Raw genomic sequence first — 143,434 nt, forward strand, 5'->3', positions numbered from 1 at the left:
AGGGTGGACGCGATGAAGATGTCGCGGAAGAAGCAGTCGCACAGCGACAGGATTGACGACCTGGGAGACACGGAACGGACCAATGAACCGCGGGAGTCAACTTACGAGAAGCTGTCGTAAGGGGAAGGTTACGAGTGGAAAGCCACACTCTCTGGCTGCGACAATACCTAGGACTCTTAATCCTCACGTTTATTGGCGGCTCTCACAGTCTGCGCCCTGTAACGGCAAAGTGCAGACCTCACCCTCCTCCAAGTGCGCTCACAACGTTGGACAAACGCCTGAGCAGAGGAACGCTGGACTCGGCGAGCTGGGACGAGAACAGAGGAGGCTGGTACCCCAGACTACTCTGAAAAGGAGATAGCCCGGTAGCAGACGAAGGAAGCGAGTTGTGAGCGTATTCTGCCCAGGGGAACTGTTCTGCCCAAGACGCAGGGTTTCTAAAAGAAAGGCTGCGTAATATGCGACCAATCGTCTGATTGGCCCTTTCTGCTTGACCGTTAGACTGGGGATGAAAACCGGAAGAGAGACTGACGGAAGCACCAATCAAACGACAGAACTCCCTCCAAAACTGTGACGTGAATTGCGGACCTCTGTCTGAAACGGCGTCTAACGGGAGGCCATGAATTCTGAACACATTCTCAATGATGATTTGTGCCGTCTCCTTAGCGGAAGGAAGCTTAGCGAGGGGAATGAAATGTGCCGCCTTAGAGAACCTATCGACAACCGTAAGAATCACAGTCTTCCCGCAGACGAAGGCAGACCGGTAATGAAGTCTAAGGCGATGTGAGACCATGGTCGAGAAGGAATGGGAAGCGGTCTGAGACGACCGGCAGGAGGAGAGTTACCTGACTTAGTCTGCGCGCAGTCCGAACAAGCAGCCACGAAACGGCGCGTGTCACGCTCCTGAGTAGGCCACCAAAACCGCTGGCGAATAGATGCAAGTGTACCCCGAACGCCGGGGTGGCCAGCTAACTTGGCAGAGTGAGCCCACTGAAGAACAGCCAGACGCAGTAGAAACAGGAACGAAAAGAAGGTTACTAGGACAAGCGCGGTGATGCAGTGTGAGTGAGTGCTTGCTTAACCTGTCTCTCAATTCCCCAGACAGTCAGCCCCGACAACACGCCCATCAGGAAGTATCCTCAGGATCGGTAGAAGCCACAGAAGAACTAAAGAGACGAGATAAGGCATCAGGCTTGGTGTTCTTATTACCCGGGCGATAAGAAATCACGAACTCGAAACGAGCGAAAAACAACGCCCAACGAGCTTGACGTGCATTAAGTCGTTTGGCAGAACGGATGTCCTCAAGGTTCTTATGGTCAGTCCAAACGACAAAAGGAACAGTCGCCCCTCCAACCACTGTCGCCATTTGCCTAGGGCTAAGCGGATGGCGAGCAGTTCGCGATTACCCACATCATAGTTGCGTTCCGATGGCGACAGGCGATGAGAAAAATAAGCGCAAGGATGGACCTTATCGTCAGACTGGAAGCGCTGGGATAGAATGGCTCCCACGCCCACCTCTGAAGCGTCAACCTCGACAATGAATTGTTTAGTGACGTCAGGAGTAACAAGGATAGGAGCGGACGTAAACGCTTCTTGAGGAGATCAAAAGCTCCCTGGGCGGAACCGGACCACTTAAAGCACGTCTTGACAGAAGTAAGAGCTGTGAGAGGGGCAGCAACTTGACCGAATTGAGGTATGTACTCTTATTTATTTTTTATTTAACCTTTATTTAACTAGACAAGTTTAACTAAGAAACTCTTATAGAAAGTTCTTAAATATATAATTGACCAATACTTGATAAAAAAATGTAATTCTTTCCGTAAAGCAATACCTTCAGTACGTACTCAAATGAGAACATGTCAAGATGCACAACCTATGTTAGAAGGTTGCCCCCTGCTGGATAAGAAATGTAATAATACATTCATAGAATAACTTTACACCAAGAAACAAGATCTCGCCTTGAGTGAAATTCTTCTGGAATGCATATATTACTGAAATTGAATGGAAGAAAGCTTGGTTGCTCCCTCACAAATTTAGTAAAGTAAAATAAATTCACTTTAAAATCTTGCACAAAATCTATCCTTGCAATAACTTGTCTAAATTCATGGACTTAGAGGACAATACCTTTTCTGTGATAAAGAGGAAACTAATACACATTTGTTTTATGTGCAACTGTGAAGTTATTTTGGAGTGAGTTAATTACAATTTTTTATTTAATCAAAACCGATGAATTTACAATGAAATGTGTAATATGTTATTATTCAAAAGAAAACTACTGAATTAGTCATTTCTTAATTCTCTCTGGTAAATTGTATATATACAAACAAATATTTGAAATCTGTTTCCAAATGCAAGATATTTTTACTTGAAATCCAATATTTGATCAAATCTCTAGAATTAGACAATAACAAACACTGTATTCTTAAAACTCTTATCATAAATTTGAACAACTGACCTTTATTTTAGGTAATTTAACTTTTGACAGTAAATTCTTGTGATTAAAAAAATAACTTAATGTTATTTGATCTTTCTTCAGAGACAATATACATGTTGTGATATCCTATGTTTGTATTGTATTGTAATTAGACATTTTATAATAAATAAATCAAAATGTATTAATCACATGCGCCGAATACAACAGGTGCAGATCCAACAGTGAAATACTTACTTACGAGCCCCTAACCAACAGTGCAGTTGAAAAAAATATGGATAAAAATAAGAGAAAAGTAACAAGTAATTCAAAATAAAATAACAATTGTGAGCGTACCAAGTAATTAGGCGTCACTCTAAAGCGGGAAGGTGGAATAAACGAGTCAGGAGTAGGTTTTTCTGATTGAACATGGTTCTCTATTGAGGGTATTTTGTCAACAAAAACATTAACATAATCAATGAAAAATCTTCCAAGGAAAAAAAACATCATCTCCAGATGAAACAAGAACACAATAGGATAATCTTTAAACTACAACAAACAAATCATGGGTTTGTCACCATCTTCCTGGTTCTTTCAGCACAGCTTCTCTCTCTCGGTAGCCATCTTCCAGAGATAGTTTCCCCTCCTCTGCTGGTTCCATTCTCTCTTTTATAGGGGAAGGAGAGTATCTCATTAGTACCTTCAGCTGTGCTTAATTGACTCTGGTTACCTGGTCTCCCATGCTTTGTTGGGCTACTATCCATGAGCCCAGCCTGCCCTCTAGTGGTCCTTCCACATACCTTCCCCCCCAGGACCGAACCGGAGGGTCGGGCGCCAGACGCACGGTCTTGGTCGCGTCGGGACAGCGCGTCTGCATTCCCGTTCCTCGATCCGGCCCTGTGGATGACATGGAAAGAGAACGGTTGTAAAGACAAAAACCATCTGGCTATTCTGTTGTTATTGTTTCTCTTACCAGCCATCCACGTGAGGGGCGCATGGTCAGTAACTAATGCAAACCTCCGACCCAGTAGGTAGTACCGGAGATAATCGAGGGCCCACTTGATGGCTAAGGCCTCTTTCTCTACGGTCGCATACCTCTGTTCCCGATCGCTGAGTTTCCTACTAATGAAGAGAATCGGCTTCTCTGCTTCACCTTCACCCTGAGCTAGTACGGCCCCGAGCCCGGTATCCGAGGCGTCGACCTGCACAATGAACTCTTGTGAGAAGTCCGGAGCCTGTAGAACGGGATCAGAACACAAGCCATCTTTTAACAATTGAAAGGCCTCTTCCGCCTCGTCTTTCCACTACCTGGTTTGGCAGGTTTTTCCTGATGAGGTTTGTGATGGGGTTGGCAATGGTTGCATATCCCGGGATAAAACGGCGATAATATCCTGTTATCCCTAAGAAGGCCCGAACGTCTCGCTTGGTCCGGGGTCGAGGCCAGTCACGAATTGCCCTGGTCTTCTCTGCCTGCGGGCGTATTTTCCATTCCCCACGGTATACCCCAGGTATTCCGCGTCGGACAGGCCCAGGCAGCATTTATTTGGATTGGCTGTCAACCCTGTGGCTTCCAAACTCACGAGCACCGCCCGTAATTGCAGGAGGTGACTATCCCAGTCCTCGCTGTGGATGACCACATCGTCTATGTACGCCGCTGCATACTCTTGATGGGGGCGTAGAATGGCATCCATGAGGCGTTGGAAGGTTGCAGCGGCTCCGTGCAGTCCGAAGGGCATCCTCACATACTGGAAAAGCCCCTCTGGGGTGGCGAAGGCAGTCTTTGGGCGATCCTCCGGAGCCACCGGCACTTGCCAATATCCCTTCGTCAAATCCAGGGTAGTGATGAACTTGGCCTTTCCTAAGCGCTCCAAGAGTTCATCCACACGGGGCATGGGGTACGCATCGAATGTAGAGATGGCATTCACGCCCTAAAGTCGTTGCAGAGTCTCATACTACCATCGGCTTTGGGGACCAGGACTATGGGACTGGACCACTCGCTCGTCGAGGGCTCGATCACGCCCATCCTCAACATCTCCCTCACCTCTTTCTTAGCGATGACTCGGCGAGCCTCAGGAATCCTGTAAGGGCGGATATGCACTTTCTTGCCGGGTTCAGTGTGGATATGGTGGAACAGGACATCTGTTTGTCCTGGGAATGGAGAGAATACTCGACCAAAGTTCATAATCAGCTTATCTAGCTGTCTTGACTGCTCCGGTAGGAGAGTTTGGCCACGGCGCACCTGTGGTAGAGCCTCTTTTTTTTTCTTTGCCCTCCAGGGCCATCAAAGCCACCTCCTCCTCTCGTCCATGGTACGTCTTCAGCAGGTTTATGTGATAGAGTTGGACCTTCTTCCTCCTGTCAGGTTGCTTGATGAGGTAATTGACCGGTGAGACCCTTTTCATTACCTCGTAGGGCCCCCTCCACTGCGCCAGCAAGCGATGTTCGGCCGTGGGCACAAGCACCATCACTTTCTCTCCCACGGTGAACTCACGGGGGGGGGGGGGGGGTCGCAGATTTATCATAGGCCCGGCCTTGGGTCCTTTGGGCCTTCTCTCAATATCTTGTCCACTACGAGAGTCTCTATCACATGTCCTACTCCCTTTCCAGGTTCTAGCCACTGTTTTGTCAGTCGTATTAAGGCGAAGATCTGGGCACGGACGGGTTGATCAGCTGTATAGGTCCATTGATGGAACTTTACAGCCCTATCTCTGGCAGTCAGCTGGTACCGGGACAGGATCTCGGTTTTTAGTCGCCCATAGTCCGCAGCTTCGCGGGAATCCAGGTCAAAATAGGCTTCCTGAGCCACCCCGGTCAAAAGAGGAGCTAATGCGCTAGCCCATTCTGTGGGCGGCCACTCTTCCAAGGTGGCCGTCCTTTCAAAGGTCATGAGGAAGGCCTCAATATCATCCTCCTTGGAGAGACGAGATAAGATGGCGTGAGCAGCCGCTCTTGGCCTAACTCTAGGTTCTTCTCGTCGACTCAGCTGTTGTTGCAGGAGTTCTATGGTTGTCTGCTGTGCCGTGATCAATTGTTGTAGTAGGGCGTTATCCATCGTTCTTGAATGGTTCCTCCGGGTCTTCTGGAAGAATATTAATTTACTCACTTATCCTTGTGTCACTCGTCCACCTAATGCCTGCATCCTCCACCAATGTGAGCGTACCAAGTAATTAGGCGTCACTCTAAAGCAGGAAGGTGGAATAAACGAGTCAGGAGTAGGTTTTTCTGATTGAACATGGTTCTCTATTGAGGGTATTTTGTCAACAAAAACATTAACATAATCAATGAAAAATCTTCCAAGGAAAAAAACACATCTTCTCCAGATGAAACAAGAACACAATAGGATAATCTTTAAACTACAACAAACATAAATCATGGGTGTGTCACCATCTTCCTGGTTCTTTCAGCACAGCTTCTCTCTCTCGGTAGCCATCTTCCAGAGATAGTTTCCCCTCCTCTGCTGGTTCCATTCTCTCTTTTATAGGGGAAGGAGAGTATCTCATTAGTACCTTCAGCTGTGCTTAATTGACTCTGGTTACCTGGTCTCCCATGCTTTGTTGGGCTACTATCCATGAGCCCAGCCTGTCCTCTAGTGGTCCTTCCACACAATATATACAGGGGGGTGCCGGTACAGAGTCAATGTGCCGGGGCACCGGTTAGTTGAGGAAGTATGTACATGTAGGTAGAGATAATTAAAATGACTATGCATAGAGAGTGGCAGTGGTGTGGAGTGGGGAGGAGGGGGGGCAATGTGAATAGTCTGGGTAGCCATTTGACTAGATGTTCAGGAGTCTTATGGCTTGGGGGTAGAAGCTGTTTAGAAGCCTCTTGGACCTGGACTTGGCGCTCCGGTACCGCTTGCCACGTTGTAGCAGCGAGAACAGTCTATGACTAGGGTGACTGGAGTCTTTGACAATTTTTAGGGCCTTCCTCTGACACTGTCTGGCATAGAGGTCCTGGATGGCAGGAAGCTTGGCCCCAGTGATGTACTGGGTCGTTTGCACTACTCTCTGTAGTGCCTTGCGGTCGGAGGCTTAGCATTTGCCATACCAGGCAGTGATGCAACCAGTCAGGATGCTCTCGATGTTGCAGCTGTAAAACCTTTTGAGGATCTGAGGACCCATGCCAAATCTTGTCAGTCTCCTGAGTAGGAATAGGTTCTGTTATGCCTGCTTCACGACTCATGGTGTGCTTGGACCATGTTAGTTTGTTGATGATGTGAACACCAAGGAACTTGAAGCTCTCAACCTGCTCCAGTACAGCCCCGTTGATGAGAATGGGGGCATGCTCGGTCCTCCTTTTCCTGTGGTCCACAATCATCTCCTTTGTCTTGATCATGTTGAGGGAGAGGTCATTGTCCTGGCACCACACGGCCAGGTCTCTGACCTCCTTATAGGCTGTCTCATTGTTGTCGGTGATCAGGCCTACCACTGTTGTGTCATCGGCAAATTTAATGATGGTGTTGGAGTCGTGCCTGGTCGTGCAGTCACGAGTGAACAGGGAGTACAGGAGGGAGTTGAGCACGCACTCCTGAGGGGCCTGTGTTGAGGATCAGCGTGGCGGATTTGTTGTTACCTACCCTTACCACCTGGGGGCGGCCCATCAGGAAGTCTAGGACCAGTTGCAGAGAGAGGTGTTTAGTCCCAGGGTCCTTAACTTATTGATGAGCTTTGAGGGCACTATGGTGTTGAATGCTGAGCTGTAGTCAATGAATGGCATTCTGAAATAGTAAATAATTCCTTTTGTTCAGGTGGGAAAGGGCAGTGTGGAGTGCAACAAAGACCGCATCATCTGTGGATCTGTTGGAGCGATATGCAAATTGGAGTGGGTCTAGAGTTTCTGGGATGATGGTGTTGATGTGAGCCGTGACCAGCCTTTCAAAGCACATCATGGCCACAGACTGAGTGCTACCGGTCGGTAGTCATTTAGGCAGGTTACCTGTCTTGGGCACAGGCACTATGGTGGTCTGCTTAAAACATGTTGGTATTACAGACTCGGACAGGGAGAGGTTGAAAATGTCAGTGAAGAAACTTGCTAGTTGGTCAGCGCATGCTCGCAGTACACGTCCTGTTAATCTGTCTGGCCCTGCAGCCTTGTGAATGTTGACCCGTCTAAAGTCTTAACTCACATCGGCTGCGGAGAGCATGATCACAGTCTTCCTGTACAGCTGTGCTCATGCATGTTTCAGTGTTATTTGCCTTGAAGCGAGCATAGAAGTAGTTTAGCTCATCTGATAGGCTCGTGAGGTAGATCTAGAATAAAAAAAATCGTATCACATTTTATTGGTTACATACATGTGTTTAGCTGATGTTATAGCGAGTGTAGCGAAATGGATCAGATTACACATCCCCTTGAAGATAAAATAGCAGTCAGACCCTGGACCAGTGGCTAGGGGCAACGCCTACCAACCCCTGTGGAGTACCAGAAAATGATTTGCCTTTGTATTTATTATGGGTCCCCATTAGCTGCTGCTTTGGCTGGGGTCTAGCAAAATTAAGGCAGTTTATACAATTTTAAAACATTACAATACAATCACAGATTGCACAACACACTGTGTGCCCTCAGGCCCCTACTCCACCATCACCACATATCTACAGTACTAAATCCATGTGTATGTATAGTGCGTACGTTATTGTGTGTGTGTATGCATGTGTAGGTGCCAATGTTTGTGTTGCTTCACAGTCCCCACTGTTCCATAAGGTGTTTGTTAATGTTTTTTAAATCTAATTTTACTGCTTGCATCAGTTACTTGATGTGGAATAGAGTTCCATGTCATCATGGCTCTGTGTAGTACTGTTTGTATCCCATAGTTTGTTCTGGACTTGGGGACTGTGAAGAGACATTGTGGCATGTCTTGTGGGGTATATGCATGGGTGTCCGAGCTGTGTGCCAGTAGTTTAGACAGACAGCTCGGTGCATTCAATTTTAGTCACTGTAGTAGCTGACGTGTATAGTGTTGAGTCATCCGCATATATAGAAACTGGCTTTACTCAAAGTCAATGGCATGTCGTTAGTAAAATTGAAGAAAAGCAAGGGGCCTAAGCAGCTACCCTGGGGAATTCCTGATTCTAACTGGATTATATTGGATAGGCTTCCATTAAAGAACACTCTTTGTGTTCTGTTAGACAAGTAACTCTTTATCCACATTATAGCAGGGGGTGTTAAGCCATAACACATATGTTTTTCCAGCAGCAGACTATGATCAATAATGTCAAAAGCTGCACTGAAGTCTAACAAGAGAGCCCCCACAATCTTTTTATCATCAATTTCTCTCAGCCAATCATCAGTAATTTGTGTAAGTGCTGTGCTTGTTGAGTGTCCTTCCCTATAAGCATGCTGAACTTCTGTTGTCAATTTGTTCACTGTGAAATAGCATTGTATCTGGTCAAACACAATTTTATCCAAAAGTTTACTAAGGGTTGGTAACAGGCTGATTTGGTCGGCAATTTGAGCCAGTCAAGGGGGCTTTACTATTCTTAGGTAGCAGAATGACTTTAGCTTCCCTCCAATCCTGAGGCACACACTTTCTAGTAGGCTTTAATTGAAGATGTGGCAAATAGGAGTGGCAATATTGTCCACTATTATCCTCAGTAATTTTCCATCCAAGTTGTCAGACCTCGGTGGCTTGTCACTGTTGATCGACAACAATCCATTTTTTTCACCTCTTCCTCACTAACTTTACAGAATTTAAGATTACAATTCTTGTCTTTCACAATTGGGTCCGATATACTTCGATGTGTAGTGTCAGCGTTTGTTGCTGGCATGTCATCCCTAAGTTTGCTTATCTTGCCAATGAAAATAAATTTAAAGTAGTTTGCAATATCAGTGGGCTTTGTGATGAATGAGTCATCTGATTCAATGAATGAAGGAGCCAAGTTGGCTTTTCCCCCCAAAAATTAATTTAAGGTGCCCCAAAGCTTTTTATTATCATTCTTTATATAATTTATCTTTGTTTCATAGTGTAGTTTATTTTTATTTAGAATAGTCACATGATTTCTTTATTTGCAGTATGTTTGCCAATCAGTTGGGCTGCCAGACTTAATTGGCATACATTTTGCCTCATCCCTCTCAACCATACAATTTTTCAATTCCTTATCAATTCAAGGGGATTTAACAGTTTTCACAGTAATTTTCTTAATGGGTGCTTATTAGTGCTTATTAGTAACAGGAATAAGTAGTTTCAGAAATGCGTCAAGTGCAGCATCTGGTTGCTCCTCATTACACACCACAGACCAGCAAATATTCTTTACATCAACATTTGAATCCATACAAAACTTCTTGTATTACTACCTCTTATACACTATATTAGGCTCAGCCTTTGGAACTTTGGTTTTCCTAAATATGGCTATTATATTGTGATCACTACATCCTATGGATTTTGATACTGCTTTCAAGCAAATATCTGCATCGTTAGTAAAAATGTGATCAATACATGTTGATGATTTCATTCCTGTGCTTGTTTAGCATGTTATTTTGGCGTTAATACGTATCACATATCAGTTTGCAGACAATGTAAAAAATATATGTATCATTGAGTTAATAAAGTCTTGCGTAGGGCAGCTCCAAAATGCAGGTGTTTCAGCCTAGCTCAATGCTTTCTGTGGTGGTGGGGCAAGCAAGCAGAAAATACGGAGAGTTGAGCCGTGATTGGCTCAGTGTTCTGTCACTCATGGGGACACCACCTTACGTCACCGCCAAGTCTAAGGGGAAAGCTAGAATATTCAATCCCCTTGGGTGCTGCCATAGAGTTACATTAGAAGTGCCCATCCAAGAAGTCTCAAGGTCATTAGCCACAGATAAAATTACGCCAAATCACATATGTACAGTAGCTTTGATTGGACTGATCATGTCAACATCATACTTTCAAAATCTTAGCTAGCATGAATCAAGTCAACAATCTACTGGCAAATCCTTTTTAATCCTTCTCATCTGAAGAGAGGACCATGCCTCAGGACTACCTGGCCTGATGACTCCTTGCTGTCCCCAGTCCACCTGGTCATGCTGCTGCTCCAGTTTTAACTGTTCTGCTTGCGGCTATGGAACCTGTTCACCGGACATGCTACCTTGTCCCAGACCTGCTGTTTTCAAATCTCTAAAGACAGCAGGAGCGGTAGAGATACTCTGAATGATCAGCTATGAAAAGCCAACTGACATTTACTCCTGATGTGCTGACCTGTTGCACCCTCTACAACCACTGTGATTATTATTTGACTCTGCTGGTCATCTATGAACATTTGAACATCTTGGCCATGTTCTGTTATGATCTCCACCCGACAACCTGAAAATGACTGGCCACCCCTCATAGCCTGGATCCTCTCTAGGTTTCTTCCTAGGTTCCAGCCTTTCTATGGAGTTTTTCCTAGCCACCATGCTTCTACACCTGCATTGCTTGCTGTTTGGGGTTTTAGGATGGTTTTCTGTACAGCACTTTGTGCCATCAGCTGATGTAAGAAGGGCTTTATATATACATTTGACTGATTCAAAAGAAATTATAAAGTGTATCGGTGCTCATCGGACATAAACATTACACAAGTTGGAAATTGCGAATTCAACAATGAGTGGTTTGGAAGGAATCAGTGACAGTGGCTAACATTAACTGCAAGCATTGCAATGAAATCACTAGCCTGCTATTCAGTGGAGTGGCTGTGTGGTCCCAAATATGAGATTAAGGCCATGCTGTCAATGAAGCATGATTTGTGCCGCGCTCATCCAACTCTGAATTGTAAATCCGGCCTCTTTCTAGAGCTATGACCTGAAGATCAATGACATGATTCAACCTTGTTTTTTTCCCCAGTTCCCAGTTGTTTTGAAAGCACCATAAATCCAGAGAATGCCAGGCTTTGATGATAACATTTGCACATGAAGGACCGCTGCGCCACCTTCATGTTCAAGTGAACACAGCAGAAGGTGAGTCCAAAAACATATTGTATGCTGCTGCATAAATGTATGCCAGAGAGACATGTATAGTGTAGCTAAGAAAGTAAAACTAAGTGTATGTTGTGTAGTAAGAAGTTAGTAGCCCATGTGCCCTAATAATTTGGCGTATTTACCCCTCTTAATTTCACCTACTCTTCTGACTTGGCGGTGCACATGTAGCCAATAACATATTTTAGAGAAATGTAGTCACAGAATTTTGGAAGAGCTTTCATGCCCCCTTTATTTATCCTACAGTTCTGACTTGGTGTACAGGGAGAACACTAAGAACTGCCCATGTTCTGAATTCTGTCGCTGTACATTTCAAAAGCACTAAACAAATAGTTGACTACATACATCCTAGCTCACTCGTGTCTTAGCCGTTAGTCATCCCCTTATGCTACAGTTTGTACATTAAGTGTCATTGACAAGTTGTCCATGTTTAAGGCAGTAAATGAGGCTGAATGAACTGTTTCACTGCCAGACAATGCTCTACTGATAGCCAGGTCTAGCAGTGGTAAGATGTTGGGACAGGTTTATGTAAGCACCATTTGTCACCATTATGGTGAAAATCACTTGACTTTGCTTGCATCCATCTTTTTGCCCCACCAAGACTTACATGGTAAAATCACCACTGGTTGGGAGTACATACCACAGAATTATATATAGGTTTTGTACCCAGTTCGATGCATATTGTAGTGATTCATCATGACCTGAGAATGTTCAACACAGAATTATGCTTTTCAGCTTTATTTGAAACAGCCTGGCCTCCAAAAAGACCCTATCCATAATAGCATTTTATTTGGGGTCCCTGCAATGGTTTGTCTTATTGGGTGGCATGGTGCGTGACATCCCGGAATTTTTTTTTGTTAGATTAAAAAAACAAAACAATTGTCCAATAAAGTAAAAACCCCCCAAAATTAGCCCCCCTTCCCTCCCAAACACATATAGGCAGTATCTGCAGTGACTCAGTCTGGGAAATAGAAGACCACAGACAAACCCTTCCCTTAAGGACCCAGAGACAAAAAAGGACAAACATGCCCTTGCTAAGACCAGCACGAATACAAATATATTCCATGATTTAAAAAATATATATATAAAATGACAACACTTGTTAAATTCCCAGAGCCATTTAAGGAATACAATACAAGTATTTTATATTTTTTCACCCCAATATGTGGCTCTTCAAACTCCATGCCCAGCTTGCGATGACCTGAAATGAACATGACATGGCTTTCTTTCCACTCTCCAAAAATGTCCAGGTGTAGTGCGTGTGTTGGTTTAAGCACAGACTCCTTTAGATGGTGTCTCAGCCTTCAATTTCCTTGAGCACGCTTCAGCCAACCTCACATGATGTCAGTCAACATGTCAAACCTTTGTCTCATCTCCTACAGACAGGTTAATAAAAGCACAGTCAGCAGAGTATCCTAGCTGGTCAGATCAAGAGAGGACGTGAATGGTATTGAAAGAAAGAATGGGACAGAACAGGTGCAATTCCATGCTGAACACTGGGACAAATGCCGCCTTTCTTTCCCCAATGAGATCCAGTCTGCATGAGCCCTCAAGAGCTACTAGGAACACAATAAGCTGAGAAAGAAGATGCATCCCAGAGGCAAAATGTACTGATTTGTGCGCATTAGACACAATGCAAAATAAAAAGTACAAATTTGTCAAGGCTGCATCTGTCTGTGGTATGTGTTGGAGGAACGGGGAGGGGGTTCTAGAATAGCAGCGCACCCATGCTGCCCATTTCACTCTGCTCCTTGACGAAGATCTCAAAGTACTGGTAGATGATGGTGACTGCCAATAGGATTCCAGTACCCGAACCAATGGCACCCAGGAAGTCAGCCATGACAGACAGCCCACCTATGCATAGGCCACCGAAGGCTGCAGCTGTGGGAATGTACCTTCACACAGAACACAAGATATTAGAAATGTGTAGCAAGGTATACACACCAATAATTCTTCACACTTGAGCCAGAGTGCATGTGTTTTTACCTGTTGAGCTCATGCACCATGGAGGTCTCTCTGTGTCCCCTCATCACCATCTGCTGTTCCTTCAGCTGCTTAGCCACCTGTTGGACATACAGACCTGCCTTAGCAAATACCATACATACCCTAAGTGAATCTAAAATATGAAACAGATATATCTGGTGCATCAAGTGACTCACATCTTTGGCAGAGGATCCCGAAACCTCGATCCATGTCTTGGAGAAGAAGGCACAGGAGCCCAGCATGAAGACGATGTAGATGGCAGCATGGATGGGGTCATCGAGAACAGAACCAAAGGACTCCGGGGGAGAGAGGAAGTAGCAGAGACCTCCAACCGGGTAGGCACGAGCTGGTCCTCCAGTGGAAGTATCCTATACACAAACAACCACACATACAATTAATCCACAATGCATAGCTCAATCAAGGCTGTGAGTAAAACCTGCTGAAATGAAATATTTAACTCTGTCAACCCTCCCAGTGTTCGTATATGGTAGTCCAAAACATGTGATCATAACCACATTATGGCTTCAAATAGAATCTTCATTGTTTACGGTCACCCATTAGACGTCACAGAAGTATTCAGTACTGTTGAACTCATGAAGGTTTACATGGAATAAAATAACCAAGTGTATGTGCATTTTAAATAGTACGGGTGTAATGAAAGTTGGTAAGGTAAGTCTACTGCTGTGTGATTGACTCTAAAGCAGCACTCTAAGGTCATTCTGATAGGCACTTACAGACCAGGTTCCCAGCAGGTTAACCAGGAAGTTGCCGCTGAATCGCGTGGAGAGCATCTGAGAGATTACATACAGGTTGGACACGAGGGCAGACTGGAGGATGATGGGAATGTTTGAGGTGTAGAAGAGCTTGATGGGATAGGTGTTGTACTGGCCACGGTAACGGGCAGACATGATGGGCAGGTCCACCCTGAAGCCCTGGAAGGAGGAGGCGAGAAGTGTTCAAGACCTTTCAAACAACTGAGATTTAATGGTATTCAAAGCTGATGTTCAATCATTCAGGTTTTTGGTCTGACCATTTATTCACATTGTCAGATCCAATGGTCATATCATAGGTGACTTAAAACTGAAATCCATAAAGGGGGACACTGCCACATCTGGTTGAGATATTACAACAACAAAGAAGTTACTTCAAACACTTTCTTTCCCTCACATCATTGCACTCGTGATAGAACACCAGAATATGTACAGCAACTTCCTGACCACGCTGCTGGACAATCCTGTTTCATCAACAAAACAAAAGTACCGAGGCAAACAGTGGCGTAGTTTCCCTATTTTACGATTTCAGCAATGAATTGAAAGCAATTTGTAAAACCAATCAAAAAACAGCCAAGACTATATAGGGAGTTGTCTGTCCACTGACCTGAAAGTATATCACTACAGCAAAGACGAAGACAGTGGCGATGAGGTTCAAGAGGTTAGGCAGGTTCTGGCGGTAAAATGCCTCTCTCAGGGCGCGCACCTTGTCTGTGCGGGTGGCCAACAGGTGGAACAGGGCAATGATGGCACCTTCAAACTCCGTTCCTGAGACACAAGAGACAAGGTTACTCAACCAACCACAGCAGAGGGAGCAACCCTGACTGAAAAATAAGAGTATATCGTCAATACAATTACAGGTGTGGCAGTAAGGCCAGTATACATACCTCTGCCAGTGTTGACAGTAGTGGGGCTGAAAGCCTTCCAGACGATGGTCTCACAGATGTTAGTGGCAATGAACAGGGAGATCCCAGAGCCCAGCCCATAGCCCTTCTGCAGCAACTCATCCAGCAACAGCACAATCAGACCTGCCACAAAAAGCTGGGGAAGAAAGCGGGACAACAGAGCTTCAAATAGTCTGCTCAGCTTTCATCTGCCTGGTCATCGCTGATTGAAAGATTAGAGAAATGGCAGCCAGGGGTTTATGTAATGAAAGGTCTCTGTACTTTACGGGTCAAATTAATGTACTGTCCAGTTCACGCATGGCCATTGTCACTTGGGGTGTCTAACTAACCTGAATGATGATGAGCAGGCAGATCCCCAGCACCCATCTCTGATGGGTCTCCGTACATGCCTGTCATCACATACACAATGGACTGTCCAATGGTGATGATCATGCCAAACACTGCAGAGGAGAAAGGGAGCTGGGTTGCATTCAATATCCTTAGGACAGCTATGAGTTGATAGACAATGAAAACCTGAATACACCACAGCTTTATGACAGGATATAGACCCTTATTCGACTATCCATCACATACAAGCACAAAACTCAGTTGTCAGGTGGTTAAATAACCATCCCTTATCTCACGATTAATCCCATTCCTTGGTAAAAAAAAAAAAACTTTGTAGGGCAGACATACATTTCTGCGCTCCATTGAAGAGTGCTCTGTCCTTGGGGGTGTCTCCAACCTCAATGATCTTTGCTCCAGCCAGCAACTGCATGATGAGACCGGAGGTAACGATGGGTGAGATACCCAGCTCCATCAGAGTACCTGTAGAATGGTGGGATCACAGTACTGTTTTCAGTCAACTATTATTAACCAACACGGTTGTAATGGGAAAGAGGATTATACCAAGGCAAAGCTCTGAATACAGTGACAAATCAGCCAAAGAAAGTGAGCTCGTCAAGAGATAAGACCTGATAACGTCACAGGGCATAATGAATTCTTCATGTTAGAAGTACGAACCAAACAGCAAAAATGTAATAGGGATGTGTTCAAACAAGATCAGTAGCCAAGATCGACAGCCATTTATTGATGAGAAGAAACAGACAAGCATTCAAACTAAGCAGAGCCAGACTGTTGGTTTCTCACCTCTGTTGGAGGCCAGGATTACTCTCATCCAGTAGAAGGGATCTGCGGAGTCTGAGGACATGATGCCGAAGAGTGGAATCTTGAGGACAAAGAATGAATCAATACAATGAACCCACAAGAGCTACAACTGCACCCATTGAGTCATTATTACCTGTGGCCTTAACTATATGTTCAGCTGGTGAGAGATTATGTCCATTTATTCCTCCTGGTATTTATTTTTATTTTCTCTCTGCATTGTTGGGAAGGGCCCATAAGTAAGCATTTCACTGTTGGTCTACACCGGTTGTTTACGAAACATGTGACAAATGAAATGTGATGTGGACTGCAGGATACTAACCTGGCAGCACACCAGGAAGATGAAGAGTGTAATGGCAGTCCATAGTACTTTTTCTCTGAACTGAATCTGTAGAACGAAGAGGGATATTTTAGAGACATCACTAGAGCTAAGATTGTTTTAAAAAAGCTAGTGAAGAGAAATTGCAGTATACTGTACCTTTCTCTCTGGTTTCTGAATCTCAGGTAAGACCGCACAAAACGGCTTTATGACTTCCAAAAATTTTACTGGAAAAGACGAGGCCATTGGGCAAAAATGACATTATACATCAGTGATTTAACATACACAGTAAAATAAAGTATTAACCAGAGAATTACATTATGCAGAACAGTGAGGTAGGTCTACATACAGTTGAAGTCAGAAGTTTACATACACTTAGGTTGGAGTCATGACTCATTTTTCAACCACTCCACAAATTGTTACAAACTATATTTTTGGCAAGTCAGTTAGGACATCTACTTTGTGCATGACAAGTATTTTCTCCAACAATTGTTTACAGACAAGATTATTTCACTGCATCACAATTCTACATACACTAAGATGACTGTGCCTTTAAACAGCTTGGAAATGTCCAGAAAATTGTCTCATGGCTATAGAAGCTTCTGAGTCCATTGGAGGTGTACCTGTGAAGGCATTTCAAGGCCTACCTTCAAACTCAGTGCCTCTTTGCTTGACATCATGAGAAATCAAAAGACCCCAGGAATTTTTTTGGTAGACCTCCACTAGTCTGGTTCATCCGTGGAAGCAATTTCCAAACGCTTGCAGGTATTACGTTCATCTGTACAAACAATAGTATGCACCATGGGACCACATAGTCGTCATAGCCCTCAGGAAGGAGACGCGTTCTTTCTTAGAGATTAATGTACTTCAGTGCAAAAAGTGTAAATCAATCCCAGGACAACAGCAAATGACCGTGAAGATTCAAGGAAACGGGCAAAAAAGTATCTACACTGCTCAAAAAAATTAAGGGAACACTTAAACAACAATGTAACTCCAAGTCAATCACACTTCTGTGAAATCAAACTGTCCACTTAGGAAGCAACACTGATTGACAATAAATTTCACATCCTGTTGTGCAAAGAGAATAGACAACAAGGGGAAATTATAGGCAATCAGCAAGACAGCCCCAATAAAGGAGTGGTTCTGCAGGTGCACACAGACCACTTCTCAGTTCCTATGCTTCCTGGCTGATGTTTGTCACTTTTGAATGCTGGTGGTGCTTTCACTCTAGTGGTAGCATGAGGCGAAGTCTACAACCCACACGTGGCTCAGGTAGTGCAGCTCATCCAGGACGGCACATGCGAGCTGTGGCAAGAAGGTTTGCTGTATCTGTCAGCGTAGTGTCCAGAGCATGGAGGCCCTACCAGGAGACAGGCCAGTACATCAGGAGATGTGGAGGAGGCCGTAGGAGGGCAACAACCCAGTAGCAGGACCGCTACCTCCGCCTTTGTGCAAGGAGGAGCAGGGGGAGCACTGCCAGAGCTCTGCAAAATTACCTCCAGCAGGCCACAAATGTGCATGTGTCTGCTCAAACGGTCAGAAACAGACTCCATGAGGGTGGTATGAGGGCCCGACGTCCACAGGTGGGGGTTGTGCTTTACAGCCCAACACCGTGCAGGACGTTTGGCATTTGCCAGAGAACACCAAGATTGGCAAATTCACCACTGGCGCCCTGTGCTCTTCACAGATTAAAGCAGGTTCACACTGAGCACCTGACAGAGTCTGGAGACGCCGCGGAGAACGTTCTGCTGCCTGCAACATCCTCCAGCATGACCGGTTTGGCGGTGGGTCAGTCATGGTGTGGCATTTCTTTGGGGGGCCACACAGCCCTCCATGTACTCGCCAGAGGTTGCCTGTCTGCCATTAGGTACCGAGATGAGATCCTCAGACCCCTTGTGAGACCATATACTGGTGCGGTTGGCCCTGGGTTCCTCCTAATGCAAGACAATGCTAGACCTCATGTGGCTGGAGTGTGTCAGCAGTTCCTGCAAGAGGAAGGCATTGATGCTATGGACTGGCCCGCCGTTCCCCAGACCTGAATCCAATTAAGCACATCTGGGACATCATGTCTCGCTCCATCCACCAACGCCATGTTGCACCACACACTGTCCAGGAGTTGGCGGATGCTTTAGTCCAGGTCTGGGAGGAGATTCCTCGGGAGACCATCCGCCACCTCATCAGGAGCATGCCCAGGCGTTGTAGGGAGGTCATACAGGCACGTGGAGGCCACACACTACCGAGCCTCATTTTGACTTGTGTTAAGGACATTACATCAAAGTTGGATCAGCCTGTAGTGTGGTTTTCCACTTTAAATTTTGAGTTTGACTCCAAATCCAGACCTCCATGGGTTGACAAATTTGATTTCCATTGATAATTTGTGTGATTTTGTTGTCAGCACATTCAACTATTTAAAGAAAAAGTATTTAAGAAGAATATTTCATTCAGATCTAGGATGTGTTATTTTAGTGTTCCCTTTATATTTTTTTAGCAGTGTATATCCACAGTAAAACGAGTAATATATCGACATAACCTGAACTGCATCTCAGCAAGGAAGAAGCCACAGATCCAAACTGCCATAAAAAAGCCAGACTACGGTTGGCAACTGCACATGGGGACACAGATCGTACATTTTGGAGAAATGTCCTCTGGTCTGATGAAACAAAAATAGAACTGTTGGGCCATAATGACCATCGTTATGTTTGGAGGAAAAAGGGGGAGTCTTGCAAACAGAAGAACACCATCCCAACCGTGAAGCACAGGGGTGGCAGCATCATGTTGGGGTGCTTTGCTGCAGGAGGGACTGGTGCACGTCACAAAATAGATCAGGAAGTTAAAGCTTGGTTGCAAATAGGTCTTCCAAAGGAACAATAACCCCAAGCATACTTCCAAAATTGCTTAAGGACAACAAAGTCAAAGTATTGGAGTGGCCATCACAAAGCCCTGACCTCAATCCTATAGACAATTTGTGGGTATAACTGAAAAAGCATGTGCGAGCAAGTAGGCCTAAAAACCTGACTCAGTTACACCAGCTCTGTCAGGAGGAATGGGCCAAAATTCACCCAACTTAACATGGGAAGCTTGTGGAAGGCTACCCGAAAATGTTTGACCCAAGTTAAACTTTAAATGCAATGCTACCAAATACTAGAGTGCATGTAAACTTCTGACCCACTGGGAATCTGATGAAAGAAAGATTTATTTCAGCTTATCTACTATTATTCTGACATTTCACATTCCTAAAATAATGTGGTGATCCTAAATTATATAAGATAGGGAATTTTTACTAGGATTAAATGTCAGGAATTGCGAAAAACTGTGTTTAAATGTATTTGGCTAAGGTGTACATAGGTAGGATACTTCTGAAGTAAGGAGTGGGATGTACTTTGTGGAGAGCTAAAACAGTAGATTCCCAATAGAATCTGCAGACAGCGGAGATGACATCGAGATGCCTGCTCTTGGACATGCTGACCTAACTACCGCCTCTGATGGCCATCTAGATCACCTCATGACAGAGTCTGCCCAAGCACTCAAACGGACTTGACCTAGTGAACTACTGTTCTAGACTTTTTTTTTTAACGACTTCTTGACTTCTTGTTTATTTTGGTAAACAAGCACTTTGAGATTCTGGCTAATGAAAAGCGCGATAAAATGTATTACTACATAATTATACAGCTGACACTTAAACTATGTCCGGATGAAACGTCATCACTCCCACGCATGCAAAAAGTTGGTTCCACTCACTAACAAGGTCAATAAGCTAGTATAGCTAGCTAGTTAGATTGCATGTGGGGACAAACTTAGTGGTCTTACAGATAATTATATTAAAAGAGGCAATGGAAATACAGTTAACTACTGTTACTGTAGATTACTAGGCTCAACGAAATTGACATTCATTGGCAATTGGCTTATTCAATCAATGTTATCGAGCTAGAAGCAAACCACAGTCATGATACATTACTATCATATTAATTGCAAAGACGGTGCTACATTTCCTATAAGGTTGACATCAGCAAGACTATAGGGTAGATAATGTGATAATGTTGTAGGTGCACACAGCAATCTAGATGCCCCGAACAAGAGCCAACAGCAACAATTTATGGGCCCTCGAGTCTGGCTAACTAACGTTACCGAGTCCTGACTTGGCTTTACCGTTAACTGCCAATTCCGTTAATATGGTAACTCACATTAGCTACATCACATGGGATATGTTGCTAGCTTTATTTAACAGTTCATTGTTAAGTAAAATGGTGTTGTATGTAACCCAGATTAGCAAATGTTAGCTAAGAACGCACAATAACTAGCTAACGTAACTAGTTAGCCAGATAGCTAAGGTTGTGACTCTACGGCTGATGTTAGCATTACAATATAGTAGCTTGCTAGCTAAATGCCCATTCCTAGCCAAGTTAAATATTTCTAAGATAAATGTCATATGCAGTTCACAGGTACATGGACATGCATATAAGTAGTAAAAAAAAAATCACTCACTGCCCATGGTGTCCTTGATCCGATTCCTGTTGTGTTAAATTGGTGCCACTTGAAGGATCAGCACAATTCGCGTGGCACCACCTAGCCTCTCCGCACTGAAAAGGAAGCTCCGTAAAGACACGTCACCAATTAAGCGCCTAGTACCATATGCCGTGTTCATGTTTTAGTCGGAACAAGGAAACTCTGAAATGTCCGACTTGCTAGCTGGTTGTAGTTATGCACGAGCCGCGTTCAACTAGTTAGCAAGTGTAGTTCACATTGGGGGATATGCTCTGAAAGTAGATGTTTGATTGAACAGACGTGATAGATACCAACTACGTTAGTTTTATTATTGACTGTTTATGTTTGAGAAATCTTGACACTTCACAGAAAAATATGCATTGATTCAGGTTTGATTATGATAAACAATATTGCTCTTGCAGGAAATGCAAAACTTCTCAAATTATGACACGAGACTGCTAAATCTGTAGTCCAATTTACCTTCAGTTCTATTAAAATGCATGATCATGATTTAAAAAAAAAATGTATTGGCCTTCAATGATTTCTGAATAGAGAAAATATTGGCCCAGTGTGACCAAAATCCTATTTGTCTAGGGGTCTCTTGTGCCGCTGCCCGTTTTTTAAATCTCAATATAAAATCATTGTGTTTGTCCAAAACATTCAATATCTGTGCGTGTGGACTAGGTCTACTGATGTCCTGTTCAGTTTGATACTTCTAGAATTGATTTGAATAAAAACAATATGTTTTGTTGCCCATAATGAAGCTATTTATCAGAGATATTGACCTCACAATGAGTCATATTCGAGTAATTTACATAAATTACATTACTATGAAGCGGCAGCCACGGAAATGGGCAGCGCATGGGTGCTGAAAGTTGGCTAATTCGAGAACGCTAAATTAATTTAAACAGTCTTCGTTTTAATTTGACTTCAGACTACTAACAACAAGAGGGTTTGTTGTTGTATCCTGTTTTTTCCTATTCAATAAATTATAGGTAAGACTACCTGTTTGATAGACAAAATGATAGTCTACTATCCATGGATTTTGTCAGCCCATGCCATTACTCACCATGCACTCCTTAAATATCTGTGTCAGTAAAGAGCTTGGTGTGTTAAATTAAGACCAGGGCTCGAATTGAGGAGGTATGTGAGGGTATTATGGCTTTTGTTAAAGAACATGGCTGAAAGCATAGGTCTACCCCTTGTGGCTTATGATTTTGAAAACAATTAAATGGACCTGATTATATAACGTGATACATCACAGCACTTTAGTCTGCAATGCTTTACGCTAGAAACAAGCTGTAAAATGCAGTGGAAAGACGTGACTCCAATGCATATATCATATATTTGGTTTGTCTCTTTGACATTTAGAGGCTGTGCTACAACCTTCTATAGCCGAGCAGACAAAAAAATGTGCTTTGCTTGGGAAGTAATGTACAGTATGATTCTGTCACTATCAATTGACGTTCAACATTTCAACAGGCTAATAGCCTCTAAATCAGTCAGGAGCATGCCAGGTAGCCTAAGAAGTAACGCACATGAGTTATTTTGACAATATTATTATTATTTCAAGACTATAGCCTGCCATTTAAAAAATCTAATGTGAAGCATTTGTGACACGTTAGAAGCAGGAGTGCTTAGCATTTCAACACATCAACAACAGGCCTTCAACAACATGCCCACAAATTGTGAATTTAGGCTTTATAAAATCACATTTTAAAAGAGTATTACTCATAATGAAATAAGAATGAAAAAATGCCTTACTATGCTATACAGTCATTCTACAGTGCCTTTGAATTCACTTTTAGATACATGAGTTTGGTCAGTATTAGGTTTGAAGATCATGCGGTGAGCTTTGCATGCCTAGTTTTTTATTTATCCAAGCAGATGCTCTTATACTCCCATGCCCTAATCACAGTCAACACAAATCTATTTTGTACAACATCATCATGGAATAAAATAGAATACATTTGAAAATGATCAAAATTATGATGAAATTTGAAAATGATCGAAATCAAACCGTCTCCGGTGCTGCAGCATACGCTCATTCGTTGTCATGCTCAGTTGTGGTAATAAAAATATTCTGCTTGTCTCCAGTGATGAAAAATGATGTACAATTGAATAAATTCCCCTTTTTTAAAACATTTTTTTCTCAGACCGCAAATAATAGGATAGATTCATGCAGTGCTTTTATTATAATGGATATCTTTTCAACCCTACCCTTGCCCACGGTGGTCTGCAAATCCACAACCTTCTGTCTACTTTGTCATGTAATACTTACAAAACGAAGAAACGTTTCTAAAACTGCATATCTAAGGCTCTGGTCTGTTCAATGAGTGACGATAAACGGTAGGCATGTTTTCTGCTATCCACTTTGTGTTTTAATTTATATTTTGGGGAAGGGTCACTTGTTGTTTTTTTTTCAAACGTTCAGGGAGGGTCAGGTAAACAATATATTTTACTGAATGAAGGGCCTTCCATTTCTATTTCAGAGAGGTCCGGTTTTCTCCAAGTATCACTCATTATAAATAACGTACAGTCCCTTACCAAGAGTACTTTCTCAAGCAAAAAATTGATTGGATTGGTGTAGTTTGCTCATTTTAGAGCATTCCAGTGGTCCTTAAGTGAACTCTCCCCCATCAAGGGCACCGGGCCTTGCAAAACGAACTCCAACATGGGGTGGTGGGGAGGGGAAAACTGAAAACTAGCTCTTATTGGCAGAGAGGTTTGGAACTCTCTTTCTTATTGGTCATTAACTCATTTATAAAATATATATAAAACACATGAAATCACGTTTTTTGACTGCACTTGGGCAGTTAATTAACTACACCTCAGCAATAAAGAACAACAAAATACCATTAAAAAAACCAGATTCAAAATCAAAGCTGTTGTAGTCACAACATTTGACTGCCAGCAGAGGTCAGCCTTATACAATTTTTTGTTCGAAGTTGTTTTTCCGCAGTTTTCAGTGGGTTTCCTCTTGCTTCCATTGCCAAATCAGATTCCACAGCCACAAAGTTTTAAAAATATATATATATTTCTTATTTTAATTTAAGGGCAGGGCTAGGCACAATGTTAGTAGTGTGGTTAAGGTTAGGTTTAAAATACAATTTTAAGAAGATAAATTATAGAAATGGGCAGGGTTTAGCCATAATTATGACCTTGTGGCTATGGAAGCTAGTGATGAACTCTTCAGTGGACAGAGGAGTGGAGTGTTCATTGTATTGTAAATGTATTGTTGAGAAAGTGCCCTGTAAGCATACCACTGAGCAAAGAAATATCTATGCATATGTAATTTAATGGACAAAGATGAAAAGGGGCTCTCTATTAGGCCTACACCGTAAAAAAAAAAAAAAAACACAAACAAATATCCTCCATGGACAACTTTCCCCATCTGAAACCTAGAGGTTTATGGTACTGTGTGAAAAAAACAGGTACACTATGAAACCAAGATAAATTCAATAAAGAATGATAATAAAAAGCTTTGTGGCACCTTAAATTAAATTCTGGGAAAAAAGGCATACTCAGCTCCATCATTAATTGAAACAGATGGCTCATTCATCACAAAACCAACTGATATTGCCAACTACTTTAATGATGTTTTAAATTGGCAATATTAGCAAACTTAGGCATACTATACCTGCAACAAGTGCTGACAATAGACATCCGAGTATATCGGACCAAATTATGAATTACAAGCGGCAGTGTAGCCTAGTGGTTAGAGCGTTGGACTAGTAACCGGAAGGTTGCGAGTTCAAACCCCGAGGTACAAATCTGTCGTTCTGCCCCTGAACAGGCAGTTAACCCACTGTTCCCAGGCCGTCATTGAAAATAAGAATATGTTCTTAACTGACTTGCCTGGTTAAATAAAGGTCAAATTAAAAGAAAAAAAATGGTAATATTACATTCCGCAAAGTTAGCGTGGAAGAGGTGAAAAAAAAAGAACTTCAACTGGAAGTCAGTGGAGAGAGCGGAGGAGCGGGGTGACGTAAGAGAACTTGGGAAGGTTGAACACCAGACGGGCTGCGGCGTTCTGGATGAGTTGTAGGGGATTAATGGCACAGGCAGGGAGCCCAGCCAACAGCGAGTTGCAGTAATCCAGACGGGAGATGACAAGTGCCTGGATTAGGACCTGCGCCGCTTCCTGTGTGAGGCAGGGTCGTACTCTGCGGATGTTGTAGAGCATGAACCTACAGGAACGGGTCACCGCCTTGATGTTAGTTGAGAACGACAGGGTGTTGTCCAGGATCACGCCAAGGTTCTTAGAGCTCTGGGAGGAGGACACAATGGAGTTGTGATGGCGAGATCATGGAACGGGCAGTCCTTCCCCGGGAGGAAGAGCAGCTCTGTCTTGCCGAGGTTCAGCTTGAGGTGGTGATCCGTCTGCCACAGATGCGATTCGCCACCTGGTCATCAGAAGGGGGAAAGGAGAAGATTCATTGTGTGTCGTCTGCATAGCAATGATAGGAGAGACCATGTGAGGTTATGACAGAGCCAAGTGACTTGGTGTATAGCGAGAATAGGAGAGGGTCTAGAACAGAGCCCTGGGGGACGCGCGTGGTGAGGAGACAGATTCTCGCCACGCGACCTGTCAGGTAGGACGCAATCCAAGCGTGGGCCGCGCCGGAGATGCCCAACTCGGAGAGGGTGGAGAGGAGGATCTGATGGTTCACAGTATCGAAGGCAGCCGATAGATCTAGAAGGATGAGAGCAGAGGAGAGAGAGTTAGCTTTAGCAGTGCGGAGCGCCTCCGTGATACAGAGGAGAGCAGTCTCAGTTGAATGACTAGTCTTGAAACCTGACTGATTTGGATCAAGAAGGTCATTCAGAGAGAGATAGCGGGAGAGCTGGCCAAGGACGGCACGTTCAAGAGTTTTGGAGAGAAAAGAAAGAAGGGATACTGGTCTGTAGTTGTTGACATCGGAGGGATCGAGTGTAGGTTTTTTCAGAAGGGGTGCAACTCTCGCTCTCTTGAAGACGGAAGGGACGTAGCCAGCGGTCAGGGATGAGTTGATGAGCGAGGTGAGGTAAGGGAGAAGGTCTCCGGAAATGGTCTGGAGAAGAGAGGAGGGGATAGGATCAAGCGGGCAGGTTGTTGGGCGGCCGGCCGTCACAAGACGCGAGATTTCATCTGGAGAGAGAGGGGAGAAAGAGGTCAGAGCACAGGGTAGGGCAGTGTGAGCAGAACCAGTGGTGTCGTTTGACTTAGCAAACGAGGATCGGATGTCGTCGACCTTCTTTTCAAAATGGTTGACGAAGTCATCTGCAGAGAGGGAGGAGGGGGGGGAGGATTCAGGAGGGAGGAGAAGGTGGCAAAGAGCTTCCTAGGGTTAGAGGCAGAAGCTTGGAATTTAGAGTGGTAGAAAGTGGCTTTAGCAGCAGAGACAGAAGAGGAAAATGTAGAGAGGAGGGAGCGAAAGGATGCCAGGTCCGCAGGGAGGCGAGTTTTCCTCCATTTCCGCTCGGCTGCCCGGAGCCCTGTTCTGTGAGCTCGCAATGAGTCGTCGAGCCACGGAGCGGGAGGGGAGGACCGAGCCGGCCTGGAGTATAGGGGGCATAGAGAGTCAAAGGATGCAGAAAGGGAGGAGAGGAGGGTTGAGGAGGCAGAATCAGGAGATAGGTTGGAGAAGGTTTGAGCAGAGGGAAGAGATGATAGGATGGAAGAGGAGAGAGTAGCGGGGGAGAGAGAGCGAAGGTTGGGACGGCGCGATACCATCCGAGTAGGGGCAGTGTGGGAAGTGTTGGATGAGAGCGAGAGGGAAAAGGATACAAGGTAGTGGTCGGAGACTTGGAGGGGAGTTGCAATGAGGTTAGTGGAAGAACAGCATCTAGTAAAGATGAGGTCGAGCGTATTGCCTGCCTTGTGAGTAGGGGGAAGGTGAGAGGGTGAGGTCAAAAGAGGAGAGGAGTGGAAAGAAGGAGGCAGAGAGGAATGAGTCAAAGGTAGACGTGGGGAGGTTAAAGTCGCCCAGAACTGTGAGAGGTGAGCCGTCCTCAGGAAAGGAGCTTATCAAGGCATCAAGCTCATTGATGAACTCTCCGAGGGAACCTGGAGGGCGATAAATGATAAGGATGTTAAGCATGAAAGGGCTGGTAACTGTGACAGCATGGAATTCAAAGGAGGCGATAGACAGATGGGTAAGGGGAGAAAGAGAGAATGACCACTTGGGAGAGATGAGGATCCCGGTGCCACCACCCCGCTGACCAGAAGCTCTCGGGGTGTGCGAGAACACGTGGGCGGACGAAGAGAGAGCAGTAGGAGTGGCAGTGTTATCTGTGGTGATCCATGTTTCCGTCAGTGCCAAGAAGTCGAGGGACTTGAAGTAAAATCATTGTATTTGGGACAAATCATTCACTAAATCCTAAACCTCAACTAAATCTTGTAATACATAATGTGGAAATTGAGCAAGTTGAGGTGACTAAACTGCTTGGAGTTACCCTGGATTGTAAACTCTCATGGTCAAAACATATTGATACAACAACAGGAGCTAAGATGGGAGAAGTATGTTTTTGATAAGGTGATGCTCTGCCTGCCTTCTTAACAACACTATCAACAACGCAGGTCCTACAGGACCTAGTTTTCGCACCTTGACTACTGTTCAGTCGTGTGGTCAGGTGCCACAAAAAAAGACTTAGCAAAATTGCAATTGGCTCAGAACAGGGCAGCACGGCTGGTCCTTGGAATACACAGAGAGCTAATATTAATAATTTGCATGTCAATCTCTCCCGGCTCAAAGTGGAGGAGAGATTGAGGTCATCATTGCTTGTATTTCTGAGAGGTATTGACATGTTGAATGCATCGAGCTGTCTGTTTGAACTACTGGCGCACAGCTAGGAAACCCATGCATACCCCACAAGACATGCCACAAGAGGTCTCTTCACAGTCCCCAAGTCCAGAACAGACTATGGAAGGCGCACAGTACTAAATAGAGCCATGACTACATGGAACTTTATTCCACATCAAGTAACTGATGCAAGCAGTAAAATTAGATTTAAAAAACAGATAATAAAAACACCCTATGGAACAGAGAGGACTGTGAAGCAACACAAACATAGTCGCATAAACACACACACACACACACACACACACACACACACACACACACACACACACACACACACACACACACACACACACACACACACACACACACACACACACACACACACACACACACACACACACACACACAGATTTTGTACTGTATATATGTGGTAGTGGTGGAGTATGGGCCTAAGTGCACACAGTCTGAATGCATTGTAATGTTTTTAAAATGGTATAAACTGCCTTAATTTTGATGGGCCCCAGGAAGAGTAGCATAGCCTACACAGTAATTCTGCTGACTAGGATCCATTTGGAAGTATACATAATGGGAGAGCTCACTGGGCCACAAACTAACATCAACTTCAAACATATTTTATGACAGCAAAAACACAGAGAGCAAGAGACCGAGAAACAGAAAGACAGCCTGGGCTCGCTTGTCTACCCTTAGATAAAGACATATTTGTTCAGCTTGGTTACATAATGACACGGAAAAAGAGAGCTAAGAGAGGTGAGGACAAACAAATACCAACTCGCCTAGTCACTCTATCATAGTCTCCCTTACCCTCTGAAACAGTCAATCTTGCACATCTATTATCTAGCCTATTTCTGTTTCTTTTGTCCATTTATCTGCATTTTATGCCTGTTTTTTTGTACAAAGACTGATTTTCAGTGTACATGTTGTCAGTCAGATATTAAACATTTCTTCTGAACTGCTCAATGCTGTTTTTTAGACCTTAAAAAGTCCAAGTCCAATTCTTTGTCTATGAATATGATATGAGAATGTTTTGTATCATGGAAAGCAATGTGTGTTTGAATGGACATGCCATGTAAAGTGATCTTGAATTCCTGGATACAATTATGTTACCAGTGAAGACAGAGATCATAAAGACGTGTATGAAAACTAGACTGTAGAAGTGCTGAAAAGGTGATGAGAGATCAGTGATCAGAAGAAGCATCAGATTTCTGGAGTGCTAGGCAACTCCCTCCCAGTGGCTACATGTCCTTCGATCTGGTTGGGTGGTCATGAAAGAAAGAAGCTGTGTCTCTCTTACCTTCAGTTAGGTAAACATACTTAGGTATCAGAGTAACTCTATTGCACAGAGTCCCTGAGGGGACAGCATATTCACTGAGTATACTTTCCATGACAGACTGACCAGGTGAATCCAGGTGAAAGCAATGATCCTTTATTGTTGTCACTTGTTCAATCCACTTCAGTCAGTGTAGACTTGAGACAATTTGGACATGGATTGTGTGTGAATGGGCAAGACCAAAAATGTAAGTGCCTCTGAACAGTGTATGGCAGTAGGTACCAGGTGCACCGGTCCGAGTGTGTCAAGAACTGCAACAGTCCTGGGTTTTTCCACTAACAACAGTTTCTTGTGTTTATCAACAGCGGGTGGGTCTAATCCTGGATGCTGATTTGTTAAAAACGCATTCCAGACGATGTCTATTCCACAAGTTACCACCGGCTAAAGCTATGACATTGAAATGCTTGTTTACTCTGTTCCATCTCACTGCGCAATCCACTGTCTCATCAGCCCAGCCAGGCAATTCATAAACTTGATCTCTGCTATAAAAAGCATCTAGACATTCTCACATTTCTTTTAGACTAGCATTTTATTTTCAACAGTGGAGATTTGTATAAACCTTGCTGTCTGTCTCTCCAACATTTTCAACATTATTTCAATATTTAAATTCAATCTCCCGCTGTCCCATAGTAATGAACGTGTCAGGAGTGAGGACGAGACAGACGGACAGCTTTTCTCAGCCAGTCAAAATCATGAATCAGATGGCATCATTTTCAATGATATATACAAAAAATTGTCAATAGAAAACAGGTAAAACGAAACAAAATGCAGCTAGTTTGCAGTCTTTCCAGCTTCAGTTTGAAGTGATTGTGTTAGCTGTGTGGTTGGCTAGCTCCGCTGAACAACAGTGTCCTGACAAGAGAGCACATTTTCTATGCCAGGCGAAATCGCTCATCATTAGCTCATTGTTACGGATGTACACCAAATAAATGTCATAAGGAAACATCTTAATCAAATGCAAAAGCAGCTACTTTGCTGTTATTCTGGCTGAAATGTTTGACGTTACTGTAAGTAAGCCATAGTTGGCTAGCTAGCAAGCAAGGGATAAGAACATTGCCAGCCAGTATGGCCATGGAAAATTTAAAACGAATGACTAGGTCGCGGCCATAGATACAGTTCAACAAGACGGAGCGACTGGGTCGCGTCTCTGGCATGCAAACCGATCGACCAGCCGGCTTGGGTAGCAACCTTAGATTTGTGTTGGGACTATCTTGTGGAAGGATGAAATAGTATGAATAAAATCAGCATCATTTAAAAAAAAAATGAAAATATGTAAATCATTACGTATTGACACTAAGACTGATGTTGTTGCTCTGCTTCTTCTGCAAGCTTTTGGTATTGGACGTTCTATTTCTCCTCGTGAGGTTGCCCCCAAAGGAGACATGCGTCTCTCGGTCAATGGACAGAGATGTCTGACGTGCATGTCTGAGTGGTTCACAAGGGATTTGTATTTTCCATCCCTAAGGCTGGAAAGTGAGTTTTTCTTTTGAGAACACTATGAGTGGCATAGAGTTTTCTATGATCTTATGAGTAGCCGGGGATCACACTCACAGACCGCACAAGTATGCTACCATGTCAAAAATATATTTGCTCTGACCAAACACTCAGACAGATTTGTCTTCAGGGTGGGGACTGTATATCTGCATGATCTTGTAAGAGAAACACACGACCACACAGAGAAATGTGCAGCCGTGCAGTAGAGACCTGCAGATAGCCTGAGGAGTGGGAAGCTGATCTGGGAACAAGAACACATGGTGACGGGGGTGGACAGTTCATTTGCGTCCTCTCCAGATTAGACGGTTCTTTTCCTTCTTATTTTTAGAGGCGGCTAAATATACAGCAGCAGGCTAGGTGTGGGGGCATGTTTGTGTATGACTGAGTCAGTCAATTACTGTTCTTTCAGTGTCGTTATTAATGTATTGAATCTCTAGAACATCCTGTTATTGGGATTTTCCATGTGATGGAATTTAATAGAATATAATGTATTCAAAAGTCTTAAACATAGTTTTTGGCTTTCTACAGATGACACAATACACATCTCTGCCCTATTCACCGTGTATGAGGATAGCACTGATTAAGGTCAACAACACGGCCAACAACATGGATGATGAACCCTATGTGTTGGGGTTATAGAGATCAAATCACCCAGTTAACTTTGTCTCACTCCATCCATCTCCTCTTGGACTTTCAGTACTGCTACTGGACCTGAGCGGTTTAGCTGCTGGGATACAAACACAGAAACAGGCAGCATCCCTCCCCTTCACCACTCACATCCTCCTCTCCTGGGCACACGACAACGGTTATGTAAACCCAAATTCAGCGTCAGAGATACAGAGGGACAAGGAGTGGGGAGGGCAGCTATTATTATTGCAAAGACGATGTAATTAAGAGAAAGAGGGAGGGGATGAGAGAGAGAGAGCGCATCATTAGAATCCCTTGCATTACATTTTTTGTTCTTAAACATGATAACAGGAAAACAAATACTTCTATAACCAGAGTGAGGATAAAGAATTAAGGGTGATGATTTACATAGAAGTACAACCCAATCGCTATTGGAGATAAATGCATTATGGCCAACAGTACAATAAGATTCACTTGATGTATAGCCAAAATAACATGCATCAATGCATGACAGTAATAATCCTTATGGACAGTAAATTGTCAACATACTGTATCCACTTAATTGAGTGATCATATATCAATAATGCTGGTTTGTGATGAAGCAGGGTGTGTCATTAATATCTCATTAAAGTCATTTGGATGTTCATTTAAGCCTGTTTAACAGCGCAGGCTGTGGGACCAGCCTTAACAGGAACATTGGGCTAATTCTTGCTCTGCTATGTCAAATGACGTCACCGCCGCCCTTATATAAGATTCTAATTTCATCTTGGCCTGATTTGTCCTCTTGTCCTTTCCTTGCTCCCTACCATCTTGCTATCTCTCCCTCCATCTCTAAATGTGGTTAAACCCCCGTTACAGATGTGAAGGTCACTTGAGCCCAATGGTGAAGAACTATCAAGGTCCTCTGTACAGTATAAGTAGCACCTGTGAAGCCAACAAAGGACTGCACAACGCCTCCAAAACAGACCTTGTATCGTGTTAAATATGATCCGCTATCGGTAGCCTTTCTTTCCTCTTCCACGTTGGTGTGGTTGTTCCTGAGCATCGCTAGCAATAGTGGGTTGTTAGGCTAATGTAATACAAATTGTGTAATAATTTGGAACCTGTAGCCTATTTATGGAATGCAAACCATAGATAGCAGTTTTAACCTGGAGCCTGGCACATGGTTCATGGCGACTGGACCGTTGTCATCACAGTTCCATAATTAGTGAGGATTATTAAGGTAGAGTTATAGAACTACTGTTCAACCCGTTGTACACTTTTCTCACCTTCCAATATTTAAATGGATTGAACAATTTAATATGGCAACTTTCAGGATTAATCAACCACTATTTTTGATTCATCAATATATTTTGTGTGTAAAGGCTCTCCAAACCATTACATTTTTTTTATTCATAAACACTTTCCTTACCTTATATATTATTTAAGATCGGAGTATTTTTTACATCTACCAATTGGTGCTGAAAAGGAGACTAATGTGTATTTACATGTCTTTCTTTCATTGATCCCTAATATTTTGAACAGTTCTCTCCATCTGTCGAGAAACTTCTAATTGAAAAGGTCTACACCAAATTTTAAAAAATGGCTTGTCATAAATGTACTGAAAACATTTTACATTTTACAAACACTATTGAATGAAAACCCCACAAGAAAATCTGTTGGCCAGCAGGTGGGAGGGTTTTCAGAGGGTGGAATTAAATATGTTTTCTGCACGTGCAAGGGAACCACGCCTGCAAAGCACTTTACGCACCTGCATAATGTTACGTCTGAATACCAAATACTGAGAAGTGTGTAGGAACGGCGTGCATAGGAAAGGCAAGTCTGAATCTGGCCCAAAGTGATTCCAAGATCACAGTACAGTAATCTTGACTGGGAGTAGTGTACAAAGGTGTTATATCAGGATCAAATGGGTTTGCATTTTAGCAGGTGTTGACCGAGAACTAACTAAACCTGACGAGTGGCAGGGTTGAGGGCACTCAAAAGAAGCAGTCATTTTCACTTAGTTTCCATTCTTGTTTCAATGCACTGGCTGAATAGAACCTCTGTCAAACCATGCCCAGCACAACCATAACAACACTGGCTTGTTTAGACGCACGCACATGCATACTCCAATTCGAGAGGCAAAAGCAGCAAATGTCTCTATCAGTTTTGCACATCGAGAGACTGAAATTTTTTCCCATTCCTCCTTGCAAAACAGTTCGAGCTCAGTGAGGTTGGATGGAGAGCATTTGTGAACAGCAGTTTTCAGTTCTTTCCACAGATTCTCGATTGGATTCAGGTCTGGACTTTGACTTGGCCATTCTAACACCTGGGTATGTTTATTTTTGAACCATTCCATTGTAGATTTTGCTTTATGTTTTGGTTCATTGTCTTGTTGGAAGACAAATCTCCGTCCCAGTCTCAGGTCTTTTGCAGACTCCATCAGGTTTTCTTCCTTGTTCTTCATGATGCTCTGCGCTTTTAACGGACCTCTGAGACTATCACAGTGCAGGTGCATTTATACGGAGACTTGATTACACACAGGTGGATTGTATTTATCATCATTAGTCATTTAGGTCAACATTGGATCATTCAGAGATCCTCACTGAACTTCTGGAGAGAGTTTGCTGCACTGAAAGTAAAGGTGCTGAATAATTTTGCACGCCCAATTTTTCAGTTTTTCATTTGCTAAAAAAGTTTGAAATATCCAATAAATGTCGTTCCACTTCATGATTGTGTCCCACTTGTTGTTGATTCTTCACAAAAAAATACAGTTTTATATCTTTATGTTTGAAGCCTGAAATGTGGCAAAAGGTCGCAAAGTTCAAGGGGGCCGAATACTTTCGCAAGGCACTGTACACTAGTTTTCCATGTAAAAACATGAAGAGCCATTACAACCAATTGGATTCGGTGGGAGTACGTTTTGCAGATTGGACAGTGTTGGAGTAAATTAGTATATTTCAATGGTTCCAAAAATACAAGTGACATTTCAATGTGGGGGTTAAAGTTGAAATCTGCACAAGGTGAAACAGCACCACTGTTCGTCCCCAGTGTCTTTATTCAGAGAAGCGACTGGCAGCGCAATAAATGTTCTATTATAATTGCAAGATGACTGTTTTACTGTAGAAGCAGAAAACACTAACAATACAAGTTGTTTTATTCTTCTGTAAAAATTAAAAATGTAATTTACCATTACACCCCTTAGGCACTCAACCCATTGCTGGTTGTTGTCTGGATTTAGTGAGATGAAGCCCGACATCACTGTATAACACAGTATTAGCACACAAAGGAATAGAAATAGAGGGCAGAGCATTTGCCACAACCAAAAATGTTTTATTTCTCCAACAAAATGTGGACAAGACAGATACAAGATAGGAGATATCTGAACATAAAACAACAATATTAATTAATAATCAGATTAATAACATGGAATGTAGTCTTTGTATCTCCATTCACTTTCGTTTTTACATGTTTTAGTTTAAGAAACATGTCAAATAAATAGATCTACAGGTACCTGACTAAATAAAGGAAACACTTGAGTAAATGAGGGATACGAAGTATATTGAAAGCAGGTGCTTCCACACAGTTGTGCTTCCTGAGTTAATTAAGCAATTAACATCCCATCAGCATGTATGAAAATGCCCAGTTGCCCACTAGTTTGGCTACTATGGCTAGAAGAGATCTCAGTGACTTTGAAAGAGGGGTCGCAAAGGAGCACAGGGGGTTTATAGGGTGTGTTTATTTTAGTATAATTTTTTATTTTGTGGGTGTGTCTCAGTCACCAGATTTCAACCCAACTGAACACTTATAGGAGATTACGGAGCAGCACGAGACAGCGTTTTACACCACCATAAATAAAACAACAAATTATGGAATTTATTGTGGAAGAATGGTGTCGCAATAAAGTAGATCTATGCCAAGGCGCATTGAAACTGTTCTGGCTCGTGGTGGCCCATAAAGACACTATGTTGGTGCTTCCTTGATTTGGGCAGTTACCTGTAAAAGGCCTCTGTAAGCTATTAGATCACAATCTGAATACACCGCAGTCTCTTCTTTGAATCCAAAGGGAACGGGATGGCAAAATAAACTGGTATAGTAGAAAAATGGAAGATGTTTTCCCTTAGCAACTTTAATTTCACACAGGTACAGCAGTTTCTCTCTTTTGCTTTCTCAAATCTGCCCCATCAGTAAGCACACAACATCAGTGCATGTGTTTGTGTGTATATAAGGCAGCAGGAACCGTTGGAATCTGTGCTTGGAGTCATGGACTTCCTTTCACTGGGGAAAATAATCAAGTTTGTAAAACAGTAAGCAGATAAGGGTGACAACTCACTGAGTTAACTGAAGATCGCAAGTGTCTCTTTAAACATGAACTATCAGGGCCCTTTTTATCCCCCAGGGACACAAACAAAAAACACCCAAAAGAAGCACCAAGAACAGAAACAAGGACCTTGTGGAAAACAGGCTACAGCAATGTTCAGCATGCCCCTAAGGCCAGCCTCTGTAGTCCAGTGTGATGCTTCTTCCATGAGTCCAAAAGAGAGACTGTTTTAGTCTGTGCTGTGGTCCTCCAGCTTGGAGATGATGGCGATGAGGTTCTGCAGACCAAAGATGTAGCCACTGTCCTGGCCCTCGTGCACCACACTGTCCTCCACAAAGTCGGGGCAGGTGGTGTGTGCAAAGTCAATCATCCTCACGTCCACCGCCGGGTCAGGGCCTGTATCAGATCGGGCTGCCAGGCACCCACCACCAGTGCTACCACTACTACTGCGGGTAAACCCAAACGCACCTGCCTCTTCATCCTCTTCCACTTCCTCCTCAGACAAACCGTCCTCGGGGGCCCTGTGTGCGTGTGTGCAGGGTGGCTCGCCGTCATAGATGATCAGTAGGGAGGAGGAATAGAAGCGGTAGGACTCACAGCTCTCCAGGGCTGCTTGCATCTCCCTGAGCCTCCGCAACACCGGGGAGAGCAGCTCACGCCGCAGACGCCGCCCATCATGGAAGAACTGGAACAAGGCTTCCTTAAAGCCCGACAGGGTCAGTTTACGCCCAATGTATTTATCCATGAACATGAGCTGACCCGAGTCTGACTGGTATACCTGAGAGAGAGGTAGGAGATGGAAGGATTTAGAAATTAATTTTTCTGCTGAACTAAAACTAAGCTATGACTCCCCAATAGATCATGTCAGGCTCTTCAATTCTGCACCATCCCCATCAATAACACACAAGTTAACATTGTGCCCACCTGCATGCCACAGAGGCGTACTCCGATGGAGGCTGAGGTGCTTTGCTGGCACTTGCGGATTTGCATGACCTTCTTCTCCTCGGACACGTTGTCACCGTGCTGCCGCGTTCCCATTTTCAGGTCCAGCACACACGGAACTGTGTGTCGCCACGTCAGGTTCTCCAGCAGGATGAATTCTGGGAAGGGGTCCTGAGTCAAGGAGCCTTTGGCCATAGGAGAATCACATGTTCTAATGGACCTGGTTGGAGACAACTCTCCACTAATGTGGTAGGAAGACCTGACTCTCTCTCAGCGGACACTAATTCAGATGGACCCGACACAAATCCATCTTTAGCCTTTCCTCACATCAATCTACTTCACTTAAACACAAAGATGTCACAAGTACATTATATGTAAGATTCTGAGGCAACATTGGGCACAAGATTCTGCAGAGTGAAGAAATAGGCAGTAGCACACAGTAATAAGATCAGGTACAGTACATGGAAAACCCCTGCAGGCAGGTGCTGGATGGCCTGATGTTTAGAGTAGTTATGGTAATGAGAGGATACTGTACTGGTTGCGGTGCTTGGCGTTCTCCTTCATCCTCTGCAGGTGTTTCTGTTGGAGTTGGAGTCTCCAGGGGTTGTGTTGGATGGCGTTGCTGCCTTCTAGAGGCACCTCCTCTTGCTGCAGCCACTCCAGCTCCTCCTCCTCCTCATGCTTATGACTGGGGAAGAGAGGGGAGTCAGGCAGGGTGGAGAGCAGGGAGGGAGTCTCCCTATTGTACCATTAAGTTTACGTTCTAGAACCTTTAATACAATGTGTCTCAACATAGGTGTCAGGTAATGTTATATGGAAGGTACATGACAAAGATCGGCATATTATAAGTGTATGCTTGGTCAGATAGCATCAACTTTGACTGTCCTGTCGCTTCCCTACCCTTTACCCTTCCCCTTGTGCTCTGCCCCTCCTGGCCTGGCGATCAGGGCTCTGTTCCATAACCATCTGGCTCTATCTAACCCCAGCCTGGCCACACCATCTATTCACATCAGATGGGTCCTGCCTGCTTGTATTTCAGAGTGCTTTCTGTGTTAGTGTGAGTCTGTCAGTTATGTGTCAGTGATTGCGTGTGTTCACCATAACAATCACCAACTCTGGTGCCCTGCATGTCTCTTCATCAGTGTCATAGTAAGTCTCCGTAACAGAGTTTCAATCTGTCTCGTCTCACCTCATGTCCTTGTCTTCGTGCGAGTCCAGCAGACTCCGGGCAGACAGCTGCTTGTTGCCCCAGTGCAGCATCTTACTGTATGGCTCGCTGTTGACCGTCAGATCTATATTCTCCAGGTGCCCAACCCCAGAGTCACTGTGCAGGGGGTACGCTATGAGACACAGGTTGCCCTCCTCATCCTCTTCAAAACCCACAGATACCACACCTGAGAGAGAGAGAGCGAGAGAGAGGAAAGTAAAGAAGACAAACCCGTAAGATATCAACCTCATAGAAACAGCAATGGTTCTTTTGACCGTCTCTTGATGAAACACTATTTTCATTTCTCAGCAGCAAACAAGAAACGGGGAAGTATTTGGAGTCTTACCCACAACTATTTTTGCTGTCCAGCATTCTTTTTTAATCTTTTTTTTTTACTTACAGAGCCGTCTGCCCTGGCTTCTCTCAACCTGATCAAAGGACCTGGACAAACAACTTTATAACAAAACAGAGATACAGATCTCCCAACTCCACATAGACACAGAGAGAGAGAGGCAGAGGGCGATATGGGGCATGGAGACAACAGATAGAGGCTGTGACATTATGGAAATTTTGTGTGTATATATGCGTACAGTATGTTGTTGTGTAAACACACACAATATTCTATTATCACTCATGCAGAAAAGGAAAGTCACTCCAAAACAGAAACCACACAAGGCTCAAGCAGATGCAGTTAAAAATCAGATTTATTTGAAGTGATTTGAGATGGTTTGTCCAACCATTATAGTAGTAATATTATTACACAGTAAATAAAATCCAACATCTTAAACACACTGTCACCAACACCAGAGTACCAAAAACCACAAATCATGTAAACCTATGCATATTGCCTTACAACAAGTTGTACAGTGAGAGAACAGCACAGCAGCATACATAGTCTCTGTAGATGAACCAGACGGATGAACTCAAAGCCTATTTCAGTCCCTCATTCACTCTGACGTCATTCTGCCCATCCCGCATGTACAACATTCTAACCCCCCTCCCCCATGAGACATCCCCCACCCTGCCCCATCCAAAACCACCTAACCTCTCTCTGTGGGGATGATTCCCCTCTGGGGGTGGGATGCATAGAACACAACCGCTGCAAATTGACATGGAAGGGTACAGCAGCGCAAAGGGAAAAACAGTTGAAGATGAAAAAGTGAGATAAAGTCTAGGATTCATTGGCTCCTATAGGATCAGTATATGAGATCCAAAGCCACAGCCTTGTTTTAGGATGTTAAAAAGGAGGTAGAAAGCCCCCGGTTTACACACACAGGTTCACTTGTCTGTCAGGTACTAAAGACAAACAGCTGCAGTGACCCGTAGTGTTAGATAACCCACTGTTAAAGGGCTAAACAGCGGAGGGGAGACGCAGCACTGGTGGTGAACAGTGAGAGTTAACAAGATATGGTGGACGTTAGGACCCTGCCTTCTGAACCTCAAGCCTTAGATACTGATGTCATCGTATAAAAGATTTAACCCGCTCCTTGCTGAATTATTTCTGAAAATGTTAGAAAGCATTTCTCCGCGCACACACACACACACACACACACACACACACACACACACACACACACACACACACACACACACACACACACACACACACACACACACACACACACACACACACACACACACACACACACACACACACACACACACACACACACACACACACACAACCGGTCTTCGTGTGTACTATACTGCATTCTACCTGCTCTGTATGCTCTCTGGGTAGAGAAACACAGCTCCTACCTGTCTGTGACTTACCTCCAATGCTTCTACACACAGGACAGCACACCCTGGTGGTGCTCCACTGCTACATCGCCCTCCTGTGGCCAGATCCAACAGCACCGCCTACCGCACAGCATCCTGGCTGGCTGCAAAGTCCTAACCTGGGCCTTAGAGAATTGACAGAACCCACCTGATCCATCTGTGAAGGGACACCGTTCGACTCCCTAAAAAACACCCTATATCATAATACCATGCACTAACATGGACCCTGAACAAGGAAGTGCAGAGAGAAAAAAATGCATGCACCTGCAATAATAAGCTAACCTATTTTCCCAACGCATTCCACACCAATCAGGAAATAGCGAGAGGGGGAATGGGATATGGTCAAAAGAGACAGCCCAGTCACACACAGTAGATGGCAGTGGAGGTGTGGTAGAGGTTAGGGGGTACAGTCTTACCTCGGTACTGGGGGGTGAACTTCCTCATGGCGCTGGGTAGGCTCTTGTAGAACTGGTGCTCTTGGGGGATGAGGGGCTTGCAGATGGTCTGCTCTCCAAAACGCAGCACGCAGCAGTGGCCCCCCACCTGGTGCATGAAGGGCTCAAGCGGGACTCCTTTCTCCAGATAGTGTTGTAGCTGATGCTGCGTTTGCTGCTGCTTGGCCTGCATGGTCTGAGCCTCCACGGCCGGACTCATTCTCCACTGACCCTGATCTGGAGCACAGTGATGCCACGCACATTAGCCTCCCTCCTCAGGGACACCGTGCTGCAGGGCTGTCGGATGAACACCCACGCAGACTCTCTCTGTTGGTGTTTATTTTGATCCCTCCTTTCCTGATCTCTCCTATGTTCAGGAGGGATTCTGCAAGATGAAAACAAAGAGTGACTGGAAGGAGGAAGAGAGAAAGAGAAATATCGGCTCAGCGCTGGTCAATCTTAAATCCTGGCCTCCTGGCCTTAGAAAGTAGGCAGAGTGGTGTAGAAACATAAAGTCCTTTGTGTCCTGAGATTGAAAATGCTCTGCAGAGTGTGGTCTGAGTGAGACACAGCCTGACTGAAAGTCTCGCCTGCTGCCCACTGAAACCCTTCTGACACTGACAGCCTGTGCTCGCTTGGACTGGTAAAAAACCTCACAAGCACAAATTCAGATCCGCCCACTCAGCCCACTTCCACCAATCACAAGCAGGTTGTTGGGTGGTACCCATTGAGGGAAGAGAGCAAGCAAACAAAGAGGGATGGAAGGGGATTGGGGGAGGGGAGAGAAAAAAAAAGAAAGAAGCAGAGAAACAGAGAGAGGAGGGATGAAGGCAGAGCTGAACTCCGCTGTTCGCTCTGTATGACAGAAGCCGTTTAACCACCTCACTCAACAAGCTGCATTTTCTAATTCAGACCAACAGCTGAGAGGGTGAGACTGGTGGTCAAATAATGCAGACCCAGTGCCCACATACAGTCTAGCACCACATACAGCCATTAGACATTTGCAAAGACAGTCAAATATGTCACAAAAACACTGGTAAACACAGTAACAAATGGTTTGCATTATGACAAATAACATTGAGAGCCACAGAATGTTGATTATAGAACAAACAGCAGTCTGGTGCAAATAATGGTGTCAGTTAAGGTAAAGGTAGTCTCAGGGGCAACATAAAACAGTGTTTGTTGTCTTCCAGATTCCTCTGAAGATAAACTGCCAACATTGCCTATAACTACTAGCTAGGCAAAACATGCTGACTGGGAGCAGGGCCCTGTACAGCAGAAAGAGTCAGTGAATAGCGAGAGAACAGGGAGTGATTGTGTTTCCTGAGCTGCAGGGCGGACACTAATCCTTCCCTTCGTGGTAGCCTAGGCTAATCTGTTTCAAGAAGGGAGAACATACCAACTCCTCATTCACAGAATTGCCGGTCACAACAGGACAGGTAGGGGCATTTCCATGGAAAAGGACCCATGAGCACCAACACGTGAAGTTCATTGGAGCATACCAAATTGGGTGTCAAATGAAAGCTAAGAGTCTATATTTTTGTGAAATGAAGTATCAAGTAATGGTAGACCTAGCAATGAGTTCAAATTACTATATCAATTATGTTTATGAATGATGAATTCAAACTCTTACCCCAAAAAATATTAAAGGGAATTACTGCAACTGAATTGGATACAATGGGAAATCACAATAGTCACAAACCACAGTTGGGTCACCTTCTACGGTCCTCCCTCTTCCATACTGTTATGTTCAGCAACCCCTCACATCTCTGTCTGTCTCTCTCCAGTTAAATGTCACCTCTCCCAGCTCTTAGACACATAACCCCTCTCTTTCCATTTACTGTGAGCATCAGCCTCACCCACTGAGCACCGACCGACATCGGATGTCCATGGACGTTGAAAAGTAGTTGAAAGTTGGTCAGTCCACCCTGGCCTTGATGTTAACGCCCACAGACGGACTGGACCAAATCTGAACCTATCATAGACGTATGTTTCACATGTTTGGATAGCACAGTGCAGTACAGTGAGTAGAGCACAATAGAGTAGTCTTAATACAATGCAGTGGTACAGTACATTGTAATGTACTGTCATGTACTCCACTGTGCTGTATTGTACTCTGCTGCACTGTGATGACCAAACTTGTGAAACATGAGGAGAATGACAAACATAATTATGCATTTCTGCATGTAGTACAGACCAGGGACCCATGATGTAATCCCATTACCATAATTCTGTTACAAGGTGTAAATCCACTTCACTTACTGTAGTTCAATAACCAAAATATATGTTTTCTAAGCTAAGGTGCCACGTCATAGCTGACTCCCCAGTCTTCAGCAGACATTTCAATCTTCATTCAGCAGATATTTAACAGAGTTTTTGGTCACATAAAAACCTGAATAAGATTAGACTGTAATTCCATTACCAAAGCTCTTCCACTAAATTAGTTTTTGTAACATTTTCTGTGGAAATTGTTAAAAGCAGTCGTTGTGCATAAAGTTGCATGGTTTGTTAACCTGTAGGGTGTGTGTGTGTGCGCGCACTCGTGTGTCTGGCCCAGTAGCAGAGGAGGGGATAGACACTGGCTGGTTGTCCTCAGATCATAGGCAGTAGCAGCAATCCCCACAGTAATATCTCTAATCCAGCATCCTGGAAAACTACAGGGAAGAAAAGGAAATAAAAACCAGGAACTAAAACACAGACAAACACAGGTTGACGACACAGGGCACAAAGGGACTGTCAGGTACATTATACAACGCTAATGAAGCAAAACACTGACACTGCTTTGGCTTTGTCTCTTGACCAATCATCTCTGACCTGAACATTGGTCAATATCCATGCCAACGGTAGCCTATTGCCAGCAGACATGCTGACTTTGGCCTAGACTTTGCAGACACTTGCAAGACTTTAGGGAGGGGCACAAGAATGAGAGAGAGAGAGAGAGAGAGAGAGAGAGAGAGAGAGAGAGAGAGAGAGAGAGAGAGAGAGAGAGAGAGAGAGAGAGAGAGAGAGAGAGAGAGAGAGAGAGAGAGAGAGAGATGCTAGTGGACTTGCTGAAGAGCAGTAGCGTGGCATGGGGCCATTACTGAGGTAGATTGTTTAATGCCCTGAGTGTTCCTGTCGTGTGTTCCAGAGAGACAAAGACACCGCGATCTGCTGACAGACCAGGAACCCAATAGGAGCACAGAGCTCAGGGAAGTTGTCCTTTTCACATCCACAGTCTCCATAGAATGCACACAGAAGTCAGTCACAGCCCCAAATGACACGTCTTGCCAATAATGTCTGACCTACTGGCAAATAACATTCTCACACCAATGGTCCTTGCCAGCACTGCAGACATGTTGACTTTGGCCTGAACTTTGAAGAGACTTGCAAGACTTTAAGGGAAGGGCACAACAATGGACTCGTTTTTGAGGGAAATATCCTCAGGAGACCCCAAAATGGATTAGAAGCCTCCAGCCAGCAGAGCTAGACAGGATCAGGATGACATTCTATCCTATGGAGCTGTGACTGACTGACATGCTGAAGTAGTTGTGGATGTCCTATCAAACTATGGTATGGAGGTACAAATAAGTTAAAAACATCTGTCTTACAGCCCTCAAACGCACCTCTGGACCTCGAAGCCAGTTCCACTGCATTTTTTTATTGTTCCCCTCTAAATCAGGGACTGTTTAGACCTCGGACACCAGGTGGCTGAAATTCATTATCAGGTTAAACAGAAAACCTGCAGGCTCCGGACCTCGTAGGGTAAGAGTTAAATATCCCTGGTCTACAGTGACACTGAGGGTCTGACAGGTCTGCTGTTCAGCTGGGGTTATTGTCACCATGCTAGTTTCTCACGGCTGCATGAGGAACGCCAGAGGTCGGGTTGTGGTGGAATGTCAGCGCGCCTCAGACAGAATGTCTTGGAGTATGGTGGTGGGCACATTGTGGTGCTGGAGTGCTCATAGGGGGCAGGAGGTGGGCAAGGTTAGTTTCATACTAACATGAGGCCAGGGGTACTGGCACGTTGGGCAGAGCAGAACAGAGGAGTAACTGGAGTGGGGATAATATGTAGGTGCCGAGTGACTTCAGACAGAAGGGAGGAACTACTGTAGTGAACCCAGAGAGCATCCTGGGGCTATGAAGGACACATGGACAAAGGCTGTAGCTCGTAAACAAGCAAGCTAGCACTGTAGGCAGAATTTAGCTTACCTCCAAAACATCCTGGATTTGTACAGCTACTTCTAGGAATGTGTAAGGCCTATATTTTAAGTGCATTCGGAAAGTATTCAGGCCCCTTGACTTTTGTTTAATGTTACAGCCTTATTCTTATATTAAAAAATATATAAAATTTTTATTTAAAAAGCCCCCGCCCTCCTCAATCTACACACAAATTGTTGGCAAATTGATAGCTGCACAGCTATTTTCAGGTCTCTCCAGAGATGTTCAATCAGGTTCAAGTCCAGGCTCTGGATGGGCCACTCAAGGGCGTGTCCCGAAGCCACTCCTGCGTTGTCTTGGCTGTTTGCTAAGGGTTGTTGTCCTGTCGGAAGGGGAACCTTCAGAACGCTCTGACTGGAGCAGGTTTTCATCAAGAATCTCTGTACTTTGCTCGTTCATCTTTCCCTCAATTCTGACGAGTCTCTCAGTCCCTGTCACTAAAAAACATCCCCACAGCATGATGCTGCCACCACCATGTTTCCTCCAGATGTGACGCTTGGCATTCAGGCCGAAGAGTTCAATCTTGGTTTCATCAGACCAGAGAACCTTGTTTTTCATGAGTCCTTTAACTCCAAGCAGGGTGTGATGTAACTTTTACTGAGGAGTGTCTTCCATCTGGCCACTACCATAAAGGCCTGATTGGTGGAGTGCTGCAGAGATGAAAGAAACTTCCAGAAAGACAACCATCTCCACAGAGGAACTCACCTCCCTGACCAAGGCCATTCTCCCCTGAGAAGGGCAGCCAGCTCTAGGAAGTCTTTCTGTGGATCCACATTTCTATTTAATAATGATGGGGACCTTCAATGCTGCCGAATGTTTTGGTACCCTTCCCCAGATCTGTGCCTCGACACAATCCTGTCTCGGAGCTTTACAGACAATTCCTTCAACCTCATGGCTTGGATCTTGCTCTGACATGCACCGTCAACTGTGGGACCTTATATAGACAGGTGTGCAGTGTGCCTTTCCAAATCGTGTTTAATCAATTGAATTTATTTTTAATATTTTTGCAAACATAAAAAAAAAAACAGTTTTTGATTTGTCATTATGGGGTATTGTGTGTAGATTAAATTGTCCCCCCCCTCATAAATCTATATAAGAATAAGGCTGTAACATAACAAAATGTGGAAAAAGCCACGGGGTCTGAATACTTTCCGAATGGACTGTATTTAGAATGGAATAGATAGGCTACAGGTGTAGTAGACGTCTTAAGGCAGAACTAATACCACTGACTGACTGTACACAAGGACAAACGCCATAACACACCTCTGCTGACCTGTCTCCTCCCACTTTTGCTGGGCTATTTCAGGAAGAAGGCTCAGCTGGCTCACCTCAGTGTCAGCCTATTCCCCAGACGGACAGATGACGGATCAGTCCAGATTACATCAGACCAGTGTGCTGCTGACCAAGTCTTTACAGGTCACCACGTAAGCCCCCCGTAAAATAGCAAAGAGCTACTGGCTATTCAGAGACTAATACATAGTGCCCTCCAAACAAATGCACATTTAGAAAGGCAGACAGACATGCACACAGTCAGGCAGAAACATGCACATAATTTACAGACTACACTAAGTAGGCTCAGAATGCTTTGTCTTTTTTACACACTGTACCAACATTCTCTCCACACGTTTATAAACACGAACAGGCTACACGCACGTGATAGGTAACAGGTCCATAAATACCAGCATTGATACCAGAGTGCAACGAGTGACATTTGATTACTTCAGCCATCCGGACACAGCTGCATTACCTTGGCTACAGATGTGCCCACAGCCCACACCACATAAATCCTCTAAAACCTATCCATAGCATGTATGAAGGGAGTCACTGATCTTTCTCACTGGCGATTTCAAGTTTCCAATCAGAGACGCCAACCTGTTTGACCCACTTCTGAGGGAATCAAGCTAAGGCTGCAGGCAAGCAGAAACTGTCATTCTCTTCCTAAATTGACTGATTCTAAATGGAATTTACCCCTCCCTGGATTCCTACAAAAACAGCCAAGCCCATCCAAAGCCCCCCTCTTAATGTCTTCTAATCTAAGCCACTGCAGTACGTGAGTCAATCTGTCAGAGCTGAGTAATGCCAAACACAGCATCATAACAGCACCCACCCACACACACACAGCATCATAACGGCACCCACCCACACACACTACGGCTGGGCGATATAGTATTCTGGCCATATCACAGTATAAAAAAACAAAAAACATTGACAGTATTTTATGTTTTTTTATAAATAATAAAAGTACTACATTTGCTTTATGAGTTGTGTGTGACCCTAGGGTGGCAACACATACATTCTAAGTGATTCAATGGGTCTTTCTCCATTCTGATTGAACAGTATAAAACAATTCAACCCCAAAAAGTAGTCATCATTTTCATAAATTTCTGCATTTGAGATAATTTCCACACTGCTACGCAAGGCTGCACGATATGGGCAAGTAATCTGGGCCTTATTTTTAACCAAATGTTGCAATTTGACTTGCGATTTAGAGCAAAACACTTGGGTGTTGGAATAATGGGAATATAATGTCTATTCTAATTATATAGTTAGAATATAATAGTGGGCGCTTTTAATACAGTGTTGTTTGACATGATAATGAATGAAAATGCTAGGGAGGAGTTATTGTGACAGGGTAGGAACTAATGTGTTGATAGGTGTTTCCTATGGGACCCTATAATCTCACAGGTTTGGAGTGGACAAAGTTTAGTAGGCTTTACCCTTTGCCAAAGTATTTTTTAAGTGTTCAGAAGGTGTGCAAGGGTGAATAGAGTTACTGCACACACTTCACAGAGCAGGAGTTCCCTAATGGGAATACACAAATGCATGTTAGAACGAGCCAATAGGTTCTCGCTAGCTCGTGCTTCTGCCTACTATGATTCATTTGCTCCCATTGGAAACAACAGGCTGTGGTCAAACTGGATTCCGTTTCAATTAACAGGTGTGCTTTGTTAATTTAATTTGTGGAATTTCTTACTTCTTAATGTATTTGGGCCAATCAGTTGTGTTATGACAAGGTAGGGTTGGTATACAGAAGATAGCCCTATTTGGTAAAAGACCAAGTTCATATTATGGCAAGAACAGCTTGAATAAGCAAAGAGAAACAGTTAATTATTACTTTAAGACATGAAGGTCAGTCAATGCGGAAAATCAAGAACTTTGAAAGTTTCTTCAAGTGCAGTCGCAAAAACCATCAAGCGCTATGATGAAATGGGCTCTCGAGGACAGAGTTGCCTCTGCTGCAGAGGATAACTTCATTAGAATCACGTGTGTCAAATACAACAGATGTAGACCTTACAGTGAAATGCTTACTTACAGGCTCTAACCAATAGTGCAAAAAAGGTATTAGGTGAACAATAGGTAAGTAAAGAAATAAAACAACAGTAAAAGACAGGCTATATTCTGTAGCGAGGCTATGAAAGTAGCGAGGCTACATACAGACACCGGTTAGTCAGGCTGATTGAGGTAGTATGTACATGTAGATATGGTTAAAGTGACTATGCATATATGATGAACAGAGTAGCAGTAGCGTAAAAGAGGGGTTGGCGGGTGGTGTTTGGCGGGACACAATGTAGATAGCCCGGTTAGCCAAAGTGTGGGAGCACTGGTTGGACGGCCCAATTGAGGTAGTATGTACATGAATGTATAGTTAAAGTGACTATGCAAGGCCTCCCGGGTGGCGCAGTGGTTAAGGGCGCTGTACTGCAGCGCTAGTTGTGCTACAGTATAGCAGCGTAGCCTAGTGGTTAGAGCGTTGGACTAGTAACCGGAAGGTTGCGAGTTCAAACCCCCGAGCTGAAAAGGTACAAATCTGTCGTTCTGCCCCTGAACAGGCAGTTAACCCAGTGTTCCCAGGCCGTCGTTGAAAATAAGAATGTGTTCTTAACTGACTTGCCTGGTTAAATAAAGGTAAAATAAAAAATAAAAAAAACTAGAGATTCGGGAGGCCGGGAGGTCCGTGGAGCGACGCACAATTGGCCTAGCATCGTCCGGGTTAGGGAGGGTTTAGCTGGTAGGGAAATACTTGTCTCATCGCGCACCAGCGACTCCTGTGGCGGGCCTGGCACAGTGCACGCTAACCAAGGTTGCCAGGTGCACAGTGTTTCCTCCAACACATTGGTGCGGCTGGCTTCTGGGTTGGATGGCACTGTCTTAAGAAGCAGTGTGGCTTGGTTGGGTTGTGTATCGGAGGACGCATGACTTTCAATGCAAATAGTCCAGGTAGCCATTTGATTACCTGTTCAGGGGTCTTATGGCTTGGGGTTAAAACTGTTGAGAAGTCTTTTTGTCCTAGACTTGGCACTCCCGTACCACTTGCCATGCGGTAGTAGTCTAACAGTCTATGACTGGGGTGGCTGGGGTCTCTGACAATTTTTAGGGCCTTCCTCTGACACCGCCAGGTGTAGAGGTCTTGGATGGCAAGACAGCTTAGCCCCAGTGATGTACTGGGCCGTACGCGCCACCCTATGTAGTGCCTTGCAGTCAGAGGCCGAGCAAATGCTGTACCAGGCAGTGATGCAACCAGATGTTCTCGATGTTGCAGCTGTAGAATCTTTTGAGGATCTCAGGACCCATGCCAAATCTTTTTAGTTTCCTGAGGGGGAATAGGCTTTGTCATGCCCTCTTCACGACTATCTTGGTGTGTTTGGACAACTAGTTTGTTGTTGATGTGGACACCAAGCAAATTGGAGTGGGTCTAGGGTTTCTGGGATAATGGTGTTGATGGGAGCCATTACCAACCTTTCAAAGCACTTCATGGCTACAGACGTGAGTGCTACGGGTCTGTAGTCATTTAGGCAGGTTGCCTTTGTGTTCATGGGCACAGGGACTATGGTGGTCTGCTTGAAACATGTTGGTATTACAGACTTAAATCATGTTGAAAATGTCAGTGAAGATACCTGCCAGTTGGTCAGCACACGTCCTGGTAATCCGTCTGGCCCCGCAGCTTTGTGTATGTTGACCTGTTTAAAGGTCTTACTTACTTCGGCTACGGAGAGCATGATCACACAGTCGTCCGGAACAGCTGATGCTCTCATGCATGCCTCAGTGTTGCTTGCCTCGAAGCGAGCATAGAAGTGATTTAACTCGTTTAGTAGGCTCGTGTCACTGGGCAGCTCGCGGCTGTGCTTCCCTTTGTAGTCTGTAATAGTTTGCAAGCCCTGCCACATAAGACGAGCGTTGGAGCCGGTGTAGTATGATTCAATCTTAGCCCTGTATTGACGCTTTGCCTGTTTGATGCTTCGTTCCAGGGCATAGCAGGATTTCTCGTGAGCTTCCGGGTTAGAGTCCCACACCTTGAAAGCGGCAGCTCTACCCTTTAGCTCAGTGCGAATGTTGCCTGTAATCCATGGCTTGTGGTTGGGATATGTACGCACAGTCACTGTGGGGACGACGTCCTCATTGATAAAGACAGTGACTGATGTGGGGCACTCCTCAATGCCATCAGAAGAATCCCGGAACATTCCAGTCTGTGATAGCAAAACAGTCCTGTAGTTTAGCATCTGCCTCATCTGATCACTTTTTTTATAGACCGAGTCACTGGTGCTTCCTGCTTTAATTTTTGCTTGTAAGCAGGAATCAGGAGGCTAGAATTGTGGTCGGATTAACCAAATGGAAGGCGTGGGAGAACTTTGTACTCGTTTCTGTGTGTGGAGCACAGTAGATCTAGTTTTAAAAAAACTGTGGTTGCACATTTAACATGTTGATAGAAATTTGGTAGAACCGATTTAAGTTTCCCTGCATTAAAGTCTCCGGCCACGAGGAGCGCTGCCTCTGGGTGAGTGGTTTCCTGTTTGCTTATTCAGCTGACTGAGTGCGGTCTTAGTGCCAGCATCTGTCTGTGGTGGTAAATAAACAACCACGAAAAGTATAGCTGAAAACTCTCTAGACAAGTAATGTGGCCTGCAATTTATCAAAATATACTCTACTTCAGGCAAGCAAAATAGAGACTTCCTTAGATTTTGTGCACCTGCTGTTGTTTACAAATATGCATCTTACTGGAGTGTGCTGTTCTATCTTGCCGGTGCAGCGTATATCCCGCTAGCTGAATATCCATGTCTTCATTCAGACACGATTTCGCGAAACATAGGATATTACAGTTGATGTCCCGTTGGTAGGACATTCGTGATCGTACCTCGTCTAATTTATTGTCCAATGTGCACTTTGGCGAGTAGTACTGACGGTAACGGCAGCTTTCCCAGCTGCCTTCTCTGTGTCCCGACAAGGCATCCGGCTCTTTGTCCTCTGTACTTGCGTCGCTTCCTCTTGCAAATAACGGGGATGTCGGCCCTGTGGGGTGTTCGGAGAATGTGCTGTGCGTCCTCCTTGTTGTAGAAATCTAATCCGAGGTGAGTGATCGCTGTCCTGATATCCAGAAGCTCTTTTTTGCCATAAGATAGTCACAGTGAAATAAAACACATAATAGCACAATTGGTTGGGCTCCCGTAAAACTGCTGCCATTTCTTCCGACGTCATTTTAAAGAGAGTTATCAGAAATTGCAGCTCAAATAAATTATTCAGAGTTCAAGTAACAGACTAGAGGTCGACCAATTACGATTTTTCAACGCCGATACCGATTATTGGAGGACCAAAAAAGACGATACCGATTAATTGGCAGATTTGTATTTATTTATTTGTAATTATAACAATTACAACAATACTGAATGAACACTTATTCTAACTTAATATAATACATCAATAAAATCAATTTAGCCTCAAGTAAATAATGAAACATGTTCAATTTGGTTTAAATAATGCAAAAACAAAGTGTTGGAGAAGAAAGTAAAAGTGCAATATGTGCTATGTAAGAAAGCTAACGTTTCAGTTCCTTGCTCAGAACATGAGAACATATGAAAGCTGGTGGTTCCTTTTAACATGAGTCTTCAATATTCCCAGGTAAGAAGTTTTAGGTTGTAGTTATTATAGGAATTATAGGACTATTTCCCTCTATACCATTTGTATTTCATTAACCTTTGACTATTAGATGTTCTTATAGGCACTTTAGTATTGCCAGTATAGCTTCCGTCCCTCTCCTCGCTCCTCCATGGGCTCGAACCAGCAACACAACGGCAATAGCCACCATTGAAGCTGCGTTAACCATGCAGAGCAAGGGAAACAACCACCCCAAGGCTCAGAGCAAGTGACGTTTGAAACGCTATTAGCGTGCGCTAACTAGCTAGCCATTTCACTTCGGTTACACCAGCCTCATCTCGAGAGTTGATAGGCTTGAAGTCATAAACAGCGCAATGCTTGACGAACAACGAAGAGCAAAAAGGTATAAAAAAATAAAAATAAGTAAAAATAAATTGTCAAATCTGCTCCCAAAAATACTGATTTCCGATTTTTATGAAAACTTGAAATCGGCCCCAATTAAATCGGCCATTCCGATTAAATCTGTCAACCTCTATAACAGACACATCAACATCAACTGTTCAGAGTAGATTGTGAATCAGGCCTTCATGGTCAAATTGCTGCAAGTGGGATGAGTTGGACCGCAGAGTGAAGGAAAAGCAGACAACAAGTGCTTAGCATATGTGGGAACTCCTTCAAGACTGTTGGAAAAGCATTCCAGGTGAAGCTGGTTGAGAGAATTTCCAAAGCTGTCATTAAGCTGTCATCAAGGCAAAGGGAGGTATTTAAAGAATCTGAACTATACTTTGATTTGTTTAACACTTTTTTGGTTACTACATGATTCCATATGTTATTTAATAGTTTTGACGTCTTCACTATTATCCTACAATATTCTTGACTGGTACTGCATTTTCTCCATATTGCCCAGCCCTAGTTCCCACCCTGACTTCATATCCAGCTGGTAACCAGGATAGCAGAATTGCATCACTGGCCCCAGTTAAGGCTGTCTGAACTTGAGGACACACCCTCATTGTTTGAATCTTTGAAAGCAGTCTCTGGAACAAAATGTAATAAATACATTTGCTTTGAAAATAATCTTATTTTTGTAATGGAGTGCGCTTCTCCTCAAGTACGTAGATTGAATTTGAAGAGAGTTTAAATATTTCTTATTAAAAGGACAGCACCTGAACACACTGATCAGTGGTGCAAGGGTGTGTGCGACAGAGCCTCTTTTCACTAGTTTAGCCATTGCCCCCTGCTGCTAGGGGTAAAGGGGTGTTGGCTCAACCCCACTCCTCGGTGTTCAGTCAGTGTCCAAGAACCCAGAGAGCAGCATCTGTTCATAAACAGGCCAAGATCACAGGGATCTAGCATGCCTGTAATGGGTGCATGATTTGTTTGTGTTTGAATGTTGTGTCATGCCATTTCCATACAGTGGCCAGGGATGCGCAGCCTCATAGCATCTTTGCAATGGAAATGAAGGCCTTATCCACAACATTGCCAGCAGGTCAATAGGGTCTTCTTCTGTGGAGAGGCATCTCTCTCCTGTCAACTTGACTCCCAGGGCTCTACAGTGTGACCATTTTACTCCCGTATGCACCTAAATATTTTGCTGTATGACCTGGAATTTTAAGAGGAATAAATGAAGGATTCTAGCTTTATTACCCATAAATATTTTTCACTGTGCTCCTCAATTTGTTGTGTTAGTCTACAGTTTTCAAAATGTGCTCCTTGTCGAAAAGGTCAGCGTAGAGCCCTGACACCTCGGCATACATGTGTTAGCTGACAACGTCACGAAAACGATGTGCACGCTTCAATGGGGCATAAGTCTGTTGTGATTTTGGATGACTAGATAGCTAGCAACAATGACAAGAAACTACCAAACTTGATGTGGCTCATTTCAGCTAGTTTCATCTCGTTCTTGATACCACGTCTTGAGGTGTTTTGACTGATTTTATGTCAATGCTAATATGGCAGAAATTCACAAACTAGCTAACCAACAACTGTAATGATGTATTTGACAGACAAGTGCTCAATGTATTTATGTTTTTAATAAACAAACATTGGAGGCTAAATATATTTCACATGTTGACAACCATGTAAGACAACTCTGTTTTGCCCCAGTTGCGCACGTGTCCGTTTTGTTGCTAAACAGCCAACCGTTCTATAGGTTCAGTGTGTCAAGTTGGTGTGTGCACCAGCCTTCCTGAGATTTCCTCACCCAGAGATCTCATCTCACCACACGTGAGGTGACAGGATGGGTGTACACATGCCTTATGGCTCATCAACACTAAATATAACTGCTCTCTCACACACGCACACCTCTCGCCCTAAATATCAGCAGTCACACACCTTATCACATGCTATTAAAATCCTGAGGGGCCTGAGCGCTGACAAACACAAAGAAATGCCACCACCACTGACAAAATTCCCATCCATGCACGTAGCCAAGGCCTGGCCATCCTTAGGACCCATGCACTTAGTTCACATTGTCCGGCATGCATGTTGTCCTTTGTTCATGACCAGAAAAGGAGAGCAAGCCAGTACAAGTAGCCTATCAACACTGTCCACCTATCTGCTGTGTATCAGACACTTACAGGACTAGAGGCCCAGGTAAACCAACAAGGAGAAGATAGAAAGAGATGGGGAGAGGGTTGAAAAGGGAAAATGACTTCTCTGGAGAGAAGGAGAGCAAGAGAGAGTCTGGACAGGCTGTCTTTGGGCAATTCAAGCTTGGCTTTTAAAGCTCCACTTGGAAATATGATCATTTAAAAAAAGGAAATATGATAATTACAGGGTGACTGAGGGCTGGAATCTGCTCTCACCCTGGAAACACAATACTTACTTAAGTCAAGATCCTGCACAGTGCACCCTCACACACTAAACACAGCCCGATTGTTGGGAAGCAGCATTGGTGGTCTGATGTAGATGGGTTATTAGGCTGCTGTGGCTTCATGTTGATAATAGGTTTTTGCTTCAGATGCATAGTCATTAGTCAGTGTGTGTTTTTAAAACAAGTGTGGGCAGTGACGCAGGCTGTTGACAGAAGTTATTTAGGCAGGATACAGTGTGTTTTGGTGTCCTGACCAACAATTTGTGCCATGGTTCTGCATTGCAGTGCTTGTGTGAACATGTGAGGGAGAGTGCATGTGTGTCTGGATAGATCAGAGGTAGCACTCCCTCTCCTCTAATGTCTAATGAACCCGCCCAGCCAAAACTCTCCATCTGCATTGCTTGCTGAATCACTATCAGAAAGGAAGAGCAGTGTCTGATGGATTGAGAGATGGAGTGTCTGGCTGGCTGTTGAGGTGAGCTGGCCAGCCAGTGGATTGGGTGATGGGTGTGATGAAGGCCCCTGAGTGGGTGTTGATGGGGAAACTGGGCCTGGTCCAATGAGCAGGCCACTGAGTCCCACAGCAGACAGAGAGCTGCAGAGCACAGTGGAAAAGTACTGCAGCCTGTGTCACTGAAGAAAGTGTTCTGATAGTGCAAGACACACACATATTCAGTAAACAGACAGAAAAAAAACAATAGCCTACATTCTTACAGGCAGCTAAATAGATGAATACATCCACATACAGACTGAAAATATGTGCAATAACGAACCCTACAAGTAGCCTACGTTACAACAGATTCAGATCTGCTGAGAGATTTGCAGACATTTTCCATATCTTAAACATAAAAGTAATTTACAATTCAAGGTCTGTGCCAATGAGTGGGGAGCTGGAATATGTTCAGTGTGTCAGATTGATGATAAGAGAGTAAAGAGTAGCCCTAGTCATTTTTACCTTCTCTCCACCATTATCACCTCTCCCTCTCAATACAATTCCTCTGTCCCCATCGACCCCTTAAAGCAGCAATATCTAACTTTTTGGGTAACTTGACCAAATTCACATAGAAATATTAGTTATAGATCAGTCATTCTCATTGAAATCAAGTCTAAGAAGCGGTATATCTGTTCTATATGCTCTATTTCTATGCTTCCCGTGCTTAAGCTTACTTTAGGTTTTGTACACTAGCTTCAAACAGGTGAAAATACAATATTTTGGGTTATGGAAAATATATTTCACAGCGGTTTAGATGGTACAATGATTCTCTACACTACTTGCTTATTTTGTCACAAACTGAAATGAGGAAATATTAGAATTTTAGCAACCAGGAAATGGCAGAGCGATTTCTGCATAGTGCACCTTTTACAATCCCACAACATCACTACTTTGCACTTCCCTGCTTCCACAATCTGAGACTAAACCCGTTTGCAGTCTCAAATCCCTTCATACTCTTCAAGTCCATAATTCTCTGGGTGATCTGCTGCACGTGATCCCCAGCTGAAGAGAACAGGAGGGATCAGCCTGACCCTATCATAGCAAAATAGGACAAGTGGAGAGAGCCAAAGTGGGAGAAAGAGAGTGACACAGCCATTGTGCCAGAGTATGTTATAATAAACCAGTGAAAATGAGATCCCAGGCTCAATATAAGGTAGTAATCCTTCAACAAAAGTGCATCAGATTCTAATTAGAGCAATAGGGTGCCAGAGAGAGAGAAGGGGGTGGACTAGGGTAAGGTAGGGTGGAGTAGAGGGAGGAATGTAAGAGAGTTGGCACCAGGACAGGATTCTGCCATGGTCCTTCCTACACCTCCTGCATACTCTACCTAACAAAGCAGGTTCCAACGACTCGGCTGTTACTGTGGAACGGAGCCACGCTTGTGTACTCTCAAGGACAAATACCAGGGCCTCCCCCAATCTAACCGACTTCCCTGGCAGAACAGTCACTTGCTTGTGCAACTTATGGAGCCTTATATAGCACACGTCAGCCTTATATAGCCAACTATTCTTCTTAACTACTAGCGAGTTATTCCGCCTTCAAAAGCACAAGAAAGAGGGATTTTAACACCCACCATTCTGTAGTTAAGATAAGCATTCCTGAAAACACTATTTTGTTCAAATATAATTACGTCTTAGAATTAAGCTAATTGATTCGACCCAATTTTTGATTCGATCTATTTTTATTTATAGAATTCATAGAATCTTCAATAAATATATTACTTAACTGAATGTCCAAATCGGATGTTTTCCTAACAATGGAGTAAGACATGAGGAATCCAATAAAATGATGAAAAGCCACCCACGGTCCCCTCATGCCAATCCCACCCCAACAACCAGTATTAGTTCTCCATGTTTGACAAGCAGTATGGAGTTTCTGATTAGAGTATGGTTTCTTTGTAACGTATTCCCTGTAAATCTGGTTGTTATTTTCCCCCTGTTCAGAGAAATTAGCCATCAAAATCACTTGCATTATTTACCATAAATGAGTGTGAAAGTACCACGTTTTGCTCACTAGATGCCACTGCTCCTTCTAATTGCCACCACCCCCCTTTATCCATGTTGGAGGTCTCGTGTTTGTTAAATGGATCACATTTTCTTTGAAACATTGGTTTGAAAACCAATAGCTGTTGCTCATGATGAAAACAGATTGTATGGTCATCCTCACAATTCAAGCCAATCCTCCATGAAAGCAATTCAGTTTGTCATTCTCTTTGGCTTAATGATTGTCCAGGAAACAGACCTATGTCCTTCAAAATAAAGTCTGGATTAGTTAGACCATTCCTGGTGAACAGGCAAACCATTAGGCTACAGCACTTCTGGTTTCAATGTTATGGTCTCTTCAACAGTAAAAGTCCCAAATACACAGTATATTGTTCTGCAATGTTAAATGGTAAATGTCACAAATCACACACACATATAGAGATATGTTATCTAATAATTGTATTTACAAACATGACTTCCATGCAATGGTTTATCATTGTATTTTTTTTATTAGGTTTAGTCACTAGCCAATTTCTCCATAGGCTTGGAGGAAAATTATTCATGAGAATTGCACCATATGGATAGCCCTCAGAGAACTTCCATTTGTTGGACTATTCAAGGAGAGTTGAGTTGATTCATTACGTTGCTAAGAGAAGGACAAACTGAATTGCTTTCATGGAGGACTGGCCTGACCACACAATTTATTTTAACCATGAGCAAAAGCGACTGGTTTCTACCCAAAGCTGCAAAGAAAATGTTGACTCATTTAAATTCTTGCGTCGAGCCATCCCGGATCCGGTATCGTGACTACAGCCTCAAGCTCATTACCATAACGCAACGTTAACTATTCATGAAAATCGCAAATTAAATGAAATTAATCTATTTGCTCTCTAGCCTTTTGTTAACAACACTGTCATCTCAGATTTTCAAAATATGCTTCTCAACCATTGCAAAACAAGCATTTGTGTAACAGTATTGCTAGCGTAGCATTTAGCGTAGCATTTAGCGTTAGCATTCAGCAGGCAACATTTTCACAAAAACCAGAAAAGGATTCAAATAAAATAATTTACCTTTGAAGAACTTCAGATGTTTTCAATGAGGAGACTCTCAGTTAGATAGCAAATGTTCCGTTTTTACAAAAAAATATTATTTGTGTTGACAAATTGGTCCGTTTTTTTCGTCACGTTTAGCTACGAAAAAAACCTGTATCCAGGATTGTGTAAATCTATCCGCAAGCTCATTAGCATAACACAATGTTAACTATTCATGAAAATCGCAAATGAAATGAATCTATTTGCTCTCATGCTTAGCCTTTTGTTAACAACACTGTCATCTCAGATTTTCAAAATATGCTTTTGAACCATAGCTAAACAAGCATTTGTATAACAGTATTGATAGCCTAGCATAGGATTTATGCCTGGCTTTCAGCATGCAACATTTTCACAAAAAAACAGAAAAGGATTCAAATAAAATCATTTACCTTTGAAGAACTTCAGATGTTTTCAATGAGGAGACTCTCAGATAGCAAATGTTCCGTTTTTACAAAAAAAATATTATTTGTGTTGACAAATCGGTCCGTTTTCTTCATCATTCTTCATCACGTTTGGGTAAGAAAAAACACAAAATTAAGTCATTAAAACGCAAACTTCTTTACAAATTAACTCCATAATAACGACAGAAACATGGCAAACCGATGTTTAGAATTAATCCTCAAGGTGTTTTTCACATATCTATCAACGATAAAATCCTTCGTGGCAGTTGACTTTCTCTTCTGAAGAAATGGAACGCGCATGGACCTACAGATTACGTAATAATTTCGACACAGGACACCGGGCGGGACACCAGGTAAATGTAGTCTCTTATGGTCAATCTTCCAATGATATGCCTACAAACACATCACAATGCTGCAGACACCTTGGAGAAACAACACAAAGGGCAGGCTCATTCCTGGCGCATTGACAGCCATATAAGGAGATATTGGAACACAGCGCCATCAGAATCTGGGGCATTTCCTGTATGAAACTTAATCTTGGTTTCGCCTGTAGCATTAGTTCTGGGGCACTCACAGATAATATCTTTGCAGTTTTGAAAACGTCAGAGTTTTGTCTTTCCAAGGCTGTCAATTCCATGCATAGTCGAGCATCTTTTCGTGACAACATATTGCGCTTAAAACGGGCACATCTTTTTATCCAACAATGACATAGCGCCCCCATAGGTTGAAGAGGTTAACCTGTTACTCCTACCCCCTACTTTTTCGAACATTCTGTTAAAAATCACGCAACATTTCAGCGCCCTGCTGCTCATGCCAGGAATATAGTATATGCATATGATTAGTATGTGTGGATAGAAAACACTCAGACGTTTATAAAACTGGTTAAATCACGGCTGTGACTATAACAGAATGTGCGTTTCATCGAAAAGCGCAGGAAAATCTGATCACTGAAAATCGGAAAATATATCAATGCGCCACTTGCATGTTTTGCCTATGGGAAAGCAAATTACCTGGAGCCGAGATTGCAATTCCTACAGCTTCCACACGATGTCAACAGTCTTGTCATTTGCCTAGGCTTTGTTTCTTGGTCAAACGAAGAAGAGACAGCGCATTTCTTCAGGTCTCGGACCGGATATTTTGGTTGAGATTTACCCGGACATTATTTCCAGACGTACCCCTATAGAATATACATCGCCTCGTGATCAATTTGGTCGCTTATTAACATTTACCAATACCTAAAGTTGCATTACAAAAGTATTTCGAAGTGTTTTGTGAAAGTTTATCATCAACTTTTTTTATTTAAAATGACGTTACGTTATAAGACGCTATTTTTTTCCGTTTATCACACAGTCTTCATAGATCGATATCTAGGCTATATATGGACCGATTTAATCGGAAAAAAAGACCCAATAGTGATTATGGGACATCTAGGAGTGCCAACAAAGAAGATGGTCAAAGGTAATGAATGTTTTATATTTTATTTGTGCGGTTTGTGTAGCGCCGACTATGCTAATTATTTTGTTTACGTCCCCTGCGGGTCTTTTGGGGTGTTACATGCTATCAGATAATAGCTTCTCATGCTTTCGCCAAAAAGCATTTTAAAAATCTGACTTGTTGCCTGGATTCACAACGAGTGTAGCTTTAATTCAATACCCTGCATGTGTATTTTAATGAACGTTTGAGTTTTAACTAGTACTATTAGCATTTAGCGTAGCGCATTTGCATTTCCAGACGTCTAGATGGGACGCCTGTGTGTCAGGTAGGAGCAAGAGGTTAATAAACCTGGAAACTGTATGAAAGGGTGTGGTGGCAGTAGCAGAAACAGTGGCATCTAGTGGGTAAAACAAGGTACTGTCGCACTGATTTATGGTAAATAATGCAAGAGACTTCCAATGGCTAATTTCTTTAACAGAGGAAAACAAAACATTACCAGATTCACAGATACAAATTTTGAAGAAGCAATACTCCAAGCCGCAGCTCCACATTAACGTGTCAAACATAGAGAACAGATCCTGTATACTGGTTATTGGGGTGGGATTTGCATGGGATGTGGGGGGTCCTTGGATAACTTTTGACCATTTTATTAGATTTCTCATGTCTTACTCAATGGTAGGAAGAAGTTTGGTCCAAAGCAGATGCTGGGTGCTATAATTTGTTGAATATTACGTGAATCCTATAAATAAATAAAGGCTAATTCAAATTAAAACTTGGATAAGATAAGCATTCCTGAAAAATAGTTGTCTGTTTCTAACCACAGAAATTATTTCAGGAAAATCTGAGATGGTAGGTGTCATGGCTTGCTGAAATGACATGGAATGACCCTAGGCTAAGCACTACAGGGCAGGACAACAAAAGAGCAGAGGTTAGGATATACGTCATAAATTTAACAAGACACCGACATACACTTTACAAAACAGTCAGTGACCAAATTACTGACTGTCTGTGACCTATGGAGGGAATGATGATTGGCAGTTAAAATGTTGGACTATCAGAGGTATGGAGGGAGAGTTACTGCTTTTCCTGGCAGTGTCACTCCTTGGTTTAGAATTGATGGTGCACAAATAAAGCCATAGTGTCCCTCCAGAAGGGCTTTAGTCTCCCCAGCCCCCCCCCCCCCTCAGGGGCAGGGAAACCCCCTCCCATCCTGGCAGAAGACAGACAGAGTGTGTGTGCATAGATAATATCAGATATGGCTCAGTTGTCATATCTGATTTCATATGATCCACACAGTCCTAGAATAGGCCAGCCTAAAGAGAATACCAAATCTCTCTCTCAATCTGTCCATCACTAGTTTAAACTATCAGTCATAAGAGTGTGAAAGATATTAAAGCATGGGTTCCCAAACTTTTGGCCCCGACCTCATTTTGATTAAATAAATAAAAACATGGGAAAAAAACCTGAAAAGTTTAATACACACACACACACTTGGGGCTACAACAGTCTATTACAAATCAGTCTGAAAGTACTTTTGACAGAATATGTGCATCATTTGTATTTATTATGGATCCCAGTTAGTTGCTGCCAAAGCAGCAGCTACTTTTCCTGGGGTTCGGCAAAATTAAGGCAGTTTATACCATTTTAAAACATTACAATACATTCACAGATTGCACAACACACTGTGTGCCCACAGGCCCCTACTCCACCACATATCTACAGTACTAAATCCATGTGTATGTATAGTGCGAATGTTATCGTGTGTGTGTGTGTGTGTGTGTATGTGCGCATGTGCCAATGTTTGTGTTGCTTCACAGTCCCCGCTGTTCCATGAGGTGTTTTTTTTAATCTGTTTTTTTTAATCTAATTTTACTGCTTGCGTCAGTTACTTGATATGGAATAGAGTTCCATGTCATTCATTATGTTATTGTTCCTCCACTGATTTAGCACCCAGTCTTGTCCACTGTGTTCTAACTACGCGTGTGGGCATTGTTGAGGAAAAGAGAAGATACATACTGTATGTGTTCCTGAGAGTCTTCTCTTTCAGTGATGGTTCATAAAATGTTGTAACTTACATAGTTCAAAAGACAGTGCCACATTTGTATGAAGTAAATAGAAACCGCTCTGTTTACTACAACCAATTATTTATTTTTCTCACAATCTCCTTTAAAATCAGGTGACCCTGCATGGGGTTTCGACCCCTAGTTTGGGAAACTCTGCATTAAAGCTAGGCAAAATAATAATTACAGAATTGGACTAAGCTATATTAACCTGTTGATTCTACCCCCTACTTTTTTGAACATTCTGCTACTCATGCCAGGAATATAGTATATGCATATGATTAGTACGTGTGGATAGAAAACACTCAGACGTTTCTAAAACTGGTTAAATCACGGCTGTGACTATAACAGAACGTGCGTTTCATCGAAAAGCTCAGGAAAATATATCAATGCGCCACTTGAATGTATTGTTGAATGGAAACCACATTACCTGGAGCCGAGATTGCAATTCCTACAGCTTCCACATGATGTCACCAGTCTTGTCAATTGCCTAGGCTTTGTTTCTTGGTCAAACAAACAAGAGACAGCCCATTTCTTCCGGTCTCCGACAGGGTGTTTTGGAGTAGAAATTTCTCAACATGATTTGAAGACGTGAAGCTATTGAATATACATCGCCCCGTGATCAATTTGACAGATTATTAACGTTTACTAATACCTAAAGTTGCATTACAAAAGTATTTCGAAGTGTTTTGTGAAAGTTTATCATCGACTATTTTAATTTTTAAAAATTACGTTGCGTTATAAAACGCTGTTTTTTCCTTGCTCACACAGTCTTCAATGATCGATATCTGGGCTATATATGGACCGATTTAATCGAAAAAAGACCCAATAGTGATGTTTATGGGACATCTAGGAGTGCCAACAAAGAAGATCGCCAAAGGTAATGAATGTTTTATATTTTATTTCTGCGTTTTGTGTAGCGCCGACTATGCTAATTATTTTGTTTACGTCCCCTGCGGGTCTTTTGGGGTGTTGCATGCTATCAGATAATAGCTTCTCATGCTTTCGCCGAAGAGCATTTTAAAAATCTGACTTGTTGGCTGGATTCACAACGAGTGTAGCTTTAATTCAGTACCCTGCATGTGTGTTTTAATGAACGTTTGAGTTTTAACGAGTGCTATTAGCATTTAGCATAGCGCATTTGCATTTCCAGATGTCTAGATGGGACGCCTGCGTGTCGGGTGGACGCAAGAGGTTAAAAGCATCTGTGTGTCTAGAAAGCTTATTAAGGATATGTGACTGAATGTCTCTGATGGCTTAGGCTACATAAATTGGCGTGTGAGCAGAGCCATATTAGGGCAAATGAGTGAGTGTGTAAATTTATCCTGTCCTTTCGATGTCTCTGGCATTTTCATCCTGTTGCTACGGTGCTAACCATTACCCCACCCCACTCAGAGTGTGTGCCCAACCCACTAAACCCCAGTAATCACAGTGTCAGCGGAACAGGAGTGTGTGTGTGTGTGTGTGTGTGTGTGTGTGTGTGTGTGTGTGTGTGTGTGTGTGTGTGTGTGTGTGTGTGTGTGTGTGTGTGTGTGTGTGTGTGTGTGTGTGTGTGTGTGTGTGAGAGAGAGAGAGATCTGAGCCCAAACGTCAGAGGGATCTCAGATTAACAGACACTGTGGGTCTGGGAAAGGAGGGTGGAGGGGAGGACCAGGGGCGTGCTAATGGGGTAGGGAATTGTGGCCTCCAGCCAACTCTGCAATGCCTCTATTGTCAGGGCAGCAGGGTAGCCTAGTGGTTAGAGTGTTGGACTAGTAACCGGAAGGTTGCAAGTTCAAATCCCCGAGGTACAAATCTGTCGTTCTGCCCCTGAACAGGTAGATAACCCACTGTTCCTAGGCCGTCATTGAAAATAATAATTTGTTCTTAACTGACTTGTCTAGTTAAATAAAGGTAAAATATGAGAGTGATGCTTTCCCTCTCATCCAAATGACAGACTAGAATAAAAAAAAAAAACAGGTGAGATGTCCAGGACCAGAGGTGTCTCAACCTTGACAATGCCTGCAATAACAAAACATGCCTTTGGTTGAGGGGAGCAATCTAATCTATGAAGGACAGACATGGCAAGATTAGCCCAGTGTTTTTGTTCCATCACGGTACACAGCTTTTTAGCTTTTAAACCTGCCATTTAAGAGGCAGCTAATTCTAATGCAACCAACAACTCATCGGAACATAGCCTATCATGGTTTTAATGAACATCTGCTATTGGGCCTATGTTAACAGCTATTCATTAGGCCAGTTTCTTATAACCTCCTGTACGCATCAGAGGAACACTGGACTTTCCAGGGGTCTTCTTCCTAACCCAACCTGCCATCACCCCACTATGAGATATGGACAGGTTGTCAGCAGCTCTCTACAACACGCCTTGCCTTGTCAGATTGATTTCGCTGCTATGCAGAACCACAGAGTGGCTAGTTCTTGGAACCCCCCAGGAAGTCTGAGGGAAAGAAGAATGAGGGCAAGACAGGAGGAAGGCAGGGTTCTGAAGGTTGGGTCAGTACCAGACCAGATGACCTAGGAGGGAGAGGTTCCATAGGCTGGTTATGTAACACAACCACCATTTCCACAGAATTGCTGTTCTGTTTTCTGGTAAACATGTCATGTGTCTATCCATGGTTGTCTCTCTCCAAAAATGTGTCAGAGTTGGCTGAGGTAAGGCATCTCACAGCAGGTTGTCAAATGCCTGTCATTCAGGAGGACACAGGTGGATACACAGAGCGTGCGCGCACGCACACACACACACACACACAACTTAATGTGTCCCACCTCAAATTGTACTTCCCCCACCTCACACCTAATCCTTCTGAGATAGTTTGCATTGGACTGGAGCTACATGGACTACTCGGAGAAGCTATGTGCAAGAAAAGCCTTCGTCTCCTGTCTTGACCATCCATCTCCAGTGGAAGGCCAGCGTGTCATCAGACCAGCAGCATGGACTCAATTTCCACACAGTAAATGTACCCCACAGGTGCAGGAACAGGAACATATCACCACGGTAGGTGGCTAGCTGTAGGGACAGATAGTTTGGGTTAGGGTGAGAAAGGCTTAAAGTCACTGCCGGGAGGAGGTCTCTCATTTCTGAGGGATACCTTACATGCCCTACGTAAGGCCTGGAAAAGAACACCATCTAAAGTGAGTAACCCTCAGGGTCAATGGCCTGTATAACATCATGATGAGGTGCTAGCCAGGGCAAATTTCAGTTGGATTAAGAAACTGATTCAAAATGAATACACTTAGATCTAGCTTGTTCTTCAATTAGCCAAGAAAATGACACTTCCAATATAGGTTCAGATAAGAACAAATTAGGCTACCATTTGACAGGTTTGTCAGACATTAGAACCACTCACTAGGCTATCTCCAGTACCAGTCAATAGTTTGGACACACCTACGCATTCAAGGGTTTTTCTTTATTTTAACTATTTTCTACATTGTAGAATAATAGCGAAGACATCAAAACTATGAAATAACACATGGAATCATGTAGTAACCAAAAAAGTGTTTATATTTGAGATTCTTCAACGTAGCTACCCTTTGCCTTGACAACCGCTTTGCACACTCTTGGCATTCTCTCAACCAGCTTCATGAAGTAGTCACCTGGAATGCATTTCAATTAACAGGTGTGCTTTGTTAAAAGTTAATTTGTGGAATTTCTTTCTTTCTTAATGCGTTTGAGCCAATCAGTTGTGTTGTGACAAAGTATGGGTGGTATACAGAAGATAGACCTATTTGGTAAAAGACCAAGTCCATATTATGGCAAGAACAGCTCAAATAAGCAAAGGGAAACAACAGTAAATCCTTACTTGAAGACATGAAGGTCATTAAATACAGAAAATTTCAAGACCTTTTAATGTTTCTTCAAGTGTAGTCGCAAAAACCATCAAGCACTACGATGAAACTGGCTCTCATGAGGACCAACACAAAAAAGGAAGACCCAGAGTTACTTCTGCTGCAGAGGATAAGTTCATTAGATAGCTACCAGACTCAGATTGCAGCCCAAATAAATGCTTCACAGAGTTCAAGTAACAGACACATCTCAACATCAACTGCTCAGAGAACACTGTGTGAATCAGGCCTTCATGGTTGAATTTCTGCAAAGAAATCACTACTAAAGGACACCAATAATAAGAAGAGACTTGCTTGGGCCAAGAAAAACTTGAGTCCAAATTTGAGATCCTCGTTCCAACCAGTATGTGAATGGATGGGGTGATCTCCGCAGCAAGTGTGGTTCAAGGCACACTTAAACAGCATGGCTACCACAGCATTCTGAAGTGATATCCCATCTGGGTTGAGCTTAATGGGACTATCATTTGTTTTTCAACAAGACAATGACCAAAAAAACACCCCCAAGCTCTGGAAGGGCTATTTGACCAAGGAGAGTGATGGAGTGCTGCATCAGATGACCTGGCCTCCACAATCACCCGCCTCAACCCAATTAAAATCAAATGTTATTGTTCACACACGTGATTAGCAGATGTTATTGCAGGTGTAGCGAATTGCTTGTGCATCTAGCTCCGACAGTGCAGTAATATCTAACAAGTAATATCAAACTAATTACACAACATAAACCCAATACACACACATCTAAGTAGGAATGAAGTAAGACTATATACATTGCTCAAAAAAATAAAGGGAACACTTAAACAACACACTGTGACTCCAAGTCAATCACACTTCTGTGAAATCAAACTGTCCACTTAGGAAGCAACACTGATTGACAATAAATGTCACATGCTGTTGTGCAAATGGAATAGACAACAGGTGGAAATTATAGGCAAGTAGCAAGACACCCCCAATAAAGGAGTGGTTCTGCAGGTGGGGACCACAGACCACTTCTCAGTTCCTATGATTTCTGGCTGATGTTTTGCTCACTTTTGAATGCTGGCGGTGCTTTCACTCTAGTGGTAGCATGAGACGGAGTATACAACCCACACAAGTGGCTCAGGTAGTGCAGCTCATCCAGGATGGCACATCAATGCGAGCTGTGGCAAGAAGGTTTGCTGTGTCTGTCAGTGTAGTGTCCAGAGCATGGAGGCACTACCCGGAGACAGGCCAGGACATCAGGAGACGTGGAGGAGGCCGTAGGAGGGCAACAACCCAGCAGCAGGACCGCTACCTCCGCCTTTGTGCAAGGAGGAGCAGGAGGAGCACTGCCAGAGCCCTGCAAAATGACCTCCAGCAGGCCACAAATGTGCATGTGTCTGCTCAAACGGTCAAAAACAGACTCCATGAGGGTGGTATGAGGGCCCGACGTCCACAGGTGGGGGTTGTGCTTACAGCCCAACACCGTGCAGGACGTTTGGCATTTGCCAGAGAACACCAAGATTGACAAATTTGCCACTGGCGCCTGACTGGCATTAGGTACCAAGATGAGATCCTCAGACCCCTTGTGAGACCATATGCTGGTGCAGTTGGCCCTGGGTTCCTCCTAATGCAAGACAATGCTAGACCTCATGTGGCTGGAGTGTGTCAGCAGTTCCTGCAAGAGGAAGGCATTGATGCTATGGACTGGCCCACCCGTTCCCCAGACCTGAATACAATTGAGCACATCTGGGACATCATGTCTCACTCCATGCACCACAGACTGTCCAGGAGTTGGCGGATGCTTTAGTCCAGGTCTGGGAGGAGATCCCACAGGAGACCATCCGCCACCTCATCAGGAGCATGCCCAGGCGTTGTAGGGAGGTCATACAGGCATGTGGAGGCCACACACACTACTGAGCCTCATTTTGACTTGTTTTAAGGACATTACATCAAAGTTGGATCAGCCTGTAGTGTGGTTTTCCACTTTAATTTTGAGTGTGACTCCAAATCCAGACCTCCATGGGTTGATAAATTTGATTTCCATTGATAATTTTTGTGTGATTTTGTTGTCAGTATATTCAACTATGTAAAGAAAAAAGTATTTAATAAGAATATTTCTTTCATTCAGATCTAGGATGTGTTATTTTAGTGTTCCCTTTATTTTTTTGAGTAGTGTACATATGGACAACGATATCAGATTGGAACAGACTAAGATACAGTAGAATTGTATAGAATACAGTATATACATACGAGTAATGCAAGATATGTAAACACTAAGTGACTAAGATACCGTAGAACAGTATAGAATACGTTATATACATATGAGATGAGTAATGCCAGATATGTAAACATTATTAAAGTGACTAGTGTTCCATTCCTTAACTTCACAAGGGTAGGGCTATTTTAACTTCCGGATGAAAAGCGTGCCCAAAGTAAACTGCCTGCTACTCAGGCCCAGAAGCTAGGATATGCATATAATAGAAAACACTCGAAAGTTTCCAAAACTGTTAAAATAATGTCTGTGAGTATAACAGAACTGATTTGGCAGGCAAAACCTGAGAAAAATCCATTCAGGAAGTGGGATTTTTTAAATGTTTGTAGTTTTCTACTGAACTCCATTACAGTATCCATTGACTTAGGACTCAAATTGCACTTCCTATGGCTTCCACTAGATGTCAACAGTCTTTAGAAATTGTTTCAGGCTTGTATTCTGAAAAATGAGGGCATAAGACCACTCTGAATGAGTGGACCCTACAATGTCACAGAGCTTTTTCATACGTGCGACCGAGAGCGCGCCTTTCTCGTTTACCTTTTATTTTGACGACATTATTGTCAGGTTGAAATATTGTTGATTATTTAGGCTAAAAACAACTTGAGGATTGATTATAAACATAGTTTGAAATGTTTCTACGAACTTTACGGATACTATTTGGATTTTTCGTTTGCCTGTTGTGACTGCGTTTGAGCCTGTGGATTACTGAATAAAACGCGAGAACAAAACTGAGGTTTTTGGATATAAACAGGGACTTTATCGAACAAAACAAACATTTATTGAGTAAATGAAGTCTTGTGAGTGCAACCATATGAAGATCATCAAAGGTGAGTGATTAATTTTTATCTCCATTTCTGACTTGTGTAACTCCTCTACTTGACTGGTAACTGTTGTAATGATTTGTGTGCTGGGCGCTATTCTCAGATAATCGCATAGTATGCTTTCGCCGTAAAGCCTTTTTGAAATCTGACACCGTGGTTGGATTAACAAGAAGTTCATCTTTAAACCAATGTATAACACTTGTGTGTTTTATGAATTTTATAATGAGTATTTCTGTTTTTGAATTTGGCGCTCTGCAATTTCACTGGATGTTGGCCAGGTAGCGTCCCACGTACCGTAGTGAGGTTAAAGTGGCCAGTGACTTCTAGTCTATGCCTATAGGCAGCAGCCTTTAATGTGCTAGTGATGGTTTGGGATGAGTTTGACCACAGAGTGAAGGAAAAGCAGCCAACAAGTGCTCAGCATATGTGGGAACTCCTTCAAGACTGTTGGAAAAGCATTCCCCATGAAGCTGGTTGAGAGAATGCCAAAAGTGTGCAAAGCTGTCAAGGCAAAGGGTGGCTACTTTTAAAAATCTAAGATACAAAATATATTTTGTTTTTGTTTAATTAACTAATTAAGTTGTTTAATTAACACTTTCTTTGTTACTACATGGCTCCATATGTGTTATTTCATAGTTTTGATGTCTTCACTATTATCCTACGATGTAGAAAATAGTAAAAATAAATGAAAACCCTTGAATGAGTAGGTGTGTCCAAACTTTTAACTGGTACTGTATATCAAAGAGTGGGCACCTATGCAACCTGAGTCGGGTTCCAAATTATAGGAAAAACCAAAGACAAGGCTCTGTGACTCTAAGCCTACACCACCACCAGAGACCTCTCTTATCTCACACACAGAGTTGACAGTGAAATGAAAAGTCACTGTTCCAAATCTACAGGCATAACAATAAAGACTGGAGGAACACATTTGCACACAAGTTACACAAACTCTTTATGAGAGCGTTGAGAAATGTCAAACACACAGTGAAACTTTGGGACACATTGGGAGTCTAAGGTAAGTTAAACTTTGTCTCTGACATTGCCTTAGAACAGTGGTGTAAAGTATTTCAGTAAAAATACTTTAATGTACAGCATAAGTCATTTTGGGGATTTTCTGTACTTTACTATTTATATAGTTTTAACAACTTTTACTTCACTACATTCCTAAAGAAAATAATGTACTTTTTACTTCATACGTTTTCCCTGACACCCAAAAGTACTCATTACATTTTGACAAGAAAATAGTCCAATTCTTGCACTTGACCCAGGATGTTCTCTCGATATCCCTACTGCGTCTGATCTGGTGGACTGCCTAAACACAAATGCTTCCGTTGGAAATTAATGGCTGAGTGTTGGGAATGTGCCCTTGGTTATCCGTAAATAAATAAATATATGTAAAAAACTTGGGCTGACTGGTTTGCATAATGAGGGATTTGACATTATTAATACTCTTATATTTGATATTTAAGTATATTTCAGCAATTACATTTACTTTTGATACTAAAGTATATTTAAAATAAAATACTTTTAGACTTTTACTTATGTAGTATTTTACTGGGTGACTTTTACTTTAGTTATTTTCTATAAAAGGTTTAAAAAAATATCAAAAATTCGAACTTTTACTCAAGTATGACAATTGGGTACTTTTTCCACCACTGCCTTAGAAAAACAATGTTAGAAACCTCTCTATTTAATGCTGGTAAGTGTTAAGACTGATCCACAACGTTCATTTATGGTTACTGCTAGTGCTTCTAGCGAGGGTACCGTTAGCTTTAGTTTGGTAGTTAGCTAACGTTAGGTCGCCGTGCAAAATAGTCAGAAATTGATTTGTATGCATATAGGTAGAATTTACTTAATTTACCGCCAGGCAAAATGATCAACTTATAAAAGTTATAAACCGTTTTTACCGGTGAATGCATTTTTACCTTGGCTTTAGGCGATCATCAACTCGCGATTCCCTATAAACACGTGGTATGAGCAAAAAATGTATTTGTGGTATGGGTTTCATGTATTTCCGCTATTCCCAGAGTCCTATTTTCATTGGTTGATAAGACCGTGGGAATTCATCTCTGATTGGTTGACGGGCGACCTCTCCCGGATGCCATAGCAACCAGTTGCTTTGATTAATGCGAAGACCTATGGCAAAGAGAAGTACAATATGAAAATAGGCTAAAACTGCTTCTCCAATAGAAATCCCCGACCACACTTGTAGGCGATGTCATGGCGACGTTGGATATCTAAACTCAATCGTAGAAACCCGTCATTGGGTCTAACGGTCGTCTCGCGCCGAACTGCGCATGTGCAAGCCGTCAAATCAAACGCACTCCATCGATATAAAGTTGTTTTTGAGAAAAATGAAAACGTATCCGTTTGTCCCTTTCACAAGGTTGGAATAAAAACATGTTCAACTAATTAACACATTAGATCGAATCTAGGTTATGTATTTAGATTTAGAGAAAATTAACACCTAAGGAATATTTTTTCACTTCTATCATTGACTTCTTAAACCACAAATCCCGGCTTGTTTGGTCTGTTTCGCAAGCGTTTCTGAAAGTCTCGCGATATTGCGCATCTGTGGTATTGCGCATCTGTGATATTGCGCATAGAAACTCTGTGCCTATGTCATAGCCGGCAAAATACAGTAGGTCATAGGCATAACATGGAAAATTTACCTAGAGCCATGTCTTGAGATACATATAAGGCTCTACATTTACCCAAACACCTTTAGAGTGAAGAAATGCATTCCAGGCTTGGCTGCTACATGATAAATTAATGGATAAATAATGTTTTCTGTCACACCCTGATCAGTTTCACCTATCCTTGTTATTGTCTCCATCCCCTCCAGGTGTCGCTTGTTATCCCTGGTGTATATATCCCTGTGTTTCCTGTCTCTCTGTGCCAGTTTGTCTTGTATTTTCCAAGTCAACTAGTGTGGTTTCCCTGTGCTCCTGCCTTGTCTATTCTCTTTTATGAGTCCTCCCGGTTTTGACCCTTGGCTGTTTTCTGGACTCTGTACCCACCTGCCTGACCATTCTGCCTGCCTGCCACACTGTACCTCCTAATCTCTGAACTGGTTTCACCTTTTGCCTGTCCACGACCATTCTCTTGCCTACCCCTTTTGAATGTAATAAATATCAGACTCAAACCATCTGCCTCCTGTGTCTGCATCTGCGTTTCGTCTTGTGCCCTTATAGTTTTCTGATAGAGTGGAATACAATAGAAGTTGATTGAAGATGTGGCAAACCTGACCACCTCAGTGTCACCTGACAAGTTAATTCAATAACTCTGAAGCATGTTAAAACGGCCAGTTTATTCTAGCCGTCCCTTCTGGTTAGTTCTAGTCTGGCAGCATAGTCTCATTCAGAGGATCCACACGTTTGTTACTGTCTTATTGGTCAAGGTGACGCCAAGTACATATCACCATCTTGTTAAACCAATCAACGGACTTAATCCCCGGGACTTCATATTAATCTATGACCCCAGCACGATGTGTGGTCAGAAATCATGCTTTCTCCATCCGGATGAGCAGTTTCACAGTTAACTTTAGCAGGAGGTTTTCCTCCTGTATGCCTGATGTTTAATTGCACGTTCATCCAAATGTAAGTGCCTTGAGATAGCTGTCATATTATGTGGAGTTAAGTTTTGTGGTCTATTTTGTATAATTACTGTGTGTTGAGCTTGTTAGCTAGCTCGCGCACCTGCTAGCGTTAGCATTACTGTTAGCATTTTGCATTAGAATGCATGAGCATGACTGTTACCGATTAGCTTTTTATTAGCGTTACTCATTTATGGAGCTAGACTATTTTCTATAATATATCATTCATACTCAGTGTATTAATATTATGTATACATTTCAACATTACTGTAATGTTTATTTGAGCACATGTTTGACTAGGCATTAGGCCTGCTGTGGTGTATTATAGCCAATGCAATTGTCTACAGTTGAAGTCAGAAGTTTACATACACCTGAGCCAAATACATTTAAACTCAATTTTTCACAATTCCTGACATTTTAATCCAAGTGGAAAGTCCCTGTTTTAGGTCAGTTAGGATCACCACTTTATTTTAAGAATGTGAAATGTCAAAATAATAGTAGAGATTTATTTCAGCTTTTATTTCTTTCATCACATTCCCAGTGGGTCAGAAGTTTACATACACTCAATTAGTATTTGGTAGCATTGCCTTTAAATTGTTTAACTTGGGTCAAACATTTCAGGTATCCTTCCACAAGCTTCCCACAATAAGTTGGGTGAATTTTGGCCCATTCCTCCTGACAGAGCTGGTGTAACTGAGTCAGGTTTGTAGGCCTCCTTGCTTGGTCACGCTATTTCCGTTCTGCACACAAATTGTCTATAGGATTGAGGTCAGGGCTTTGTGACGGCCACTCCAATACCTTGACTTTGTTGTCCTTATGCCATTTTGCCACAACTTTGGAAGTATGCTTGGGGTCATTGTCCATTTTGGAAGACCCATTTGCAACCAAACTTTAACTTCCAGACTGATGTCTTGATGTTGTTTTATTTCACCTTTATTTAACCAGGTAGGCTAGTTGAGAACAAGTTCTCATTTACAACTGCAAACTGGCCAAGATAAAGCATAGCAGTGTGAACAGACAACAACACAGAGTTACACATGGAGTAAACAATAAACAAGTCAATAACACAGTAGAAAGTATATATACATTGTGTGCAAAAGGCTTGAGGAGGTCGGCGAATAATTACAATTTAGCAAATTAACACTGGAGTGATAAATTATCAGATGAACATGTGCAAGTAGAGATACTGGTGTGCAAAAGAGCAGAAAAGTAAATAAATAAAAACAGTATGGGAATAAGATAGGTCAATTGGGTGGGCTATTTACAGATGGACTATGTACAGCTGCAAATCAAATCAAATCAAATTTTATTTGTCACATACACATGGTTAGCAGATGTTAATGCGAGTGTAGCGAAATATATACAGAGAAAAGAGTCGGCTCGAGAATTGAACCCTGTGGTACCCCCATAGAGACTGCCAGAGGACCGGACAACATGCCCTCCGATTTCAAACACTGAACTCTGTCTGCAAAGTAGTTGGTGAATCAGGCAAGGCAGTCATTAGAAAAACCGAGGCTACTGAGTCTGCCGATAAGAATATGGTGATTGACGGAGTCGAAAGCCTAGGCCAGGTCGATGAAGACGGCTGCACAGTACTGTCTTTTATGGCGGTTATGATATTGTTTAGTGACTTGAGCGTGGCTGAGGTGCACCCTTGACCGGCTCGGAAACCGGAATGCACAGCGGAGAAGGTACGGTGGGATTCGAGATGGTCGGCGTTCTGTTTGTTGACTTGGCTTTCGAAGACCTTAGATAGGCAGGCAGGATGGATATAGGTCTGTAACAGTTTGGGTCCAGGGTGTCTCCCCCTTTGAAGAGAGGGATGACCGCGGAGCTCTCCAATCCTTGGGATCTCAGACAAGATGGAAAAGAGGTTGAACAGGCTGGTAATAGGGGTTGCGACAATGGTGGTGGATAGTTTCAGAAATAGAGGGTCCAGATTGTCAAGCCCAGCTGATTTGTATGGGTCCAGGTTTTGCAGCTCTTTCAGAACATCTATCTGGATTTGGGTAAAGGAGAAGCTGGGGAGGCTTGGGCGAGTAGCTGCGGGAGGGGGCGGGGCTGTTGGCCGAGGTTGGAGTAGCCAGGAGGAAGGCATGGCCAGCCGTTGAGAAATGCTTGTTGAAGTTTTCGATTATCATGGATTTATCGGTGGTGACCGTGTTACCTAGCCTCACTGCAGTGGGCAGCTGGGAGGAGGTGCTTTACAGTGTACCAGAACTTTTTGGAGTTAGAGCTACAGGATGCAAATTTCTGCTTGAAAAAGCTGGCCTTTGCTTTCCTGACTGACTGCGTGTATTGGTTCCTGACTTCCCTGAAAAGTTGCATATCGCGGGGACTATTCGATGCTATTGCAGTCCGCCACAGGATGTTTTTGTGCTGGTCTAGGGCAGTCAGGTCTGGAGTGAACCAAGGGCTATATCTGTTCTTAGTTCTGCATTATTTGAACGGAGCATGCTTATCTAAGATGGTGAGGAAGTTACTTTTAAAGAATGACCTGGCATCCTCAACTGACGGGATGAGGTCAATATCCTTTCAGGATACCCGGGCCAGGTCGATTAGAAAGGCCTGGTCGCAGAAGTGTTTTAGGGAGTGTTTGACAGTGATGAGGGGTGGTCGTTTGACCACGGACCCATAGCGGATAGAGGCAATGAGGCAGTGATCGCTGAGATCCTGATTGAAGACAGCGGAGGTGTATTTGGAGGGCCAGTTGGTCAGGATAATGTCAATGAGGGTGCCCATGTTTACTGATTTAGGGTTGTACCTGGTGGGTTCCTTGATGATTTGTGTGAGATTGAGGGCATCTAGCTTAGATTGTAGGACTGCCGGGGTGTTAAGCATGTCCCAGTTTAGGTCACCTAACAGAACAAACTCTGAAGCTAGATGGGGGGCGATCAATTCACAAATGGTGTCCAGGGCACAGCTGGGAGCTGAGGGGGGTCGGTAGCAGGTGGCAACAGTGAGAGACTTATTTCTGGAGAGGTTCATTTTTAAAATTAGAAGTTCGAACTGTTTGGGTATGGACCTGAAAAGTATGACATTACTTTATCTAATTATCTCTGCAGTAGAATGCAACTCCTCCCCCTTTGGCAGTTCTATCTTGACGGAAAATGTTATAGTTGGGTATGGAAATCTCAGAATTTTTAGTGGCCTTCCTAAGCCAGGATTCAGATACGGCAAGGACATCCGGGTTGGCAGAGTGTGCTAAAGCAGTGAGTAAAACAAACTTCGGGAGAAGGCTTCTGATGTTGACATGCATGAAAACAAGCCTTTTTCGATCACAGAAGTCAACAAATTAGGGTGCCTGGGGACATGCAGGGCCTGGTTTTACCTCCACATCACCTGCGGAAGAGAGGAGGAGGAGTAGGATGAGGGTGCGGCTAAAGACTATCAAAACTGGTCGCCTAGAGCGTTGGGGACAAAGAATAAAAGGAGCAGATTTCTGGGTATGGTAGAATATATTCAGGGCATAATGTGCAGACAGGGGTATGGTGGGGTGTGGGAACAACGGAGGTAAGCCCAGGCACTGGGTGATGATAAGAGGTTGTATCTCTGGACAGGCTGGTTGTAATGGGTGAGGTCACCGTATGTGTGGGAGGTGGGACAAAGGAGGTATCAGAGGTATGAAGAGTGGAACTAGGGGCTCCATTGTAAACTAAAACAATGATAACTAACCTGAACAACAGTATACAAGGCATATTGACATTTACGAGAGACATACAGCGAGGCATAAAGTAAATTGCAGGTGTTGATTAGGAGAGCTAGCTAAAACAGGTGAGACAACAACAGCTAATCAGCTAACACAACAACAGCAGGTAAAATGGCGATGACTAGGCAGAGAAGGTCGGATTAACTACACACAGAGCCTGAGTTCGCGGCTGGGGTCGACAGATAAATAATAAATAAACAGAATGGAGTACCGTGATTAATGGACAGTCCAGCAGGCATCAGCTATATAGCCATGTGATCATAGTGTCCAGGGGGCAGCATCAGATGGAACAGGGAAGCCGCCACTACGCTAGCACGTGGGCGACACGGCGTTTAAAGTTAGTAGCCCGGGGCTAGTAGGAGCGTCTGCTCCGACGGAGGCCGGTTGAAGGCACAGCGGATGGAGTATTCGTCGGCAGACCAGTCATGGTGGTGCAGCGGCGCACCGTGCCGGTGGTGAAAGAGGTATTGTAGAATTTAGTTTGCTAGCCGGGAGATGCGTCTGGCTCACAGCTAATTGGTGCTAGCTTCGTGGCAGTGGCGTTAGCCACTATAGCCAATCGGTAGCAGCGGTGATCCGGTGCCAAGGTCCAGAGTTTACAGCAAGGATCCGGTGGAGTATTGGGCTCTAGCCCTGTATGACCGGGGTTCAGGTGAACAGCTGAGTAGGCCGGGAGGTGGGCCACAGGGATAGCTTCGGTACTGGGTTCCACGGTGAGTGCAAGCTAGCTGTGAAGATCAGAAGTAGTGGTCCAGGGATTACAGCAGGAATACGACATTGTTGTGGAGAGACAGTCCGATACTGGTCAACTGGTGAGTATTATCCAGGCTAAAAAACAGGGCTGGTATCTGTGCAGAAGGTAAAAGCCGCTAGCAGTGGCTAACAATGACTAAATAGCTTGTAGCTAATTAGCTGGTTAGCTTCTGATGGTTCTTGAATGTGTTCTAATATTTAAAATAATAGCGATTCCGTATCACATTGGGTGAGGCAGGTTACCGGAAGGTATAATCGAATTAAAAATCTAAAAGAGATAATATATACTAAAAATACAAAGGTACACGAGAGGACGAACAAAAACACGTCTTCACTGCTACGCCATCTTGGATCAACGACCATGTTGCTTCAATATATCCACATAATTTTCCTACCTCATGATGCCATCTATTTTGTGAAGTGCACCAGTCCCTTCTGCAGCAAAGCACCCCCACAACATGATGCTGCCACCCCTGTGCTTCATGGTTGGGATGGTGTTCTTCGGCCTGCAAGACTCCCCCTTTATCTTCCAAACATTACAATGGTCATTATGGCCAAACAGTTCTATTTTTGTTTCATCAGACCAGAGGACATTTCTCCAAAAAGTACGATCTTTGTCCCCATGTGCAGTTGCAAACCGTAATCTGGCTTGTTTATGGTGGTTTTGGAGCAGTGGCTTCTTCCTTGCTGAGTGGCCTTTCAGGTTATGTCGATATAGGACTCATTTTACTGTGGATGTAGATACTTCTCTACTCGTTTCCTCCAGCATCTTCACAGGGTCCTTTGCTGTTGTTCTGGGATTGATTTGCACTTTTCGCACCAATGTGTGTTCATCTCTAGGAGACAGAGCGGTATGACGGCTGCGTGGTCCCATTGTGTTTATAATTGCGTACTATTGTTTGTACAGATGAACGAGGTACGTTCAGGCATTTGGAAATTGCTCCCAAGGATGAACCAGACTTGTGGAGGTCTACCATTTTTTTCTGAGGTCTTGGCTGATTTATTTTGATTTTCCCATGATGTCAAGCAAAGAGGCACTGAGTTTGAAGGTAAGCCTTAAAATACATCCACAGGTACACCTCCAATTGACTCAAATGATGTCAATTAGCCTATCAGAAGCTTCTAAAACCATGACATCCTTTTCTGGAATTTTCCAAGCTGTTTGAAGGCACAGTCAACTTAGTGTGTGTAAACTTCTGATACAGTGAATTATAAGTGAAATAATCTGTCTGTAAACAATGGTTGGAAACATTTCTTGTGTCATAAACAAAGTAGATGTCCTAACCGACTTGACAAAACTATAGTTTGTTATCAAGAAATTTGTAGTGGTTGAACATTTAGTTTTAATGACTCCAACCTAAATTTTAATGACTCCAACCTCTGATTGGGAACCCAGCGCCGCAAGCGCCGCCAGTCCCAGCGCCGCAAGCGCCGCCAGTCTGCCCAGCGCCGCAAGTGCCGCCAGTCTGCCCAGCGCCGCCAGTGCCTCCAGTCAGCCAGGATCTGCCAGGATCCGCCAGTCAGCCAGGATCCGCCAGTCAGCCAGGATCCGCCAGTCAGCCAGGATCAGTTAGATCCGCCAGTTTGCCAGGATCCGCCAGTGTGCCAGGATCCGCCAGTCAGCAAGGGTCCGCCAGTCTGCCAGGATCCGCCAGGATCCGCCAGGATCTGCCAGAACTACCAGTCAGCCAGGATCCGCCAGAACTGCCAGTCAGCCAGGATCCGCCAGTCGGCCAGGATCCGCCAGTTGGCCAGGATCCGCCAGTCGGCCAGGATCAGTTAGATCCGCTATTCAGCCAGGATCCGCCGATCTGCCAGAAGTGCCAGTCAGCCAGGATCTGCCGGAACCACCAGCCAGCCAGGATCTGGTAGACCCGGAGGAGAGGAGCTGGGTTCTGGTCGAGAACGTGTTGGACTCATCTATGCTGCAGGAGTTCCACCGTCTTCGTCCGGATTGCCCTGTGCCTCGCCCTCCGGATCGTCCCCGAGGCCGCGTCATCCCGAGGCCGGGGGTACTGTCACGACTTTTGCCGGAGTTGGTCTCTCTCCTTGTTCGGGCGGCGTTCGGCGGTCGAAGTCACTGACCTTCTAGCCATCGCTGATCTTCTTTTCATTTTCCTATGGTTTTGTCTTGTCTTCCATCACAGCTGGTTCCGAATCCCATCAATTACATGTTGTGTATTTTACCCTCTGTTCCCCCTCATGTCTTTGTCAGTGATTGTTTATTGTAAGTGCTTGTGCACATCTGTCCTGGCGTCGGGTTATGTACCCATTTGATTGTTCTGTTTTCAGGTGTTTTCTTTTGTTATTAAACTGCGCCGTTTGGAAACACAGTTTTTGCTATCCTGTGTCTGACTTCTGTCGCCAGTATGCACCCCTTACAATTCCCATATTTTCCCGTTCATTCCCACAGAAAGTTTCCCCCTCTGAATATTCCCCAAAATGTGCAACCATAGCCACCTGTATCCTTGATTGCATAACACATTAAATGTATGACTCAGCTTACATTTTCTCCAATAAGTACAATAGAGCAAGCAGTTTGCCAAATATCTGAGGGACAGGGACATAATACTTTGGTACATTTGGAAACTACTCACACAGTAATCATAGACTTTGCACATGAACATGAGTAAGAAATCACTAATGTATTTATGTGAAATATCTTGGTTCTTTGTGTATTTTGTCAGAACCAGGCCTTCTTGGAAAGGGTGTTGGGCCTTTTTGCGGCACGCTTGTAAGGCTCTGATTGTCCAAAAGGGGTCCCCACCCGTCTTCTACTGTTGTTCTTCTCTGCTGTCGTCCTTTATCCAGTGACTTGTTGTGTAGTCCTGAACAGAGCTACAGAGTTTATTCTACTTCCATCCACTCTGAAAGATGCTCCTTTGAAGATAGGCTAGCCAGCTGTGTTGATGGTTCCCAATGGGTTGATAAGAGTAGTAGAATACGATGATTTGAAGAGAGTAGTAGAATGGTCCTACTTAAATGAGTTTTTCTAGATATTTAGGACTGCTAATCATCAATACTAGTGATTGTCCAGGTGGTGACTTTATATCTCTATCTTGTGTTGAGATTCAAAGTTCCAACCACCTTTAAATGTGAGCTGCAGCTTGATGTTTTTCTGGTGTGACATGTTAATTGTTAACCCATCATTTTATATTGTTCGTTCAAAAAGGGGGGGATTCCTTCAGGCTGACACGCTATGTGACCTCAAGGGGACTGTGACTACTTACTTGTATAAAGTTATAGAAACGTTTATCTCTTATGGCTCCTAAAATCGTATCCATCTCTCGACAAAAACACTTTCATAATTTTTCATATTTCATGCACAGCGCATCGGACGGACACTTCACACAAATAGTGTGTATACTTTTCAAGTTACGGTATTTCCTTTATAACATTTTTAATGACATCACAAAACAACACTTGAAACATCACCAGTGTTCTCCATATTGCCTCTGACCATTCCCCATGTTCTTTGTAAGATATATTGTTCCACTATTTGCTTCAGAACATGTTCGAGTTTTGGTGGAAAAAGGTCTCTGTAGACAAAGTCACATTCCTTGGGTGAATTTGGAAAGGGAGATAGCTGAATGTTCTGAAATTGATTTACAACAGGGCGTGAGCTGTCAACCCCCCACCAGTTCCCTTCTCTCCCCTCTGCGGGTGAAAGGGAATCTGGTTGAAGTTATTTATTGCAAAGCTAATCTGACCCAGTTATGACAGTAGGTCACTTTCTAAATGTAATTAATTACAGTTACAGTTAGAAGTTACCTGTCCAAATTTGTAATCAGTAACATAACTTTTGGATTTCCTACACTCGGTACGTAATATGATTACATTCTGTGACTTTTAGATTACTTAAAAAATAATCATAATATGGGATCATTTCTGTATTTTGAAAGTTACTTATCTTGAAAACTTGATTGCTGAGAAGAAAAACATTTTGGGACTATGCCAACAATGGACAAATGAAACAAATACCAAAATATAGTTTTTGGGTGGAGTTTTCCTTTCAGGTATTAGAAGAAGACAACAAATATCCATCAAATGTATTTTGTACGTCATCATAGCTGTCTATGACACTCTCTCAGGTGGAACAAACTTTAACTTGCACCTTTTTTCAATGTTGAACAGAAAGGTGTCATAATTATTATTTTTTTCTTCTTGCAAACATCCCTTCTGAATATAAAAGTAATCAATTTTTTTGTTGTTGCTGGTAAAGTAACAGTTATAGTTTTTGTAATCAGATTACATGTTACTGATTACATTTAATAGTTTAATCAGTTACTCCCCAACCCTGTGTATAAATTACACACAGAACAATCCCTCGGTTGTTCCCTAGCCCAGAGCTGGTTGGAGGGAACATGCGTGGGTTAGTTATTTTCTGCTCAATCACACAACAGGGACAACCGAGCGCTTTACACCCCACACAATGACAGGGATAAGGCACATTCTATCCCCTTACCCAGGGACTAAACTGCTTTGACATTTTGTGAAGAAAGAAGTGTTTTTTGATGGTAATGCTGTTATGTCATAATGGAGTGGGATAGTCACAAATACGTCATGTCAATCACTCTTTCTCTCCTGATGTAGCCAGAACATTTCCTCAAATTGTAGAGCGACAATTGAATAGGCCGTCTATTATGATTGGTAACGGAATTGAAAATGGAAAACAAGAAGCACATGACAGGTGCTGCGCCACATGCAAACTGTCCTCGTGTTTTAGGGCTAGCAGTCCATTTGAATTCTGTCAACATGTTTTATTGTGTACGGACATGTGTCTAAAAGGAATCTAGCTATTTGTGCTTTTTGAACATTTTTGAAAATGGTGAATAAAGCTGTTTCAGCTCCCATAACATAAGACAACATAGTACAGTACTGTACAGAACCATGGAAAGAATATTAGCCAATGTGCTGAAAGGGGAAAAAACAATAATTACACAATGTGAAACAGTGGTGGTGAACCTATAAGCATCAGTGCAACATGCAGGAAATTGTCAACCGAGGAACACTTTTCACTCATTGCAATTATGTAGACTTTCTGAGCTATATAGTGTTGTCATAATCTTAGGCTATACTAGGCTATACTAATAGGCTATACTAAACTACTAATGGTTCAACAGTATAATTTAGTGTTATAGAACAATATTGCCCAAAGCAACTTCAGGAAAAGGTTAGTTGTTTTTATTATTGTTGTTTATTGTGGTTTGTTAGGATCTCTTTAACCCACCAAGGGCTAGCTATGAAGTTGACCACACAAATAATAGTAGCAACTGTCAGAGATCCCACTTCTCTCACATTTAATGGTTGTTTACCCTAATCATTCTTTGTATTGTAAACAAGTTATTATGTGACCAACTCTCACTCTTTTGCCTTGTCACCCTCTCTCTACCCCTCACTCTGTATTTCTGTAACTGCCTCCTGTGTCTGTTAGTCTGTCTGTCCGGCTCAGTGCTTGTTTAAAAAGGCCCAGGAACTAAGGGACAGGACATAGGGTGTTTACCGAGCCTGTAGAAGTCATTGTTGTTCAGGTTATTCAAGCCTTCAACTGATGACAACTTTACCAGAATACTTGTGGGAGCGGTTTGAAACAGGACTGAATGAAGGTTGGATTCATTAGAGCAAAAACAGTTCATGTTCCTCCCACTGCCTTAATGTTTCATTCTATTACCAAATTGAATCAGTAAGTGGCTTGATTGGCATGTTCAGGCAGTTTCCTTTTGAGGAGCTGCCTAAACAAAGAGACTTGGACTGTCTGCTAGACTTTCCAAGTCACACACAGCTGGTAGGCATGGAGAACAAACGAATGAGAGTGAGAGAGGACTGTTGCTTAAAGAAACGTTCAGTAGCTGCCTTGTTTAGCAGCGTCTTGCATAATCACACCTTGCCACAAATAACCTAGTAACACGTGAATACATTTGTTGAGATGATACATATATACGGTAACATATTATCTGACATTGTGTGGGAAGGGATGAAAATGAGAGGCCGTGGAATGAACAGAGTGTTCTGATGATCTCACACACACACACACACACACACACACACACACACACACACACACACACACACACACACACACACACACACACACACACACACACACACACACACACACACACACACACACACACACACACACACACACACACACACACACACACACACACACACACACACACACACACACACACACACACACACACACACACACACACACATATACACACATATATATATACACACACACAGACACACACATATATATATATATACACACACACACACACACACACACACACACACACACACACACACACACACACACACACACACACACACACACACACACACACACACACACACACACACACACACACACACACACACACACACACACACACACACACACACACACACACACACACACACACACACACACACACACACACACACACACACACATATATATATACCACACACAGACACACACACACACACACTATCAACCTCTTCCTCTACATAGTTGTCATTGCCTAGCAGTACCCAGAAAATTGTGCGCCTCACTCTGACCCTGTCAATCTCCCGCCTCACTCTCTCCGCTCTCTCGCTCTAAAACACTCTTGCTCCATTCATTTAGAATGCACTGCTGTTTAGAACACTGCCACTGAGAGGTAGAGAGGGAGTGCACCATTCACTCGTGTTTCAATGGAGATGACGCAAATCCCTGACCTGTTTTGTACTCCGAAATCCTGGGCCTGCTCTCTTCGACCAACGTTCTTACAAATCTTGACCTTGCTGGCAGGTGGACAGACAAACTAATTATGAGTGGACCAGAATCCCTATGTGAACTGGACTGGACCAGGCCCAATATTCCTGTCTGTCTGTCATACCCCTGTTGGTGGTGAAAACACTTTCTCTGAGGTGGATACATAGGGTCGTAGGTTACCTATGTGGCACTGTCAACAATGCTATCCTGACATGACTCTGTATCATAACCCAAATCTCAAACATAAACAATGCCAATCATTAACACAAATTATTCAATAAGCCAATTATATTAATTAACCAATTGAGAATATCTGAACCATTCTATACATGTTTTGTAGTGCTGTAGGTATTATATTTTCTTATTTTTATTTTTGATCATTAGAGTAGTTTGAAGCTATACTACAGGCCAGGGCCCAGGCCAAAGACCAGGGTGGATAAATGTCAAACTATATAACAGCACCACCTTGTGTTCAATCGAGGAACCTTTTGACAATATAAATCGTTTTTTAAAACACTTTTAATGGCCCTACTGTAAATACCAAACAGAGGAGGCTGGTGGGAGGAGTTATAGGAGGACAGGCTCATTGTAATGGCTGGTGTTCACATGTTTGATACCGTTCCATTGATTCCATTCCAGCAATTAGAATGAGCCCTTCCTCCTATTGCTCCTCCTACCAGCCTCCTCTGATACCAAATAATACATAGGGCTCTGTCTAAGACCAAAGGATATCTGATAATGCTATAAACAGGGCTATGTTTGCTTGAAATGTTGATTCATTTATACACCAGAATAGGTCTGTTGGACATCAAAACATGATAGCTGAAATGAATGACAGGGACAAGTCGATCTAATGAATAAGCAATTTATTCATATCAATACAATAACGATTTTAATAATGAAATAACTGATTTTGAAAAGGTAGGGCTTGCACATGATCATATAACAATGACTACTTGTCTAGGCTATGTATTTTAGTCCTGGCTTGGTCAAGCTCTAGCATGTCGGCAGCAGCCACAGGTGAGTCGCTTCACTGCTCTCCAAACATGGCGGAGGAATCCTCCCTTATTTCTGGGGCAATTTACTGTCACCTGAAAGATAGGAAGAAGTCATATTTGTATTCACCTCCAAATCTACTGTACTCTTTGCAGACCATGTTCTGTACATTGATTTGTTGACACACTTGAAAGGTCCTCATTTGTCAATGATCTGGAGACTCGATCTTGAACAGCAGGTGAACAGCATGAGGCTGAATAGTCTGCATCTGAGGAAAACAGTCCACATTGTAAACAGCATATTTGAAGAAATAGGGACTAATCAGGGAAAAAAACTTTCTAAATGATTGATTATTCATAGAGAGAGGAGAGAGAGGGATAGAAAGAGGAAAGAACCTAATAAGACCAGCAGAGGGAAACGAATAGAATGGGAAGCACAGGGACAAGACAAGATAATAAATCACAAAACATGACAGTATGAGGCTGAAGTCCACATTGTAAACAGCATATTTGAGTGACTAAAAAACTTTCATTGTATTCATAGAGAGAGCTTACTCTGTAGCTGATTAACTCTGATCCAACAACAATGGGATCCGAGAACAACACTGATGGGGTTCAGTGACCTATCAACCTTTCCACAACCATTCTGGAGACTATAAAACACAGCTCCTTGTCCTCCATGAAGGCATCAATATGAAGTTGGTTTGCAGGGAATGCTGAAATGTACCCAGAGTAGAGCATATCTCTCAGATCAGAGTCGACCTTACCCAGGTTCTCTTCACAGCCAGGTAATATATTCAATGCTCTCAGCAGAGCTTTGCCCTTTGGAGCTTTGGCAAACTCGTTTTGGACTATGAACCAAAGCTGATTTGCAAAGCAAAAGTGCGTCGTCATGTCTTTATCGATCATAGTCATGACGGGGTCAATTGAAAAGATGTGCAGAAATAGGGAATTAGGCATAGTTCCAGTGGACATTATGGTCCAGTAGTTCACAGCTTTGTGTTCTTAAACTCTGCAGTACTCTCCACAGTCACCAGGTCTCACAGGGTACCATTGAGAGTACACACTGGGAAAGAGCTACATCATCTCACAATCAAGCAGGCAATGTCTCTGGACACCATTTGGCTCTTAGGGGAGACATTGTACTGAATGATCATCTTTGTGCTCGACCAGTCAGAGCGCTGGGCCAGTTGATCATTCACAGAGGCTAGAATCTCTTCCACCTCAAGTGGAAGTTGGCCTCTGTTTCTCCATTGGCGACTGACATTCCAAGGCCCGCAGACAGGTGGTTCTCCAGACCCTCAGGATGAGTGTGGCTTCCTTCTTTGTTGCCTCAGAGTATATTTGGCTCAGCAGTTTGGCTCTACAACCCTGCACAACGTTGGGATCAATCACAAGACGTTCTCCATGGAGAAGAGGGGACTTACTGCCAAGGTGTGACTCAGACTTCTGGATAAAATGGAAGTTTACACAGGAGGAGGGTCCAGTTATTCAGTCACATGTGATAAGCTGACATACAGAGTTACAGCTTGAGCATTTACTTGAGTAATTTTCTATTAAGGCATCTCTACTTTTATTCAAGTATGACAATTGAGTACTTTTTCCACCACTGCACTACAGAAGCCTACAAACAGGGAACTATGGAACTGATGTGCATATATTACTAGCTAAGAAACACTTGTATCAAGTAAAGTGACACAAGTTAGGAGAGGAAAGGGAGGAACACATTGACCCTCCATGCCATGCAGTGTCTGAGCGGATGAGTTATCACTGAACAACCCTATCATCACAATGTGTCAATGCAATAGGTTCAGAGCTTATTAACAGCTAATAAACTCAAATAATATTTTACTACTGCCTATCTTATGACCTTGCCAGTGCAACAATGGTGAGATCCCTGCCTTCCCTGTTTTATTTTTGAAACCTGAAGTTACAACAAAGGTAATCATGCTGTTAAAACTGCTTCTCTGTTTTGACATGTCTAGCACTCTGAAATAAGCACATCCTTTTTCTGAAATAAAAAAATATACTCTACCGGTTAAAAGTTTTAGATCACTTATTCATTCACTTGTTGGCTGCGTTTCATTCACTCTGCGGTCCGACTCATCCCAAACCATCTCTTGGGTTGAGGTCGGGGGATTGTGAAGGCCCGGTCATCTGATGCAGCACACCACCACTCTCCTTGGTAAAATAGACCTTACACAGCCTGGACATGTGTTGGGTCATTGTCCTGTTGAAAAACAAATGAAAGTCCCACTATATATTTATATTATGCCAGTTCAGTGGTTTTAAATTTTAAACACAATAGTAAACGTATCTTCGCATCGTGTGGATTGCTACATACGTAGGAAGGCTACAATTTCATCACTAATAGCCTACCTTTACAGTTAGGCTACTGCAATTGATTTACTATCCATTAGATGTCATAGGCTACTATCCGACTGATGTATAATTTCTTTCGTGTTTTTTCAAAAATACGAGCGTGTATTTTCCTTGAAATTAAAAAATGACATTCAAGTCCCTGCCGAAACCCGGGATCGAACCAGGGACATTTAGATCTTCAGTCTAACGCTCTCCCAACTGAGCTATTTCGGCAGACATGCTATAAACGAATCCAACAGACATTTTGAACAACTGCAATGCCTTGTGGGATATGTTAGTTTCGGTGCAACTTGACAGATACACCTGCAGAGGTCGCCATAAGGCTAAAGATTGTAATGTGACGTGTCACCAAAGGTGGTTTAGAATTGTCTTTCTGTACCGCAAACGTTTGGTATAATTTATGTTGAATATTATTGTATTACATTGTGTTACATTGTAAACAAAATACTATATTGACCAAAAACAACAATATGAAATACACCCCAAAAAACAACAATATGAAATACACCCCATATACTACCCTCCACTGCGACCTGTACGCTCTCGTTGGCTGGCCCTCGCTTCATACTCCTTGCCAAACCCACTGGCTCCAGGTCATCTACAAGTCTTTGCTAGGTAAAGCCCCACATTATCTCAGCTCACTGATCACCATAGCAGCAACCACCCGTAGCTCGCGCTCCAGCAGGTATATCTCACTGGTCACCCCCAAAGCCAATTCTTCCTTTGGCCGCCTCTCCTTCAGTTCTCTGCTGCCAGTGACTGGAACAAACTGCAAAAATCACTAAAGCTAGAGACTCTTACCTCCCTCACTAGCTTTAAGCACCAACTGTCAGAGCAGCTCACAGATCACTGCACCTGTACATAGCTCATCTGTGAATAGCCCATCCAATCTATCTCATCCCCATACTGTATTTATTTATTTATCTTGCTCCTTTGCACCCCAGTATCTCTACTTGCACATTCATCTTCTGCACATTCTACCATTCCAGTGTTTAATTGCTATATTGTAATTACTTCACCACCATGGCCTATTTAAATAAAGGTGAAATAAACATTTAAAAAAATCTATAATCTGATAGTAGTGCCTGCAGCTCCCTCTGTTGATGGTTGTTGAACTATTGCTCCTGTACTTTGCATGTCCTGCAGCTACAGCCCACACATATAACTTATTTTGCCTGTACTCAAACTGTAGATAGTGTGCTCATAGCAACGGAGAACCCATAATTTGTACACACACACACACACACGCACGCACACGCACGCACGCACGCACGCACGCACGCACGCACGCACGCACGCACGCACACACACACACACACACACACACACACACACACACACACACACACACACACACACACACACGGCTGTGTACGTGAGTGAGTGTGGCTGTGTACATGAGTGTGTGTGGACATGCATGATAACGTTGTTAACTTCTTCTTCATCTGCCTCCAGCTGCAGCCCTCACAGCAGGCCTCCCCTTAACACATTTCTCTACTGAAGGAAAGGCTTTCATGAAGCACTGTAGCTCCCCAGGCTTCAATTCCAAGCAATTTTAAACCATGTATTCTAAAGTGGCTGTATTCATGTAGCACTGTGTGGTACTCATCTTTATTCATGGAAAATGTGCCTGTTATTGAAAAACCTATAGATGACAACAAGAACACAGAAAAATAGAAGCCAGATTAAAGGTGATTGACTGCAAACACAAGCCCCAATACAATAGTCATATTTATTGATATTTTAATTGTCTTCTCTCTATATATTTAGATATAAGAAAAGAACACAATGGGAATTTATACAATGAATACATGTGATGCATGTGTGTATATAAAGCAGGTATGAACATTCAGTAGCATAAATCCATCACATTTGTCTCAGGTTTTATGATGATAAGTCTATAAGACACAGTCCCACTGGGAGTTGAAGGTCTGTGTGTGCACCACAGAACAGTACAGTGCTGAAATCAAACAATTAGCCAATAGTGTTCTGTTTAGTTTTTACCTCGCCTACACCAGTGGAGGCTGCTGAGGGAAGGATGGCTCATAATATAATGACTGGAAGGGAGAAAATGGAATGGTCATGTGTTTGATGTATTTGATACCATTCCACTAATTCCACTCCAGCCATTACCACGAGCCTGTCCTCCCCATTAAAACGCCACCAACCTCCTGTGGCATACACATGTTTAACTTATTTTTTCAGTCCTTTATTTTCTCATCTTATTTTTTTACCAGTATGCGCAAATAACGAATACATTTTAAAAAACTATGTAGGCTAAAATCAAATCTACTACCGGCATATTTATTTATCACATGAACCAAATACAACTGGTGTAGACTTTACCATAGAATGCTTGCTTACTAACCCTAAATATACCAGTAGTACACAAACCTACCTGTGTTTCCTACAGGCAAATTATTCCTACAGGCAAATTATTACAAAAACACGGTCCTGTTTATTTGCGCCCGGCTCTGGGGACTTTTGCAGGTACAAAGGTGTTTAATTGGTTTGACACAAGGGTTGACAAGATGGCCATGACAGATGTCCTCTACTATAACAACATCACTCTTTGTAATACGACCAAATGATGTGGGGACCAACCGACAAGGTGGAAATCACATTGAATAAGTTACAATGTCTATTTTATATACAATACATCACAACAGATAAATATCAATACATGATTACAAATTCAGTGCCAAATAGTGATTTGTGGACATATTTATGAGCTTTGTGGAAGTTTATCTGTCAACAATTAAACATGGTTTGTCATCTATTTACTACAAACTATCCAACACAACACTGTATATTACATATCTCTCTCTCTCTCTCTCTCTCTCTCTCTCTCTCTCTCTCTCTCTCTCTCTCTCTCTCTCTCTCTCTCTCTCTCTCTCTCTCTCTCTCTCTCTCTCTCTCTCTCTCTCTCTATGCACACAGACATTTATTAGCATCAGAATCGCTGTCAACCTATATTGAACAAAAAGATAAACACAACTTGTAAAGTGTTGGACCCATGTTACAAACTATCCAATGGAACAGTCTATTACATAGGGAGATCTTTAACCTCTCTGTATCTCCCATCCTCTCTCTATTTACAGTGCCTTCAGAAAGTATTCATGCCCCCTTGTCTTCTTCCACATTTTGTTGTGTTACAGTCTGAATTTAAAATGAATTAAATTGAGATTTTGTGTCAATGGCATACCCACAATATCCCATAATGTCAAAGTGGAATTATGATTTTATAATTTTTTACAAATTCATAAAAAATGGTGAAAGATCTTGAGTCAATAAATATTCAACCCCTTTGTTATGGAAAGCCTAATAAAAAATATTTATTTATTTGATTTATTTCACCTTTATTTAACCAGGTAGGCTAGTTGAGAACAAGTTCTCCTTTGCAACAGCGACCTGGCCAAGATAAAGCAAAGCAGCGTGAACAGACAACACAGAGTTATACATGGAGTAAACAACAAATAAGTTAAGGAGTAGAAATGTGCATAAGTCACATACAGTTGGGCAAAAAAGTATTTAGTCAGCCACCAATTGTGCAAGTTCTCCCACTTAAAAAGATGAGGCTTGTAATTTTCATCATAGGTACACTTCAACTATGACAGACAAAATGAGTTTAAAAAATCCAGAAAATCACATTGTAGGATTTTTAATTTATTTATTTGCAAATTATGGTGAGATTTACTATTAGAGATTTACCCAGAAAGAATGACATCTGTAATCGCGGCTAAAGGTGATTCTAGCATGTATAGACTCAGGGGTGTGAATACTTATTTTTTAAATACATTTGTTAACATTTCTAAAAACATGTTTTCACTTTGTCATTATGGGGTATTGTGTGTAGATGGGTGAGCCCAAAACTCTATTCAACCCAATTTGAATTTCATCTGTAACTCAACAAAATATTGAATAAGTCAAGGGGTCTGAATACTTTCTGAAGTCACTGTATATATGAATAGATAATAGTGTACACTATGTACATAGTTCCATCTTGTATTATATCAGTAGGATATATACATCTTCTTGTTCAGAATCAATGACACATTTAAACCCATTCTTAAAATATTTAAGGCATGTGTAATACAGATGTAGGATCTTCATTTGATCACTCTTTTGTTGCTGACAATTTTCCTGCACAGCAGGAAATGCAATCTTGCTGTGCATTCCGTTTTAAAAAGGCATCTATATTTTATCATTTCCACTTTAAAATGTCAGACTTGATTTACCCTAAACAATTTTTAACAAACCATATAAAAAATGTCCATTAATTGGTGATGCAGGATTATTTTCCTTTTGTAGTGAACTGGCTTCAATTAAGGTCCTACATCTGTATTTAGCAGATCCAAAATAATATGTATTTGTGTATCTACATGGGTGCCAATGTTTTTGTGTTGTCTTAGAAGCTGCCTTCCAATGCTTGAGTGGGTGGAATTCTGATCCTCTGCTGGCCAAACAGACACTCATATAGGCTACTGTAAATAAGTTACATAAGTATCTTAGTGTTTGCATTCAGTGATATACTGGTCCTGCACCTGGGGGGGGGGGGTGCAGCTAGTGTGTGCTATTCTTCAGGGGCTCTACCAGGCAACGGTCAATGGTTTCGCTGCCCTCCAGCTGTAACTGTCGTCCCTTCCTTGGCTCCACCCAGGAGTTGTGTGTGACGGTCTCTCCTGGCGAGGGGTCCACCTGCAGTAGTGACACCACCCTCTTCTTCACCTTGGCTCTGAGGGCAAGCCGCAGCTTCTGCCTGGTGAAGGCATAGAGCAGTGGGTGGGAGATGGTGGTGCCATAGGCCAGGGCCAGGAACCAGAGGCGCAGGCTGACCAGGGTGTCACTGGGGCCCAGGCCCAGGATCAACACGTTGGCCACGGACAGAGGAGCCCAGCAACCTAGGAATGTGGAGACGATGAGGAGTGACATCCTGAAGACGCGCCGCTGGCGCTCCCGCCGGTCCCGGTGACGCCTCACAGCCCGCCGCAAGGCAATGATGGCCGACACAGATGCCTGAACAGTGGGACTGGTGACAGGGGCAGCAGGTGCAGGGGCAGCAGCAGCAGCGCCTTCTGAGCTAACCAGAGGGGCTGAGCACAGGGCTGGGGGGGAGGTGGCTGTGGGGGATGGGATGAGTGGAGGGTGAGATAGGTGCTTGGTTGTGTCTGTACAACGCTCTCCTCCCTCTATCACTCCCAGCCCTGCCTTCTGCTTCTGTCTTTTACGTCGCCCCCTGCAGGAGGGTGCCCTGAAGCGCTGGCTCTTTTTAATATGGGAGCCGATGCGAATGTTCAAGGCCCGCAGGATCCGTGAGTATGTGAACAGCATGACTGCCACTGTGATAAAGAAGATGGGCACCTGCAGCAGCAGGTGGTAGTACATGGCCAGGCCTGTGTGGTAGCCCTGTCCACCCACACAAAGCAGCGTCCGGTTACGCCACACTAGTGCCAGGGGGGTGTCGGGGGAGGAGGTGGAGCTGTGCTGTCTACTCTCCGCCCCTCCGGTGAGAAACTCCACCTCCAGAAAGGGGATGAAGAAGACGGCCAGAGACGTGGCCCAGACGGCAGCCAGCAGTAGCCCCGCCCTCTGCGGGGTGAGCAACCGGTTGGCGGGTCGGACAGAGATGTCATAGCGGTCCACGCTGATGACCAGCACATTGATGGCGGTGCCGATGGAGGCGAAGGTGACACAGGCCTCGTGGAAGCAGCAGAGCAGGGCCAGGTTGGGCCCTGGGGGCAGAAGCACCACCACCAGGGTCAGAGGCAGACACAGCACGCACAACATCACGTCCAGCACATGCAGGTTGACCGTGACCATGTTGCTGACTGAGTCGACCAGGTTGGACTGAGAGCAGTAGAGCACCAGCACGGTCAAGTTGCTGCTGAAGCCTAGCACCAGCTCTAGCATGAGGAAGGCGGTCAGTGACACCTGGAAGCCCAGGGGGTAGGGCATGTACCAGCCTGTGCTGGAGGAGACACTTTCCCACGAGACCTCCTCCAGGGCCCCCACACTTACCACCGTCCCAGCCCAGTCGCTCGGGGCTGGGGTCTGGGTGTAGCTGTCCATCTCCATGGTGGTGACTTCTCAAGCATCAGGGGTAGTAGTAACCATCACAGCCATGATGTGTTCCCATTGTGCAAACTGGCTCCATGATGATGGTGATCGAGAACAGCGCAGTAACAGTCCTGTAGAGAAAGGGAGACGGGGGATAAATTGTGTGTCTGACGGGGGTCTTGAAATGGTAAAAGCTATAAGGCAAAGATAAGTGATCAAACACACAGGCAATCAATTGCTCTTTAATGGATTCTCAGAAATGACACATTCAACAACTTAGAAATGGGTTCTGATCTTTGGCCAGTAAGCTATAACTTGGATCATCTGCTAGATCGTTCTGCCAATTTGGTGATTTTTGAGATATGTAATTTAACCTAATTGTAACATTTTGTCATAAAGAGCACATGTTCAACTTCATAAAAAACATGTTTTCCCATCTCAAGAGGTTAAATATCAAAATATATACAGTGGGGCAAATGTAATATTCATCATAGGTACACTTAAATTATGACAGACAAAATGAGAATTTATTTTCAAGAAAATCACATTGTAGGATTTTTTATTCATTTATTTGCAAATTATGGTGGAAAATAAGTATTTGGTCACCAACAAACAAGCAAGATTTCTGGCTCTCGCAGACCTGTAACAACTTCTTTAAGAGGCTCCTCTGTCCTCCACTCGTTACCTGTATTAATGGCACCTGTTTGAACTTGTTATCAGTATAAAAGACACCTGTCCACAACCTCAAACAGTCACACTCCAAACTCCACTATGGCGAAGACCAAAGAGCTGTCAAAGGACACCTGAAACAAAATTGTAGACCTGCACCAGGCTGGGAAGACTGAATCTGCAATATGTAAGCCGCTTGGTTTGAAGAAATCAACTGTGGGAGCAATTATTAGGAAATGGAAGACATATAAGATCACTCACCCTGTGGGGTCAAAATGATCACAAGAACGGTGAGCAAAAATCCCAGAACCACATGGGGGGACCTAGTGAATGACCTGCAGAGAGCTGGGACCAAAGTAACAAAGCCCTGCCATCAGTAACACACTACGCCGCCAGGGACTCAAATCCTGCAGTGCCAGACGTGTCCCCCTGCTTAAGCCAGTACATGTCCAGGCCCGTCTGAAGTTTGCTAGAGAGCATTTGGATGATCCAGAAGAAGATTGGGAGAATGTCATATGGAACTTTTTGGTAAAAACTCAACTCGTCGTGTTTGGAGGACAAAGAATGCTGAGTTGCATCCACAGAACACCATACCTACTATGAAGCATGGGGGTGGAAACATCATGCTTTGGGGCGGTTTTTCTGCAAAGGGACCAGGACAACTGATCCATGTAAAGGAAAAAATGAATGGGGTCATGTATCATGAGATTTTGAGTGAAAACCTCCTTCCATCAGCAAGGGCATTGAAGATGAAACGTGGCTGGGTCTTTCAGCATGACAATGATCCCAAACACACCGCCCAGGCAACGAAGGAGTGGCTTCGTAAGAAGCATTTCAAGGTCCTGGAGTGGCCTAGCCAGTCTCCAGATCTCAACCCCATAGAAAATCTTTGGAAGGAGTTGAAAGTCCGTGTTGCCCAGCAACAGCCCCAAAACATCACTGCTCTAGAGGAGATATGCATGGAGGAATGGGCCAAAATACTAGCAACAGTGTGTGAAAACCTTGTGAAGACTTACAGAAAACGTTTGACCTCTGTCATTGCCAACAAAGGGTATATAACAAAGTATTGAGACCAAAAACTTATTTTCCACCATAATTTGCAAATAAATTCATTAAAAATCCTACAATGTGATTTTCTGGATTTTTTTTCTAATTTTGTCTGTCATAGTTGAAGTGTACCTATGATGAAAATTACAGGCCTCTCTCATCTTCTTAAGTGGGAGAATTTGCACAATTGGTGGCTGACTAAATAATTTTTTGCCCCACTGTATACTGGTAAGTGCCTATTAAGTGCCAAATAAAGTAACAGGATTTCCGTAACAGGGTTGATGATTTCATCTTAAATCAGCCATGAATCCCATTGTGACAGGGGTAATGGAAGCTTGTTGTGTGCAACAGGGATTGTTAATTGAATGCAAGGTCCACCATTTTTTCCCTTCACATTCTAGCCTGTTGTCTATGGGTAACAGATTTGACGTTATGCTCGACCTGCTCAGTTTTCCACCACAAAACACCAGAAAATGGCCAAAAATAGTAGAACCAGCTCACCTGCTTTTACATTATGATTTTACTATTAGATGTTCAATGTTTATTTAAAAAAAAATTAAATTAAGGAATAGTTTCACCATATTCAAACGAGTTCAGTTCACATAACAGGCCTGACCTTAAAATGAGGGACAGATGTAAATGAATCACTAATCACATGAACTAAATAATCATACTCAAAATAACTAGGGCTTTACAATGATGGTGAAAACCTGGAGAAATGTAGAGGTGACGTGGGTTAAAATCTTCCCTAGAAGTCACAGAGGGTCCACAGAGGGAAATGTCAAAGTCTTTATTTATACAAAACATCTGATTGATTGAATTTTCCATGTGGTCTATATTAAATGGCCCTTCATTGAATATAAGAGGCTTTTAAAATGATCGTTTTTGCATATATTTTTTGCGTAAAATGCTTAGACTTTATTGAGCAGTTTGTCAGAATTGACAGCTCTTTAAATACATTTTAGGGCATCATAATAAATTCAGAGAAACGGCAGTAGGTCATCTAGAAGCGTCTACATAATCCCCTGGAGGAGAAATCTACGTCAGGGCTCTCTGACAGATACGGCCTCTTTCATCTCCTCAAAGAGATTGACTAAATGTCAGCATTAGTCAAGGTGGCTTTGGTATACAATTCACAGAGCTACTGTAAGAGAGTATTTACAGTGTTACATCAGGACACGCAGCAAAACAGACAAACATGCATGAACTACACATATTTTAGAGTAAGATATAATTTGTTATTTATGGTGTACAATCATTTCCTGACATTCCCACTTGAAACTGATGAATCCATGTTTGTGTGTAAGAGATGGGAGGAAATATTAAATATACTAATGAAACTGCAGTAAGTAATTGCAAGCTCTTTTTACATTGCTGTACAATAAAGATGTAACCAACGCACCGATCCACTGCACAGTCTCTCACATACGCTGTGTACAATGCACCCGCAGAAACACAAACAGCCAAACAAAGTAGTGTGCTAAGCCATGTGTGTCAGCGGAATGAAGCCTTCAGAGATAAAATGGATCATTTATTTTCTATACTGAGGTGCTCGTGGGTAATCAGATTAGTGTCTACATGCCAGACTATAACCCCATGCTGTATTGACAGCATACCAGTGGTGATGTCCATGACACAATTCCCAAACATTGATTAGGGGCCAGCTGCTGAGGGCAATCAATTGATTAATCGAAATCCCAATCTTTGCTCTAAATCAGGAAATCAGACCAATCAGGAAATTGCGCCGGATCCCAACCCCCTCTGCACTACTCTAGAAATAACACATTTGATTGAATGATGGACCTAATCTCTCATGTTGTCATTGCCATAGCAACTGAGCTGCGAGGGTCTAAATTAATCAGGGAACACAGATGCTGTAGTACTACGGAGCTACTGTGTGACACCATGTTGGTGACAGTGAAGGTGCGCGAGAACATCAATTAAGACATGATGAGATAAATGCCAAGGCATTTTGCCAGTATACTCTAAAAGAGAAAACAATGAACCTATAGTGAAAAGAGATAAGGAGAGGTCAGGTAGAAAGGGATGAGGGGAAAGAGGGGAAAATGAGGTGAGAATTAGATGGGTAGGACTAGGGAGGGAGGGATGTGTATGGAGGACTGCAGTCCTACGCTCACTTATTAAAGAGATTTCCAGCTGGCTGGGCTCGTGGGCAGACTGGCTAATCACCACTAGGCTATGAGATGATAGAGAGATACATACAGTGAGACAGGGACTGCGGCTGAACGAATCAGTTGGACGGGCCTTTGATTTCCATAGGCGGACACCTTTTTTTGTGGGGGGGCAGGGGGAGCTTACTATTTATCCTACCATCTATCTGCATGAGTTATGTTATTACTTTATATGCACATTTTTGTGGTACAGTTTCATTTCTATAATAAAGTTTTCATTTCTCATAATCAGTGTAACGTGGTTAATTATAAAAAAATATATAAATCTAAAAAAACAAAATTAAACTAAGATGAGAGCACCAGCCACTACCATATGGGCACATTGATAGCCTACACTGTGATCCATTAGCGGCTAAAGAAATTACCGCATTGAATTCAGAGATAGCCTATAGGTCAAATTCAGCAGTAATCTATAACTTCCATCTTCAACTAAGTAAAATGCATAGGCCTAAAGCCGACAAATAAAAACAGAAGGAAATATCCTGATGAAAACTCGGCCGGAGTTTCCGGCACCAGAGAGCTTGGGACAGGCAGATTTTTTTCATGGCATTTTCACTGGATATATGGGATCCTCAGATCATGATATGTTTCTCTTTCACACCGAGGCTTGGTGAATATTGAGGCTGGGAGGGTGTTGGATTTTCCAAATACTGTGAAGAACTATTATTATTTGCCTAGTGGTTAGAGCGTTGGACTAGTAAAATAAAGGTAAAATTAAAAATAAAAAAATAAATACTTTGTTGACTTACAGTGTGAGGTGAAGAAAAAATGTCATGCAGGTGAAAGAGGACCCAAAAGCGACTTAACAGAAACAGAGTTTATTCAAGTCCAAACAGGGAATAACAGAAATCCTCTAGTCTGTAGAGGGGAATAACAGGAGAAGCGGCCACAGACTGCAGGTCGCCGGGTAGGCGCAGGCCGTAGTTGACAGAGACACCTGCTCACACGCAGCATCTGATGAAGGCAAAAACACGACAGGACAGGGCGATACACAATCACAGCAAAAACACGACAGGACAGGGCGATACACAATCACAGCACGGTGAATTCTAAACAAGGAACCGACGGGACAGGAACGGAACACAAAGGAATAAATAGGGACTCTAATCAGGGGAAAGGATCGGGAACAGGTGTGGGAAGACTAAATGATGATTAGGGGAATAGGAACAGCTGGGAGCAGGAACGGAACGATAGAGAGAAGAGAGAGCGAGAGAGTGAGAGAGAGGGAGGGGGAGAGAGAGGGATAGAAAGAGGGAAAGAACCAAATAAGACCAGCAGAGGGAAACGAATAGAATGGGGAGCACAGGGACAAGACATGATAATAAATGACAAACATGACAGTACCCCCCCACTCACCGAGCGCCTCCTGGCGCACTCGAGGAGGAATCCTGGCGGCAACGGAGGAAATCATCGATGAGTGAACGGTCCAGCACGTCCCGAGACGGAACCCAACTCCTCTCCTCAGGACCGTAACCCTCCCAATCCACTAAGTATTGGTGACCCCGTCCCCGAGAACGCATGTCCATGATCTTATGTACCTTGTAAATAGGTGCGCTCTCGACAAGGACGGGAGGGGGGAGGGAAGACGAACGGGGGTGCGAAGAAAGGGCTTAACACAGGAGACATGGAAGACAGGATGGACGCGACGAAGATGTCGCGGAAGAAGCAGTCGCACAGCGACAGGATTGACGACCTGGGAGACACGGAACGGACCAATGAACCGCGGAGTCAACTTACGAGAAGCTGTCGTAAGAGGAAGGTTGCGAGTGGAAAGCCACACTCTCTGGCCGCAACAATACCTTGGACTCTTAATCCTGCGTTTATTGGCGGCTCTCACCGTCTGTGCCCTGTAACGGCAAAGTGCAGACCTCACCCTCCTCCAGGTGCGCTCACAACGTTGGACAAACGCTTGAGCGGAGGGAACGCTGGACTCGGCAAGCTGGGATGAGAACAGAGGAGGCTGGTAACCCAGACTACTCTGAAACGGAGATAACCCGGTAGCAGACGAAGGAAGCGAATTGTGAGCGTATTCTGCCCAGGGGAGCTGTTCTGCCCAAGACGCAGGGTTTCTGAAAGAAAGGCTGCGTAGTATGCGACCAATCGTCTGATTGGCCCTCTCTGCTTGACCGTTAGACTGGGGATGAAACCCGGAAGAGAGACTGACGGACGCACCAATCAAACGACAGAACTCCCTCCAAAACTGTGACGTGAATTGCGGGCCTCTGTCTGAAACGGCGTCTAACGGAAGGCCATGAATTCTGAATACATTCTCAATAATGATTTGTGCCGTCTCCTTAGCGGAAGGAAGTTTAGCGAGGGGAATGAAATGTGCCGCCTTAGAGAACCTATCGACAACCGTAAGAATCACAGTCTTCCCCGCAGACAAAGGCAGACCGGTAATGAAGTCTAAGGCGATGTGAGACCATGGTCGAGAAGGAATGGGGAGCGGTCTGAGACGACCGGCAGGAGGAGAGTTACCCGACTTAGTCTGCGCGCAGTCCGAACAAGCAGCCACGAAACGGCGCGTGTCACGCTCCTGAGTCGGCCACCAAAAGCGCTGGCGAATAGACGCAAGAGTGCCTCGAACACCGGGATGACCAGCTAACTTGGCAGAGTGAGCCCACTGAAGAACAGCCAGACGAGTGGAAACAGGAACGAAAAGGAGGTTACTAGGACAAGCGCGTGGCGACGCAGTGTGCGTGAGTGCTTGCTTAACCTGTCTTTCAATTCCCCAGACTGTTAACCCGACAACACGCCCATAAGGAAGAATCCCTCGGGATCAGTAGAAGCCACAGAAGAACTAAACAGACGGGATAAGGCATCAGGCTTGGTGTTCTTGCTACCCGGACGGTAAGAAATCACAAACTCGAAACGAGCGAAAAACAACGCCCAACGAGCTTGACGGGCATTAAGTCGTTTGGCAGAACGGATGTACTCAAGGTTCTTATGGTCTGTCCAAACGACAAAAGGAACGGTCGCCCCCTCCAACCACTGTCGCCATTCGCCTAGGGCTAAGCGGATGGCGAGCAGTTCACGGTTACCCACATCATAGTTGCGCTCAGATGGCGACAGGCGATGAGAAAAATAAGCGCAAGGATGAACCTTATCGTCAGACTGGAAGCGCTGGGATAGAATGGCTCCCACGCCTACCTCTGAAGCGTCAACCTCGACAATGAATTGTCTAGTGACGTCAGGAGTAACGAGGATAGGAGCGGACGTAAAACGTTCTTTTAGAAGATCAAAAGCTCCCTGGGCGGAACCGGACCACTTAAAACACGTCTTGACAGAAGTAAGAGCTGTGAGAGGGGCAGCAACTTGACCGAAATTACGAATGAAACGCCGATAGAAATTAGCGAAACCTAAAAGCGCTGCAACTCGACACGTGACCTTGGAACGGGCCAATCACTGACAGCTTGGACCTTAGCGGAATCCATCTGAATGCCTTCAGCGGAAATAACGGAACCGAGAAAAGTAACGGAGGAGACATGAAAAGAGCACTTCTCAGCCTTTACGTAGAGACAATTCTCTAAAAGGCGCTGTAGAACACGTCGAACGTGCTGAACATGAATCTCGAGTGACGGAGAAAAATCAGGATATCGTCAAGATAGACAAAAACAAAGATGTTCAGCATGTCTCTCAGAACATCATTAACTAATGCCTGAAAAACAGCTGGCGCATTGGCGAGACCGAACGGCAGAACCCGGTACTCAAAATGCCCTAACGGAGTGTTAAACGCCGTTTTCCACTCGTCCCCCTCTCTGATGCGCACGAGATGGTAAGCGTTACGAAGGTCCAACTTAGTAAAGCACCTGGCTCCCTGCAGAATCTCGAAGGCTGATGACATAAGGGGAAGCGGATAACGATTCTTAACCGTTATGTCATTCAGCCCTCGATAATCCACGCAGGGGCGCAGAGTACCGTCCTTCTTCTTAACAAAAAAAACCCCGCCCCGGCCGGAGAGGAAGAAGGCACTATGGTACCGGCGTCAAGAGACACAGACAAATAATCCTCGAGAGCCTTACGTTCGGGAGCCGACAGAGAGTATAGTCTACCTCGAGGAGGAGTGGTCCCCGGAAGGAGATCAATACTACAATCATACGACCGGTGAGGAGGAAGGGAGTTGGCTCGGGACCGACTGAAGACCGTGCGCAGATCATGATATTCCTCCGGCACTCCTGTCAAATCGCCAGGTTCCTCCTGAGAAGTAGGGACAGAAGAAACGGGAGGGATGGCAGACATTAAACACTTCACATGACAAGAAACGTTCCAGGATAGGATAGAATTACTAGACCAATTAATAGAAGGATTATGACATACTAGCCAGGGATGACCCAAAACAACAGGTGTAAACGGTGAACGGAAAATCAAAAAAGAAATAGTCTCACTGTGGTTACCAGATACTGTGAGGGTTAAAGGTAGTGTCTCAAATCTGATACTGGGAAGATGACTACCATCTAAGGCGAACATGGGCGTAGGCTTCTCTAACTCTCTGAAAGGAATGTCATGTTTCCGAACCCATGCTTCGTCCATGAAACAACCCTCAGCCCCAGAGTCTATCAAGGCACTACATGTAGCACCCGAACCGGTCCAGCGTAGATGGACCGACAAAGTAGTACAGGATTTTGATGGAGAGACTTGAGTAGTTGCGCTCACCTGTAGCCCTCCGCTTACAGATGAGCTCTGGCTTTTACTGGACATGAATTAACAAAATGTCCAGCAACTCCGCAATAGAGGCACAGGCGGTTGGTGATCCTCCGTTCCCTCTCCTTAGTCGAGATGCGAATCCCTCCCAGCTGCATGGGCTCAGTCTCAAAGCCAGAGGAGGGAGATGGTTGCGATGCGGAGCAGGGAAACACCGTTGATGCGAGCTCTCTTCCACGGGCCCGGTGACGAAGATCTACCCGTCGTTCTATGCGGATGGCGAGAGCAATCAAAGAGTCCACATCTGAAGGAACCTCCCGGGAGAGAATCTCATCCTTAACCACTGCGTGGAGTCCCTCCAGAAAACGAGCGAGCAGCGCCGGCTCGTTCCACTCACTAGAGGCAGCAAGAGTGCGAAACTCAATAGAATAATCCGTTATGGACCGTTCACCTTGGCATAAGGAAGCCAGGGCCCTAGAAGCCTCCCCACCAAAAACTGAACGGTCAAAAACCCGAATCATCTCCTCTTTAAAGTTCTGGAACTTGTTAGAGCAATCAGCCCTTGCCTCCCAGATAGCTGTGCCCCATTCTCGAGCCCGGCCAGTAAGGAGTGAAATGACGTAAGCAACCCGAGCTCTCTCTCTAGAGTATGTGTTGGGTTGGAGAGAGAACACAATCTCACACTGCGTGAGAAAGGAGCGGCACTCAGTGGGCTGCCCGGAGTAGCAAGGTGGGTTATTAACCCTAGGTTCTGGAGGCTCGGCAGGCCAGGAAGTAACAGGTGGCACGAGACGTAGACTCTGGAACTGTCCAGAGAGGTCGGAAACCTGAGCGGCCAGGTTCTCCACGGCATGGCGAGCAGCAGACAATTCCTGCTCGTGTCTGCCGAGCATGGCTCCTTGGATCTCGACGGCAGTGTAACGAGCGTCTGAAGTCGCTGGGTCCATTCCTTGGTCGGTTCCTTCTGTCATGCAGGTGAAAGAGGACCCAAAAGCGACTTAACAGAAACAGAGTTTATTCAAGTCCAAACAGGGAATAACAGAAATCCTCTAGTCTGTAGAGGGGAATAACAGGAGAAGCGGCCACAGACTGCAGGTCGCTTCGGGTAGGCGCAGGCCGTAGTTGACAGAGACACCTGCTCACACGCAGCATCTGATGAAGGCAAAAAACACGACAGGACAGGGCGATACACAATCACAGCAAAAACACGACAGGACAGGGCGATACACAATCACAGCACGGTGAATTCTAAACAAGGAACCGACGGGACAGGAACGGAACACAAAGGAATAAATAGGGACTCTAATCAGGGGAAAGGATCGGGAACAGGTGTGGGAAGACTAAATGATGATTAGGGGAATAGGAACAGCTGGGAGCAGGAACGGAACGATAGAGAGAAGAGAGAGCGAGAGAGTGAGAGAGGGAGGGGGAGAGAGAGGGATAGAAAGAGGGAAAGAACCAAATAAGACCAGCAGAGGGAAACGAATAGAATGGGGAGCACAGGGACAAGACATGATAATAAATGACAAACATGACAAAAAAGGAATGAGAAGCTCAGCTTATTAGCTAGCAGTGGACGTGGTGAGTTAATACAATCAAAAATCAGACATCCCAAACGGGCACTTTCCTACATATGCATGCAGCAGGCCAGCTAGGCCTACTTCTATACCTGCTCTGGCACGCACTCCCTCTGTATGTTCCCAGAGAAAACCCAGACACTCATTACTCACATGGAGCACTCCAAACAAAAGACAATGAAAACATTTACAAAACTCATCAACTATGGTTATGAAATAAACCAAAACTTGCTTTTCACAAGTGTAGCAGGTTCCGAACTCTGCAAACAACGTTTTTACATTTACTTGGCCTACTGGTGACATACGTAATTGGGAATTTATGAAAAATAAATACAATCAACGGGCAAACAATTCACTCAACGAATGTGCAAGAATTGACGGGAGACAGCTGAGTGCATGTATTCTGGAGAGCTGAGTGCATGTATTCTGGAGAGCTGAGTGCATGTATTCTGGAGAGCTGAGTGCATGTATTCTGGAGAGCTGAGTGCATGTATTCTGGAGAGAGACAGGTCATATCTTCGCCACACACCCCTCCCCTTCTTCTTGTTGCAACATTTGAAATTATATTCAAGACACATTATCTTCACACATATTTTAGATGCTTTTCACTGACAGCCTCAACTCAATCAGCTCGGCCTATTGCCACACGCGCTGCCCAATTTGAGGGCTTCCAAAATAGGCATACTGTAAGCCTACACACTTGTGAGTATGATCCTCGGTGGCTAAGTCAAGCTCTCTGGTGAAGTATTTTTAATGATTTTATTTAGACAGGAGTTACAATACAATTTGGGCAAAACATCAATTTACTTTAGGGGAAGCCAGTATCCGAACAGTGCACCATGCAATTGCTAAATATTCTTTCCAGTTCGCAAGAGGCTGAAACTAGAGATCTCTATATAGTAACGAGATGCTCATGTCTCTGGCCTAACAATGGGAGTCGTTGTCCCAAAGGTGGGAAGGCAGGCTACAAGCTTAGGTCTGGATGATATGCCCATAAAAACACATTGGGCTTATTCTGGACAGATTTTGGTAAGAGTGAGCCCTCTCGCTTCGCCTCTTCCTCTCTGCTGGAGAAGTCATCTGAGCGAGCCAAACTGCACCCCTCTGTCTTAATATATGTAGCCCATGTACATGATCCTGTCTGTCCAAAAATAGTATGACATGCCATACAATTTTTTTCCAGACAGCATCAGATACATCCTCTACACATTCTGAGACAGAGGGTTGCTGTTTCGCTCACTTGGATGCTTTAAGAGAAGGATTGAGGGATGAAGGGAGGCAAGAATAGCAATCATGCTGCGCAGGTAAACAAGATGCCCCAGGGAGAGAAGATGGAGTTGTGTTTTTTCCACTCCAATCTCTCCCATCAGCATATCCCTGTTCCTGCCTGCTCTAATGCTCCCTCTACTCTGTGTTTTCCTCAAAGGCCTTACACCCATATCATCTACCTTACACACACCTCATCCACCTTACACACACACACACACACACACACACACACACACACACACACACACACACACACACACACACACACACACACACACACACACACACACACACACACACACACACACACACAAACACACACACACACACACACACACACACACACACACACACACACACACACACACACACACACACACACACACACACACACACACACACACACACACACACACACACACACACACACATCATCCACCTTTCGTACACTTTACACATGCACATCATCCACTTTACACACACATCATCTACCTTACACACACCTCATCCACCTCACACACACACACACACACACACACACACACACACACACACACACACACACACACACACACACACACACACACACACACACACACACACACACACACACACACACACACACACACACACACACACACACACACACACACACACACACACACACACACACACACACATCATCCACCTTACACACATATCATGTACCTTACACACAGTTCATCCACCTTACACACACACATCATCCATCTTACACACACATCATCCACTTTACACACGCACATCATCCACCTTACACACACATCATCTACCTTACACATTTCAGTTGAAGGTGTTCAGTTGTACAACTGACTAGGCATCCCCCTTTCCCTTTCCTTTCCACACATCATCTACCTTACACGGACATCATTCACCTTACACACACATCATCTACTTTACACATTTCAGTTGAAGGCGTTCAGTTGTACAACTGACTAGGCATCCCCCTTTCCCTTTCCTTTCCAGACATCATCTACCTTACACGGACATCATTCACCTTACACACACAGATCATCCACCCTGTGTCGAGAGCTGCATGATAACAGGTGGGACACTTATTGTCTCTCTTGATAGGGGGAGACATCTTCATTCCTACCTAAAGTGTAAGGAACTGCAGTCTCTGTGATGATGATAGTGCATCGATGTAGAGTGGAATCCTGTTGTACTGTCTCTAATACCTTGTTGTTCTCCTGCATGGCTCTGCTTCACGGACCCCACCCCCACCACCATGTTGAACAATAAAACTAGGTTATGTCGCCCTGCGTTGTCCTTGCAAATTATAGGTTCAGGAGCAAAAGCAGTCATTGACACTCAAGAAGGTGTTTTGATTTTTTAAAGACGATCCAATATGACCTTGGTTTGACCTCGACACAGGGCCACAGGGTCACATGGCCTTTACAGCCGCATGTCTGATCACTGAACACAGGGGAGCCTCACCTCCTGCATGTGGAAGACCTTGGTTACCATAGTGTCAAAGTGTTTTTCCCATCTCAAGGGAGAGAGCTCCCATCTGGCAGACCAGAAAAGTGTTACAGTTTTTCTCAGTCGCTTTGGTGCATTTTTCACATCATCCCTAACATGTGCAAAATAACAAGTGCATTTCTCAGAACAATTTGTACAAACTGCAATATACAATGGATATGTTTCTAAAGCTAGTCAGTCACTAAAAATCCATAGTACATCTCTCACAAGTAAATATTCATGCCAATGATCATGTCAGTGTCATCAGAATGATAAGTCATTGAGTCATTGTTCACGAACAAGGTCGTCAAAATGTTTAGGCATGTTGTCAATGGAACTGGGTACTTTGACAGTATTACCTGATGTAAACTTAGGCTACAGTTTGGATGACAGTTACTGTATTGAAAATGCACAAGGCTGCACTTCTATGGCATATATCAATTTCAACAGTACTATTTACATATTACTGTATGTGGGTTATTGATTGAAAGAGACTGGACAACCCAAGGGGCACAAAGGAAAAACAACTAAATTAGAAAGAAACACAGGAAACCACCCCTAAGGCACAACTTTGCCCGCAGCACTGTTGTGCTGTCTCTACACATCCAGACGTTCGTGTCTGTCGGCCCACATAGTCTCATCCACATCACACTGGATATTTCCCTTCCAATGCAACATGGAAAGAATCTTTTGGAATGCCTTATCCATCCTCTGTAGTCGTCTACTGTGATGTCCTCACATGCTGCATCCATTGCAGCCAGCAGGGTCATCTGTGTATGTGCTGAAAATAACTACTCAATTGGATTAACGAATGGTGAATAAGGTGGGAGGAATTCTATGAGCATCCTCGGGTGGGTCACAAACCATTACCTTATGATGTTTGATCGATGGAAACTCACATTATCACAAATGACCACATACTTTGGCAAATCCTCTCTAAGCAGACCCCTCTCATCATCAGGGATGAGAGCCCTGTAGAGAGTCTCTAAAAGTTGAGTAGATGCTGGGTGTTGTATCGCCCTATAAGGTGGATATGGGTTAGGACACCATGCTCCGAAATAGCAGCACACATGGTGATATTTCCTCCCCGTTGGCCTGGAAAATCCACAGTAGCTCTGTGACCGATGATATTCCGACCCCGCCTTCTGCATTTGGTCAGGTTGAAGCCAGCCTCATCCACGTATAAAAAGTTGTGAGAGGGTTCACTTGATTCCAACTCCATTATACGCTATATCCCAGAAAACACAGTTGAATTTGTTTTGGTAAGGAAGAGTGACATAAAATGTACATATATTGCATGTTCCTTCCACAGCAATGGACATGTGTGCAGTTTATGCTTACTGTACTATGTATCACTATAAAATGTTGTTGTAAAGTAGTTACATAGATATATGTTTTACCTGTACATACTGGTACCGTAGCTCCTTAACTCTGCCCTCATTCCTTTGGAATGGTACACGGTACAGCTGTTTCATACTCATCTGGTTTCTATGCAGCGCCCTGTCGATGGTTGAGATGCTAACCGTATGGATGTTTTCAAAGACATCGTTGTCTTCTATAATGGTCCTTTGTATTTCCCTGAGACTCATGGCATTGTTTACTCGGACCATGGTGCAAATAGCCTCCTCCTGTTGAGGTGTGAAAAGTTGTCCTCTGCCACTGGTTTGAGGTAATCTTGCAGTCAGTCCTATGGGAAATGCAGTGATGCATCGCATACTTTCACATAGACAAAAACTATGCGAACACACATTTTACTGTAAAACATACAGGTGGGTGCATGTAAGGTGCAGTATGTATCTGTATAGAGTATATTTCTTTTGCTGTGAAATACAAGTGGACTACTGTAATATGAAGCATTGTAGGAAGTATACAGTATACTGCTTATATACAGTAACAGTGCACTGTACATTGGTGGACATACCTGTTCTCTCTTCGAAACGTTTGAACTATTGAGGACAGGGTTGATCTCCCAATATTCGGCTGCACCCTTCGACCCGTCTCAGCCATTGTAAGGCCATGATTGACAACATGGTCTACAATAGTGGCCCCTATGTCCTCTTCTGCCTCTTCCTCTGTTTTGCCTTCCACCACTCATCCTTGCTCCTCTTCTTCCTCCTCTTGGCTGTTGACCCTGTTCGTTTCCTGGTCCATCCATTATTGGAAAATTGCAACTCTGTGTTGTGGTCTGTCTATATATGCTTGCCAATTGATTCTTCATGAGATGCATATACAGTAACAGTGCACTGTACATTGGTGGACATACCTGTTCTCTCTTCGAAACGTTTGAACTATTGAGGACAGGGTTGATCTCCCAATATTCGGCTGCACCCTTCGACCCGTCTCAGCCATTGTAAGGCCATGATTGACAACATGGTCTACAATAGTGGCCCCTATGTCCTCTTCTGCCTCTTCCTCTGTTTTGCCTTCCACCACTCATCCTTGCTCCTCTTCTTCCTCCTCTTGGCTGTTGACCCTGTTCGTTTCCTGGTCCATCCATTATTGGAAAATTGCAACTCTGTGTTGTGGTCTGTCTATATATGCTTGCCAATTGATTCTTCATGAGATGCAACTTTGAGCAATTTAGACAACTGGTTGATTGTTGGTTGAACTAACTCTTTTACATTCCTTCATGAGTGAGGGTCAATTTCACCTGCACGATTCATCAATTCACGTTTTTGTACAAAAGGTCTAATAGAAATGTGTAAAACTATGCTTGACAGTTTATGACAAATAGTTCAACAATTTTGCATGTAATGGCTTATGCAAGGAACTAATGCCTAGATGTTTTGAGGGGTAAGACTATTCAACAGAGAACCATCTACTATATTTTGATCAACATGACATGAGCAATTGATAATGTGGAAAAAAGCTGACACTTGTACATTATCAATTGCAATTTGTTCAAAAGGAATAAGAAATTGCTTTAATGAGGTGCACAAGTGACTAGATGATTTGGAATTTGTACAAGTAGTATCAAGAATTGCACTTTTGATCTGAGAAATGCATCAAAGCGACTGAGAAAACTGTAATAGTTCCCCTTGTTAGATCAGTGTCTAGACAGTCAGTGATGAAAGCACTGCAGAGAGCGCAACAAGGGCTCTACCAGATTTAAACTTGGCACCAGTCCAGCTACGAGCTGTCCATCCTGATCACTCAGCAGTGAATAATCAGCATGCTCCGCAGGTCTGCACCCTCAGACTCAGTCCCAAGCTCTGGATAGTGTGAACTCAGGTGAAGCAGCTATGGAGCTAACTTCCTAATTAAGACCTCTGTTGCTGCTAGAGGAGGAGGCCCACAGGGAAGCTCTGCTCCACCAAGAACAACGGAATTCATAAGAGCCCGGTATAGCAGGATCTCATGAATGCCCAACAGGGCACCTGTTGAGTCAGCAGCCTGAATACAATAACTACTCCTTGCACTCTGCTGAGTTTATAATGAAGACTGACTTACTTACCTACTGAGAGTTTAAGGGAGAGAAGAGGGAGGGAAAAAGAAAGTGTATAATATTGCCAGGGATGAAAAATCCCGACTTAAGGGACAGAGGGAGACCATGTTTGAATCATAAGGGCTGTGGTATTCATAAAAGTGGGGTCAGTTTGGAGAAGAAAGCGGGTTCTGCTCCATTTATAATTGGTGGAATATAAATAAACAAGTATTTATTTAGGCTGAAATCTGAGGCTGGTAACTCTAATGAATGTCTCCTCTCCATCAGAAGTAACTCTGGGTCTTTCTTTCCTGTGGCAGTCCTCATGAGAGCCAGTTTCATCATAGCCCTTCATGGTATTTGTGGCTGCACTTGAAGAAACTTTCAAGGTTCTTGAAATGTTCCTTATTGACTGACCTTCCTGTCTTCAAGTAATGATGGACTGTCGTTTCTCTTTGCTTATTTGAGCTGTTCTTGCCATAATATGGACTTGGTCTTTTACCGAATAGGGCTATCTTCTGTATACCACCCCTACCTTGTCACAACATAACTGATTGGTACAACTGTGCAGTATCGAAGAGCCCTCAGTGCTGCTCAATCATCCAACTTAATTGAGGAGAAAAAGAACAATCCAAAATGTATTTTTGATGCTGTCGCAAAGCAAACTAAAAAGCAGAATTCCACAAGGGAGGAAGACTTTCACTTCAGCAGTGATAAATTCATGAACTTCTTTGATGAAAAGATCATGATCATTAGAAAGCAAATTACGAACTCCTCTTTAAATCTGTGTATTTCCCCCAAAGCTCAATTGTCCTGAGTATGCACAACACTGCCAGGACCTAGGATCAAGGGAGACACTCAAGTTTTTTAATTCTGTATCTCTTGACACATTGATGAAAATAGTCATGGCTTCTTAACCTTCAAGCTGCATTCCTATTCCCTATTCCAACTAAACTACTGAAAAAGCTGCTTCCTGTGCTTGGCCCTCCTATGTTGAACATAATAAATGGCTCCCTATCCACCGAATGTGTACCAAACTCACTAAAAGTGGCAATAAAAAAGCCTCTCTGGAAAAAGCCAAACCTTGACCAAGAATATATTTTTTTAAACTAAATCAGCCTTTAACAAATCTTCCATTCCTCTCAAATCTTTTAGAAAAAGCTGTTGTGCAGCAACGCACTGCTTTCCTGAAGACAAACAATGTATACGAAACGCTTCAGTCTGGTTTTAGGCACCATCAAAGCACTGAGACTGCACTCGTGAAGGTGGTAAATTACCTTTAATGGCATCAGACCAAGGCTCTGCATCTGTCCTCGTGAGCCTAAATCTTAGTGCTGCTTTATATACCATTGATCACCACATTCTTTTGGAGAGATTGGAAACCCAAATTGGTCTACACGGACAAGTTTTGGCCTGGTTTAGATCTTATCTGTCAGAAAGATATCAGTTTCACTCTGTGGATGGTTTGCCTTCTGACAAATCAACTGTACATTTTGGCATTCGTCAAGGTTCCGTTTTAGGACCACTATTGTTTTCACTATATATTTTACCTCTTGGTGATGTCATTCGGAAACATAATGTTAACTTTCACTGCTATGCAGACGATACATAGCTGTACATTTTGATGAAACATGGTGAAGCACAAAAATTTCTCGATTGGATTCAGGTCTGGACTTTGACTTGGCCATTCTAACACCTGGATATGTTTATTTTTGAACCATTCCATTGTAGATTTTGCTTTATGTTTTGGATCATTGTCTTGTTGGACGACAAATCTCCGTCCCAGTCTCAGGTCTTTTGCAGACTCCATCAGGTTAACTTCCAGAATGGTCCTGTATTTGGCTCCATCCATCTTCCCATCAATTTTAACCATCTTGCCTGTCCCAGCTGAAGAAAAGCAGGCCCAAACCATGAGGCTGCGACCACCATGTTTGACAGTGGGGATGGTGTGTTCAGGGTGATGAGCTGTGTTGCTTTTACGCCAAACATAACGTTTTGCATTGTTGCCAAAAAGTTCAATTTTGGTTTCATCTGACCAGAGCACCTTCTTCCACATGTTTGGTGTGTCTCCCAGGTGGCTTGTGGCAAACTTTAAATGACACTTTTTATGGATATCTTTAGGAAATGGCTTTCTTCTTGCCACTCTTCCATAAAGGCCAGATTTATGCAATATACGACTGATTGTTGTCCTATGGACAGAGTCTCCCACCTCAGCTGTAGATCTCTGCAGTTCATCCAGAGTGATCATGGGCCTCTTGGCTGCATCTCTGATCAGTCTTCTCCTTGTATGAGCTGAAAGTTTAGAGGGACGGCCAGGTCTTGGTATATTTGCAGTGGTCTGATACTCCTTCCATTTCAATATTATCGCTTGCACAGTGCTCCTTGGGATGTTTAAAGCTTGGGAAATCTTTTTGTATCCAAATCCGGCTTTAAACTTCTTCACAACAGTATCTCGGACCTGCCTGGTGTGTTCCTTGTTCTTCATGATGCTCTCTGCGCTTTTAACGGACCTCTGAGTGTTATGCAGGTGAGTGAGGACCCAAAAGCGATATAACAGAAACAGAGTCTTTTAATGTCCAAACAGGGAAAACATAATTCCTCAATCATTACAGGGTTAACAGGAGAGTCCCCCTTCTAGTTGTTGATGAGAGTTGCAGGATAGCGGCAACAGACTGCAGGTCCCTTCGGGTAGGCGCGGGCCGTAGAGGATAGAGACACCTGCTCACACGCAGTATCTGAAGACGAGGCAGAATACAACAGGACGGAACAAGAGCAAAGCAAACAAGAATCCGACAAGGACAGAAGCAGAAACAGAGAGAGAAATAGAGACCTAATCAGAGGGCAAAATAGGGGACAGGTGTGAGAGAGTAAACGAGGTCGTTAGGAGAATGAGTAACAGCTGGAAGCAGGAACGGAACGATAGAGAGAGAGAGGGATAAAGAGAGAGAAAGAAACCTAATACGACCAGCAGGGGGAAACGAAGAGAAGAGAAAGCACAGGGACAAGACATGACGATACAATATATGACACTGAGACTATCAAAGTGCAGGTGCATTTATACGGAGACTTGATTACACACAGGTGGATTGTATTTATCATCATTAGTCATTTAGGTCAACATTGGATCATTCAGAGATCCTCACTGAACTTCTGGAGAGAGTTTGCTGCACTGAAAGTAAAGGGGCTGAATAATTTTGCACGCCCAATTTTTCAGTTTTTGATTTGTTAAAAAAGTTTGAAATATCCAATAAATGTCGTTCCACTTCATGACTGTGTCCCACTTGTTGTTGATTCTTCACAAAAAAATACAGTTATATATCTTTATGTTTGAAGCCTGAAATGTGGCAAAAGGTCACAAAGTTCAAGGGGGCTGAATACGTTCGCAAGGCACTGTACTTTCTCCTATAGAGCTCAATTTTTATGGAATGGTCTGCCTATCCATGTGAGAGACGCACACTTGGTCTTGACCTTTAAGTCTTTATTGAAGACTCATCTCTTTAGTAGGTCCAATGTTTGCGTGTAGTCTGGCCCAGGGGTGCAAAGGTGAACGGAAAGGCACTGGAGCGATGAACCGCCCTTGCTGTCTCTGCCTGGCCGGTCCCCCTCTCTCCACTGGGATTCTCTGCCTCTAACCCTATTACAGGGGCTGAGTCACTGGCTTACTGGTGCTCTTCCTTGCCGTCCCTAGGAGGGTTGCATCACTTGAGTGGGTTGAGTCACTGACGTGATCTTCCTGTCCGGGCTGGCTCCCCCCTCGGGTTTGTGCCGTGGGGCAGATCTTCGTGGGCTATACTCGGCCTTGTCTCAGGGTAGTAAGTTGGTGGTTGAAGATATGGCAAGGCTTTGGCAAGGTGGGTGGGGTTATATATCTTACCTGTTTGGCCCTGTCCGGGGGTATCGTCGGACAGGGCCACATTGTCTCACGACCCCTCCTGTCTCTGCCTTCAGTATTTATGCTGCTATAGTTTGTATGTCACGGGGGCTAGGGTCAGTCTGTTATATCTGGAGTATTTTTCCTGTCTTTCCCGTGGTCCTGTGTGAATTTAAGTTATCCCCTCTCTCTAATTCTCTGTCTCAGCCTGATGACTCCTTGCTGTCCCCAGTTTCAACTGCGGATTCCAACACACACACACACACACACACACACACACACACACACACACACACACACACACACACACACACACACACACACACACACACACACACACACACACACACACACACACACACACACACACACACACACACACACACACATACTTGTTTTCTAAATTAATACATGGACAATTAATTTATACAGTGTGTTATATAAAGTGGCATACACTGAGTGTACAAAACATTAGGAACACCTTCCTAATATTGAGCTGCACCCCATTTTGCCTTCAGAACAGCCTCAATTTGTTGGAGCATGGACTCTACAAGGTGTCGGAAGCTTTCCACAGGGTAGCTGTCCCATATTGACTCCAATGCTTCCCACAGTTGTGTCAAGTTGACTTGATGTCCTTTGGGTGGTGGACTATTCTTGATACACATGGGAAACTGTTGAGCGTCAAAAACCCAGCAGTTTTGCAGTTCTTGAAATACTGAAACCGGTGGCACTTAAATATTTTGTCTTGCCCATTTACCCTCTGAATGACACACATACACAATCCATGTCTCAATTGCCTCAAGGCTTGAAAATCCTTCTTTAACCTTTGTCCTCCCCTTCATCTACACTGACGGAAGTGGATTTAATAAGTGACATCAGTAAGGGATCACAGCTTTCACCTGAATCCACCTGGTCAGTCTATGTCATGGGAAAGAGCAGGTGTTCCTAATGTTTTGTACACATACATGTATAGTCCCTTGCACTTGTTTCAGCTTTCTTGGTCACTACGAGTGCTTCCTTTTGGTATAAAATATTTCCTTCCTGTAAACAGATAGGAAATGGCTGAATATGGAATATCGTGAGGTACTGGCAACGGTCTCCTAATTAGTCATGTGACCAACTCCGTAACATACTTAGAGAGCCATATTTTCAACTCATTAACTCCAAGACTTGAAATGTGAATTATCTGTCTATTCCAGTGCTCTGACCTTCACCAATAGCATACAAAACATAGCCAATCGAGGGCTACAGGGCCTGTTCAACTGTGATTGTCTTATTGACCATCTGTTTGGAACTTTAACAGCCACTCAATTCTGTGTTACGGACCAATCCTTTCTTTTATTTCAGAAATCCAATTACCATTTCTTTCCAGGTCATAAATAGTTTTGTTAATTTCAAAATGGCGCTAAGGAGCAGTTGGAACCACAACTATTCTGGTTGAAAGTGAGGTTGCATGAATTGGTAGAAAATACAAGGAGCACAAGGAGAGGCAAGCGGATGAAAGCAGGAAAATACGAAGATGGTGTACTGGTGGTGTGACAGAGATGTCGAAGATAAGGCCTTCTGTAAAAGTAACATTTAATATAGCTAGGTAAAACAATCTATTAAAAGTCATTGTATTTAGAGGGCTTATGTAAGGCCTATTTAGGGAGTCAAATGTAATTTACATAATACATTTTTTAAATGTGCTTTATCTTTATAAGATTCCTCTAGTTTAGGTAAACATTGTGAAGCTTTTGCGGGAAAACTGTCCAAACAGCATGTTGGTCAGATGGAAGGTTGGACCTTGAGATGCAGAGACACGTGTTCATTGCGTTGCCCTTTCACCCGAATGATTTATGGTTGGGCTTTTACAGAAATATGGACCTGAAATAGAACGATTGTGAAAACTTGAGCAGGTTAGACATAGAGAGAGAGAGAGAGAGGAGAGAGAGAGATAGAGAGGGAGAGAGAGAGAGAGAGAGAGAGAGAGAGAGAGAGAGAGAGAGAGAGAGAGAGAGAGAGAGAGAGAGAGAGAGAGAGAGAGAGAGAGAGAGAGAGAGAGAGAGAGAGAGAGAGAGAGAGAGAGAGAGAGAGAGAGAGAGAGAGAGAGAGATCGAGAAAGAGAACGAGAACGAGAACGAGAACGAGAACGAGGGCAAGAGGAGATGCAGAGGAAGAAGAGCCTTTTGTTAGTGTGTGTGTTTGTTTGTGTGCGTGGGTGTGTGCATGTGTGTGTGTATACGCACGTGTGCATTAGTGCATGTACAGTTGAAGTCGGAAGTTTACATACACCTGAGCCAAATATATTTAAACTCAGTTTTTCACTATTCCTGACGTTTAATCCTAGTTAAGATTCCCTGTCTTAGGTCCGTTCGGATCAACAATTTATTTTAAGAATGTGAAATGTCAGAATAATAGTAGAGAGAATGATTTATTTCAGCTTTTATTTCTTTCATCACATTACATTACATTTAAGTCATTTAGCAGACGCTATCACATTCCGAGTGTGTCTGAAGTTTACATACAGCCAATTAGTATTTGGTAGCATTGCATTTAAATTGTTAAACTTGGGTCAAACGTTTCGGGTAGCCTTCCACAAGCTTCCCAAAATAAGTTGGGTGAATTTTTGTCCATTCCTCCCGACAGAGCTGGTGTAACTTAAACAGGTTTGTAGGCCTCCTTGCTCGCACATGCTTTTTCAGTTCCGCTCAAACATTTTCTATGGGATTGAGGTCAAGGCTTTGTGATGGCCACTCCAATACCTTGACTTTGTTGTCCTTAAGCCATTTTGCCACAATTTTTGAAGTATACTTGGGGTCATTGTCCATTTGGAAGACCCATTTGCGACCAAGCTTTAACTTCCTGACAGATGTCTTGAGATGTTGCTTCAATATATCCACATCACATGCCTTGCCTGGTTCACCAATTACTTTGCAGACAGAGTTCAGTGTGTCAAATCGGAGGGCATGCTGTCCGGTCCTCTGGCAGTCTCTATGGGGGTGCCACAGGGGTCAATTCTCGGGCCGACTCTTTTCTCTGTATATATCAATGATGTTGCTCTTGCTACGGGCGATTCCCTGATTCACCTCTACGCAGATGACACCATTCTATATACTTTCGGCCCGTCATTGGACACTGTGCTATCTAACCTCCAAACGAGCTTCAATGCCATACAGCACTCCTTCCGTGGCCTCCAACTGCTCTCAAACGCGAGTAAAACCAAATGCATGCTTTTCAACCGTTCGCTGCCTGCACCCGCATGCCCGACTAGCATCACCACCCTGGATGGTTCCGACCTTGAATATGTGGACATCTATAAGTACCTAGGTGTCTGGCTAGACTGCAAACTCTCCTTCCAGACTAACATCAAACATCTCCAATCGAAAATCAAATCAAGAGTCGGCTTTCTATTCCGCAACAAAGCCTCCTTCACTCACGGCGCCAAGCTTACTCTAGTAAAACTGACTATCCTACCGATCCTCGACTTCGGCGATGTCATCTACAAAATGGCTTCCAACACTCTACTCAGCAAACTGGATGCAGTCTATCACAGTGCCATCCGTTTTGTCACTAAAGCACCTTATACCACCCACCACTGCGACTTGTATGCTCTAGTCGGCTGGCCCTCACTACATATTCGTCGCCAGACCCACTGGCTCCAGGTCATCTACAAGTCCATGCTAGGTAAAGCTCTGCCTTATCTCAGTTCACTGGTCACGATGGCAATACCCATCCGTAGCACGCGCTCCAGCAGGTGTATCTCACTGATCATCCCTAAAGCCAACACCTCATTTGGCCGCCTTTCGTTCCAGTACTCTGCTGCCTGTGACTGGAACGAACTGCAAAAATCGCTGAAGTTGAAGTATCTCCCTCACCAACTTAAAACATCAGCTATCCGAGCAGCTAACCGATCGCTGCAGCTGTACATAGTCTATTGGTAAATAGCCCACCCATTTTCACCTACCTCATTCCCATACTGTTTTTATACTGTTTTTTATTTATTTACTTTTCTGCTCTTTTGCACACCAATATCTCTACCTGTACATGACCATCTGATCATTTATCACTCCAGTGTTAATCTGCAAAATTGTATTATTCGCCTACCTCCTCATGCCTTTTGCACACATTGTATATAGACTGCCCATTTTTTTTCTACTGTGTTATTGACTTGTTAATTGTTTACTCCATGTGTAACTCTGTGTTGTCTGTTCACACTGCTATGCTTTATCTTGACCAGGTCGCAGTTGCAAATGAGAACTTGTTCTCAACTAGCCTACCTGGTTAAATAAAGGTGAAATAAAAAATAAATAAAAATCACTTCTCTACCTCATGATGCCATCTATTTTCTGAAGTGCACCAGTCCCCCCTGTAGCAAAGCACCCCCACAACATGATGCTGCCCCCCTCATGCTTCACGGTTGGGATGGTGTTCTTTGGTTTGCAAGCCTCCCCCTTTTTCCTCCAAACATAACAATGGTCATTATGGCCAAACAGTTCTATTTTTGTTCCATCAGACCAGAGGACATTTCTCCAAAAAGCAGGATCTTTGTCCCCATGTGCAGTTGCAAACCCTAGTCTGTCTTTTTTATGGCAGTTTTGGAGTAGTGGCTTCTTCCTTGATGAATGGCCTTTCAGGTTGTCAATATAGGACTCATTTTACTGTGGATATAGATACTTTTGTACCCGTCTCCCCCAGCATCTTCACAAGGTCCTTTGGTGTTGTACTGGGATTGATTTGCACTTTTCGCACAAAAGTACGTTCATCACTAGGATACAGAAAGCGTCTCCTTCCTGAGCGGTATGATGGCTGCGTGGTCCCATGGTGTTTCTACTTGCGTACTATTGTTTGTACAGATGAACGTGGTACCTTCAGGTGTTTGGAAATTGCTCCCAAGGATGAACCAGACTTGTGGAGGCCTACAATTCTTTCCTGGGGACTTGGCTGATTTCTTTTGATTTTCCCATGATGTCATGCAAGGAGGCACTCAGTTTGAAGGTAGGCCTTGAAATACATCCACAGGCACACCTCCAATTGACTCAAATGAGGTCAATTTGCCCATCAAGAAGCTTCTAAAGCATGACGTAATTTTCTGGAATTTTCCAAGCTGTTTAAAGGCACATTCAACTTAGTTTATGTAAACTTTTGAACCACTGGAATTGTTATACAGGGAATTAAAAGTGAAAGAATCTGTCTGTAAACAATTGTTGGAAGAATGACTTGTGTCATGCACAAAGTAGATGATCTAACCGACTTGCCAAAACTATAGTTTGTTTACAAGAAATTTGTGGAGTGGTTGAAAAATGTTTTAATGACTCCAACCTAAGTGAATGTAAACTTCCGACTTCAACTGTACATGTGACTTTGTGTGTGTGTGTGGATGACCAGAAATCCCCACAATAATAGTAAACAAAACCAAATTTGACCAACTTGGGAAATTTTGTTAGGCCCCACTAGGTCAAATGCTATTAGTGTTAGGGTTAAAATTACATTAAGGGTTAGGGTTAGGAGCTAGGGTTAGTTTTAGTGTTAGGAGCTAGGGTTAGGTTTAGGGTTAGTGTTAAAGTTAGGTTTAGGGTTAAGGTTGAGGTAAGACTACGGGCTAGGGTAAATAGGATTTTGAATTGGACTGAATTGTGTCCCCACAAGGTTAGCTGTACAATACCGTGTGTGTGTGTGTGTGTGTGTGTGTGTGTGTGTGTGTGTGTGTGTGTGTGTGTGTGTGTGTGTGTGTGTGTGTGTGTGTGTGTGTGTGTGTGTGTGTGTGTGTGTGTGTGTGTGTGTGTGTGTGTGTGTGTGTGTGTGTGTGTGTAGGGGAAGGGTAGAGGATGAGGAATGCTTGACATAAATCCACTTGGCTAAAATGATGAGGTTACTTATCTACAGCAGAAGGCAATTAGAGGACAATTAATCCAATGAATCTTCTGGCTGCAGGGAGACAGAGAGCAGTGTGATGTCTCTGCTGCCAACATTCCCGCCATTATGAATGTGGCTCTGTATGTCTGTAAAGAGGTTGCCCTCTGTTCACTATCAAAGTATTTCACAGAAGAACACACACGAGGTACTACAGTGAGGTAGGAGAGTTCATACCCACATCCTTTCATTAAGACCATACCCCTGTCTCATTAACTCCTTCCTTCCACCTTTCCCTCTCTCCACCACTCCCCCCATAGACATTTTATCATCCCATTCCCTTCTCCATTTCCCCTTTCTCAATTTGGATTTCATCAGCTGGAGCCATCTGCTTTTAGTATCACTTTCCCAACTAACTCTCACAGTCTCACTGCAGAATTAGACATTTACATTCTCCAAATGTCAAATTTTGAAGTTAGGCTCTCATTCTGAAAAATAAAAATCCAGTGTCCACAACTGGGATCGCACACGCAACCTTCTGACTCTGGATCAATCCCAGTTGTGGATATTGGTTTCTTATTTTAGTTTTTAACCCTATCCCAGACCTTAACCATTTGGAATGTGTGCCTAAACTTAACCCCAAACCTTAACCCCAATGAGTACTGGTTTTGAAGGCATTTCCCAACATCCTCAGGACATGGCTAGACATTCAATTTCAAAGTCAATCTTGAATGACCTGGCTGTACTTTCCATTGCCTGTCAATAGGTTCACTTCCACCTCTCTTTCTATCTTCTCTCCCAGTATCATTGATGTATCTGCACATCACACATTCACTCCTGGATATTGACCTATTGAATGCAGAGAGAGAGATGGTTTCCTCGTCAGACCTCTGAAGACTGCAGTGGAGGTATTCCCAGAGGAGTGTGGGAGAAACACAGCCTCTGTGCCTATATATGTTCCCACAACAAAGCCTGGTGGGTTGAAAATAGCTCATACTCATACTCAAGTCAATCAATACTATTTAGCCTACTTACAGACTTACCACCAAAAACCCAAGAAAGCAAAATTAGTCCCATTTCTCTTACTACAGTTTACATTATTATCTAGAAATAACAAATCAATATTCAAAAGTAATTTGATGCAAAGAAACACTGACCTATTTGGTAAATAAAATAACACACACATTCATTTGAACATTTATTCATTCATTCAAAGTGTTTACATTTAAGATGTTATTTCAAGTTGCTCAGGTAAATTGTGGAACAGGACTTACCTGTTTGTAGCTCTCGGTCTTCTATTTGTTGTATTTCATATCATGTTTAATTGCTATGTAATGTGATTATATTAATGCTGTTGTCGCCTACATCCCTGTCAATCTCATGTAAAAGCTGCGCTGTTGCCTCTGTGTTGGAGATGATTGTCCTGCAACAGTATTATGCACCGTGAAGAATCCCGTCAACATGTTGTGAGTGTCTTCGGAGACCACATGCTGCTCAGCAGAGAGTACGCTACCACTAGTCACATCAGACGTAGAGCTGCTTTCCCTCCATCCGATAACGGGCTTGCACATACTGCACAGTGCGGCGTAGGATTCAGTAATTACTTTATTTCGCGCCCTGAGTGACAGGAGGGAGGTGCTTCATTTTACAAGGTCAACTCTAGCGTGTAGAAAAGCATATGGTAAATCCTGTAAAGGCAGGATTTCATTGAGTAGCCAAGAGGAACAACAAAATACACACCCTGTAACGAATGCAGTCAAGTTGAAATAAAAGAAGGCTATAGTGTCTGGTTTATTTTAGATTAAACTAAAAGGACAGTTCCTTCAAAAACATTCATACCCCTTCACTTCTTCCACATTTTGTTGTGTTACAGCCTGATTTCAAAATTGATGAAATAGTCCCCCACCCACCCACCCACCCACACAATACCCCATAATGACAAAGCGAAAACATAGTTTTTGATATTGTTGCACATTTATTGAAAATGAAATACAGAAATGTAATTTACATAAGTATTCACACCCCTTTACTATGACACCCCAAAGTGAGTTCAGGTGCATCCAATTTCCTTTGATCATCCTTGAGACGTCACTACAACTTGATTAGAGTCCACCTGTGGTCAATTCAATTGTTTGGACATGATTTATATATATACACTGCTCAAAAAATAAAGGGAACACTAAAATAACACATCCTAGATCTGAATGAATGAAATAGTCTTCTTAAATACTTTTTCTTTACATAGTTGAATGTGCTGACAACAAAATCACACAATTATCAATGGAAATCAAATTTATCAACCCATGAAGGTCTGTATTTGGAGTCACACTCAAAATTAACGTGGAAAGCAACACTACAGGCTGATCCAACTTTGATGTAATGTCCTTAAAACAAGTCAAAATGAGGCTCAGTAGTGTGTGTGGCCTCCAGTGCTGACACACTCCAGCCATATGAGGTCTAGCATTGTCTTGCATTAGGAGGAACCCAGGACCAACCGCACCAGCATATGGTCTCACAAGGGGTCTGAGGATCTCATCTCAGTACCTAATGGCAGTTAGGCTACCTCTGGCGAGCACATGAAGGGCTGTGCGGCCCCCCAAAGAAATGCCACCCCACACCATGACTGACCCACCGCCAAACCGGTCATGCTGGAGGATGTTGCAGGCAGCAGAACGTTCTCCACGGCGTCTCCAGACTGTCACGTCTGTCACATGTGCTCAGTGTGAACCTGCTTTCATCTGTGAAGAGCACAGGGCGCCTGTGGCGAATTTGACAATCTTGGTGTTCTCTGGCAAATGCCAAACGTCCTGCACGGTGTTGGGCTGTAAGCACAACCCCCACCTGTGGACGTCAGGCCCTCATACCACCCTCATGGAGTCTGTTTTTGACTGTTTGAGCAGACACATGCACATTTGTGGCCTGCTGGAGGTCATTTTGCAGGGCTCTGGCAGTGCTCCTCCTGCTCCTCCTTGCACAAAGGCAGAGGTAGCGGTCCTGCTGCTGGGTTGTTGCCCTCCTACGGCCTCCTCCACGTCTCCTGATGTACTGGCCTGTCTCCTGGTAGTGATTGACTTGGAGTTACATTGTGTTGTTTAAGTGTTCCCTTTATTTTTTTGAGCAGTGTATATAAGGTCCCACAGTTGACAGTACACGTGAGAGCAGAAACTATACCATGAAGTCCAAGGAACTGTTTGTCCATAGAGCTTCGAGATAGAATTGTAATGAGGCATATATCTGGGGAGGGATATAAAACAATTTCTAGAGTGTTGAAAGTTTACAATAGTACAGTGGTTTCCATCATTCAGAAATGTAAAAAATATGGAACTACCCAGACTCTGCCTAGAGCTGGCCGTTCAACCAAACTGAGCAACCGGGCAAGAGTGACCTTGGTCAGAGAGGTGACCAAGAACCCAATGACCACAGACAGAACTACAGAGCTCCCTTGGCTAAGATGGGAGAACATTCTCTATAGCACTCTGGACTTTGCAAAAAGGCACGTGAAAGACGCAGAGCATTAGGCAAAATATTCTGTGGTCTGACGAGACAAAAATGGAACTCTTTTGCCTGAATGCAAAGCGCTATGTCTAGAGAAACCAGGCACAGCTCATAACCCGTCTAACACCATCCCTACTGGGAAGCATGGTGTGGGCAGCATCATTCTATGGGAACAAGAATATGAAAGTCCTTGAGTAGCCCAGCCAAAGCCCAGACTTGAATCCCATTAAAATCTGTGGAAAGACCTGAAGATTGCTGTTCACAGCTGCTCCCCATCTAACTTAACAGAGCTTGAGAATCTGCAAGGAAGAATGGGAGAAAATCCTAAAATACAGATGTGCAAAAGCTGATAGACATACCCAAGATGACTAAAAGCTTTAATCGCCACCAAATGTGCTTCTACAAAGTATTGACTCAGGGGTGTGAATACTTACTCTAACGTTCAAAAGTTTGGGGTCACTTAGAAATGTCCTTGATTTTTAAAGATTTTTATTTTATTTTTACCATTAACATCAAATTGATCAGAAATGCAGTGTAGACATTGCTAATGTTGTAAATGACTATTGTAGCTGGAAACGGGTGATTTTTTAAATGAAATATCTACATAGGCGTACAGAGGCTCATTATCAGCAAACATCACTCTTGTGTTCCAATGGCACGTTGTGTTAGCTAATCCAAGTTTATCATTAAAAGGCTAATTGATCATTAGAAAACACTTTTGCAATTATGTTAGCACAGCTGAAAACAGTTTTTCTAATTAAAGAAGCAATACAACTGGCCTTCTTTAGACTAGTTGAGTATCTGGAGCATCAGTATTTGTGGGTTCGATTACAGGCTCAAATGGTCAAAAACAAATACCTTTCTTCTGAAACTCATCAGGTCCTTCTGTAGCTCAGTTGGTAGAGCATGGCGCTTGTAACGGCAGGGTAGTGGGTTCGATCCCCGGGACCACCCATATGTAGAATGTATGCACACATGACTGTAAGTCGCTTTGGATAAAAGCGTCTGCTAAATGGCATATATTATTATTATTATTAATATTATATTCTTGTTCTGAGAAATGAAGGCATGCAAGAAATTGCCAAGAAACTGAGTAAGTTTGGGGTTACTTAGAAATGTCCATGTTTTTACACTTTTATTTTTTATTTTGTCCATTAAAATAACATCAATTTGGTCAGAAATACAGTGTAGACGTTGTTAATGTTGTAAATGACTATTGTAGCTGGAAATAGCTGATTTTTAATGGAATATCTACAGAGGTGTACAGAGGCCCATTATCAGCAACCATCACTCCTGTGTTCCAATGTAACGTTGTGTTAGCTAATCCAAGTTTACCATTTTAAAAGGCTAATTGATCATTAGAAAACTCTTTTGCAATTATGTTAGCACAGCTGAAATCTGTTTTTTTCTGATTAAAGAAGCAATAAAACTGGCCTTTTTTAGACAAGTTGAGACTAGTTGAGTATCTGGAGCATCAGCATTTGTGGGTTCGATTACAGGCGCAAAATGGCCAGAAACAAATAGCTTCCTTCTGAAACTCGTCAGTCTAATTCTTGTTCTGAGAAATGAAGGCTATTCCATGCTAGAAATTGCCAAGAAACTGAAGCTCTCGTACAACACTGTGTACTACTCCCTTCACAGACAGCGCAAACAGTCTCTAACCAGAATAGAAAGAGGAGTGGGAGGCCCCGGTGTACAACTGAGCAAGAGGACAAGTACATTAGAGTGTCTAGTTTGAGAAAGAGATACCTCAAAAGTCCTCAACTGGCAGCATCATTAAATAGTACCCACAAAACACCCGTCTCAACATCAACAGTGAAGAGATGACTCCGGGATGCTGGCCTTCTAGGCAGAGTTCCTCTGTCCAGTGTCTGTGTTCTTTGGCCCATCTTAATCTTTTTATTGGCCAGTCTGAGATATGGCTTTTTCTTTGCAACTCTGCCTACAAGGCCAGCATCTTGGAGTCGCCTCTTCACTGTTGACTTTGAGACAGGTGTTTAGTGATTAAATAAACGAGTAGATGTTTAAGCTTTCAGTTCAATTTGTACAGCATATGTCTTAATTTATGTATGCCTTTTAAAAGTATGTTCATGATATCTTAAAGAGTCATGCAGAAAGAGTGGCTTCTGTGCAAGGCAGAGATCAAAAAGAACCAGAGAGGGAGGGACAACAAAGAGATCAAAGAGGGGAGGGACAACAAACAGATCCAGAGAGAGAGGGACAACAAACAGATCCAGAGAGGGAGGGACAACAAACAGATCCAGAGAGGGAGGGACAACAACCAGATCCAGAGAGGGAGGGACAACAAACAGATGCAGAGAGAGAGGGACAACAAACAGATCCAGAGAGAGAGGACAACAAACAGATCCAGAGAGGGAGGGACAACAAACAGATCCAGAGAGGGAGGGACAACAAACAGATCCAGAGAGGGAGGGACAACAAACAGATCCAGAGAGAGAGGGACAACAAACAGATCCAGAGAGAGAGGGACAACAAACAGATCCAGAGAGAGAGAAACAGTGAACAGATCCAGAAAGAGAGGGACAACAAACAGATCCAGAGAGAGAGAAACAGTGAACAGATCCAGAAAGAGAGGGACAACAAACAGATCCAGAGAGAGAGGGACAACAAACAGATCCAGAGAGAGAGGGACAACAAACAGATCCAGAGGGAGGGACAACAAACCGATCCAGAGAGGAGGGACAAAATCCAAACAGATCCAGAGAGAGAGGGACAACAAACAGATCCAGAGAGAGAGGGACAACAAACAGATCCAGCGTGAGAGGGACAACAAACAGATCCAGAGAGGGAGGGACAACAAACAGACCCAGAGAGGGAGGGACAACAAACAGATCCAGAGAGAGAGGGACAACAAACAGATCCAAAGAGGGAGGGACAACAAACAGATCCAGAAAGAGGGAAACAGCGAACAGATCCAGAAAGAGAGGGACAACAAACAGATCCAGAGAGAGGGACAACAAACAGATCCAGAGAGAGAGGGACAACAAACAGATCCAGAGAGAGAGGGACAACAAACAGATCCAGAGAGAGAGGGACAACAAACAGATCCAGAGAGAGAGGGACAACAAACAGATCCAGAGAGAGAGGGACAACAAACAGATCCAGAGAGAGAGAAACAGTGAACAGATCCAGAAAGAGAGGGACAACAAACAGATCCAGAGAGAGAGAAACAGTGAACAGATCCAGAAAGAGCGGGACAAAAAACAGATCCAGAAAGAGCGGGACAAAAAACAGATCCAGAGAGGGAGGGACAACAAACAGATCCAGCGTGAGAGGGACAACAAACAGATCCAGAGAGGGAGGGACAACAAACAGACCCAGAGAGGGAGGGACAACAAACAGATCCAGAGAGAGAGGGACAACAAACAGATCCAGAGAGGGAGGGACAACAAACAGATCCAGAAAGAGGGAAACAGCGAACAGATCCAGAGAGAGAGGGACAACAAATAGATCCAGAGAGAGAGGGACAACAAACAGATCCAGAGAGAGAGGGACAACAAATAGATCCAGAGAGAGAGGGACAACAAACAGATCCAGAGAGGGAGGGACAACAAACAGATCCAGAGAGAGAGGGACAACAAACAGATCCAGAGAGAGAGGGACAACAAACAGATCCAGAGAGAGAGGGACAACAAACAGATCCAGAGAGGGAGGGACAACAAACAGATCCAGAGAGGGAGGGACAACAAACAGATCCAGAGAGGGAGGGACAACAAACAGATCCAGAAAGAGGGAAACAGCGAACAGATCCAGAGAGAGAGGGACAACAAACAGATCCAGAGAGAGAGGGACAACAAACAGATCCGGAGAGAGAGGGACAACAAACAGATCCAGAGAGGTAGGGACAACAAACAGATCCAGAGAGGGAGGGACAACAAACAGATCCAGAGAGGGAGGGACAACAAACAGATCCAGAGAGGGAGGAACAACAAACAGATCCAGAGAGAGAGGGACAACAAACAGATCCAGAGAGAGAGGGACAACAAACAGATCCAGAGAGAGAGGGACAACAAACAGATCCAGAGAGAGAGAAACAGTGAACAGATCCAGAAAGAGAGGGACAACAAACAGATCCAGAGAGAGAGAAACAGTGAACAGATCCAGAAAGAGCGGGACAACAAACAGATCCAGAGAGGGAGGGACAACAAACAGATCCAGAGAGAGAGGGACAACAAACAGATCCAGAGAGAGAGGGACAACAAACAGATCCAGAGAGAGAGGGACAACAAACAGATCCAGAGAGGGAGGGACAACAAACAGATCCAGAGAGAGAGGGACAACAAACAGATCCAGAGAGAGAGGGACAACAAACAGATCCAGAGAGGGAGGGACAACAAACCGATCCAGAGAGAGAGGGACAACAAACAGATCCAGAGAGAGAGGGACAACAAACAGATCCAGAGAGAGAGGGACAACAAACAGATCCAGCGTGAGAGGGACAACAAACAGATCCAGAGAGGGAGGGACAACAAACAGACCCAGAGAGGGAGGGACAACAAACAGATCCAGAGAGAGAGGGACAACAAACAGATCCAGAGAGGGAGGGACAACAAACAGATCCAGAAAGAGGGAAACAGCGAACAGATCCAGAGAGAGAGGGACAACAAACAGATCCAGAGAGAGAGGGACAACAAACAGATCCAGAGAGAGAGGGACAAGAAACAGATCCAGAGAGAGAGGGACAACAAACAGATCCAGAGAGGTAGGGACAACAAACAGATCCAGAGAGGGAGGGACAACAAACAGATCCAGAGAGGGAGGGACAACAAATAGATCCAGAGAGAGAGGGACAACAAACAGATCCAGTGAGAGAGGGACAACAAACAGATCAAGAGAGGGAGGGACAACTCTTTTCTCTGTATATATTGTGGCAAAGAAGGGGGTCGAGTGATAAGTGGCAGATATGTGAGAGCAGAACTAATAAACGGGCTCTGCCCGATCACTAAAATGGCCACCCCTGTCAGAACTACAGATCACAAAATGGCCGACCGCCAAAACTACAAGTCCCAGAAGCAAGGGGAACCCTCAGAAGGTGGAGCCGACTCACAGATAAAGGGTCAAGAAAAACCAGGAAGAGGAAGAGAGAGTGCTGGAAGGATCTATGAACAATAGAAAAAGAGACTATAGAGATTGGCTGGATTTACCGTGTATGAGCTGGATTGTTTTGGACTTACCTGTTGGCGTTTGGACCTGGACCTACCGAGAACCCGATTTGTGTACCGAACCCTGCTATCCTTGACCTCGCCTACGGCCTGGGTGGACCAGGACGGAGAAACAAACGAACAGGTACTGTCCTGTTCGAAAGAACTCTCATTCTTGGGTGATTTGGTGACAGTTTACCACTTAGTTTGTGACAAACGCTCCTAACCTTGAAGAGGTTTGCCACAATTTCAATGATGTTGCTCTTGCTGCGGGCGATTCCCTGATCCACCTCTACGCAGACGACACCATTCTATATACTTTCGGCCCGTCACTGGACACTGTGCTATCTAACCTCCAAACGAGCTTCAATGCCATACAGCACTCCTTCCGTGGCCTCCAACTGCTCTTAAACGCGAGTAAAACCAAATGCATGCTTTTCAACCGATCGCTGCCTGCACCCGCATGCCCGACTAGCATCACCACCCTGGATGGTTCCAACCTTGAATATGTGGACATCTATAAGTACCTAGGTGTCTGGCTAGACTGCAAACTCTCCTTCCAGACTCATATCAAACATCTCCAATAGAGAATCAAATCAAGAGTCGGCTTTCTATTTCGCAACAAAGCCTCCTTCACTCACGCCGCCATGCTTACCCTAGTAAAACTGACTATCCTACCGATCCTCGACTTCGGCGATGTCATCTACAAAATGGCTTCCAACACTCTACTCAGCAAACTGGATGCAGTTTATCACAGTGCCATCCGTTTTGTCACTAAAGCACCTTATACCACCCACCACTGTGACTTGTATGCTCTAGTCGGCTGGCCCTCGCTACATATTCGTTGCCAGACCCACTGGCTCCAGGTCATCTACAAGTCCATGCTAGGTAAAGCTCCGCCTTATCTCAGTTCACTGGTCACGATGGCAACACCCATCCGTAGCACGCGCTCCAGCAGGTGTATCTCACTGATCATCTCTAAGGCCAACACCTCATTTGCCGCCTTTCGTTCCAGTACTCTGCTGCCTGTGACTGGAACGAATTGCAAAAATCGCTGAAGTCGGAGACTTATCTCCCTCACCAACTTCAAACATCAGCTATCTGAGCAGCTAACCGATCGCTGCAGCTGTACATAGTCTATTGGTAAATAGCCCACCCATTTTCAACTACCTCATCCCCATACTGTTTTTATGTATTTACTTTTCTGCTCTTTTGCACACAAATATCTCTACCTGTACACGACCATCTGATCATTTATCACTCCAGTGTTAATCTACAAAATTGTAATTATTGGCCTACCTCCTCATGCCTTTTGCACACATTGTATATAGACTCCCTCTTTTTTTCTACTGTGTTATTGACTTGTTAATTGTTTACTCCATGTGTAACTCTGTGTTGTCTGTTCACACTGCTATGATTTATCTTGGCCAGGTCGCAGTTGCAAATGATAACTTGTTCTCAACTAGCCTACCTGGTTAAATAAAGGTGAAATAAAAAATGTAAAATAAAAGGGAGGGACAACAAACAGATCCAGAGAGAGAGAAACAGTGAACAGATCCAGAGAGGGAGGGACAACAAACAGATCCAGAGAGGGAGGGACAACAAATAGATCCAGAGAGAGCGGGACAACAAACAGATCCAGAGAGGGAGGGACAACAAACAGATCTAGAGAGGGAGGGACAACAAACAGATCCAGAGAGGGAGAGACAACAAACAGATCCAGAGAGAGAGGGACAACAAACAGATCCAGAGAGGGAGAGACAACAAACAGATCCAGAGAGGGAGAGACAACAAACAGATCCAGAGAGAGAGGGACAACAAACAGATCCAGAGAGAGAGGGACAACATACAGATCCAGAGAGAGAGGGACAACAAACAGATCTAGAGAGTGAGGGACAACAAACAGACCCAGAGAGGGAGGGACAACAGATCTAGAGAGTGAGAGACAACAATCAGATCCAGAGAGGGAGAGACAACAAACAGATCCAGAGAGGGAGAGACAACAAACAGATCCAGAGAGGGAGAGACAACAAACAGATCCAGAGAGAGAGGGACAACAAACAGATCCAGAGAGAGAGGGACAACAAACAGATCCAGAGAGGGAGAGACAACAAACAGATCCAGAGAGAGAGGGACAACAAACAGATCCAGAGAGAGAGGGACAACAAACAGATCCAGAGAGGGAGGGACAACAAACAGATCCAGAGAGGGAGGGACAACAAACAGATCCAGAGAGGGAGGGACAACAACCAGATCCAGAGAGGGAGGGACAACAAACAGATCCAGAGAGGGAGGGACAACAAACAGATCCAGAGAGGGAGGGACAACAACCAGATCCAGAGAGGGAGGGACAACAAACAGATCCAGAGAGGGAGGGACAACAAACAGATCCAGAGAGGGAGGGACAACAAACAGATCCAGAGAGGGAGGGACAACAAATAGATCCAGAGAGAGCGGGACAACAAACAGATCCAGAGAGGGAGGGACAACAACCAGATCTAGAGAGGGAGGGACAACAAACAGATCCAGAGAGGGAGGGACAACAAACAGATCCAGAGAGGGAGGGACAACAAACAGATCCAGAGAGGGAGGGACAACAAACAGATCCAGAGGGAGGGACAACAAACAGATCCAGAGAGGGAGGGACAACAAACAGATCCAGAGAGGAGGGACAACAAACAGATCCAGAGAGGGAGGGACAACAAACAGATCCAGAGAGAGAGGGACAACAAACAGATCCAGAGAGGGAGGGACAACAAACAGATCCAGAGAGAGAGGGACAACAAACAGATCCAGAAAGAGCGGGACAACAGCGAACAGATCCAGAAAGAGCGGGACAACAAACAGACCCAGAGAGGGCGGGACAACAAACAGATCCAGAAAGAGGGAAACAGCGAACAGATCCAGAGAGAGAGGGACAACAAACAGATCCAGAGAGAGAGGGACAAGAAACAGATCCAGAGAGAGAGGGACAACAAACAGATCCAGAGAGGTAGGGACAACAAACAGATCCAGAGAGGGAGGGACAACAAACAGATCCAGAGAGGGAGGGACAACAAATAGATCCAGAGAGAGAGGGACAACAAACAGATCCAGTGAGAGAGGGACAACAAACAGATCAAGAGAGGGAGGGACAACTCTTTTCTCTGTATATATTGTGGCAAAGAAGGGGGTCGAGTGATAAGTGGCAGATATGTGAGAGCAGAACTAATAAACGGGCTCTGCCCGATCACTAAAATGGCCACCCCTGTCAGAACTACAGATCACAAAATGGCCGACCGCCAAAACTACAAGTCCCAGAAGCAAGGGGAACCCTCAGAAGGTGGAGCCGACTCACAGATAAAGGGTCAAGAAAAACCAGGAAGAGGAAGAGAGAGTGCTGGAAGGATCTATGAACAATAGAAAAAGAGACTATAGAGATTGGCTGGATTTACCGTGTATGAGCTGGATTGTTTTGGACTTACCTGTTGGCGTTTGGACCTGGACCTACCGAGAACCCGATTTGTGTACCGAACCCTGCTATCCTTGACCTCGCCTACGGCCTGGGTGGACCAGGACGGAGAAACAAACGAACAGGTACTGTCCTGTTTGAAAGAACTCTCATTCTTGGGTGATTTGGTGACAGTTTACCACTTAGTTTGTGACAAACGCTCCTAACCTTGAAGAGGTTTGCCACAATATCAATGATGTTGCTCTTGCTGCGGGCGATTCCCTGATCCACCTCTACGCAGACGACACCATTCTATATACTTTCGGCCCGTCACTGGACACTGTGCTATCTAACCTCCAAACGAGCTTCAATGCCATACAGCACTCCTTCCGTGGCCTCCAACTGCTCTTAAACGCGAGTAAAACCAAATGCATGCTTTTCAACCGATCGCTGCCTGCACCCGCATGCCCGACTAGCATCACCACCCTGGATGGTTCCAACCTTGAATATGTGGACATCTATAAGTACCTAGGTGTCTGGCTAGACTGCAAACTCTCCTTCCAGACTCATATCAAACATCTCCAATAGAAAATCAAATCAAGAGTCGGCTTTCTATTTCGCAACAAAGCCTCCTTCACTCACGCCGCCATGCTTACCCTAGTAAAACTGACTATCCTACCGATCCTCGACTTCGGCGATGTCATCTACAAAATGGCTTCCAACACTCTACTCAGCAAACTGGATGCAGTTTATCACAGTGCCATCCGTTTTGTCACTAAAGCACCTTATACCACCCACCACTGTGACTTGTATGCTCTAGTCGGCTGGCCCTCGCTACATATTCGTCGCCAGACCCACTGGCTCCAGGTCATCTACAAGTCCATGCTAGGTAAAGCTCCGCCTTATCTCAGTTCACTGGTCACGATGGCAACACCCATCCGTAGCACGCGCTCCAGCAGGTGTATCTCACTGATCATCTCTAAGGCCAACACCTCATTTGGCCGCCTTTCGTTCCAGTACTCTGCTGCCTGTGACTGGAACGAATTGCAAAAATCGCTGAAGTCGGAGACTTATCTCCCTCACCAACTTCAAACATCAGCTATCTGAGCAGCTAACCGATCGCTGCAGCTGTACATAGTCTATTGGTAAATAGCCCACCCATTTTCAACTACCTCATCCCCATACTGTTTTTATGTATTTACTTTTCTGCTCTTTTGCACACCAATATCTCTACCTGTACACGACCATCTGATCATTTATCACTCCAGTGTTAATCTACAAAATTGTAATTATTGGCCTACCTCCTCATGCCTTTTGCACACATTGTATATAGACTCCCTCTTTTTTTCTACTGTGTTATTGACTTGTTAATTGTTTACTCCATGTGTAACTCTGTGTTGTCTGTTCACACTGCTATGATTTATCTTGGCCAGGTCGCAGTTGCAAATGATAACTTGTTCTCAACTAGCCTACCTGGTTAAATAAAGGTGAAATAAAAAATGTAAAATAAAAGGGAGGGACAACAAACAGATCCAGAGAGAGAGAAACAGTGAACAGATCCAGAGAGGGAGGGACAACAAACAGATCCAGAGAGGGAGAGACAACAAACAGATCCAGAGAGAGAGGGACAACAAACAGATCCAGAGAGGGAGAGACAACAAACAGATCCAGAGAGGGAGAGACAACAAACAGATCCAGAGAGAGAGGGACAACAAACAGATCCAGAGAGAGAGGGACAACAAACAGATCCAGAGAGAGAGGGACAACAAACAGATCCAGAGAGAGAGGGACAACAAACAGATCCAGAGAGAGAGGGACAACAAACAGATCTAGAGAGTGAGGGACAACAAACAGACCAGAGAGAGAGACAACAAACAGATCTAGAGAGTGAGGGACAGAGAGGGAGGGACAACAGATCTAGAGAGTGAGAGACAACAAACAGATCCAGAGAGGGAGAGACAACAAACAGATCCAGAGAGGGAGAGACAACAAACAGATCAGAGAGGGAGAGACAACAAACAGATCCAGAGAGAGAGGGACAACAAACAGATCCAGAGAGGGAGAGACAACAAACAGATCCAGAGAGGGAGAGACAACAAACAGATCCAGAGAGGGAGAGACAACAAACAGATCCAGAGAGGGAGAGACAACAAACAGATCCAGAGAGGGAGAGACAACAAACAGATCCAGAGAGGGAGGGACAACAAACAGATCTAGAGAGGGAGGGACAACAAACAGTCCAGAGAGAGGGACAACAAACAGACCAGAGAGAGGGAGGGACAACAAACAGACCAGAGAGAGAGGGACAACAAACAGATCTAGAGAGTGAGGGACAACAAACAGACCCAGAGAGGGAGGGACAACAGATCTAGAGAGTGAGAGACAACAAACAGATCCAGAGAGGGAGAGACAACAAACAGATCCAGAGAGGGAGAGACAACAAACAGATCCAGAGAGGGAGAGACAACAAACAGATCCAGAGAGAGAGGGACAACAAACAGATCCAGAGAGGGAGAGACAACAAACAGATCCAGAGAGGGAGAGACAACAAACAGATCCAGAGAGGGAGAGACAACAAACAGATCCAGAGAGGGAGAGACAACAAACAGATCCAGAGAGGGAGGGACAACAAACAGATCTAGAGAGGGAGGGACAACAAACAGACCAGAGAGAGGGACAACAAACAGATCCAGAGGAAGAAACTAATCAAGCCGCTGCGGCAACTCCTTCCAGAAATGAGAGCGATTTAGGTGACAAAGACACTGGGCCCAGATAAGTGAAGCTGAATAGCTTCCCACATAAAAGTTTTGGGACACAGAAAAGGCCATTTCAACACGGCTGGTTTGTGAAATACATTTGGGTAGTGTACTCTGTCCACAAAAACGCCGCTTTCTGCTTTCCTGTCCAGTTTTTGGCAAAAACATAAAATGTAATTATTTTGTCAGTGATGGCTGTAAAAATTGGAAAAAAGCTTTGTTTATATTTGGTAAACATGAGATGGCACAAACACACAGAGACAGTATTGTGGCATGGCAAAGCTACCAGGCAACTAGCAATCACTGGAACATGGCTCAGATTTTAACATCTGCCTATGCTAGTGATACTGCAGAGAGAAGGGAGTATCTGAAGAGAATTGTAGCGGTCACCTCAATGTTAGGAAGACAGGGACTCTCCGTGCCAATGTTGAATCTAGTGAAAGCACAAATAGAGGGAACTTTCTTGAATGTACGGAGCTTTTTAAGGAGTACAATACTCCATCAAATGCAATGTCTCTCTCTCCAGAATCTCAGAATGACATGATCGAATGCTGTGCTCAAGAGATTCTGGACACCATGGCCTCTGAGATGTCAAAGTCTGGAATGTATACCATTATGGAGGATGAGGCCAGGGATGGACAGTCTGAACAGTTGGCTCTGTGTGTTAGGTATGTGACAGAGGGGAGTTAACTAGCACTAGCAGAAATCAAGTCATTTGATGCCCAATCGATAGCAAATTAGTTGCAACAGCAGCTCAAAATGAGAGGGGTAGCAGGCCTAAAGTGCGTTGCACAGACCTATGATGGTGCAGCTGTCATGAGTGGGTCCAATGGAGGTGTGCAAGCACAATACAGAGTGTTGCATCCGGAGGCAATTTATGTACATTGCTATGCTTGTGAGCTTAATTTGGTGTTGAGTCATACAGCAGGGCTATTCTGGAGACTGCTGAGTTTTCAGTTTCTTGGAGAATGTTTATTCATTTTTCTGTACATCCCTAGTTAACCACCACAAGTTCAAAGAAGCTCAGTCCAAACTTGGAATAGCATCAGCTGAACTTGGACAGCTCTCAAACACTCTCTGGGCATGCCAGCTGCGGTCCTTAAATGCAGTCCTGGACACTAACTGCTATTTTTGATTGTCTTTCTGCCATTGGATCCCCCACGGCTGTCGGTCTGAGAACAAAGCTTCATATGTTCTCCACTGTGTATTTGCTACTGATGTTTCAGTCCCCTCTTTCTATAACTGAGGGACTTCATAAGTTCCTCCAGAAAGAGACTATAGACCTGGCAGAAGCGTGTTTCGGCAAATAAGATGTATGTGACACACTGATAGTCAAACGCACAGATACATTTGCCAAAGAATTTTATGACAGAACCAAAGCACTCTGTGAAATTCACAGTATTCCAGAGGCAGATGCAGCAACAAAATGCAAACAAAGGAAAATGGGAGATTGTGGTGGAGACCTCCTTGGGTTTAGGCACAGAATTGTCATGTTCCCAAACAACGAAAACAGAGTTGTTGCACCCCTGCTTGGACAGGATGGTTTGTGAGCTTGCCCAGATATTCTCGACTGTAGACGCAAGTCTGCTCAAAGGCATTCAGGCATGCAGCCCCAACTCAAAAAACATCCTAGATACATCATGCTGAACTGAGTTTGCTACGGTATTGATGTTAAAAGAGAAGAGATGTTGGTGGCCAGAAACTTACTTGTCCTGAAAAGAGATGCTGGATGTCCTTCCAAACACATGCTTGCTGTGCATAACCTCCTGGATGATGATATGTTTCATTCTCTGAAGGAAATCATTCAGGTTGCCCTTTACAATTCCAGTGAGCAGCTGCTCCTGTGAAAGGTCCTTTAGTGCACTGCGCCGGCCGCACTCCTGGTTGCGTAAGACAATGGGTCAGAAAAGGCTTGCAGCCATGTCCATTGAGGGTGAACTTCTTGGGCAACTAAGTCACAGTGTCATTGACTGCTTTGCCACCTTAAAAATACACTTTGATGAATAACACAAAAAAACACTACATGTGTTATTCACCAACACCAGCTCTAATAAAGTGTTAATTAAGTTGGAATTTGCAACATCCACAGTGTTAGGGACCCAACATTCTGGGGGTGTTAGTTTATCAACACATTGAGAAGTGTTAGTTTTAAACAAATCAAAATGTTATTTGTGACATGCGCCAAATACAACAGGTGAAACCTTACAGTGAAATGCTTACCTACAAGCCCTTAACCAACTGGTGTAAACCTTACAGTGAAATGCTTACTTACAAGCCCTTAACCGACAATGCAGTTAAGAAAATTCCAACAAAAAGTAAGAGATGAGAATAACAAATAATTAAAGAGCAGCAGTAAATAACAATAGCGGGGCTATATACAGGGGGTACCGGTAGAGAGTCAATGTGCGGGGGCACGGGTGTTGAGGTAATTGAGGTAATATGTACATGTAGGTAGAGTTATTAAAGTGAGTATGCATATATAATAACAGAGAGTAGCAGCAGCGTAGAAGAGGGTTGGGGGTGCAATGCAAATAGTCTGGGTAGCCATTTGATTAGATGTTCAGGAGTCTTATGGCTTTGGGGTAGAAGCTGTTTAGAAGCCTCTTGGACCTAGACTTGGTGCTCCTGTTCTGCTTGCCGTGAGGTAGCAGAGAGAACAGTCTATGACTAGGGTGGCTGGAGTCTTTGACCATTTTTAGGACCTTCCTCTGACATTGCCTGGTATAGAGGTCCTGGATGGCAGGAAGCTTGGCCCAGTGATGTACTGGGCCGTACACACTACCGTCTGTAGTGCCTTGCTGTCGGAAGCCGAGCAGTTGCCATACCAGGCACAACTGTCTTGGTGTGCTTGGACCATGTTTGTTTGTTGGTGATGTGGACGCCAAGGAACTTGAAGCTCTCAACCTGCTCCACTACCGCCCCATTGATGAGAATGGGGGCATGCTCAGTCCTCCTTTTTCTGTAGTCCACAATCATTTCCTTTGTCTTGATCACGTTGAGGAAGAGGTTGCAGTCCTTGCATCAAACGGTCAGGTCTCTGACCTCCTCCCTATAGGCTGTCTCATCATTGTCGGTGACACTGTTGTGTCATCAGCAAACTCAATGATGGTGTTGGTGTCGTGCCTGGCCGTGCAGTCATGAGTGAACAGGGAGTACAGGAGGGGACTGAGCACGCACCCCTGAAGAGCCCCTGTGTTGAGGATCAGCGTGGTGGATGTGTTGTTACCTACCCTTACCACCTGGGGGCGGCCTGTCAAGAAGTCCAGGATCCAGTTGCAGAGGAAGGTGTCCCAGGGTCCTTAGCTTAGTGATGAGCTTTGAGGGCAATATGGTGTTGAACCCTGAGCTGTAGTCAATGAATAGCATTCTGACAAAAGGTGTTCCTTTTGTCCAGGTGGGATAAGGCAGTGTGGAGTGCAATAGAGATTGCATAATCTGTGGATCTGTTGGTGCGGTATGCAAATTGAAGTGGGTCTAGGGTTTCTGGGATGATGGTGTTGATGTGAGCCATGACCAGCCTTTCAAAGCATTTCATGGCTACAGACGTGAGTGCTACGGGTCGGTAGTCATTTAGGCAGGTTACCTTAGCTTTCTTGGGCACAGGGTCTATGGTGGTCTGCTTGAAACATGTTGGTATTACAGACTCAGACAGGGAGAGGTTGAAAATGTCAGTGAAGACACTTGCCAGTTGGTCGGTGCATGCTCATAGTACACGTCTTGGTAATCTGTCTGGCCCTGCGGCCTTGTGAATGTTGACCTGTTTTAAGGTCTTACTCACATCGGCTGTGGAGAGCGTGATCACACAATTGTCTGGAGCAGCTGATGCTCTCATGCATGTTTCAGTGTTACTTGCCTCGAAGAGAGCATAGAAGTTATTTAGCTCGTCCGGTTGGCTCGTGTCACTGGGCAGCTCTCGGCTGTGCTTCCCTTTGTAGTCTGTAATAGTTTGCAAGCCCTGCCACATCTGATAAGTGTCTGAGCCGGTGTAGTACGATTCAATCTTAGCCCTGTATTGATTCTTTGCCTATTTGATGGTTCGTCAGAGGGAATAGCGGGATTTCTTATAGGCTTCCAGGTTAGAGTCCCGCTCCTTGAAATCGGCAGCTCTACATTTACATTACATTACATTTAAGTCATTTAGCAGACGCTCTTATCCAGAGCGACTTACAAATTGGTGCATTCACCTTATGACATCCAGCGGAACAGTCACTTTACAATAGTGCATCTAAATCTTAAAGCGGGGGGGGGGGGTGAGAGGGAATACTTATCCTATCCTAGGTATTCCTTAAAGAGGTGGGGTTTCAGGTGTCTCCGGAAGGTGGTGATTGACTCCTCTGTCCTGGCGTCGTGAGGGAGTTTGTTCCACCATTGGGGGGGCCAGAGCAGCGAACAGTTTTGACTGGGCTGAGCGGGAGCTCTACTTCCTCAGTGGTAGGGAGGCGAGCAGGCCAGAGGTGGATGAACGCAGTGCCCTTGTTTGGGTGTAGGGCCTGATCAGAGCCTGGAGGTACTGAGGTGCCGTTCCCCTCACAGCTCCGTAGGCAAGCACCATGGTCTTGTAGCGGATGCGAGCTTCAACTGGAAGCCAGTGGAGAGAACGGAGGAGCGGGGTGACGTGAGAGAACTTGGGAAGGTTGAACACCAGACGGGCTGCGGCGTTCTGGATGAGTTGAAGGGGTTTAATGGCACAGGCAGGGAGCCCAGCCAACAGCGAGTTGCAGTAATCGAGACGGGAGATGACAAGTGCCTGGATTAGGACCTGCGCCGCTTCCTGTGTGAGGCAGGGTCATACTCTGCGGATGTTGTAGAGCATGAACCTACAGGAACGGGCCACCGCCTTGATGTTGGTTGAGAACGACAGGGTGTTGTCCAGGATCACACCAAGGTTCTTAGCGCTCTGGGAGGAGGACACAATGGAGTTGTCAACCGTGATGGCGAGATCATGGAACGGGCAGTCCTTCCCGGGAGGAAGAGCAGCTCCGTCTTGCCGAGGTTCAGCTTGAGGTGGTGATCCGTCATCCACACTGATATGTCTGCCAGACATGCAGAGATGCGATTCGCCACCTGGTCATCAGTAGGGGAAAGGAGAAGATTAGTTGTGTGTCGTCTGCATAGCAATGATAGGAGAGACCATGTGAGGTTATGACAGAGCCAAGTGACTTGGTGTATAGCGAGAATAGGAGAGGGCCTAGAACAGAGCCCTGGGGGACACCAGTGGTGAGAGCGCGTGGTGAGGAGACAGATTCTCGCCACGCCACCTGGTAGGAGCGACCTGTCAGGTAGGACGCAATCCAAGCGTGGGCCGCGCCGGAGATGCCCAACTCGGAGAGGGTGGAGAGGAGGATCTGATGGTTCACAGTATCGAAGGCAGCCGATAGATCTAGAAGGATGAGAGCAGAGGAGAGAGAGTTAGCTTTAGCAGTGCGGAGCGCCTCCGTGATACAGAGGAGAGCAGTCTCAGTTGAATGACTAGTCTTGAAACCTGACTGATTTGGATCAAGAAGGTCATTCAGAGAGAGATAGCGGGAGAGCTGGCCAAGGACGGCACGTTCAAGAGTTTTGGAGAGAAAAGAAAGAAGGGATACTGGTCTGTAATTGTTGACATCGGAGGGATCGAGTGTAGGTTTTTTCAGAAGGGGTGCAACTCTCGCTCTCTTGAAGACGGAAGGGACGTAGCCAGCGGTCAGGGATGAGTTGATGAGCGAGGTGAGGTAAGGGAGAAGGTCTCCGGAAATGGTCTGGAGAAGAGGGGAGGGGATAGGGTCAAGCGGGCAGGTTGTTGGGCGGCCGGCCGTCACAAGACGCGAGATTTCATCTGAGAGAGAGGGGAGAAAGAGGTCAGAGCACAGGGTAGGGCAGTGTGAGTAGAACCAGCGGTGTCGTTTGACTTAGCAAACGAGGATCGGATGTCGTCGACCTTCTTTTCAAAATGGTTGACGAAGTCGTCTGCAGAGAGGGAGGAGGGGGGGGAGGAGGATTCAGGAGGGAGGAGAAGGTGGCAAAGAGCTTCCTAGGGTTAGAGGCAGATGCTTGGAATTTAGCGTGGTAGAAAGTGGCTTTAGCAGCAGAGTCAGAGGAGGAAAATGTAGAGAGGAGGGAGTGAAAGGATGCCAGGTCCGCAGGGAGGCGAGTTTTCCTCCATTTCCGCTCGGCTGCCCAGAGCCCTGTTCTGTGAGCTCGCAATGAGTCATCGAGCCACGGAGCGGGAGGGGAGGACCGAGCCGGCCTGGAGGATAGGGGACATAGAGAGTCAAAGGATGCAGAGAGGGTGGAGAGGAGGGTTGAGGAGGCAGAATCAGGAGATAGGTTGGAGAAGGTTTGAGCGGAGGGAAGAGATGATAGGATGGAAGAGGAGAGAGTAGCGGGGGAGAGAGAGCGAAGGTTGGGACGGCTCGATACCATCCGAGTAGGGGCAGTGTGGGAGGTGTTGGATGAGAGCGAGAGGGAAAAGGATACAAGGTAGTGGTCGGAGACTTGGAGGGGAGTTGCAATGAGGTTTAGTGGAAGAACAGCATCTAGTAAAGATGAGGTCGAGTGTATTGCCTGCCTTGTGAGTAGGGGGGGAAGGTGAGAGGGTGAGGTCAAAAGAGGAGAGGAGTGGAAAGAAGGAGGCAGAGAGGAATGAGTCAAAGGTAGACGTGGGGAGGTTAAAGTCGCCCAGAACTGGGAGAGGTGAGCCGTCCTCAGGAAAGGAGCTTATCAAGGCATCAAGCTCATTGATGAACTCTCCGAGGGAACCTGGAGGGTGATAAATGATAAGGATGTTAAGCTTGAAAGGGCTGGTAACTGTGATAGCATGGAATTCAAAGGAGGCGATAGACAGATGGGTAAGGGGAGAAAGAGAGAATGACCACTTGGGAGAGATGAGGATCCCGGTGCCACCACCCCGCTGACCAGAAGCTCTCGGGGTGTGCGAGAACACGTGGGCGGACGAAGAGAGAGCAGTAGGAGTAGCAGTGTTGTCTGTGGTGATCCATGTTTCCGTTAGTGCCAAGAAGTCGAGGGACTGGAGGGAGGGATAGGCTGAGATCAACTCTGCCTTGTTGACCGCAGATCGGCAGTTCCAGAGGCTACCGGAGACCTGGAACTCCACGTGGGTCGTGCGCGCTGGGACCACCAGATTAGGGTGGCCGCGGCCACGCGGTGTGGAGCGTTTGTATGGTCTGTGCAGAGAGGCAAATGTTGCCTGTAATCCATGGCTACTGGTTGGGGTATGTACATACAGTCCCTGTGGGGATGACGTCCTCGATGCACTTATTGATAAAGCCAGTGGTTGATGTGGTGTACTCCTCAATGCCATCGGAAGAATCTCAGGACATGTTCCAGTCTGTGATAGCAAAACAGTCCTGTAGTTTAGCATCTGCTTCATCTGATCACTTTTTCATAGACCGAGTCACTGGTGCTTCCTGCTTTAATTTTAGCTTGTAAGCAGGAATCAGAAGGATATAATTATGGTCAGATTTGCCAAATGGAGGAAGGGAGAGGGAGAGGGAGAGCTTAGTACACGTCTCTGTGTGTGGAGTAAAGGTGGTCTAGAATGGTTTTTCCTTTGGTTGCACATTTAACATGCTGATAGAAATTTAAGTTTCCCTGCATTAAAGTCCCCAGGGGCTTTCTGAGTGGCACCGTGATCTAGGCACTGCATCGCAGTGTTAGCTGTGCCATTAGAGATTCTGGGTTGGAGTCCAGGCTCTGTCGCAGCCGGCCGCGACCGCGAGACTCATGGGTGGCGCACAATTGGCCCAGCGTCGTCCGGGTTAGGGTAGGGTTTGGCCGGCAGGGATGTCCTTGCCCCATCACGCACTAGCAACACCTGTGGCGGACCGGGCGCAGTGCAAGCTGACACAGTCGCCAGTTCCTCCGACACATTGGTGCGGCTGGCTTCCGGGTTAAGTGTGCATTGTGTCAAGAAGCAGTGCGGCTTGGTTGGGTTGTGTTTTAGAGGACGCATGGCTCTCGATCTTTATCTCTCCCAAGTCCGTACAGGAGTTTCAGCGATGAGACAAGACTGTAACTACCAATTGGATACCACGAAATTGGGGAGAAAAAGGGTAAAAAAAGAAGTCCCGACCACTAGGAGCGCTGCCTCTGGATGAGCATTTTCCTTTTTGTTTATGGTGGTATACAGCTCATTGAGTGCGGTTTTAGTGCCAGCATCGGTCGGTGGTGGTATGTAGACAGCTACAAAAATACAGATGAATACTCTCTAAGCTGTAGACCACACTACCTCATGCGAGTAAAACCTTGAGAATTCCTTAGACATCTTGCACCAGCTGTTTACATATATGCATAAGCCCCCGCCCTGTGTCTTACCAGAGGCTGCTGTTCTATCCTGCCGATAGTGTGTATAACCCGCCAGCTGTATGTTCTTAATGTCGTCGTTTAGCCACGATTTGGTTAATTATAAGACTTTTTAATGTCCTGCTGGTAGGATATACGTGCTTTTAATTCGGCCCATTTATTTTCAAGTGAAAAGCAGGACGGAAGGTAAAGGCAGATTGGCCACACCCTGATCTTTGTCTGCAAAATCTCAGTTTCCTTCTCCGTTTAACACGATTTCGGTGGGTCACAATTTATGTTAAAATTCTGATCTCAAATTTGCTGTGTGGTGGTACTGAGGGCCTTGAACTGCAAGGCATCATGAAATCAGCAGATTATCAGGTGCTTTGGAGTCCAATATTCAACCCAGTGTCCAAAAACTCAGTCTCTATTGAATGTTGTGTGTCTTCCAACAGGACAACAACCCCAAACACACATCAAAAAGCACCCAGGAATGGTTCAAGAAGAAACACTGGACTGTTCTAGAGTGGCCAACGAAGAGGCCAGATCTGAATCACAACCAAAACCTATGACGAGAGCTGAAAATAGCAGTTGGTGGTGGGCACCCCTCAAACATTGACCAATTAGAGCAGTTGGCTGCTAAAGAGTGAACCAAATTGACAGCAGAAAGGTGCAGCAAGCTCACTGATGGCTACAAGAACCGTGGGTCTGCAGTTCTTGGCCAATGGTTGTGCGACCAAATACTAGCTCTGGGATGCCAATAATTCAGTACATCTTCCATTTCCTTAAATTAAAATTGTAAACTTAAGTTGACAGAAATAAAATTGCATCTGCAATGTTTAAAGTCCAATAACAAGGTGTGGAGGAGAACAAACATTTTTTGTCTTATTTTAGAAGAAATAGAGAATTATTTCAGTGCAAGGGTGCATATACAGTTGTGGCCAAAAGTTTTGAAAATTACACAAATATTAATTTCCACAAAGTTTGCTGCTTCAGTGTGTTTAGATATTTTTGTCAGATGTTAGCATGGAATACTGAAGTATAACTTCACTAGGGTAGGGGGCACTATTTTCACCTCCAGATGAAAAGCATGCCCAAAGTAAACTCCCTGCTACTCAGGCCCAGAAGCTAGGATATGAATATAATTGGAAGATTTGGATAGAAAACACTCAAAATTTCCAAAACTGTTCAAATAATGTCTGTGAATATAACAGAACTGATGTGGCAGGCGAAAACCTGAGAAAAATCCATTCAGGAAGATTTTTTTATGTTTGTAGTTTTCTATTGAATGCCATTATAGTATACATTGACTTAGGACTCAAATTGCACTTCCTATGGCTTCCACTAGATGTCAACAGTCTTTAGAAATTGTTTCAGGCTTGTATTCTGAAAAATTAGGGCGTAAGACTACTCTGAATGAGTGGTCCCTACAGTGTCCCAGAGGTTTTTCATGCGCACGACCGAGAGTGAGCATTTCTTGTTTTCCTTTTATATTGACAACGTTATTGTCCGGTTGAAATATTATCGATTATTTAGGCTAAAAACAACCTGAGGATTGATTATAAACATCGTTTGACATGTTTCTACGAACTTTACGGATACTATTTGGATTTTCGTTTGCCTGTTGTGACTGCATTTGAGTCTGTGGATTACTGAACAAAACACACAAACAAAATTGAGGTTTTTGGATATAAAAAGGGACTTTATTGAACAAAGTGCAGCCATATGAGGATCATCAAAGGTAAGTGATTATTTTAATCACTATTTCTGACTTGTGTAGCTCCTCTACTTGACTGATAACTGTTGTAATGATTTGTCTGCTGGACGCTGATCTCAGAATATCGCATGGTACGCTTTCGTCGTAAAGCCTTCTTGAAATCTGACAGAGTGGTTGAATTAACAAGAAGTTAATCTTTAAACCGATGTATAACACTTGTATATTTTA

General features: G+C 44.0%; 3 protein-coding genes, 1 long non-coding RNA gene and 1 other non-coding gene across 5 annotated transcripts; all 5 read right to left on the bottom strand.

Moving 5' to 3' along the window:
* Positions 1 to 12,042: 12,042 nt before the first annotated feature.
* On the bottom strand, positions 12,043 to 21,092 carry LOC124003320 (protein transport protein Sec61 subunit alpha-like). Its single transcript, XM_046311473.1, is given in 13 exon segments — positions 12,043 to 13,227; positions 13,319 to 13,395; positions 13,492 to 13,683; positions 14,050 to 14,247; positions 14,693 to 14,853; positions 14,973 to 15,126; positions 15,320 to 15,346; positions 15,348 to 15,430; positions 15,666 to 15,797; positions 16,119 to 16,197; positions 16,456 to 16,521; positions 16,612 to 16,679; positions 20,935 to 21,092. Coding segments are annotated over 13 exon segments (1,431 nt in total). The 5' UTR covers positions 20,942 to 21,092; the 3' UTR covers positions 12,043 to 13,040.
* A 13,387-nt stretch (positions 21,093 to 34,479) lies between these two features.
* LOC124003323 (inositol hexakisphosphate kinase 2-like) lies at positions 34,480 to 70,093 on the bottom strand. The gene is made up of 6 exons (XM_046311475.1): positions 70,010 to 70,093; positions 39,833 to 40,235; positions 37,620 to 37,824; positions 36,961 to 37,118; positions 36,413 to 36,588; positions 34,480 to 36,266 (listed from the first exon to the last, which is right to left on the bottom strand). The coding sequence occupies exons 2-6, from the start codon at positions 40,068 to 40,070 to the stop codon at positions 35,718 to 35,720; spliced, it is 1,326 nt and encodes a 441-aa protein (XP_046167431.1). The 5' UTR covers positions 40,071 to 40,235; positions 70,010 to 70,093; the 3' UTR covers positions 34,480 to 35,717.
* Positions 70,094 to 83,759: 13,666 nt separating this feature from the next.
* LOC124004044 lies at positions 83,760 to 86,520 on the bottom strand. The gene is made up of 3 exons (XR_006833304.1): positions 86,285 to 86,520; positions 85,941 to 86,135; positions 83,760 to 84,001 (listed from the first exon to the last, which is right to left on the bottom strand). It is a non-coding gene; the product is annotated as an uncharacterized LOC124004044 (long non-coding RNA).
* On the bottom strand, positions 86,428 to 86,500 carry trnaf-gaa. Its single transcript has one exon. It is a non-coding gene; the product is annotated as a tRNA-Phe (tRNA).
* Positions 86,521 to 89,696: 3,176 nt separating the features above from the next.
* LOC124004353 (G-protein coupled receptor 22-like) lies at positions 89,697 to 119,899 on the bottom strand. Its single transcript, XM_046313193.1, has 3 exons — positions 119,641 to 119,899; positions 91,516 to 92,475; positions 89,697 to 91,359 (listed from the first exon to the last, which is right to left on the bottom strand). The coding sequence occupies exons 2-3, from the start codon at positions 92,360 to 92,362 to the stop codon at positions 90,851 to 90,853; spliced, it is 1,356 nt and encodes a 451-aa protein (XP_046169149.1). The 5' UTR covers positions 92,363 to 92,475; positions 119,641 to 119,899; the 3' UTR covers positions 89,697 to 90,850.
* Positions 119,900 to 143,434: the final 23,535 nt, after the last annotated feature.

The sequence above is a fragment of the Oncorhynchus gorbuscha genome, linkage group LG18 (genome assembly GCF_021184085.1).
Source record: "Oncorhynchus gorbuscha isolate QuinsamMale2020 ecotype Even-year linkage group LG18, OgorEven_v1.0, whole genome shotgun sequence".
Lineage (NCBI taxonomy): Eukaryota > Metazoa > Chordata > Actinopteri > Salmoniformes > Salmonidae > Oncorhynchus > Oncorhynchus gorbuscha.

Bases quoted from the DNA above. Each gene is read 5' to 3' on its own strand.
- LOC124003323 (XM_046311475.1), bottom strand. From the start codon at position 40,070: ATGAGTCCGGCCGTGGAGGCTCAGACCATGCAGGCCAAGCAGCAGCAA. The intron at 37,119-37,619 runs GTGAGACGAGAC...TCTCTTCCCCAG, and splicing joins CACGAAGACAAGGACATGAG to TCATAAGCATGAGGAGGAGG. The intron at 36,589-36,960 runs GTATCCTCTCAT...ACCCCTTCCCAG, and splicing joins CAAGCACCGCAACCAGTACA to AATTCATCCTGCTGGAGAAC.
- LOC124004353 (XM_046313193.1), bottom strand. From the start codon at position 92,362: ATGGAGATGGACAGCTACACCCAGACCCCAGCCCCGAGCGACTGGGCT. The intron at 91,360-91,515 runs GTAAAAGACAGA...TTAGCTCAGAAG, and splicing joins ACCCTCCTGCAGGGGGCGAC to GCGCTGCTGCTGCTGCCCCT.